Below are 142,763 nucleotides of genomic sequence, written 5' to 3' on the forward strand. Positions count from 1 at the left end.
ATGACAAGTCATTAGACTCATCGAGGATGGTGATGAGCGTGCATAAAGATGTGGGGTTGAACGGTACTGTGTGTGCTGTAAAATTCTTCAGATTTCTGGGATCCACAGTCTCCCAGGATCTTAAGTGAGGACAGAGCAGAGGATAGACTTCCTGCACCAGCTTAAAGGTCAGCCTGGCTCAGGAGCTGTTGATCCAGTTCTACTCTGCAATAATCCAGTTTGATCTCTGCTCATCCATTACTGGTTTGGATCAGCCACAGGACTACAATGGTCTACAACGGAAAGTCAAGTTTGCAAAAAAATTCATTGGTGCCAACTTGCACCTCATGCGGGACTACATTGCAGACCATGACACGCTGGACACAAGCTGTTCCAACTGCTCCCCTCTAGGCGCTACACATCAGGCCAAAATAACCAGACTCACATATTGTCTACAACTAAAAGATCCACCGTACCTGCTACTGAACCAAAGCATGCATAACTCAAAATTTTGTGATATGATTCCAATACCTTGACTTGCTCACGGAAAAGAAAAATGATTGAAAGAAATATAACGAAATATGAAAAAATATATTTTCCATAATTTGTTAAATATGATGATATAAATTTTTTTTATGAAAATATGTTTCATAAAATCTTTGGCACAAACAAGCTAGAGTGATAGCGACGGAAAAAATAAATATTTATGTCAATTATTTAAAAATATATTTTTATTAAAAAAAAAATCTTTCGATAAACGGATGCAATTCAAACTTATCCTGTCTGGTTACTGTCCGGTTGTAGTACACAACCCTGACCAAACGAAGGCGTTGTTTACGCTCTGTGTGTACGTCGTGTGATCCTTGAGGATATGGTGGTGGATCAGCAGCCAGACAAGACAGCAAGATAACAGCACAGCATACAGCTTAATGTCAAGGACTTTGGAGAGGAGATAAACATATGCTACGACGATTATTAATTAAATCCGGGTTTTTGTGGCAGATCACGAGAGGGAAGCAGATTCTGCTGTAACCGCTGTGTATTTGGAAAGAAGACCTGAGGTGGAGCTCTTACTGGAATCGCTTTGCCTTCTGGCTAACTAGCTAATATGCAACTCTGCGTGTGAATTTGCACGAAAACAAGACTGCTGGATATAACAACCCGGGGCTTGCATTGACTCTCCTTTCCTTTCTCATTGTGATATCCACCTGCTCACATGCAGCTAAAGTCATGCCGGTCTTTCGTCTTGCAGATATAGCCGGTTAGCAGACTAGCTCGGAGGCTCGGCAGGTGAAAGCCGGGCACGCAGCGCTTCGGTTCTGCGTGAGACATAACGCCATGCCGCTGGTTGAAAGAGGCCGATTCGTAGAGCTGACTTCACCGAGCTAACGCTAGCTGCAATTAGCAGGCCGCTGCAATCATCTTCAAGTCAGCTAATTACACAAAGCCACAGGTGAACGGTGGAGATCACCTTTCGCTTTCTTTCTTTGCTGTGCTTACTTGTATATAAGCTCCATCTGCGGGGTGAGCCAATACCCAGTAATCTGCTAATCGGCTAGCCCTTTAGTTAGACAGTAGCGTTAATGCAAAGCCATTTGTAGCGTCTGGTTTTGCTGTTGTTTACATTGTTAAGAAAAACAGACTGTTTTCTGTAGCTTACAGCTAGCTCGTAGGAGTGATAAGGCTGTTTGTAAACGTATATATATATATTTGTTTAACTAATACACGCAGTTTGATACTTGTGTATTGAATAATTTGCACTAGATAGCCACATGTACATCACTACAGATCATATCATATTCACTTTGTGGTGGCTTTCTTATTTTTAAGCATTATCAGTAAAAGCAAAGTGAATGAGCAGTACTGATTTGAATGGGGTTATTTAGTCTGGGATCTCTGCTGAAGCCTCCACTTGTAAACAAGTCTGAGTCAAGTGAGTGTCAGGTTCGCATTAGTATTTCTTTTAACTGCACGTAATCACCGAATATCCAGTTTATTCTCTGAACATTATTTATCCATGTTTAAGCAGTTACTTTAAACCTGACACAGACAAAAACAACAACAACAACAAAAAACCCAAAAGATGGGATGTTGTTGACCTCCTGGAGCATAGCCAGACATATCAGCCCATTCATTCATGATTGATGATCTTTGTGGAAGTAGGTTGTCCTCTATCCATTTGCCACTAATGTGAGACCTCAGCACCAAGCCACCAACGATCTGTATTTAATTTTAACCACTAATGTAAAGGAGTGAAGACAAATCCTGGGGAGATTTGAGCGTTTATAGTTTTAGCAGCACTTTCCTTTAAATCCTACTGAGCCTAAAACTGGAACCACTGGTGTGAAACATGAAGAGCACTGTGTCTGATCTAAACCCGCAGCCCTGTAGCGTGGAGATCTGATCAAAGCGCAACAGAAAGGCTCATTGTACGGACTGATAGTTGAAGAGGAAACGGAGATCATGGTGGTGATAACAAAAGCAGCCCAGTGACAGCTTTGAATCCCGCACCAGGAAGCAGAGGAGTGTCTATAAAGGCTGCAGACATGAGTCTCCGCCAACCCACCTCCACGCTGGACAGGTAGGAGCCTCACATCCGCTACACCCAGACAGTTTATGTGGGTAAAGGTACGCCTCTTTACGCCTCGCTAAAAAAAATGTGGTATTCCCAGGTGAGCATTGTTTTTATCTGACGGATATTCAGTGAGGCCACTGGAAGAACAGCTCAGACGGCTTGTTGACTTCAGAAAAAAAGCAAAAGATTGCACAATAATGTTCATTTATGTCATTCAATCTGCATCTCCTCTAATAAAACACTGGATGTAGTGCACCCCGTCTTGTTTGTTAATGCCGTTCGTCACCACTTTCACCATATATCCCTGCACTGTGTGATCGTCTTTGTGATGCATCTTTGTTGTTTATCATGTGTCTTTCCTCTTTCTCCTGCTGTATACTGTTTTCCCCGATTTGCACGTGCCCATTACCTCCCACTGCTGTGTCTTTGTATGTGTCATGTGACGGCAGGGCAGCCAATAAGACAGACAACCAACTGTTCAGGTAGGACAGCTGCCCGGTGGTCGCTCATGTCAGGGTTTGGGGGTTAGTGAAGCCTACAGATTGTACAACTGTGGCAGCAGATTTCTCAGCGGTTGGCTGCTTGTTTTTTTCACAGTGCTTTGGAGACATTAGGAACCCAAAATACAAGAAAAAAAAAACATTTTATGACCTTGTTACGAGCACGATCCTTACATGAGCACTTAATTTTAAGTGATAAAGAAACACTTTGAAATCTTTACCTAAATACTGCCGTTTTGTCAAAGCCGCTGCTGTCCCACACTGGAAGTATAGCTCTGTGCTATGCCTATGTCATAACAGCTAACCCTTCTGATACCCCTCAATCTAACCTACAGCCCCAATGTCCATGACCCTGGAGATATGACTACATGTGACCATTGACCAACCCATGCAGGTTTAAATGATGGCAATGGTGTTGACCACCTGTGTAGGTGTTGTAGGTGCTACGTAGATTAATTGCAGAAGTCTCAAATCAAACATCAGAAATTGAGAGGGTTCCTACTCTTAATTTGTCAGGTATGGAGTGAACTTGCATTACTGGGTAGCTTAAGCCTCGATTATACTCATGTGGTCATTGACACGTACACAGACAGCTGGAGACACCACAGCCGAATATCATTTATGCTATCCTTATTTGAAGTCCACCATGTGGTGCATGTGCATAGTTGGTGCATTTAAATATCCATCCATCCATTTTCTACTGCTTATCTGGGGCCATATCACAAGGCAGCAGCCTAAGCAGAGAAGCCCAACCATCTCCTGTAGCTCAACTGAGTGAACACTGAGGTGTTTCCAGGCCAGCCAAGAGATGTAATCTGTCCATGGGACTATCTGTCCAGGGGCATCCTCCTGGTAGAGCATTCCTGGAACACCTTAACAGGAAGGATCCTGTTCAGATACCCGAATCATCTCAGCGACTCCTTTCTTTGCCAAGGTTATGCTGATAGTGTCTCCTAAGGCACGTTGGTCCGGGGTGAGCTACCTTGCCCAGGATAGATGTACCAGAGCCCTGTAATACCTGGGGTAGGCTCCAGCCCCCCTGAATTGGATAAGCAGAAGAGCATGGTTGGAAGGATGTAAACCACTGAGTGAAAATAAAAAGTGTTCAAGTGAAACTACTCAGAGTAGGAAAACAAAGCAAAAGGCTTCCAGTAGGACATGAACTGCAGTGTAGCAGCCGAGATGTTGGTGATTTATGCCGTCTGCTGCAGACTGTCGCAGTTTAAAACAAAGCTGTTCCACATTGGAGCAAATCCCCACATTGGAGTAGCCAAAACCAGTTTGATTTGAGAATTAGAGACATTCTCAAGATAAGTTTTTCGTTCAGATTTCTTTTGTTTCTCTTTTTTGATCACCTAACCCTTAAGTAACTGATCGTTTCAGTGCTACTTGCCTATGTGAGGAGCTCTATCTGTCCTGATCACAGCACATTTCTTTGGATTTAAAATGACCTTTGTTTGAATTATTCCCTTTAACCTTTGGAGTGTGTTCTTCCATCACACCCCTTCATATAAATATATTCGTTGAAGTCATGGCTGCTTTCAGTGTTTACAGTCTGTAATAGTCTGAAGGGCATAGTGATGGTTTAAGCAGTCTGCCCTCTCCCTCAGTCTGTTTCTCTCTGTTGTTTCCTCTGTCTTATTCTTTATTCTGACTTTCTGCTTCTTCCCCCCTTCTCTGTTTCTTCCTTCTTTCCTGTCATGCTTCGCTTTCAGCCCTTTTGCCGCTTGGTGAGTTTTCCTGTCAACTGCTATCTTGTCTCTTCTCTGCTATTCATACACTTATTACTGTTAATACCACAGCAAATATAACCATGTGCCTCCATTGAATCTCCTTTTCTCTCTTCATTTTCTGCATTCCTGGCTAAGCTTTTTGGCCTGTTCTCTGACTTTTGATTTCTCTCTCTCCTCCACTGACCCTCATGTTTTTCATTTATTCCCTTCAGAGCTTCCTTGTCCCTCCCAGAGCGTTTCCTAAATTGGCCTGTTCAGTATCATGCCGTACTAAAGTCTCTTTCTGTTTCTCGTCTTTCAAATCCAGGATCAACAGTTTGACAATTGGGGACTCGGAGCGTAAATCCTCTGGCCCTCAGCAGAGAGAGCCAACGGCAGAAATCATTTCTGACAGTACAGGTAACTGCGACTTAGGATGGGGTATTTTTAGTTGCCGTTATATTCTTGTTTCATTTAATGTCATCCCGCCGCTCATTACGGCTTCTTCTTCTTCTCCCCCAGGCACTGGACTTGTGCACAGATGTGTGGTCGTGCAAAAGGACCAGCTGGGTTTCGGCTTCACAGTGTGTGGAGAGAGAGTGAAGCTGGTACAGAATGTCCGACCAGGTGAGACAGAGATGCTGCGCCTGCGTTGTCATAGAAACGTAGACAGTGTTAAAAGGTGAACGCAGGTGCAATTACATCACCTTTTGGGTTTTGAAGGCTCAGTGAGCATCGTTGCCATCGTCACCTTAGTTGCAAAACCCAGAGAGGAGGAGAGGCGGGTCTGACTGTGAAACGGCACCCTCGCTGGCTCACAGCTTGTGATTGATATGCTGTTAGCCAATGAGTGAGCAGATAATACTGCAGATAATTGTCCCTTTTTAAACGTAATTTAGTGAAGATTTGTTGTTCAGTATGGTAAACTGAGTCCTTCTCACACACTCAAACATGTTATGCAACATGCCACAGTCCCACCCATTCAGAAGTGGACGTTTTTCTATGCTTAAGTGTTTTCAGGCTAATATTTACTCACATTCACGCCCGAGAGCAACTTGGGGTTAGTATCTTGCCCTAGGATGTTTGCCATGCAGACTGGAGCAGGGATCAAACCACCAGCCTTTATGATTAGTACATGACCTGAGCTACAGCCATCCTGTTATGATGACCCAAAATGAGTGACTGAGACCGTAAACTCACCAGGATTGTGTTTAAAGAATCCAGTTTCCCATCTGTGAACATTAACTAGCATTAAATGAATGCGATACAACAAATAACACCATCTCATTTGCTAATATGCCAGCAGCAATCAGTAGTTCTATTGTTGTAACACCACTTCGGGCTTAACGGCGGCAGTAGCTCAGCTCCAAGGACGGCAAAGTATCCTTGGAACCACGAGGTGCTCTCTGATTCGCTTATCAGAGTGAATGTGATTGAATTTTTGATAGATGGAAGAACAGTGTTTGTATGACTTTGTGTGAGTGAGGCATGTCACTGTGGATTTCTATGAGTCATCACTGTAAAGAACGCTTGTTCAAATGCAGTCTGACCCACGTGATCTGGTTGGTGACGGATTACGTGTTGACAGCCGTGCTGACTATGTGTGAGTTAAATCGTTCTTTATCCTTTGCATGAGTTTGAATGTATGTTTGTATGGATGCTCTTCAGGTGGAGCAGCAGTCAAGGCTGGTGTCCAAGAAGGGGACAGAATCATAAAGGTTTGTACTGCTTTCCAATTTCACTGAATGTGGGAATCTGTGCTTTTTGTTCCTATTCAATAGTAACATTACTGATTCTCTGTCTCTCATTCTGCTCAGGTGAACGGCTCGTTGGTTGCCTCCATGTCCCATCAAGAGGTGGTAAAGCTCATAAAATGTGAGTATATGTTTGGCTTTAATGGTTACGTGTTTTTGCTTTTCTTATTTTAACCTCATTCTTTTATCATTTATCATTTCAAAGCTGGATCTTACGTCGCACTTACACTACAAGGGCCGTCTCCATCAACCACCTCCTTGCCCTTGGAGCCCCTCCCCACTGATCACACTCTTAATCAAAGATCATCTCTGGCTGGGGAGGCTGCACCTCCTCCACCTCCACCCTTGCCCTCTGGACTGAGCAGCACCCCCTCCCAAAGGATCACAGGACCCAAACCACTACAAGTACATGAAACTTTCAGGACTGATATCTAGTCGGTAAAGCTTACTTACCAGCAAAGTAAACGTCAGTGATTTACAGTTTTTTGTGTGTCACACTCATTTTTTAGGACCCACAAGTACAAAAACATGCGACTCAGATACTCAGGAAAATGCTGGAGCAGGAAGAGGCCGAGCTGCAGGTATCCATGCCACCTGTGCTATTTGTATATCGATACATATCAGTGAGCTGCCCATGTTGCAGAAAAATCTAGTGCATGCTATCTCCCGTTATCACCGTGTACTTGAATAAATATTTTTTTAAGCTCCTTTGGCCTGTTTTGCTTTTGGAATACTAGTTAAGATAAAGTTGTGTGGATAAAATCTGCTGTTTATAACCAGACTGAGACTGACTTGATTTGCAGGACTTGATGGATGAGCAGCTGAGGAACCCGTCGCCATCGCTGGAGGAGCGAATTGAAAGCGCCAAGAGGAGAGCTCACCAAGTCAGAGTCAAGATTCAGCAAGATGTGGTGAGGCGACCCGGCTGTTTTACTCGATTACAGTTTCTGTAATCGCTGAAAAGCTCCTGTAACATTCACTTAATGATCTTACTAGGACAGAGCATACACTAAGACACAATAAAAAGAACAAACCAAATTACTAGAAAGGCAACATGACCAGATAAATTCAGTTAAGTTAAAAAAAAAAATGTTTTCAGGGGAAACATCAAACAGAACGATCTGACTAACATGCTTGGTGCTTTTTTCCATTTGCATCAGGGACATAAAACAATGTCATTCTTTTAAATTGATTTGCTGCTCTAATTGTGCAGTATTGATCTTATGAAAGAGTTTAATTCCTATCCTGCAAACCCTGATCGATCCCCCAAAAATGAATTAATTCTATCATAAAGGTAATAAACAAGTGTAACTTCTGTTTAAAGCTTGTGCTTCAAATCCATTTAACTCGCTTTATTTTTGGTTCGTAGGAGGGAACGAGGTCAGAATCTGTCACAGGCTACTTCATAGCAGGAGAAGGTTTGTATCTGTGGGTCTTTGTAAAGCTTCACAATATACAGTACTGTTTAAAACTCTCGAGCCACGCGTCATCTTTCTTCTTTCTTTTTTTTAAAGAGGTGTTGAGCAACAGTTCTCCAGGCTTTCTGAAAGTCTTTCAGAGCTTCTATTTGGACATTGTCTGCTTTTTCACTCATTTTCAGTCCAGTCCTTGTACCTGACCATTTTCAGAGGAATGCTTATTTTTTAAGCTACTTAACAAATAAGCTTTGTTAAGAATGAAAAAGGAAACTAACTGTAAACTGAACCTAACTAAAAGTGACAAAGATAATACAGTTTGACTGACAGAAGATTGTATGATTCCCATAAAGATATTAGCCGGAAACTTGGCGATTCTTCGTGTTGTGTGCAGTGAGTCATTAAAAAAAGTTACTAGAGTAGATGAGCAGTGTCTTAAAGTCGTGCCATTAAGAATCCAGCAACCACCCGTGAGGTGAGGGTCCTTAGTCATCTATAAAACACAGTGGAGGCTCTGTCATGGTGTGAAGCTGGTCTTTTGCACAGCACTCTGTGTCTTTTAAGCTTTATTCTCTAAAAACTTTAATGATAGATTTGATTGCTTCATAATTTGTTTCCATTGATTCGTTGCTTTCACAGGGCGACAATCAATAGACTCCAGTGAAGGAGACATGGAGGTAGGCGCCACAATCTCTCTTTTAATAAGCTTGTTTGTGTGTGCTTGTGCATGTGCACTCATCCCGTCCCGCTCGTCCTTCTTCATTCCCTCCTTCTCCTCGTCCTCCTCCCCAGGCCTTTGAGAGTCCCCACTCCTCCCCCTCATTTTCCTTCAGGACCCCCCTGCACCGGCGCCAGACGTCCGACATATCCACCTTATCTGATTTGGTGAGATTGATGCACATATTCACTGTAAAGACTTTTTCCTCTTTCTGCTGCTGCAGCCACACAGGACTAATGACTGAAAAAATCAGAGGATCATCATCACACGATTAAGATAAATATGTACTGGAGTGGTAGGAGGGCATGCAGGTCGAAAAGGAAAAAAAAGTGAGAGAGGGAGACAGAGAAAGGGCACCACGTTAATGTATCACTTTGGAAATTTCAGATTTAGTAGTGTCATGTGATTGTTACCAAACCAGGCTGAATGTTATTAATCACTTTTATAGAGCAGAGTCAGTAACTGAGGATACGATGCTGTATTACACAACATTTCCAGTCTGTACTCGGAGTCTGCGTTCGTACCTGCATGTTCTGCATGGTTCACTGTGACACGCCGACCCTTCAAGGCAACAGCTGCTTTCCTTCTCAGACATTCAGGCTGTCGCTTTCTGCCTATTTCTGCCGTGTGGCACTTTGATTTGCCCTTTCCTTTCAAATGCACGAGACAGTCGCTGAGATCATTTATCAGCATGAATATATTCATTATTTATATTGATCCCTGCACATGAATTATGTGAATTAAAATGCACATGTGTGTTTTCCAAAGTATTTTCCATTTTCTGAAATCTGTGTGTGTCTGTTCAAGGGTGGAAAGGCTCAGATCATCGGGCCCGAGGAGGAAGATGAAGAATATGACGGCTATGCATTTAATGAGGTGACATAGATAGATGGATATAATTTTTTTTTTTTTGGAAGATGTCTCTTCTTTTTTGTACATTTTCCTCCAGTTGAGCATCCCTTCATATTTTTCCCATCTTTCTCTCAGATGGACGGTCCATACCAAGATATTGAGCTGTTAAAGGCACGACCAGCACACATGGCAGTGTTCATGAGATATGTCTTTACCCAGCTTCTGGATCCCAACCCTCTGGTCAGTTTATATTATCTTTTGCACAAGGTTCAATAAACTCCCCGTTTTCCCAAAATTTTAATTTTATTGCAGTTATATCATGTTTCAGACTTTAAGAGGAGGTTAAATGTGGGACGACACTCGAGTTCATATGCGTGTGAAGGCAGATAAGCAAATATTTGTGGCAATACAGTTTAGCTTTTTATTCAAGGCCTCCAATTTTAGTAGTTCAAAATGTTTCTGATAATCCAGAATCTTATGTATATTTCAATTAAATTGGTGCATGTCAGCACTAAGTTACACAAACGCACGTGTATGTCTGTGTTTGATTTCTTACTTTCATGGTTGTTTTCTGTGTTTCTGCATCAGCTGTTCTACCTGTCTGTGGAGGCGTACCTCGGCTCTCTTCCTAAAGATGCCCGCACTCTTGCGCCTCAGATCTGCTCCCTGTTCCTGGAACCAGATGCTGTATGTAATGAGTCTAATCCTGTTATCCCTGTATTAACTGACTGGTGATGATGGTACCACAATTATCTTGTGTGCTCCGGTTAAAAAGGACTGACTCTATATTTTTACCATAGAGTAACTGTAAGAAAGAAAACATGTTTTTTTTGGTTACAGCCCCTGAAAATTAAAGTACGAGAGGAGTATCTTGCTGATATCGGTAAGTGAACTAAAAGCGCGTGTTCATGTTTGTGTTGATGTATCCAGTCATATACAGAATTTTCTGTTTTGTGAAAAAGCCTCCAAAAGTCAACCTTTACCACATTTCATTAAGGTAAATTGGCGAAATAAAGGTCTTCAAACTGTAGCGTCATGTTTGTGTGATGTAAGAATTGTGCAGGCAGTGAATTCACAGCAACTCAGTGAGCGCCATTCCTGCCTCATGTCGCCTACCCACTTCCTGCTCAGTGCCAGATGTGGGAAATGTTATTAGGAATGCCTGCTCAACTGTTATTAATGCAAATATCAAATTAGCCAGTCGCATGCCAGGAAGTGAACACATTTAGGCATGTAGACATGGTCAGAATGACCTGCTGAAGTTCAAACTGAGCATCACAGGAAGGTTTAAGTGACTTTGAGTGTGGTGTGGTTGTTGGAGCCAGATGGGCTGGTCAAAAAATGCTGATCTGCTGGGATTTTCCCACACAGCCATCTTTAGGGTTTACAGACACTGGTCTGAAAAAGAGAGAATTATCTGAGTGAAAATACTTTTTTGATGCAAGATGACAGAGGAGAGCGGCCAGGCGGTTTTGAGGTAATGGGAAAGCGACAGTAATGCAAATAACCACTCATTATAATCAGGGTTTGCAGAAGAGCATCTCTGAACACACAGCGCATCAGCAGAAGATTGCAATGGAAGAACAGCAAACTCTGACTGTAATTCATGCAAACTCAAAAAAATTGGACTTGAGAAGACTGGACTGGATGTGGCCTGGTCTGATGAGTCTCTGTGGATATCATTTCACTGTGGACCAAAATCTCAGAGGAATGTTTCCAGCTCCTTGATAAATCTGTGCCATGAAGAATTAAAGCAGTTTTTAATGGAAAAAAGGGGTCCAACATAGTAGCAGCAACATGTACGTAATAAAGTGGCCAGTGTGTCTTTCTTCCCCCAGTGATCCACCAATGCAGTGCATCTTTTGCCCACAAGGTGGAGCCTGCCAAACAGTTCGAGAGTAGCTAGAGTAAATAAATAGTAGTCATCAAATGTAAAGGTTCATCTTATTCTGTCAAAGCAAACATATTATTATTATTATTATTAAAAATATTAGTTTTATTTTTCCTGCTCACTAACTGTACCCTTTGCTATTATGTTCATCGTCCCATAAGAAAATCGACTTCATGCTCAGGAGGACATCCGGGGGCCTCTGTCTGAGCTGCAGCAGCTTGTGCTGCCAGAAATCCAGGACCAGCTGCAAGACTACAGGTACATCACAGAGGATTCATTTTGTTTGTTTATTCAGTGGAAAACATTGTTTTTAAATCTGAAGAAGAGTTTCTCAGAGGGTTACATTAACCTCGTGTCCGTGTGTTTCAACAGGAACAAGCAGATGATGGGTCTCGGTTCTCTGTTTGGAGAAGGAGACCTGCAGCACCTCGATGGAGACACTGTGAAAGAGAAACAGGTGGTGGACAAACAAGTCACCGCCCTGTGGGAAATACTGTGAGTCTGTGTCTGCATTTATTGTGGTATTTTAGCCCTAAACTGTAAAGTTTAAACCACATCGAGTTCAAAGTGAAGGCAGCGGTTTGTTTTTGTTTGATCGACTGATTCAGCTTTCTGTGTCTGTGTTGCTGTGTCCAATTAACTTTATTTACTCGTGCTCTCACCACACGCGCACACACAGACTGAGCCAGGTTTCCCTAGCGACGCCGTCAGTTGTTAGGCGTCCAATAAAACTGTTATTACATATCAAATGAGGGAGCTCAGTAAAGCTATCATGACAAAGGTCATTCATCTCAGCCACAAACTCTGGAAAAACCACATGACGTTTCCTCCTCTCACGTTATACACACACAGAAGCTGCTTCCCGTCACATGACTGTGGCTCGGTGCTCTGTTTCTTGCGTTCTTATTTGCACCTGAATAAAGTGGATTTAAGTTTGAGGAGTTCTTTGGAAAAGGGATTTTTGTCGTGGAGGGAGTTAACAACGTTTTTATGTCTCTTTGTCTTCCTGCTGCAGATCAAAGCACGAGGAGGACAGAAGGTAAAAGAAGAGTCTCGCCTGTTGGAGTGAAATATAACAGCTATACCTGCATTAGAAATTTCCTAATTCTTCAAACTTTCTTTTCTGGTCTCTGCTCTTCACTCCTCTCCTTCAGTTCTCCTCTGGCTTCAGCTGTGATCCTCTATCTGCGTCATTCTGGGATCAAGCCTAGAGACTCCAAGGTCTTCCCCGGCCTGACCACAGAGAAGGACAAGTGGATCACTTTCTTAAAGTACAAGAAGGTAAGAATGGAAATTTGCCTTTTATCTTGTCACCTTCTGCAGCTGTGATCATTGAAGTGACGGCATCTTAAAGACCAAACAAACTTGAAGAAAGTGAAAAGGACCTGGCCTGTGATTTTCTACCACAGTATTAGGTACACCCCACTGCTACCATGTTGGACTGCCTTTTGCCTTCAGAGCTGCTTTAATTCATCATGGCACAGATTCAATAAGGTGCTGGAAACATTCCTCAAAGATTTTAGTCCATGTTGACATTCATTTGAGTACAGTGAAGTCATTGTCACGACAATATCCCCCCACACCATTACACCACCAGCTGAACAGTTAATACAAGGCAGGATGGATCCATGCTTTTTGCCAAATTGAGATCATCCAGATGTTGCAGCAGACAGGAGTGACACCAGGTGTGATCTTCTGCTGCTGTAGCCCATCTGCTTCAAGCTTTGAAAGAGTTGTGCATTTACATATGTTCTTCTTCATATCTTAGTTATAATGAGTCGTTATCTAAATTACTCTGGCCTTCCTATCAGCTCACTCATTATCCTCTGACCTCTGACATTACTGAGAGACTTTTGCCCAATGAACTGCAGCTTACTGGTAGTCAAAACAAAGAGCAGCCTTTCTTTCTCATTCTGAAGCTCAGCTCAAACTTCAGCAGCTCATCCCGACTATGTTTACCTGCCTAAATGTACTGAGTTGCTGACGTATGATTGGCTAATTTGTGTTATCGAGCTGTTGAACAGGTGTACCTAACAAAGTGGCCAGTTTCTCTGCATTGATTGCATGATATTCATTTTGATGTGACTGTGTGTTTTCCAATTTTCTCTCTTAAAAGTTGTGTTGTTTGTTGCACTCGATCTCAATGACTGAACTCAGACCTCCTCTCCACAGCTGAGCGGTACCAAGAAGGAAAAAGATGGAGAGGATAAAAAGAGAAATCCCATCCTGAAGTACATCGGCAAACCCCGGACCACATCCCAGTCCAGTAAATTAAACAGCACAAACACTTTCGACACTTTAGAAGAAGCTTTTTAAATCATCATCCAGACCCGGTTCATGGTCATGCTTCCTGCGGTCTCTCGACATTATCTAATAACGGCTCCTGTCAGTGTCAGCTGATGGTTCACTGATACACAACAAACAGCAGCATGCTGACACACGTGACCCTCTCACTCATTCTGCTTCTATTGATTCCTTTTTGTCCTTTGTTTGCCTTTTAATTGATTTTTCCTGGTTTAATGCGTTGATTTATGGGATTTTCATTGTGTCATTATTCTGATTTTTATTGTTGTTTCTGTTTGGCTCGCTTTGATTTTGTAGCATTCCATGTCCCGCTGTCACCCACCGAAGGTACTTCACTTATAATTTCACTTTTAATTTTACCCTTTTGTGCAAATTTAATTTTAAGAATCATACCTGGTGATTGATTTGTATTTTTTTTGGTTTTGTTTTTTCATCAACCGTTTCTCCTTATAGTGTGTGTCTGTGTTTGTGTCTGTGTGTGTGTAGGGGGGAGGAAAGGAATGTTATTTTATTATACCATTAAAGTAATGAGTAACGTTTGTATTGGCAGTCCGGCCTGGCAGCGTGCGGAACATCATTCAGCAGTTTGAGAATAGCACCGAGACCGGCGAGGAAGTCAGCGACGGCGCTGACCCGCAAAGGCTCTCCTCCAGCAGCCTCGGGGATGAAATGGACAGGTAGCTGCGCCTGCAGTATAAGTTCACAGCCAGCTGGCAGCAACTGAGTGAAGCAGACTTTGCTTTCTTGTTTGTAAGTTGGAAGTGGTTAAACTGATTTAGCCTTTTTGGTTTGCTTTGTGCGCTCTGTCCCCACCAGCCCTCAACCAGTTCGTCTGGCTCGCAGCGAGTCACTAAAGGCTCAGGGAGAAGGGCGACGGCGGGGCGGCACCTCAGGAGCCGAGTCTGTGCCCCGCTCTCGTAGCGATGTGGACATGGAGGACTGCGCGGATGAGAGGGACGGGCCAGGCCTGAGGCCTCTGCAGCACAGCGCCTCGTCCTCTGCATCCAGCAACTCTGCACGGTAAAGATTGACCAAGCCAGACCTGTCGGGGTGCTCAAACACCAACACACGCACTTTAGCAGCCTTAAGGCAGGAGCTGAGTTCACTTTATTTGAAGGAGAGACTTTTGATCCCCTGAAGCACATGTAAATAAAGTTTTTTGCCCCTGATTTGACCCTGAGAATTATAGGTTTTCACCTAGTGCCGTCTTTCTCTCCACTCTCTCAAACTCAGGTCTCTAGAGAACCCTACACCCCCATACACCCCTCGGTCTAGACGCAGGTGAGTTAAACTGTTGTCACAGTAGATGGACAGGGCAAAGGAATAAAGATATGGACATTTGAAGATGAAGTTGGGTTCGCAAGCAGGAAAATTTTTACTTTGATCATCTTACAGTACTAATACATTTTAAAAGAACTATTTAGAAATGGAGTTACAGAGATGATCGTGGATTCACGGCTGATTATTTTCTGTTTGTCTCTTCGTGTGTCGTCCGCCACTGCTGTCTGCCCATCGCTCCATCTCTCTGCGGGTACACGTCGGTCCGCCTCATCCACCCGTGTTTCTGGATCCCCGTGTAGGAGCGTGGAGTCGCCGCTGGCCCTGCTACCCGATGCTGCAGCACTGGAGGATGACGTGATGGATAGTAAGACCTGGCAGGAGACTGTTACCCCTCAGCTCCTTGCAACAGTCAGCCCCAGTGAGGTGGATAGACAGGCTGTCATATACGGTAAGAGCTACAGCAGATATTTTAATTCTCAGTACAATCAGCAGGTTTTAATTTGCTTTTATTTTCTAATACACATCTCTCACATATGCGAGGTAGTATGACCCTTTCCTCTTTCCTCATGTGGCCTCATCCTGTTCAGAGCTGTTCACCACTGAGGTGTCCCACCTGCGAACCTTACGGGTCCTGGACCAGGTTTTCTATCAGAAGATGAGGACTGTCCTGAACTCTGACGAGCTGGCCTGCATCTTCCCCAACTTGCCTCAAGTCTACGAGCTCCACGGTCAGTGTTTGTCCACCATAGCTGCTAAAGGCCTGTGAAAGTGTTTATACACAGGCCTGGTTAGTGACATTTTAATCAATACAAGCAAGAAAATAGAATAAAGATTTATGTTTGGATGTCTTCATATTAGTTAGATGAGTTAAATATGAAACATATCCTGTGTAAATGGAAATCCTCACTTTTTAAGAGCCTTTTGCTGTCCTGCTGTGTCTGTTTGTACACCCGGTGTGTTGTACTTTGAGTTGCTTTGTGTTCACGGCTCTGTGTTGCTAGGTAAACAGCAGCTTTTCTATATGTTTGCTGAGCCTTTATTTCGAGCCATGTAGACACTCAGTGTTAGACTACTGTACTCCCTCACTAAGGGGAAGCTTTGTCCTCGTTCTTAAAAATACCTTGTGTGTTGTTTTCATGATTAATTTAAACATTTCCAGGCTTTGATGTTCTTTGTTGCTTTTGTGTCTCTCGTTTGCAGCGAGTCTGTGTGAGGCGATGAAGAAGCGAAGAGAATCGCCGATTGTTCAGGACATCGGGGATGTGATGCTGACCAGGGTTTGTTTTACTCCTCCCGTCTCGATGGCAAGTAGAAAAATGTTTTTGTGCTCCATATTCAGTGTGTTTACAGTTTTGTTTGTGTGTGTTTGTAGTTTGAAGGGGCAGCCGGAGACGAGTTTCAGGAACAAGCGTCCCAGCTGTGCTGCCAGCAGTCTCAGGCTCTCGAGCTCATTAAGAGCAAACAGCGTAAAGACCCTCGCTTCGCTCACATTATCCAGGTACACACACACACACACACACACACACACACACACACACACACACACAGCCTCTGACAAAACATGTAAAATATTCATGCAACACACACTTTGATGCTCCTTGTGCTTATTAAAGCTTTATGCAGTGAACACATCATTTTAAAAAAGTGTGTGTGTGTAATTTACTTACAGTTGACGACAGAAGTGTGTTCATGTGTGTACAGTTTGTCAGATTGTTCAAAACTGTGTCACCTTACAATAACTGCACTTCTAAGTTCAACAGTTCAGATTTAAAAGACCAAAGTAAAAGCCACACAGTCGGAGGGGCTGTTGTTTACTGGGACTAAAATATTTTAACATTTCATACTTTGTGTGTTTGCCTTCATTTTTAATGACATGGTCTCTTTTGGCACACAGGAGGTCAGTGTTGCATCATTTCTAGAGTTTTGCTTCCTCCCAGCTGCGTTTTCTTTTTCCATACTGTCTCAGCTCATGGTCTCTCTATTTTTTGCTTTGTGAGAGGACATGAATTCAAGCTTTCCTGTTTGATATTGCTGTTATAACACTCCTTACAGAGGAATCTTAGCAGTTCTGTAGCCGCCGTTAGGCTCTTATGATTTAAATGTAATTTTTCCCAACATCCTCGTGAAGCCCTGCATCTTCACACTCCCACATCTGTGCTTTCCTGCCAGGATTATACATTCACTGTGATAATCCTGAGCAAGTTCACACCGAACGTACAGGACGCCGTCTTAGTCTGAAGCAAGCCCTCGTTTTTTCACCACACTGAGAAAGCAGCGAGCAGGAGGTCGTGTCTGTGGCCGCAGCTGCAGTGGTGCACATGCAGGTTTTTATCTGGCTGCTGATCTTTCTGCTCGCTGCTGTTTATGTCTTTGTGAAATCTTTGCATTTTCCAGTTAATTTTTCAGGAAGCAAACATGCTCTGTCATTATCATCAAAAACACAGCGGCCACTTTATTAGGTATACCTTGCTAGTTTCAGGTTGGCCTTCAGAGCTGCTTTAATTCGTCGTGGCACAGATTCATTAAGGTGCTGGAAACATTTCTCCGAGATTTTGATCTGTATTGACATGACGGCATGACATAGTTGCTGCAGTTTGTTCTTCCACTTTTAAAGCTGCTCTATTGAACTGTGATGTGGTGACTGGATGTCATTTGAGTGCAGTAAACTCATGTTCAAGAAACCAGTTTGACGTGATTCAAGCTTTGTGACGTGACTTGTTATCCTGCTGGAAGCATCCATCATAAAATAGGTACACTGTGGTCATAAAGGGATGGACGTGGTCATCAGCAACATTCAGGCAGGTGGTGTTTAAATGATGATCAGTTTGTACTGAGGGTCCAAAGGAACCAGAAGCCTACACCATTGATAGGAGGGATGATCACTCATCTGATCGGAAACGTTGGGTTGAGCCTGTGTGAATTGTGGCCTTAGTTTCCTGTTCTTAGATCGGATGACTGATGTCTGATTTGTGTTGAGGAACAGTTGCACCTAATTAAGAGGCCTTGTAATCGCTTTATATCAAGTGATATTCGAGGGTGTCAAAGGAAAATTGTTTTTATATAATGTGATCAGCTTCATGAAATGTATTCTTTTATTGATCACTAAGCAAATGTCTACGTGACTTTTGACATGTACTTTTGTGTGATAAACAACTAATAGCTTCCTCTTTCTGTAAGAACATACAGATTTAGAAAAAGGGGAACCTCAGCTCTGAGCTATTTGTACACACACACACACACACACACACAGACAAGTATAAATAAAGCACGCAGACAGTGATGAGACGCAGGTCGTGCGTCCATGACTGCCCTCGCGAGTGAAAGACAACTGCAGTGTTTGTGTTTTCTAACTCAGGTGTCTTAGCTGAAGAACTACGGGGTGATTTAAAGAAATCCCCTGTCAGAGGGTGTACTAAATAGTTCTGTGTACAGGATAGTTATTATACTGTGTATATGTGTCATAGGTGTAATAAAGTGTATAGTTATGTTTAAACATGACCACGTTGTTTTATTTGTTCAGGAGTGTGAGGCGAGTCCTCACTGCCGCAGGTTACAGCTCAAAGACCTGCTGGTGTCAGAGATGCAGAGACTCACCAAGTATCCGCTGCTGCTGGACAAAATCGTTAAATACACAGAAGGTGAGGAAAAGCAGATCCAACATAACCCTGACCACAAACGGAGCTGTTGTTAGGAACCATGATCTTATTTGTTTTTGTTGATTTTAGCGGGCTCATCAGATTTGCCCTTGCTCCAGCGAGCGCACGCATGTTGCCGAGGGATACTGCAGAGCGTCAATGAGGACGTTAGGGAATCGGAGCACCGGCAGCGCCTCAGCGAGTACCAGTGCAGGCTGGATGCTGCTCCTCAGTTCAAGGTGACGGAGAAGTTTAAAACTTTTTATTTTTATTCTGATTTTTAAATGACAACGATTCATTTTTGATCTGTAAATGTTTTGCTTCGTTCTTGTTTCACGCAGAATGTGGACCTCACCACGAAGAGAATGATCCATGAAGGTCCTCTCACCTGGAAAGTTAACAAAGAAAAGCTGATAGGTGAGCATCGCTGTGGTCATTATGTCTAGTGTCATCAGTTTAGTTTCAGGCCTTGTAACCACAAATATCTGCATTCCTGTGTCAGAGATCCAAGCGCTGCTGCTGTCAGACTGCCTCGTCCTCCTTCAGAAGGGCCCGGACGACCGGCTACAGCTGCGAAATCATTCCAGCAGATTGGGTGGAGGCGGGGGAGGCAGCGGTGACAGCAAGACCTCTTTCAGCCCTCTAGTGAACCTGGCGTCGCTGCTTGTTCGCCCAGTAGCTACAGGTACGCTCGCAGCCTTTTGTTTCTCTGTTTTTGTAATTTTTAAATAATATTTAATTACCTTTTTTTTACTAATTTTATTTTTTATTTCTGTTTTCTCTAGACAAGAAAGCTCTTTACATCATCAGCACCACAGATATGCAGATCTATGAGCTGGTGGCTGCAACAACATCCAAGAAGGAGATGTAAGCTCTGTTCTTTGATTCATTCACATTTACCTGAGGAAACCTGTGCTGTGCTGCACTCTTTACTTCATTTGACGGATGTCTTAACTTCTTCTTGTTAAACAGCTGGAAAGATTTACTGGAAAAGGCCATCTCTGCCGCCGGGGGATCATCACCTCTGATGAATCACAGCTCGATACCCATGTCGTGAGTAGATTTGATTTGAACCATTTCTTTGATGAAATGTCCTGATTAGACAGTGAAAAAATGGGAACTTTTCTGTCATTTAATTATGTAATTATCACTTATTTATGTTATTGTCGTATGAGTGGTCATGTGGAAGCAGGAAAAGCTGTCAAACTTTACCAAACTCAAAAGTGCAGAGTTCACATGTTCCAAAACAGTCCGACTGGCAGGATTGGAGTCTTTGGTGGGCTGATTGTGGCCCGTAAGCCTTATGTTTGACATCCCTGTTTTAAACACAATATGATAATCTGTATGTTCTTTTGATCTGTTTATTTTTAATCCAAAAATATGCGTCATACTCTTTATTCTTCCTCCAGGTCCCCGAGTCTACGCAGTTCTTCCCCCGTCTCGACTGGCAGCAATGCCTACGGAGGTAATGACCACGGCGCGATCGTCGGCCTCAGATCTGTAAACAGTCTGCAGATGTTTTAAAAACCTTTCTCCAACTTCGCTTTCTCCCAGATAACTCGATGACGGAGCAGTCAGACTCCACGGAGACTCATTCCAACAGCGACGAGCCCGCGATCTCCCACAATACGCCTGTGGACCAATCGGAAGCTTTGCTCAAAGGACAAGGCATGGCGGAGGCCGCTCTGCAAGACGGTGAGAGCCTCCGAGTATTTTACGTTGGATTCTGTTTCTTCTGATTGTGGAACATGAAAAGAAGAAATCGAACCTTTAAACCTGAATCATCGCTAATCCAAAATTCATCCCTTTTTCATTTTTTTTACAGTTGAAACCCTGCGGCAGCTCATATTACAAGATTTCGGAGAGGACTGTTGGAGCCACGATTCAGATGATACACCCACCAATGAGACGGCCGCTGAAAGCAACTCATTCACAGAGAGGCAGCGACCGGAGTCTCTGGAGACGGTCCTCAGCTGCTGCACCGATGAATGGGAGGCGGAGCCAGAAGAGCTGCTGCTTGCAAAAGCACCCAAACCCAGCGTTCAGGTTGTGAGGAAAGGTAAACACAGCCTGGCTGCCAAGCACCCGTTTTTTCATGATTTTTTTCAGCAGCCGCTCACTCACGATTGCACTAAATTCTCAGATAATTAAACGTCTTAAGCTATAATTTGCACCTTTTTCCCCCAATGAGGTGACATGTGGTCACTGTCATCTGCTTATATGACATCTGGGTGTGAATAATGGCCGCCGTCCTTTGCATGTCTTCTCTCTCACGCACTTTATCTTCTCGCTGTTGAGAACGTGACGACACACTGGTTGCTTTAGTTCAACTCTTCACTCCTTTACACCTTTCAGTGCACTCCTCTTTTGTCACAAGTCTATCCTCTGTGTGCGTAGCTGTGGTTGCGGGTCCTCCTCCTTCTTCTTCTTCTGTCGCTGAAGACATCACTGATGATGTCACCCTCCCCTCCAATCAGTCATCCAAGTCAAGAAGCGAGGCCAAAAAGCAGGGTAATGCTGACCGACCTGGTCCACAGCTGTAGTTTTTTTTTTTAAATAGGTGTAATAAAGAATATAACATCTGTTGTTAGAGGTGTTGATTTTACTCTCTGTTCATTCACTAAAACACTTCTTGTTTTGTTACACCTCTGCGATTCAGGAAATACCTTCTACCTGGTCATGCCCATAGAACAGGGCGAGAGCATGACTGAAGATCTCAACGACCCCCCTACACCCACCGCCAGCCACTTCCCTCCACCTGTAGAGGAAATGACGTTGCCACAGACGCAGATGGAAGAGGAGCCAGCAACCTGCGGCCCGGAGGCCAACCAATCAGAGACTATGCAACTAGAACAGGAAAAAGAAACAGGCCATTTGCAGCCTGCGCAACACACTCACGTAATCAGAAACGTGGATGAGATTTTTCACACGATTGAGGAGCTGATGACCAAGTTGCGCCACCTCAAGGTGAGTTTTGTGGAAAAGATGGCAATAAAAGAGCAGCCGGCGCAAGCTGTTATTGTGTCTGTGCCAACTCCACACCCCCGACCATGTTCAGTGTGTGGTTATTAGACCACAGTAACAGCGGAAGATTAGATATTTTTGGAAATATACTTTTGCCTTTGCTTTAAGAAGCTTTTAAGAAACAAGAATCTGAAGAGAGGGAAAAATGTGCATAATCACCAGCAGTTAATCTTCAGTCTGTCCAGTAAAGAAACATAGATCATCAGGTTTCATTTGCTTTGGTGTGAATGAAGGTGATGACAGGACACCTGTCATAGCCTTAGATTGTGTCCGGTGCACAGATAGTGTAGCTCCTCAAAGATCGTTAACTGTGTCTCCCAGCACAGTCTGAAGGGTGTGGAGGAGATGGCAGGAGGTACGCTGTTACATGAGGACAACTGGTTAGGGTGAAAGGACGTTAGTCCAGAAACATAGGAGCAGCACTCCTGCATAATGACCTCTAGGGGGTCACTCAGGTGGAGGTTTGTGACCAAACTTTAGTCAGACTATATTGCAGAGACTCAAGGGCCCAACGTCATTCAACGTCCCAGGATACCCACCGAGTCAGTCGCTTTGCTTGTTGTAAACAGACGGTGTCATCACACAGTTACTTCTATTTTTGCTCACCGTTAAGGCGCAGTAAGCAGCTGCAGTATTCTCCTGAAAGATAGGTGTCGCCACTCACACAGCATCACCACATAAGCACTGATATAGGAAGAGAAGAAGAAAAAAAAAAAACGGAAACACACACATACTCAGTCTCATATTTTTGAAACTGTTGCAGCATATCCCTCTGCGCAATCTGACGATCTCTGAGCTGCTTTACTGATCTGTCATTTAAACGGTGGTTAAAAACCGACATGATCGTACACTGGTGTCAGTTTTGTCACACACAGCCATGCAATAGCGAGAGAACAGAAAGCATAAAAGCACCATTAGTAGGACCTGTGCTCACAGCCGTGTGCCAGTTAGCATTTGGTGGCCTGTTCTCCTCACAGATGAGAGCAGGTTCACCCTGAACACGTGACAGACGTGAAAGAGTCAGGAGACCCCGTGGAGAACAGTTTGGTCTACCCTTGGATGCTCACAGACTTTCCCTTGCTAGCCAGCGTTCCTTCACAGCTGTTGGTCACCACACTGACCTCTCAGAGACATCATCAGACATTATGCAGGTATAGTGAGCCTCGTGGTGCAGGACAGTGCCTGCCTTATGTTGGCACAGTGTGCAGGGAGTTGCTGTCATTGTCTGGTGCTCGTGTTCCCCAGAACTGAATCCAACTGAGAAACCCTGCTGTCAACCAATTATACAATATGTCAGTAAAGAGTTTCAGCTTAAACATTTAGTTGACCAGGATAAAATCTATGATTTAAGTGTTCTCTTACTTGTTTTATGAGCAGTTGTGAACTTACTTTAAAGCCACATCGATATGACTCCTGTGTAGATAAAAACAAGCTTAGTGATTTATTCATTCAATTTTCTTTATACAAAATTAAATGTGGCACACATCACACACAGTATTTCATCATAAAGTATCACCTGATTCTCTACCAGAAATAAGTGTGTTTCCTAAAACTGTTAACTCCTTTGCAGGAGATAGAGAAGGCCCACTATAAGCTTCTGGAAACTCTCAGAGAGTCCTCCATCAGTCAGGAGTCTGAGGACCAGCAGTGTCGCTCGGCAACCGTCTCCAGGACGCCGTCTCTGGATCGTAGCTCAGGAGATGGTGAGCACGCACTGAATTTGCAGCTTGAACTTTTACATATTGTTGGCCGATGATGGCAACTTCTCCTCTTGTGCTACTAATTAATGCTTTCATCCTTCAATCACACCAGGCAAAGAGAGCAGACCTGCGGAGCCCAAAATCCTGTCGACTGGATTCTGATGCGGCTGCATGGTAAATCCATTTGCAGTTGCTTAATCTTGATTGGCAGTCTGACGTAGCCATCCACTTTGGGGCTTCCCCTTAGACCTGGTTCCACTCACCCATCAGCCACGCGTGCACCAGACTGTGGCGCAGAACATCAAAAAGCCCGTCACCATTTCTTTGTTTCTGTTGCCCTGATATAACAGAAAGGTGATCTGACTGATCGAGGTTTCTGAGCTCAGTAAGCGCAGAATGAATGGAGTCCACGGAAGTTGAGGAATAAATACGAAGGAAAGGAAGAAAAAAGCAGAAGACAAGTTGACTGTGGAAGAGAGAAGTTGGAAAAATTGAAAGTGGAAATGTGAGCAAGTTTGGATATTTGTGAAGGAAAGAAGTGTTCATGTAATGCTTTTGGAGAACTGGTTGAAGGAACAGAGCAGCAAAAATGTTTAAATGTTAATTTAAAGAAGAAGAAAAAAAATCAGAGGGACCCGTCACCCCAGCACTTTACCCACAACGCACCTGTCTGTCATGTACGTCCTCTACAGCGGACAGATCAGGGACTGAAGGATTCAGGCTTCATTTAGGGAGGGTGGGGTGGAGGGCTGAGACTGCCTCCTGATGGGGTCTCCCTCCCCCTCCACCTTCGCTGTTTGCTTTACACCGACTTCACCTGCCACCTCGGCCGAAGGACTGTGTCTATATAATTCAGGTTATTTGCACTGGGTAAGGAAACACACACACACGAGCATAGTCGAACTCTCATTCATCTCCTACACCGACTGGAAGAAACTCTTAATTCATTTCGTTCACACGCCTTCTTTGAAGCTACAGGAAGGCTTTCATCAGTGCAACATAATTCACATTTTTATATTTTGGAAACAGTACTACGCTGTTTACTACTGAAAATGCTGGCAGGTTTTATTTTCAGCGCCGCTTCAGGGGCGCACAGGGATCTCAGCGGTTCTTACGTGCTCAGCGGATTCATGCAGGTGCTCGACCGTGTACAGCTGTTGGAACGTTTTGGGGAGATTTACAGTATGTTGAGGTGAGACTCAAACCTGGGATGATTCAAACTTAAGAAACTTGAATTTTCACCAAGAACCTGTTGCCAAATAACCAGACTGGCGTCGCCTGTCTACACTTTAGGGTTTAACTGTGCATCCCTCTCTAGTGTTTTGTGTAAATGTGTAGTGACCCACCACGGTGAATACTGTGAACCAGCAACTTCTACCCATTTAATATTAAACCCATAAGTAGTGTTTATATCCTCCCAGGCCTACACTAAGCCATGAAAACGACTGCGCTCCACCCCCACTCCAAGCACACATCCACTTTGAAATTGTGGAAGATTAAAAGCTTTGTAAGAACCTTCTGACATTTTACGGGAATACACTCAGTTTCGTTGCCTTAGCAGGTGGTTAGCGGAGCTTAGCATCAAAACTGGAAGCTGGGCTTGACCAAAAGTAAGCAAACCCTCCTGCTAGCACCTCCAAGAGCCGATTTTCACATCTGAACTCAGCACAGCATTGGGAGAATCAAGTCAGGATCGTTGTCCAAATTAGTTTGCCTTTTCTCACATGTAGCGCACAACGGGATATTTTCACAACTGGAAACACTCAGTCTGGACTTAGTGGACGCCACCTGGTTTGCAGATATAGTAAATGGGATATGTGGTGCCCTCTAGTTAGCACACTGTGAACTATTTGGATAATTACCTACTCTGTTCTCACCTGTGTTCAGTGGGACGTGAGGCGGGGTTTATATTTAAGAACTAGCAGTTCAGCATTTCTGTTTTTACATCAGGACTGCAGAGTGTGGGTAAAAGTCTAGAAATTTCCTGCACCTGCCTTAGAAAAGTCCTACGTGTAGGGAAAACAACCTTGTTAAACTTTTATTTTTGTTTTGTTTTTTGTACAGATAAACAAACACTGAGCTTAGCAGGTGGGTTTGTTGCTTCTGGGAGGAGCCAGACTGACTCTTTCAAGTTCTCATGCTAAGCTAAGCTGGCTAGCTGTTAGCTGAAGTTCTGTATTCAAAGCACATACGTGAGACTGGTGATGGTCTACCCATCGAGGTGTGTTTCCCAGAAGTCAGGCCGTTCCTTTAAATATTTTTGGGAACATATTTAGGATTGTTTTATTGCTACTGACATTCACATTTTTTGTTGAACGCCTTGTTTGAGGCACATCTAACCAGCAATGACTGACACTAAAGCCAAGTGATTTTTCTCTATTCTTTCCTTTTTCTCTCAAACTACATCTGTCTGGTACTAATTCTAATACACGGCAGGACAAAATGTGTATTTTAAACTGCAACTAAATAGCAGTTTAAGTGTTATTTTTTTTGTTTTGTTTTTTTGCCTCTTTAATGCTTATTGTGCTGGGCAGAAACACACCGCGCTGAATTTGATTTGAGCTGGTTTCAAATACTAACTGAGGAGTGAGTAATCCATCCTGATTACAAGCTCCATAACTAATCCTAACACTAAACTGATCAAAACCAGGAACAGATTCAGTCGTTCGCACTGTCAGATTCTGCCATTTGAACGGATGTTTCACTGCCTAGTGGAAGGTTTTTGCTCTTCAGCCACCAACACTGTGTAGGAGAACGTGTGACTGTCAAATCACACGTGTACAAAACATTAAATGCAAATTTAAAAAAAAAAAAGAAGAGAGATGATTAAAGCAGCGCTACTTAATGCCAGGATGGCTGATTTTTCTTTTCACAGCTGTGCTAAAATGTAAAAATGTTTTACCAAAGTGATTTTTTTTTTAATTCAGAGGTGTTTAAGGGAACACGTTTTTTTGTTTTGTTTTGTTTTCTTTATTCACATTTTGGCGGCTGAGTTTCAAGCACTTCAGACCAAGAGACTGACATTATTACTATTAAACTTTAAAATCACTATTTTTAACACCTTTTCACATCAAGCTGTCAGCACACAGTTTTCACACTCTACATTTTATTTATAATTAAAAAACAAACACAAAGCACCAAATGGTCTGAGCTGGTTGAATGCTAATCTTTTCTTTTCTGCACGTCTTTCGGTGTATTGTCCTCTTTGTTCCTCCACAGCGTTTTCTAATTCCTACCTCTACACTTTCCTTTGAGTGATTTCCTTATCATTTTTACGTCAGCGCCGCAGCCCTAATGGCTGGAAAGAAGCTAGAATTGATTCCATTGTTTAAAAAGAAGAAGAAAAAAAATCTTGCACAGACAAAACTTCCCTGCACAGTGCAAACTACTGTATGCATAAACACGTCAATAACTATCATCTCATTCTTTATTTTTGTCTTTTTTTAAAAAGAAGAAATCTTGTTCACATGTAATATAGAGATCAACCCACTTGTTTTATATACGTTAATTTTTTTTTCTGTAAAGCGTTAGTCATTGTATTTGATTTTATTTTTGTAGATATAAAAAAAAATGATGTATAAATTATTTTCTTCTCCTTTGTTTTTAAAATTGGTGAGATTGTTAGCTGCACAGAAGGAAAAAAAAGAGCTCATGTCTCAGATTCATGTGTTTTGTGAGATTAAAAAAAGAAACTGGTTAAAGAGAAGGACTGGTGTGGATTGTGACTCTTTGATTCAAATACATTTTGTTGTGCTGTTTTGTTTTGTTTTTCTTCTCTCTAAACGTCGACCTCTCCTGTATCGCACATCAGCCACCTTAGTCATCAGTTATAAATATTTTGCTGGCATTTGTGTCTATCTTTCATGGAACAGAAAGGAAGAGACGATGTAGGAGAGCCCTCGTTTCCTGCCCCCCCCAAAAAAAAAAAACAAAACAAAACAAAAACCCATCTTTTAGGTCTGATTGTGATAGATTGTAACTGAAAAAGTTAGAAAAGTCCGATTAGTGCGGTTTTTTGGCTTAGAAACCAGATTATTAAAAGGTTCATGGACAAGACAGGAAACAGTTTCAAAATAAAAGCATGAATGAGAGTTTCTAAGGCTTTCTTGGTAAACCTGCTTTTCTGTATTATATGGAAACGATATGAAAATGCAGTTTTCATGTTAAGAGATTGTAAATAAATAATGAGGTGGCTGTGGAAATATATCCAGGGAAGTTTTTAAGGTTTTCGCGATGATTTTCGCATTGTCTTTGAGTTTGAAAGTTCAGTTTTATTATGAAAATCCCCACCGGAAGCCGAGAATATACTCCAACTGTGCCGGTTCAGTACGTGCGTACGAGACCCCCCTCACAGCGGGACACCGCAGAAGTAGATCGGGGATGAGGTCTGACCCGCAGCCTGTTGTTGATGTTCGCTGGGAGGATTTTATTAAAGAGAAAAATAAAACAAAGTGTGCGCACAGCGGAGATTCAACATTCGCTCCTGCTGTAAATGAGCGAGGAAACTGTGGACAGATGAGAGAAAGTGAATTGGGAGCGTTTGGAGTCGCTTTTGTTGGACACTCTGCCCTCTGGCACCGCTGCTGCTGCTAACAGCGGCTCTTTGTGCTGCAGGCTGCCGCTTTTTCCTTCAGGGAGAAAGGTAGGACCTCAGGAAAAACCTTCCTGCAGGTATTACATTAGATTATTATACATGCATTTCTCCAGCACCACAACACTTGATAGAAGCTGGTGCTCAGCCTCTCATCCGTGGACTTTTACGCGTAGCGCAAAGTGCTTAAGAATGCACTTTGCGCTACGCGTCTGGGTAGACTTATTTCACGATAGTGAAATAAAAGACTGGTGACCAACTTATTTGCTGTTGGTCACCAGTCTGCTGCTCACAGCAGCATCACTTAAGCCTGCATGCTCTCCTTTGTTTTAACACCGATTCTCTTTGACGCTTAAAGTAAAATCGCGTTACGTGCAAACCTTCCCTGGAAGCGCCGTCACATCTATCATGTCAGCTGTTTGAGTGTTTGTAGAGTCCTGGATTATTGAACTACTCTGTTTAGGGTTGACTCTTGGAGTGAGGACAGGAGGCAACCCACACCTCGCTGGCTCACTGCCACCCGGAGCACAGGAGACCCCTGTGAGTCACAGAATTAGACATGAGGCTAAACAGCGACAGAGAGTTAAAAACATCCTAAACTGATTTAAAAAATACAAAGTTTCACCTTCTGACAAATGTATTTTATTTAAACATGAGTGGAGGGACACATAGTGATATGAAGGCAATGAAAGCTTTTTAAAAATGCAAATCCACAGATAGTTATCTCTCAGCATCAGCAGAAGTGGACGCTAGTAAACACTGACAACAACAACTTAGGACTTTGAGGCAGGCCTCTTAAATTCAAAATTAGTTTAAGTGCTGGCAGTCCCATTTCCACACTGCACGTGGAAAATCTCACATGACAGTGGACTGCAGTGTAAATCAACTAGTGAATCGATTACAGTGGGATAGCCTTATCTGATCAGTGTGATCGATGTGATTAACTGTGTCCTGTCAATGTGAGAGAGAGAGATGAGGGGCTGGTTTTGTTCACATTCATGGCACAAAAATAGTTTCCAATCTGTGAGAAACATTTACTGTAAATTCTGACATTTTGGTTTTGCATTAAGTTTGTGTTTGTCTGCAGAGATAAAATATTCTACTTGAGCATGTGTCAGTATGCCTCCCATAGTCAAGGACATCCATGGAGGTTTGCACTCTCTAAACACACAGAGGTAACTGTGGGGCTGTTTTTCACTCAGTCCTGATGGTTTGTAACCACCACTCTCTCATGCTCCTTTTTCTGTTTGAGACAGTATTTGAAAAAAAAAACAAACAAAAAACCTTTGTCTTGATGAGAGGAATCGTGCTCAAACTGCAGCAGCTCTGAAGATAATTTCTCATCGTGTCAACAGGGAATATGAGTTCTTAGGTCACAGTGATTTCCATTTTTATCCAGAAAGTTGGCAGAGCGCTCTGCCCAGCATGGTGCTGTGACAGGTAGTCCATACAGCCATGTCTCTCTCTAAGGAGGCAAGAATGCCGTTTTATGCCCTGTGGACACAGCAGACAAAAACTATGCTTAAGCAACTCATTGCTAAACTCTTCACTTCATTTATGTGTTCCCTTTTACCTCTTTTACCTCATATACATTCAAAGAAGGTTTTACATGAAAACTGAGGAGACATTTGACTTTTATTGGGATAAAAGTCCACACTTTTTAAGTAGAGATAGTGTCTCTCTCATGAATCCAAACCTGGAGCTGGTTCCACAGAGGAGGGGCCTGAAAGCTGAAGGCTCTGTTTAACTGTTTGTTAAGGTGTGAAACAGTTTGTCCGCTGTGAACCAGAAGCTCAGGATTCAGACAGTTTTCTTTCAACCTGTGTTTCTTCATTACGTCAGTGCAAGCATATATCCTAATATGTTCCCTGATAAGGCGCACATCTCCAGCTGAGAACAAAGAAGCCCCACCCATCTGCTGTTTAAATATTTTGTTTGCTAGGAGCAGCCAATCAGAATAAACTTGTCTAACAAGGAGGGGGAAGGGAACTAAAACTGCTTGTGAACAGAGAGGGGGTACACAGAGCCCGAGTATAAAACGAATGAGGGTTATATTTAACTGTGAGTTATGCAAAACTGCATAAGTGAAGTCTAATAAGAATATGGAAGTTGAATATAACAAGTTCCCTTTTAAAGCTGTGGTTCTCATTTCTGCATTATTAAAAATAATAACAGCTTCTACAAAGTAAATAAATCAGTGTGTCAGAGAAATATTGATATTTAAGTGTCAGAAATTTTCAGTGACCCTCTGTGGATGTCAGACAACTCCACATGAAGGTCCGATCTCCTAAAATTTAAACCTACTCATGCGCCTTCTTGCAAAATGTCCCTCTTGAGAAGTCCATGTTTGAATCACATGAAAGCCGTTAAGTAAAACCTGAAGTCTCTAATGTGGAGATGTGATGCTTCAGGTCACGGCACAAACTGAGAGCACGAGGTGACTTGTTATTAGATTAAGTGTCCGCTTTTTCTGCAGGCAGTTTGGAAAGTACCCATGAGAAAACAACCCGGCTCTATCTGCATGAAAACAAAAACAGATTACAGGTCTGTAGATTCAGAGGAATGTCCTTACAATGATGCCAGATTTGCTTAGTTTAAAAAAAGTCTTGAGGTGTGCAGTTGAGGGATAAGAGAACAGGATGGGGTGCTGCTGAGTTGATGTTTTGGTTGCCACGACAACTGCTCCCCCTCCTGTCTTTTCTCACCGCTAGCCTCCCATTCATCCCCATTGTAGTAGCTAAGCTCCGTTGCCCCAGGAGACCACGGGGGACAGTTGGGGAATGTGGGCGAGAATGCAGATCGCAGACCGACCCACAACAAAACTCTACGGAAGGTTAAATATACCGAAATTAATGAAGCTCACTTTAAAAAGCAACAAAGTGCAGGTTCTTTATTTTTTTAAACTGCATGTTTCCAAGTTTTTCACGTATAAGACAGCAGGAATATTTTCAAGCGGCTGCCATGTTGGGCATCTGTTCCTGTGTGTCCTGCACACTGGAGACTTGCAGCCTAAGAATAGAAGGTGATGTGGTTGCTCTTCATTGGCTGAGAACACACTTGGAGCCAAATCACTCAGTTTGCTCATTTTAAAAAAAAAAGGCAGAATAATGGGCTCAGTTATGCTCTTTCATACACTTAGAGTGCCAACATTTCAACAAAGCTGTCTCTCTTCTTGTTGCCATTCCTCGGTATGTGTCCCTCTGAGACTGTTTTACTTCTGTCTCACATGACAAATTATCTTTTTCCTATCCCTCCTTCTCTTCATTCATCTCTCTGCCTCCTCTTCCCGCTCTCCCTCTCTCTTCTCTCTCAGCTTTCTCTCTCTCCCAAAGGGTCTCCATGCCTTTTCCAAAAACTCACCCTATCTATAATTAATCTCTCACTCTGTCTTCCTCCCCCATCTTTCCGTCTTCTCCCAAGGCTCCAAGATAGATTCCCTCAGGAGTAAAGTGGATCTGCTGCGCCTCCCTCTGGCCCTCTCTACCAAGTCCATCAGCAACTGCAAGAGCCAGTTGGGAGTGGTCTGGGACAAGGGCGGTTTGGGGACAGGAGTGGCCCGGAAACTCCGCCCACCGCCGATCACTGACATGGACAACGAGTCAACGTACTCGGGATACTCTTACAAGTCATCCCACTCGAGGAGTTCCCGCAAACACAGGTAGAAGAAGCAAGCTGAGCAGCGATGCTGTCTAGTGTTTGTGTTTGTGTTTGTCAACCGTTTTAAAATAGCAGAGCATTTCTGAAAGGCCAAGCTTTAAATCTAGGTCTTTAAATATAGGTCTTTAAATCTAAATTCTAATGATCGATGAACTTTTCAGTCATATTACAGCTGGATGTCACAACTCTTACAGTAATAAACCAAATCTGTGATTAGGACGTGAGCAGCGAAACTATCGCTATCAAGTACTGTGATCACATATCATCATGGTGCATAACAACCACATGACAACAAGCGAAAATGACACTTCTGACATCTTAGAAAACCACTGAATCATTTTAATTTCACAACAGTAACATCTAATTTGTATCCACAAAACTTTTAATATTAGACAAATATGCGAAATGCAGGTGTGATTTATCCACACCTCGCCGGTCCTCTGTGAAAAAATAATTGCCCTGTTTGTTAAATCATGAATTAACTGTGATTAACTGCACTCGGGCTTTATTACTGCTAGACCTGTCAAATCAAGAAATCACAAAAGATCGCAAAAAGCAACACATCATGCCATGACTTAAAGAAACGGCTGACAAACAGTCAGTTATGTCTAAGCCATTTCTAAGGCTTTGTGATTCCAGTGAACCGCAGTGAGAGCCATTATCCACAAATGGATAAAACTTTGAAAAGTGGCGAAGAGTGTCCTGCCTACCAAAATGACTCAAAGAGCACACTGACGACTCATCTAGGAGGTCGTAAAAGAACCTAGAACAACATGTAAAGAACCGCAGGCCTCACGTGTCTCAGATAAGGTCAGAGGTTATGATTCAACAATAAAAAAGAGATGGCAAAAGTGCCATCCGTGCAAGAGTTCAAGGAGAAAACCCCTGCTGAGCAAGTCTCACATTTATCAAAAAACATCTTTGACTCCCAAGACTTTTGGGGAAAAAAGCTGAACTTTCTGGAAGATCTGAGTCCTGTTAGATCTGCATTAAACTGACACAGCATTTCAGAAAAACACCATCATACTAACAGTCAGACATGGTGGTGGTAGTGTGATGGTCTGGGGCTGTTCTGTTGCTTTGGGACATGAATTCTGCTCCCTACCAGATAATCCTGAAGGAGAATATCCAACCATCAGCTCATGCTCAAGAGTGGAACAAAACGTCCTCCACATGTGAAAGGCTCAGTTTTTTAGTTTTTTGGCACTGCCAGTTTTAGGGGCACTTGCATTTTAATGCAGGCTGTAGGTTTGGATAAGTGTTTTCCCCTTAATAATGAAATCATTGTCTAAAAACTCCAAAAGTTGATTCTGGACGTAGCATTTTCAGTGGGAGAACACGTCTAGAACACGTTGGATTTTGTTGAGAAGGTGAGAGATGTCATTATGGAGGCAGATGAAACCATGGTCTCGTACGATGTTACATCTCTGTTCTCTCAGCATCGACCAAGTGTGTTTGCTTTTGGAACTGTGTCTTCATTCTACCTACTTCACATACAGTGGTCAGTTCTACAGGCAGAAACATGGGTGTGCCATGGGCTCCCCAGTTTCACCCATCGTGGCCAATTTGTACATGGAAGAAGTGGAAAAGAGGGCTTTGCTATCCTACCCTGGAACACCACCAAGCCATTGTTTCAGATATGTGGATGACACCTGGGTGAAAATCAAATCTCAGGACGTACCACAATTCACGGATCACATTAACTTGGTGGACCGACACATCAAATTCACCAGGGAGGATATGAAAAGTGGCAGGTTAGCCTTCTTAGACTGTGAGATTTCCATCAGTAATGGGGGACATCTAAAAGCTGACGTGTACCGTAAACCTACACATACGGATCAGTATTTAAGGTTTGACTCTCATCATCCACTGGAGCACAAACTCTCCCACTGAAAACGCTACGTCCAGATGAACAGAATCAACTTTTGGAGATTTACTTACCTGGATGACTGAGCACGCATCAAGACATTGTCTAAAAACTACATTTTGTCTTTACTTTAGTTATCTTTGTCTAATATTAGAATTTGTTTAAAAATCTGGAACATGTAAGTGTGACAAATATGCCAAAAACTAAGAAATCTGGAGGGGAGCAACTATTTTTTCACCACATTGTATTGCTATGTCATCAATGGACAGTCCGTTAATTGACATATAAATCATCTGACTAAAATCAAACAAACAACTCTAGAGCACGGGCATTTACTAGTAAATAAACAGTAATACATATCTTTAAAGACACTAGATAAAGTCAACACGCTGGTTACATGAAACAGTAGTGTATAATTACATTATATGTTCATAATAACAATGCAGTAGATTATGGAAAAATATAAAATGTTTTTTCTTAAATAGCAGAGTTTCACCACAACCGCTTCTGAAGAATCAGATCAAAATCTGCTGACATGAATTAAGTGTTGTGCGTTTGTAGACAATAACTACTTTTTTCTTGTGGGTGTGCAGGGAGAGAAGGGACAGGCATCGCTCTAAGAATCGCGATGGCAGCATCCGTGGAGAGAAATCTGTGGTCATCCAGGCTCCGGGGGAGTCGCTGCTGGACGCAGATTCCCCCAGAGAGGACGACAGGGTGAGAGATTCATTTTTCATTTTTAGTCTTGTAACAAATGTTCTTCATAGCCGCAGCACTTCTGACACTGACCTCTTCCTTCAGGACGACAACTGGGGTGAAACAACCACGGTGGTCACCGGCACCTCCGTGGACAGCATCTCAAACGAGGACCTGACGCAGCTATCTAAGGACTCAGACGACTCTTCAGCGCTGGAGTGCCGGCGTTACATCAGCCCAGCGCTGGGTGTCATTCTGGGGTTCGTCTCTCTGATCACTCCACTGGCCTTCTTGGCCCTCCCACAGCTCTTGTGGCGGGACTCACTGGACCCTTGCGGCACGCCGTGCGAAGGCCTTTACATTTCACTCGCCTTCAAGCTCCTCATCCTCCTCATTTCCACGTGGGCGCTTTTTCTCCGCCCGCCCAGAGCCGCTCTGCCACGCTTCTTTGTGTTTCGCTGTCTGCTGCTTGCGCTGGTCTTTCTCTTCGTGGCGTCCTATTGGCTCTTCTATGGGGTGCGGGTGCTGGAGCCCAGAGAGACAGACTACAGGGGGATTGTGGGCTATGCGGCATCTCTGGTGGACGCGTTGTTGTTCATTCAGTACCTAGCCCTGGTGCTGCTGGAGGTCAGACACCTGCAGCCTGCTTTCTCTCTGAAGGTTGTGAGGAGCACAGATGGAGTCAGCCGCTTCTACAATGTGGGACATCTCAGGTTAGTAAGTGTGGAAAATCAGGAGTATTTGTCTATTTTTTGTGTGTATTTTTTTTCTAGTTCTCTGAAATAATGCTTCTTAAATTTCAGTGACACTTGCTGCAGAGTTTGGCCACGCTGTAGTAGGGGGCAGCATTTCATCACTGTTTGATCTGTCTGGGTCATGTTCGTTTCAACCCACTGCTAAGATGTCCAAAAAAAGCCCACTTTGTTTCACACCACATGCATTATTTTCTCCAAACCGCATGTGGATCAACCCACAAAAAAAAGTCCAGATTTTGTTACGAAGTTTTCCCCACAGCGTCGGTGGAACTGTTCAGTCCTACAACTTTGACTCTGACTCTTGACCTCAATGCATTGCACTAATTCTCAGTTTTAGTCATTGCTCTAGTTTTCCTGCAGTTACCAACCAAACCGCAGTGAGTGGTTTTTAAAATATGCAAAGATTGTGTGGATGGTGTTGCTTTCATTTTCTGTGGGTGGTTAGGAAGTCACGCCTGTGCTATGTGTGTTAGACCCCTCTTAACCTTTGGCTCTGCTGTGAAGTGCAAGCATGTGCTGGTGGTGCAAGCCGAGCGATCGGACTAAAAACTCAACACAACTGCAAAATATGTGGGAATAATTAGGTGATGATTTTATTTAGAGGATTGCAAATCACAATAACAGTCATCTTCAAGATAAAGATGTTATAGATGAAAAGGGAACAGCCCAGCAACACTCGAGAAGGGGAGAAAAAAAAAGCTCTGGATGGACCAGACAGCTCAGGAGGACAGACGTATGCTATAAATGTCCAATTGCACAGCAGGATGGGTGAGAGCTGATAAGGATCACAGATTCAGACGGGATCAGGCCCAGATCCTGTTCAGCTCTGATCATTTTGCACTTAACTCACGGTGAACATCCTCAGAGTGGACTGAACTCTGATCAACCTTTCTGGAACAGGAAACTCCAAAATTGTCGATCTCACAGTTATTCAAGCCACAGTTTCTTTTTAAACTCAGAGTTTGTTGAACCTGCTTCCTGTAATAGGGCCCTGGTGACTGTGGAGGTCATTTAAGTGCAGTTAATTCATTGTCACGCTAAAGAAACCAAGAATATTGTGACTTTGCGTGTTGCCATGGAGCTGTAAACACTGTGGTCACAAAGGGATGGACATGATCAGCAACGATACTCATGCAGCCTGTGGTGTTTAAATAAAGATCAGCTGCTATGAAGGGACCCAATCTGTGCAGAGGAAACATCCCCCACACCACCAAACCACCAGCAGCAGCCTGAACTGTTGATGAAGGCAGGACGGAGCCATGCTTTCATGTTCTTTGTGCCACTACACTTACCATCTGAATGTTGCAGCAGGTTGTCTCGATCATGTCTACATGCCTAAATGCAGAGCCCTGTGATTGGCTGATCAGATATTTGTGTTCATATGCAGTTGAACAGGTGTTCCTAATGAGGTGGCCAATGCAGCGTACTTCATAGCAGAGGATTGTTGTTGCATGTGATTTATAATTCTTGCACTGCTGTGCACTTTTTCTTGTTTCACACTGTTATGATTGATTTACGTTGTCACTCCACAGCAACCGTTTTTTGAGCGGCGCTCCATCTGAGTGACTGTTGCTGTTTCTTCCTGTTTCAGGGGCAGTAAAGCAGCGAGGATGTTAAGGTTGCCGACGCTGATAACAACTCTGCGTCTGTTTTAACAAACTTTCTTCCTCTTTGTTGTGCAATGCAGCATTCAGAGGGCTGCAGCGTGGGTTCTCGATCAGTACTACAGCGACTTTCCGGTTTATAACCCTGCATTGCTTAACCTCCCCAAGTCCATCCTCACCAAGAAAATGTCTGCTTTCAAAGTCTACAACCTGGGGGAAGGTAATAATTCAGCTGAGGAAAAAAACCTTATCAGTCCGAGTGAAATAAATGACGCTGAATGAAAAAGCAGTTTTCACCTCCACATGTAAAGCCATAGCTTCAGATTGCATAGTGAATTTCACACAAGCACGAGTCTATTCATTTATTTCTTCCAAATTCGACATTGAATAATAACTGATAAGCTCATCAGAAGTATCAGAGCCACCTGTGTTACTCTGCTCGCAAATTAAATGACACGTTTCTGTTCACAGACAACAGCACCAATAACTCCACAGGCCAGTCCAGAGCCATGATTGCAGCGGCCGCTCGGAGAAGAGACAACTCCCACAACGAGTACTACTATGAGGAGGCCGAGGTGGAGCGGAAGGTCCGCAAACGTAAAGCCAGGTACTAACGGGTGTGTGAATACAGAAGTATTCACTGACAAAGATGCAGAAGTTGCAGACTTGATTAAACTTAAAAGGTTGTTTTCCTACTAAAACATAATCATATAAATATACTCAAAGATAAGAAGGAAGCACGTTTGTTGTCATGAACTTTTTACATTTGTGGAATTCATATTATTACGTATTTACCTGAAAGTCCTAAAATGATGCTAGGTTTTTTTTCCGCTGGGGTAATAAACATAGAAGTATAGAATTTATAGTTAGTAATGTAGATGAAATCGGTTTAGAGGAGTCATGGTCTCCTTAATCCTCACAGGCTGGTGGTGGCAGTAGAAGAAGCTTTTACCCACATCAAACGTCATCAGCAGGAAGATGCAGTCACTTCGTCTCCCAAACACCCGCGGGAGGTGATGGACCCCAGGGAGGCAGCTCAGGCCATATTTGCCCCCATGGCGCGGGCCATGCAGAAGTACCTTCGTGCAACCAGGCAGCAGACTTACCACAGCATGGAGAGCATCATCAGCCACCTGCAGTTCAGCATTACCCACAACATGACACCAAAGGTAAGGAGGGTCAGTTTGTGTGCGTGATTTTCCCCAGTTCAGTCGCAGGAGGAGACACACATCCCTTTAGCGTTGTGTCAGGAATGTAGAAATAAAAGTACAATATAATTTTAAGCAGAAATCCACCTTTTCTAGCTAAACGTTCAAATAAATGAATTTTGCTCTTGTGTAAGAAGACAAAGTGTGAAAACAGTTTGTTGACTTTAATCCCAAACATGTTTTTATAAATGTTTTACATTTGATTATGAATTGTGATTGAAACTGTCCAGCATTAAAATAGTGGCAGCATTTTATTTTGACATCACATCCAGCCACATTAAACAGTCTGATGGAGTTTGTTCACACACCATTCTGCACATTTTCTGCTGTCATTAAAGGCTTTCCTAGAGCGTTACCTCGTCCCGGGCCCCACCCTGCAGTACCTGGACAGCAACAGGGGGCGCCAGTGGACACTAGTGAGCGAGGAGCCAGTGACCGCCTCTTTACGTCAAGGCCACGTCTTCAGCCTGAGGCGCCTCGACCTTTCTCTGATTGTGACAGTAACGCCGCTTCCTTTCTTGCACATAGCCGAAGAGTTCATTGACCCCAAAAGCCACAAGTTCGTCATGAAGCTTCAGTCAGAGACATCTGTGTAGGAGGGGAGAGGCACAGGGCAAGGCAGAGGAGGGGCAGGATGTCGCATCATATGTACTAATACCTGAGGGGTAATTTTTGGGGAGGATTTTTTATGTATATTTTGTTTATTCTTTATTTACTTTACAGTATTAAAAATCTGATTGTCATGGTTATTTTTTACAGAGGAGTGTGAGACAGGAAGGTCTTTACTGACATGAATATAGGAAAAACACCAAGGCCACAAAAATAGCAGGTCGCTGACCGTTTTCCGTTTACTTGCTTGTAAAACTGCTGACTGTTAACTTCCTGTTGTTGCATTTTGTTTGCTCTTTAAATTAGATTTTTTATAAATGTGATATTGCACCATTTACCTAAGATCCACCCATTATAGATCCATGTAGGAAAATATTCAAGTATTCTTATTGTTCAAAATGACCTTTTTTATGTGCAGTCAGATCTGAAAGGCTTCGCTTTACTTTATCTTTCTCAGACTTTAGCTCAGTTCTCTTTTCTTTCTTTAGCATCTTCTTTTTCTTACTTTTTTTAGTTCCTGACAGACGGACATTGAAAGGCAAAGAATGAACAGAAAACTTTACTAAAAGTTTGCCTGACATTTATAGACTGCTTTCATAACCTAAATGTGGAGACATGAAACCATCTTTGAGTTATTTCTTCTATATTTTTTTATTCCACTGAATGAAGGTGAAATGCTTACTTTGCAGTAAATATGTTGTTTATGTGGTTTGGTCACTCACTGAGAAGTCCATCAACAGAAATGTCTTACATGATGAGGTAAAAAAAAAGAAGCTAAATTAGGAGCAGGGAATGGAGCCTTTCCCAGCTATCATACAGGGAGTGCAGAATTATTAGGCAAGTTGTATTTTTGAGGAATAATTTTATTATTGAACAACAACCATGTTCTCAATGAACCCACAAAACTCATTAATATCAAAGCTGAATGTTTTTGGAAGTAGTTTTTAGTTTGTTTTTAGTTTTAGCTATTTTAGGGGGATATCTGTGTGTGCAGGTGACTATTACTGTGCATAATTATTAGGCAACTTAACAAAAAACAAATATATACCCATTTCAATTATTTATTTTTACCAGTGAAACAAATATAACATCTCCACATACACAAATATACATTTCTGACATTCAAAAACAAAACAAAAACAAATCAGCGACCAATATAGCCACCTTTCTTTGCAAGGACACTCAAAAGCCTGCCATCCATGGATTCTGTCAGTGTTTTGATCTGTTCACCATCAACATTGCGTGCAGCAGCAACCACAGCCTCCCAGACACTGTTCAGAGAGGTGTACTGTTTTCCCTCCTTGTAAATCTCACATTTGATGATGGACCACAGGTTCTCAATGGGGTTCAGATCAGGTGAACAAGGAGGCCATGTCATTAGTTTTTCTTCTTTTATACCCTTTCTTGCCAGCCACGCTGTGGAGTACTTGGACACGTGTGATGGAGCATTGTCCTGCATGAAAATCATGTTTTTCTTGAAGGATGCAGACTTCTTCCTGTACCACTGCTTGAAGAAGGTGTCTTCCAGAAACTGGCAGTAGGACTGGGAGTTGAGCTTGACTCCATCCTCAACCCGAAAAGGCCCCACAAGCTCATCTTTGATGATACCAGCCCAAACCAGTACTCCACCTCCACCTTGCTGGCGTCTGAGTCGGACTGGAGCTCTCTGCCCTTTACCAATCCAGCCACGGGCCCATCCATCTGGCCCATCAAGACTCACTCTCATTTCATCAGTCCATAAAACCTTAGAAAAATCAGTTTTGAGATATTTCTTGGCCCAGTCTTGACGTTTCAGCTTGTGTGTCTTGTTCAGTGGTGGTCGTCTTTCAGCCTTTCTTACCTTGGCCATGTCTCTGAGTATTGCACACCTTGTGCTTTTGGGCACTCCAGTGATGTTGCAGCTCTGAAATATGGCCAAACTGGTGGCAAGTGGCATCTTGGCAGCTGCACGCTTGACTTTTCTCAGTTCATGGGCAGTTATTTTGCGCTTTGGTTTTTCCACACGCTTCTTGCGACCCTGTTGACTATTTTGAATGAAACGCTTGATTGTTCGATGATCACGCTTCAGAAGCTTTGCAATTTTGGGACTGCTGCATCCCTCTGCAAGATATCTCACTATTTTTGACTTTTCTGAGCCTGTCAAGTCCCTCTTTTGACCCATTTTGCCAAAGGAAAGGAAGTTGCCTAATAATTATGCACACCTGATATAGGGTGTTGATGTCATTAGACCACACCCCTTCTCATTACAGAGATGCACATCACCTAATATGCTTAATTGGTAGTAGGCTTTCGAGCCTATACAGCTTGGAGTAAGACAACATGCATGAAGAGGATGATGTGGACAAAATACTCATTTGCCTAATAATTCTGCACTCCCTGTAGATCAAGAGGTAGCTGGGCTAACAAGGAGAGGCAGGCAACCACATTTAGAATCAAAAGTTGAGAAACTCTTCACAAATGGTTGTTTTGAATTCAGAACATTCTTGCTGTGAGGCAACAATGCTAACCACCGCACTATTCACTTCCCACTTTATAAAGTCTTCCTCTATAAGCAAAAATACCGCATTCAATAATTTACATTAGCCTCATGAATACATTTAGTCTTTATGGTCTATTTTAAAGTCCTATTTAATTAACAAGAGCGATGGATTAATGCTGGTAAAGTCGGGCCTATATTAGCAGCGGGCCTGTAAGGGAACAGCTTATATCAGGCTGTTTTGAAACTGCAGAAGCTCTAAAAATAAAAACTTCATGTAAGTGTTTCAAATGAAAAACCTTAAAGAGTTTCATTGCATAGGTGCCCTTTATTACTGCAGGGGGCTTTTATTATGAAACATGAGCAAGTATGGATGACAATAAAACACACAAGAGGTTGATTGTATTGTTAAATTTCTGAAACTGAAGCAGCAGAAATCCACCTATGCTTAGGTGGTGCAGACCTTAAACCACCATTGGCACCCGGAGCTTATCTAGCCCTGTGCTATGTCTGTGTATGGGGGTCAACCTTTAATGGTTATGAGTAGATGAATCTAATAACACTGGTTGTCTGGAGTAATAACAAAGGTATTGATTTAAATGATGGCTATAATTAGGTGTCTTTTGTCATTCAGAAATGTCTTTTTTTTACACTACAAATAGTCGTGTTACTGATGAGCAGTTTACATGTACATTTAGAGTGTTTCCCTTTTATAAATGTAATTTTGTATTTTATCAGTTGTATTTTGCTGTCACTTTGTTGTACTGCAAATAATCTCTAACACTCATCTTTACAGATCACTGTCTTTTAAGGCTATTTAGTCTTAAAAAAAAAACACTATTAAATGATGTCAGTCAAACCTCATATGTGTCACCATATGTTTGAGTTGTGGCCGGGGTTCTTTGGTACTGAAAAAGGGAAGTGACGCTGACATAGTAGTAGTGTGTGCACCCAAACACGAGGTGACAAATTTCCACAGTCATGAGATTCCATGTAGCTAAAGTAAATTTGAATTTGAAATACTACGGAAACATAACCTATAATAATACAAATGTGATACAATTGAAGATGAAACCATTAAATAAATCCAAGAGAAAAACTGAAAGAAAGATGTGAAATGTACCAAAAAATAGAGGTTTGTAACGTTGATAACAGGAATATTTAGAAGAAAAGTGATAAACATGATATAACAGGAATGTTTTTAATGAAAGTAGTAAAGTATTTCCGTAGTAAATTGTATGATGTGGTAAAGAGTGGTGATTGGAGTTGACTTTAATAATATTTTAATAATATTTTATTCTATTGTATATAGTATGTTATTCTATTTCATTCTATTCTATTGTTTTTCTTAATTTTTGATGATTGTAACTTTGTAGTCCACTTTCTGCCATGCCAACAAATTTCCCACGTGGAGGACATATAAAGGTTTATCTTATCTCTCTTAATGGACATGCATGTGTAGGAGATGATGTGTTGGGCAGGTATGTTGTTAAGGAGGAAAACACAGAAAGACGGATGGTTGTAGATTTCCAAAAAGGATGGACATTGGTGTGGTGAACACTTCCCAGATGGAGGACAGGTAGTGAATCAGGAAGGCAGTTGGTCTGGATGACATACCTGACAGGGCCACAGGCTTTTTAACCAAACTCATTAACACGGTTTGGTGATTGAGACAAAGAGTACTTTGACTGATCTTCAAGAACAAGGGTGATGTGAAGACAGGTCACTGAGATGAAAATGTTGAGGTTTTCTCTGGGCGTGACCAGGATAGACAGCATAAAAAGTGAGTACATCAGAGGACAGCTCAGGTGGAGCGTTTTGATAAAGTTAAAGAGTCAAGGCTGAGATGGTTTGGAAATGTTCAAAGGAGGGAATGTGGATATATTGGACAAAAGATGATGAATATGGAGCTGTCAGGAAGGAGGAGAAAAGGAAGAATGTTTATGGTTGTAGTGAAGGACAACATGCAGAGGGTTGGTGTGATGGAGACAGATGTGGAAAAAGGACAAAGCAATGTAGTAAATACAAAAAATACTCTTTTGAGGATTCACACACAGGACTCCAAATTCTGATGCACACAAGGAAATTTATTAACAATCTTCACCGGGTGTAACGTACGCTTCCTCTGTGGATCCTTCTGGCTGTAAGAACAAAAGAAAGTCATAGCACTTTTACTGTGTTTCACGCCAACCACCATGAGACTACCAACCCTTCTTATTGTTTTCCTTCAAGGTATGTCCTGTGTACATTATCTGAAGCTATTTATCATCCACAGATGTGCCAGATGTCGAGATAAAAATAAAAAAATATATATTTTTACAGTTTTGTTTTGAAAATGACTTTACTTTTAAATTAATAGCCTTAAATGCTGGACATAAATGCCCACATTTTCTCTTTGAATTTTTAGATTTATGCCAAGAAAAGTGAGTATAGTGGAATGATTTACTCTTGTTCTCATTAGAAAAAAGGAGGAAGGTTAATTGGTGTACAGACATGGCTGCTGTCACGTTGCTTCATTTCTGGCTTCTCTCATAAAACTCGTTGTTAACTCTTCTCAAAATGAGACTGCATCCCCATGTGTTTAGTGTTCATTAACATATATTCCTGTTACGCATGTTATTAGCTTGACCATTTTTAGTGTGATTTTGTAGTTTTGATGTTTATGGTGAAAGATTATATATTTTAAATCTGTATTGATAACTACCCTAGTTTACCCTTAAAAGGGAGAATGTTTGATATCTAGACAGAGGGAATTATTGGGATTATCAGTTTGGCCCAAAAAGAAAAATATATTGACAAAGGATGTTCAATATTAGAAATATTTCCAATTATTTCTAATGAAGATCAAAACATAATTATGTGACTGATAGCTGTCATTAGCCATTTTATGATAATATCTTATTTAGAGATGGGTCAAATGAAACCAAACAAAATCTGTTGGCTCATGCAGTGGAGTTGAAATGTTTACCCATTTTTCTAATCGAAGGTCAAAAGTATTTTTAGAAGTGCTTTTCCTCTCTTTTTTAATGTTTAAACCTGAAAGACAATGTACAGTGCTACTAAACGTGTTTATGTATTTATTTAACAGCATTACAAGGTGTACAAACAGCAGCAATAGACAAATCGCCTCCAAAAGTCTCTGGGTACCTTGGAGAAAACATCACATTGCCCTCAGGAGTCGACTCATCATGGAGTCTCACCAGAATTGAGTGGTCAACATTCACCAACATCACTTGGATTGCCACTTATCAACGAGGAAAAATAAACACTGAACGTGTCCCTCAATACACAGGGAGACTCACTCTTAACACAACATCAGGTGACATTTATCAGCTTTTTTATTGTAAAGGAATTGGAGTTTTCTTTCTTTCTTGATTTTGTTTCAATGTATTTTATTCTATAGGTGACCTAACAATTCACAACCTGATGGAAAGTGATGGCGTTGAATACACTGTAGAAGTCTTCAACAGTGATGGTGAAGACAAAGTAAATCAGATTAAACTCACAGCAAAACGTAAGTGATGTATTAATGATCAACTATCATCACAATACAGACCTTTCCTAAATTTTCAATGCATTTTCAAGTATTGTCTTTACTTTGTGTGAATTCATCATTTTCACTCTCCATCTATGCAGAAAAGCTCCAGCAGCCATCCATCCAGATGGTCATGAGCACATCTGTAGAAAGTGGCTGTTTAATGGTGGTGAACTGCTCTTCTCTGGATAAGGGTGTTAAAGGAGTGTTGAACCAGTCAGTGAGCTCACCATCAACAAGAGTCATCCCAGTGACAGCTCTGCACAGCTTTTTGCATTTGTCAGCACCAAAGAGAACTTTGCCAGTTTTACCTGCATCTCCAGCAGAGACACAGTGAGTGTTTCATCCAAACCTGTCACACCAAAGTGTGATAGTAAGATCTGTGGTAAGTTGTTGAATGGGACACATTCTGTAACAAACAAGCACAGCATCAGCTGAGATAGAGATTAACCAAAGGATATGTTGAAATTAATGATGTTGAAGTTGAAATTAAATCAGACAAATCAGCTCACACGCAATAAGTCACATTTCTGATTTTAAATTTTTTGTTTTCCTCCTTTTAGTTTCAAATTGTACAATAGTGACACAGCCCAGGGCAAGAAATTCTATTTGTTTCTTTGTTGGCATTGGAGCAGGTGTCTTCATAGCTGTTTTAATTTACTGTTATAGAGGTAAGAGGGGAAACTACGGAGCCCCGCAACGGACATGCGAGAAAAAAAATTAAGACGGACTTTTGCGAGTTCTCGCAAAACAAACTCGGGATCTCGCAAAACTTTTGCGAGATCTCGCAAAACAAACTCGGGATCTCGCAAAACAAAATCGGGATCTCGCAAAACTTTTGCAAGATCTCGCAAAAGTTTTAGCCGCATTCTTCATTCGCATTCATTTGCATTCTTCGGAGGCTGCCAGCTCGAAGCCGACCGGGAGGTCGAGGCACGATGTGCCGGGAGAGCGGTGACCTGTAGTAGGTCTCGAACTCCCGTTAGCTTCGAGATGGTGGGTGTCAGATCTCCGAAAACATCGGAGCACTTTTGCAAATATGTGATGTCTTGTAAACCGAGCAGATATTTGACGTTTACACAACTACATTCACGCCTCAAAATATCTTAAAAGTTTATTTTGTGACCCAGAAAGAGTAATATTACAACTAAGTAGCTGCCACCATTGTTGGAATTCAACTTTTGCGAGATCTCGCAAAAGATTTGCGAGATCCCGAGTTTGTTTTGCGAGATCTTGCAAAACTTTTGCGAGATCCCGAGTTTGTTTTGCGAGATCTTGCAAAACTTTTGCGAGATCCCGAGTTTGTTTCGCAAAAGTCCATCGTAATTTTTTTTTCTCCCATGTCCCTTGCGGGGCTCCATAGGAAACAAAACACAGACAGAAAAGAAATATTTATTCTGTAACCTCCCTTGTTTGCAGTTTAGCAGAAAGCAGTGAAGATAGTGGTTGAGATATTAGCCATCGAGGTGTTTAAACCCCTTTTTCAAGCACCCTTAAAATAACAGCTATATAATTACAAAAACATTAATAATAATAGTGTATTTTAATATTATTATCTGGCATTTTTCCCAAATGTTAAGTTTTGCCAACTCTTCTACTGAGGACACGATAGAATAAAGACAGGTTTCAATGTTCATTGTTCATGATTCTAAAGGGCACCCACATAACCTGCAGCATGACTTGTCATTAATAGATAAGACTTTATTTGCTCCAGCAGAATGAAGAAAAAGAGGCAATGTAATGGCACAAATAAGTGGCGCAAACTGTTCTGATATTACATGGTCATTAATGTGATTTTTAAAATGTCTGTTTATGTTGTTGTTGTTTTTTGTTTTGTTTTGTTTTTATAGATGATCTTACGCAAAGTATTTACATTAGGATTAGTGATATTTGTCATATTTATATACATACTATTTTACTAGTTAAGATAAGTTATTTAGACAAAATCACTTCTTAACTCTTTAATGTACTGGGCCATTTGATCCACAGTTTGTTGAATTTATCTATTTGAAGCTGCAAAGACATAGTAAGCTTTTCTATTAAAAGTATTTGATAGACAGTATTGTACAGTTCTTGTGTTCCTGCTTTGAGCCATTTCCTAGTCAATGTTTTCTTAGCTTTAAAATGATTCTTAGTAGATATTTATCTGCTGGAGTAGTCATATTTGGGATTTCGAGGCTGAAGTACATATAAAAGAAATCAAAGGGGATTTGGGTACAGAAAATATTTTCCAAACATTTGTGGATATCTTGCCAGAATGGAGTAACTTTGGGAGAGAATAGATGACAGTGATATGCCTTTAGACTCCCACATAACCTCCAGCTGCCTCCAAAAGCTAAATTAAGAGCAGGACCTGTCCCAGCTATCGTAGATCAAAAGGTAGCTGGGCTAACAAAGAGAAGCAGGCAACCAGATTCAGAATCACCACTTGATCTTACTCCACCAACTTCATGGTTTTGGACTGTGGAGGAAGCCAAAGTACCCAGACAGGCAAACATGGGGAGAAACTCTACACAGCTGGTTATTTTTTACCCAGAACCTTCTTGCTGTGGGGCAACAGTGCTAACCACCGCACTGTGCACTTCCCACTTTATAAAGTCCTCCTCTATGAGCAAAAATAGTATATTCAATAATTTACATTGGCCTCACGAATACATTTACGGCCTATTTCAAAATCCTATTGGACATATATATATATATAATAGTGATACATTAATGCTGGTAAAGTCAGGCTTTTATCAGCAGCAGGCCTGTATGGGAATACTCTAATATCAGGTTGTTTTGAAACTGCAGAATAGGGATGGGTACCGGTATCCGGTGCCATGATGGCTCTGACATAAACGGTAGTAACCAGACCGAAAAGCAGCGGACATTTCGGTGCTTTTTTTTTTCCTGAGCTGTGATACACTTTAGATTCTAGCCAATAATTTTACGTTTCCGAGGATAGTAGGCGGGTCCAGGTACGTACGTTCTTTTAGAGCAGAGCTACAGATTAAAAACGCCCAAGGCGAAGCGGTCAAAAGTCTGGCTGTACTTCACAGCAAAATATGCAAACTCAGCAGCCTGCAACAAGTGCTTTAAGCTGATACTGTGATACTGTCAAAGGAGGTAACACCTCAAATCCGATGAAACACCTGGCGACGCATAGCGTTTTTTTTGAAAGCCGAGAAATGCGCCGTATTTGATAGCTTGCTGCGAGACCTCACACCGAGCACATCTACTGCGGGTGTGGTGCCTGTTATCGGACCCGGAGTTAGCAACATCCCCCAAAAACCCGAAGAGGAGAGTCCTGGCCCCTAGCCCTGCCAGTGTAGCAGAAATGATGACGGATGATGATGGCCGCAGCAGTCGTTCTTCTCTGCGTGAGTAGCTTAATGTTGTTCGTGTGTAATTTATGTTGAGTAGGCTAACCACGTTATTACATTAATGCATGTAAGGTGAACTAGCAAACATCATCATAGCTACATGCGGCTGTCTTCTTGTTTGATGGCAGATACTCCCTTCACCCTGGCCAAAAAGGCTAAAATGACCAAAGAAAAAGTGGAAAACAATTAAACATGAGTCTGTGAAGGTTCTCAGTCATCCAGGTCATCGTAATCAAAGGAGCTTGCAAAGAAAAGCGTCTGGACTTCTTTAAGTTTACTTGAATTAAACATGAGAGGTTTTTGAACAAGGTTTGTGTTTGTCCATTGATTAAGCACTGCTTCCAGCCAAGAATGATACCATATATGCCCCATAGCTGCAGTAAAGGATAACATTGTTATCTTTTTACAAAAAAACAGCTGAACATGAGAGGTTTTTGGACCAATTTTGTGTTCTCCATTCTTTAAGCACCGGTTTGAGCACCGTTTAAGCACCGGCACCGTTTCAAAAGTACCGGTTTGGCACCGGTATCGGATAAAACCTAAACGATACCCATCCCTACTGCAGAAGCTCTAAAACTAAAAATGTCCTTCATGTGTTTCAAACTAAAATCCTTAAAGAGTTTCAGTGCATAGGTGCCCTTCATTACTGCAGGGGGCTTTTATTATGAAACACGAGCAAAGGTTGACACATGCCATATTTACAAACAGCTGGATGAGATTAAAGGATGACAATAAAAGACAGTGTTAAAAACAGGATGATTGTATTGTTACATTGGTGGTGCAGACGTTACACCACCATGGGCAGCCAAATCTTATTTACCCTTGTGCTATGTCTGTATATGGGGGTAAACCTTTAGTGGTTATGAAAAGATAACTCTTTAACACTAGCTAGAGCCTATTTGTCTGGAATAATAACACAGTTATTGATAGAAATGATGGATAAAATTGTGTGTCTTTTGTCATTCAAAGGTGTCATTTTATACACTACAGATAGTCACGTCACTCATGAACAGTTTACATGTACATTTTGAGTGTTATATATATATATATATATATATATATATATATATATATATATATACCAGACACATAACGTGTTTGCCAGGCACATAACGTGTATGGCAGTCCATTCTCCCTGCAGCACGGACTACACTGCCCATGAGGCCACATTCTTTATAGATATGCCTGTAGCATTCTGCCTATTAGCTTAGCACAACAACAACAAAAAGGCGCTCTCTCACCCAGGAAACCATAGCTGGACTGCCCATCGGGCATACAGGGCATTTGCCCGGTGGGCCGATGGTGATTTTTCGTTTTTATGGGCAGATCGGTCTTTTTTGTTTTTGTTTTTTTTTGTAATGGTATAAACACTGAAAGCTGGTGGATTGGCCAGATGCTGGCTGTTGTGTAAAAATAACTCAATTGTTTGGTGGTGGCTATTGCGGAGCTTCCACAGATTCAATAACATTAGCAAGTGGTGGAGGCCAGCAGGTGAGGCAGGAGGAGGAGAGACCCGAGGCGGCCCCCGGTCCCAGTGTAAGGTGAACTGAACTTCAGGTGACAACGTATGACCTGCAGTCTATCTGGGTCAGATATAAACCAAGTTTAGGTGTAGTTTATTTTCTTTGTGCTGACTTTTTACAGTCAGTTACAATAACTCGTACTGCGTACTAGCTAGCATGATGGAGTTTCTACACAGCTGGGTGGGTGCTATGATGTTACTGATAGTGAACTTTATTTAATTCATAAGGTTAATTATTAGAGTTGCCAGCTGTCCCGGAATCGTCTAGTATTCAGAGAAAATATTACGCGTTTCGTATTGAGCTGAAAAGGAATGCGATTTGTCCCGGACTTCAGCTACAATGAAAAAGATACAAAGCTGGATTTATTCTGTGTCTTTATGCTGCACAGCTGTTTCTTCTTCTCTCATTCTCTCCCCCTCCCTCCCCTGTTGTTATTTCAATCATGAAACTGATCAATGATCAGCTGATCGTCTCTCGTTTGTTTATCTCCAACTTTGCACCAGAAAGAAGAAAGCAGCGGATGTCGCGTTAAACAACAGCAGCACGTTTAAGCTTGATCAGCTGTTGTTAGAATTTATTTAATATTCATTTCTAGTATCAGCTGATGTTTGCTGGAGCCACAGCTGTAAAAGCTGCTGGTCATGATGTCGGTTTGGATATGTGGTGAGAGGGAAACATGAAGATGAAACCAGGAGATGTCCTTACTGAATCATCAGAGCTGAACAGGTGATGGAGAAACAGGTTTACCTTTTAGGTGACATGAATGAGTTGAAGGGAAGTTATGAACTGTTTCTGAGAGACAAATAACACCAGGATCCTTTTTGTACGCAGCTGACAGCTGGTAACTGTGCAGGGGCGGGTCTAGCAAAGTTTTGCCAGGGGGGCAGGTAGGGCATTAACAGGGAAAGGGGGGTACAAAGAAATACTTTTCTTTCTTATTCTCATTTAAACAAATAATTATCTGAATCTTACAACAAATGTTTTCATGTGATGTAAAATGTATAGAAATCGATTATTGTACATAGTAATTTTTTTCAGGGTCCCATCATAATTTCTTCAGAAGAAAGTACTGTATATGATGCCAGTATTTTCCCACATTTTCTAGATTCTGTACCAGTACTATGTAAAATGCCATCAAAAAGTCAATTAAATTTTATTCCTTCTCACCTGTCATTCTGTCTCCTTTCACTTTTTAAAGGTTGCCATGTTGGAAAAATATTTTGCCCTGCCATGCTGTTTATTGATGTGGTAAATGAATAGTTTATGAAAATATCTCTAAATCTGTCATTTATTATTTTTAATGTAATGGTAATGGTCATGTCTCACCTCATGTCTTCTCTGTCTTCATTTCAGGTTTCCACCATGTGTTGTAGATAGAGGTTAACTAAACCAAGCAGTCTTTGGGTTTCTGTACTGTTTAGAATGCCAGTATAGGGAGGATGGTGAATATGTATCAATCTAATAAACTTTAAGTGTCACGGTTTGGCATGGCAAACCGTGGGGGGTGTGGGGAAGGAGGACCCAGGCGCGGTGCTCTATGTACAAGCAGTGCGTTTATTTACAGTGATGGAACAAAACAACAATAAATCCCCGTGCTTTCCCTGACTCCCGTGTCGTGTCTCTCCGTGACGAGTCCGTGTCTCAGTGCTCTCCGCTCCCGTGTCTCAGCACTCCTCGTGCTGGCTGCTGTCTGGCACTCCACACTTCTCCTGGGGACACAATAGACGCAGCCGTCAGGACACATATAACCGCGGGCATACATACACTAACTCAGCTCAACGGGATGACTAACATGGAGTCTCACGGAATGATCCCGCGTCGGTGGGAGCTCCAAGGCTCTCTTAAGTAGCTCCCCCGACGAGGCCTGATCAGCAGCAGGTGCGTGGCTTCGGGTGTGGCCAGTCCCCTAGCAGGGCCACACCCACCAGGCCTGAAGGCTCCTATAAACGAGTGCTCAGACACACAGCCACCCACACACACATATGTACAAGCATAGAGAAAAAGGGGGAGCAACACCAAAAATACATAAGTAACATAAGTCTATAACTGCTCAGGGATCCTGGGTCGCTCAGACCCAGGACCCTGACATTAAGTTTATTAGATTGATACATATATGCCAACAAGACAGTGTATATCACTATGACAACAGCGTTTGTTTTCATCCACAGGCTTTATGGTTTTTCCTATAATACCTGGTGGGCCAGTCTCTAGTCAAAATGCCCGGGCTGATTTTTTGTCCCAGTCCAGTCCTGCAGGAAACACACAGTCGTAGAGAGAACGTCACCCTGTAACCATGGCAACCGTAACGCTGCCGCCTGGAACAACAGAACATAACTGTCAAACAAAACCCAAACAGTTCTGACCCGCCACAATATGAAACAAGAAAATACCGCCGTGTAATCCATTTATTTCAACAAAGTAACTGTATTCTAAATACCATCTTTTTAAACGGTAACTGTAACGGAATACAGTTACTCATATTTTGTATTTTAAATACGTAACGACGGTACATGTATTCCGTTACTCCCCAACACTGCCCTGGCAGCATAGGCTGCCAGGGGATTCCCATGATGCCTTGAGTTTTTCCTTTTCAGTCACCTTTCTCACTCACTATGTGTTAATAGACCTCTCTGCATTGAATCATACTTATTATTAATCTCTGTCTCTCTTCCACAGCATGTCTTCTAACCTGTCTTCCTTCTCTCACCCCAACCGGTTGCAGCAGTTGGCCCCGCCCCTTCCTGAGCCTGGTTCTGCCAGAGGTTTCTTCCTGTTAAAAGGGAGTTTTTCCTTCCCACTGTAACCAAAGTACTTGCTCATAGGGGGTCATTTGATTGTTGGGATTTTCTCTGTATGTATTATTCTAGGGTCTACCTTACAATATAAAGTGCCTTGAAGCGACTGTTGTTTTGATTATATAAACTATATAAATAAAATTGAATCGAATTGAATAGATATGATCTTGATTGGCCTGGCAGAGAGATCGGACTGGAAAGGATATGCAGCAGGTTAGGATGATTTAAGGATAGAGATCAAAACGAAGGAAAATAGCATAGAATAGAAGCAATAGAAGGTGCAAGGAGTAGTTTGAGAAGTTGATGGATGGTGGACAGATAGTTAATCAGGAAGTGCAGTATGGTGTTATTTTTGTGCCACTATTCTGAACGCACATAAAAAAAATTGCAGGTGCAAGTGTTGCATTTTGAGAAGAAATTTATTTTGAGCGAAGAAAAGCTAAATTTGAGTGAAAAAAATTCATTGCTGCATGCAAAAAATGTATTTCAGTGTTTGCTATTATCCATATACACACAGAATAGTAGCCCCTCTCTCCGTCAGTTTTTGCATTTGTGCTTGCTCGCAATGTGTTATTTGCGCTCTCAACATTTCTTTCTGAATGTCGACATATTGGAAAAAAGATGCTGAATATGGAGCTGTAATGAAGAAGTAATAAAGGAAAAACGTTTATGGATGTGGCAAAGGGTTGGTGTGAATGAGGCAGGTGATCCGCTGTGGTGGGTGTTAAAGGAAGCAGCTAAAGAGGAACAAGAAGTGATGTAGCGTAGACAAAACAACAGGAAGTCACTGCCACTTTAATGTCAGCTACCATGAGACTGCCAACACTTCTTATTCTTTTCTTTCAAGGTATGTTCCGTGTACATTATCTGAAGCTATTTATCATTGAAAGATGTGCCAGACTTGAGGTCTGGCACATCTTTCTTTGTACCTAAAGAAACTTACTCGTGTCTTTAGGTACAAAACCTAACTTGTGAAATAATTGCCTCACATGCTGGATGTAAATGATGTGAATCTTATCATTTAACTTTTAGATTTATGCCAAGAACAGTGAGTATAGTAGAACGATTTACTGTTGTTCTTATTATAAAAAAGGAGGAAGTTTGATTAACGGGTGTGCAAAATGGCTGCTGTTACATTCATTTCCGTTTGTCTTATAGAACACATTGTTAACGCTCTTGACTCAATCTCAATCCCCTATGTTTAGTGTTCATTAACATACATTTGTATTGTGCAATCTATTAGCTTGACCATTTTTAGTGCGATTTTGTTTATCCTGAGAGATTATATATTTTAAATCTGTATTGATATGTAACCTAGCTTACACTTAAAAAAATAATTAACTAATTAAAAATGTCGGAAGCACTTCTCTGTCTAGACTAATGGTGTCATTGGGAGTTTTAACCAAAAAGAAAAAATATCTTGACACTAGATGTTTAATATTGCCTACTTATCATTGAAACTACTGCAAATGCTGCTCAAAAAAACAGGAGAATAAGGATCCCTAAAAGTTTATTCCGTTCATCTGGACATAATGTTTTCAGTGGGAGACGTCCAGATGAAAAGAATCAACTTTTTGGGATTTCCTTACCTGGATGATTGACCATCATGTAATTGTATGACAGATAGCTTTCATTAGCCATTTTATGATAATCCCTTATTTATGGATGACTGAAATGAAAGCAAACAACATTTAATGATTCTTGTATTAAAAAATTCACATAAAATAACCTGTAAAAATGTTCAAAGAACAGAACAGAATACTGGAGCTTTTGATGCTTAAAGTTGCGAGTATTTATAGGAGTTCTTTTCATTCCTTTTTTTAGTGTTTAAACCTGAGAGATAATGTATAGTGTTACTAAATGTGTTTATGTATTTATTTAGCAGCAGTAGCTAAATCACCTCAGGAAATCTCTGGGTATCTTGGAGAAAACGCCACGTTGCCGGCAGGAGTCGACCCATCATGGAGTCTCACCGAAATTGAGTGGTCAATATTCACCAACATCACTTTGATTGCCACTTATCGCAATGACAAAATAAACACTGAACGTGTCCCTCAATACACAGGGAGACTCACTCTTAACACAACATCAGGTGACATTTATCAGCTTTTTTATTGTAAAGGAATTGGAGTTTTCTTTCTTTCTTGATTTTGTTTCAATGTATTTTATTCTATAGGTGACCTAACAATTCACAACCTGAAGGAAAGTGATGCCATTGAATACAATGTAGAATTACGCAACAGTAATGGTGACGACAAAGTAAATCAGATTAAACTCACAGCAAAACGTAAGTGATGTATAAATAAAACTGTGTTAATCCTTTATATTTTGACTTTTGTGTTGCATCATCTAAATCATCTGTTGCTTATCTTATTTTAAAGAATTGCAGCATTTATGGACTATTACCGACTTTGTCTTTATTTTGATTGCATACATGCTGCATAAATATCAAATGCAGCCATCTACAATCAAATATACTACTTGGTTTCAATTAAGCTATTCAGACATGTCTTTACTTTGTGTGAATTTATCATTTTCACTCTTCATCCTTGCAGAAAAGCTCCAGCAGCCATCCATCCAGATAGTTACGAGCACATCTGTAGAAAGTGGCTGTTTAATGGTGGTGAACTGCTCTTCTCTGGATGAGGGTGTTAACCTCTCCTGGAGAGTTGAACCAGTCAGTGTGCTCACCATCAACAAGAGTAATCCCAGTGACAGCTCTGCACAGCTTTTTGCATTTGTCAACACCAAAGAGAACTTTGCCAGTTTTACCTGCATCTCCAGCAGAGACACAGAGAGTGTTTCATCCAAACCTGTCACACCAAAGTGTGAGAGTAAGATCTGTGGTAAGTTGTTGAATGGGACACATTCTGTAACAAACAAGTACATATTCAGCTGAGATGAAGATTAAACAAAAGATCCAGCTTTAGTAACCAGTGCTGGTGTCAATGCATCCTTTGTTGTAAGGACTCTAAATTGAAACTAAATCAGACAAACCAGTTGACACCAGTTGAGTAAATCACATTTCTGATGCTTATGTTTTTTTTTCTTTCTGTATAGTTTCAAATTGTACGACTCCACCTTCACCAACAACAGGGACACAGTACTGTGCTGGAAATATTGTCATTTTTGTCATTATCGTCCTTGGGATATGTGGCGTCACATGTTATATGATTTATCGTTATCGAGGTAAGAGGGAAAAAAATTACCCCCAGAAGATAATGTTTATTCAGTTTCCTCCTCTGTGTGCAGAACACTAGAAAGCAGTGAAGTATCAGCATCAGCCATATGTGAGGTTAGACCCCCTTTTGAGGTGGTCAGCCCCTAAAAACAAGTATAGCAACTGTAATAATAATCATGTATTTTAGTATTATTTTCTGACATTGTCTTCTGGTGTTATATTCTGCCAACTGAAGACAGGATAGAAGGAAAACAAGTTTTAATGTCCAGTGTTCTTGATGTTACAGTGAAATCGTACAGCCTGCAGGGTGACTTGTCATTAATAACTCAGAATGCAGTGGCTCTGGTACAAAGAAGACAAGGAGGTAATTCCATAACGCTTTGCATGAAACATAGAAAAACTGCATATTGTTCTGATTACACATGATTTGGTAGACTCCCTTTTTGTGGTTAAAACTAAAACATTGTGTAACGGTTTCGCCTCCAACCTAATTTTTTGATTCATTCTGAATCACTCGTAGACACTGCACTATATAATACAACAATTTAAGTTGCTTTTGAAGATAAAATAGTGATGTGTACCTCACTGAAATTAGGTTTACACGTGAAAAGAGTTGACTACATGTGCAAGCAGCTTATTCAATTAATATTAAATACCAGGTACTGAATATATGGCAGTATGACTGGAGGTTGAGCACCCCTCAAAGTTTTAACCTAGTCAGCTCTCGTTGTCTTCTAATGCTATATTTTGTCAACTTGTCTATTGTAGACAGGATACAATGAAAATGGGTTTAAATGTCCAGTGTTCTGAATGTTAAGATGCTACAACAGCTGGCCTGGTTTGCCACTGATGAATAAGACTTTCTTTGATGCAGCAGAAAAAGACAAAAAGGACAAAGAGGTCATTCGATGGCATAAATCAGTGGAGCAGATTTTAAACAAACTTTACCAGAAATATGGCAATAGTGCAAACTGTTTTGATACTGTGGGATCATTGCTGACTAATAAAATAATAGATTATATTTTTTGTTATTTTTTAGTTGAATTTAATGAGTTTGTGTGTTTGTCAGTTAAATACATTGTAATAGGAAAATTTTGTGTTATTTTGCATCATTGGTTTCTAATGTTATGTTGTGCCAACTTGTCTACTGGTGACAGGGTGGAATTAAAATATGTTTTAATGTCCAGTGTTCTTGATGTTAAAGCGCTATCACACAGGATGGTTTGCCACTCAAAAATGTGACTTGCGTTGCTGTGGCAGAAAAAAGATGAAGAAGTAATTTGATTACACAAAACTTTTACTTACTTGTTCTCCAAACAGCATTACAAATGTTAGGTAATATAGGCTAGATAGAGATTAGTAGCTAATTTTAGCTTTCAGAGCCACTAGTCTGCTGGTACATTGCTAGTTCCCTGTCAAGGAGCAGATTTACTTTATTACTTTAGTTAGTTAAAGATTTGTATTTCTATTCTGTTTGAATTGTGCTTCATTGTGTGTTTACAGTACACCTCCAGATCCAGGAGGCAACAAATGAAAATATTGTTGCCTCTCTATGTCCAGCAGCAGCTGGTATTCAACTGAAATTAATATGGATCACTTTATACAATTTATTAGGTTGTAAATTTTCTTTATGTTACATTTAAATTTTTAGTGGCAGCACAAAGACCAAGAGAGGAAGAGCAGAAAAGAAATCAGAATGAAGACAGCAATGAGAAAGCAAGTGAGCAAAAAGAAACAAGTAAGATTTGACATGCAGAAGCATGTGAAATCATTAAGCAGGGTGTTATACTATATACAAATATGGATCTCTAACCTGCTGTTATAAATATTTATATAAGATTATATGTTTATCATTTTCTAGTTCAACACAAGGAGGAGAACAGAGAGCTTGAACAAGAGCAGGAAGAACAAGGTGAGCAAATGGGCAGATTGTGAAGTTAGGTGGAAAACATGCATTCATGGATGCTTTGTATGCTTTCCAGTAGTACATGAAGGCTTAAAAAAATACTAGGGGACATTCTACTCAAAATGCTATTAGCAGTGTGGTGTCTTAGTATCTGTATTGCACAGTGCCACTTTAACTGCTTGACTCCCTCTCCCTCGAATGATGAGAATTATTATGTAATTTCACAGCCAAAATGATAAAATAATTCCAGGTGGCCTGTATTATACTTGGGTGATCAAAGCCCAAAGGTAAGTTTCTGTTTCAGTTTTATCTGGTTGCTAGGATTAATTACACTTTTTTTAATACAATGACAAAATAACCAAGTTCCTTTCTATGTTATTATGTGTCATAACAGCTTCAAGAATGTCACAGCAGCCTCAACAAGAATTCCTGAACGATTTCAAAAACATGCCTGAAGACAGATAGAAGACAACCGTCGTATTTGAATGAATGCATTGTGGCAGAATCATCAGAAGATGGACACAGTATTAAGAAAACATCAGTTATCTAAATGATAAAGTTAAAAAATCAAGTGTCAAAACTCAGACATGGTGAGCATTACCCACTATTGTATAGGTGGTCAGGATTCTTAAATTATCTCAAATATGTTTTTTTGGGTTTTTTTTGCCTTTTTAAAATATTTCATTATCTTAAATGTAAATCTCGCCCCCTCTCTATTTTTTTGCTACTTTATGTACTAGAAATGGCACAACACTTTTCTATGTCTGATACGAATATCAAAAATTTGGATATCTGCCAATACCGATATGAATCCGAGATAGTGTATTTTCTAATAAATAAATTTTTTAAAATATCTTGCTGCATTGTGTATAAGTTCCTACTCAAGTTTTAAAAAACAAAACACAAAAGCTATTCTGTTATACCTGTATGCAAAAAATGCACCCAAAATAATTCATAGTTCAACAATACTGATCAATCTAACCTACACCATCCTCCCTATTCTGGTATTTTAAAGAGTACTTAGCAGAAATATTAAACAACCTAACTAATAGGGTTGCCAACTCCCAGCAAAAAAAATAGGGAACCACGCCCCCCACCCTCCGCCTTGTGATGCTTAATCGACATAATCGACTTTAATTTAATGCACATGTAAAGTAAATGCAGAGAAATCAATTATTTTTCTACAATAAATACATAGATTCAACATCTTTCCTCAACAGAACTGCTGACTGCACATATGGTACCTTCCCAAAGGAAAAAGTACTATAGGTACTACTATTACTCGGGTATATATTAGAATTTATATTTACTAAATACAATAATGGATTTCTATACATTTTACATCAGATAAAAACTTTGGTTGTAAGATTGAGATAACTATTTATTAAAAGCTAGACATTTTAAATGAGAATAAGAAAGAAAAGTACTACTTAGAAAAGGATCCTGGTGTTATTTGTCTCTCAGAAACAGTTCATAACTTCCCTTCAACTCATTCAAGTCACCTCGGCTGTAATTGGTCCAGCCCAGAGTCAAATATGACCAATTGGCCAATCCACCACCTTTCATTGTTTATACTGTTACATAATGATAATAATGATAATAATGATAATAATAATAACAACAATAATGATAATAATAATAATAATAATAACAATAATAATGATAATAATAATAATAATAAACATCGGCTCATAAAAACGAAAAATCACCATCGGCGGCCGATGGCCAGTCCAGTTCCATATATCGGTTGTTTAACGTGGAAATACTTTACAAACATTCAGAGATGAATTTACACACTTGCTTTACTTCTCTGGGATAGCTTTCTCAGAGATGAAATGCCAGTTTGGTAGCGAGGCTCTAAATGCTGCACCAGACCGCCGACTGGTCTCGCACGCCACAGCTGCTCTATTGCCTGACGCATACTACTCCGACGTGCCAAGGTTATGAGCTGTGTTACACCATGTCGCAAGTTTTGTGAGGTGCTTTCGTGATAGTTAATAGATCGAATTACATTTTTTCTTTCTCTCCAATATCCAATCCAGTAATTTAGGTCATTATCAGACCGATCCCGATACGTAATATCGGATCGGTCCACCTCTAGTATGTACAGAAGTAAGTAATAGCTATAGCAACCCAGTGTTGTCCAGATTATCTCACTCTACCTGTTTTTCTTTTGTTTTGTTTTGTTTGTGTTGCGTTCAGTTGTGTTTACAAGTACTTTGTGCAAAATGAAGCTGAATGTTCTTTCTGAATTATTTTTCAAATCCAAATCATTTTACCACATGAATTTTGCATTCTTGCAAGTTAATTTTTAATGTGTTCACACAAACTCGGGTACATTTGTTTTGGATAATATTATATAATGTAATTGTAAATAAAGGTATAACTTTTATATAGGAAATGAGAAAAACTAATTTTTTAAAATGATTTATCTAGTTGGATGCCGTTAGGACTGTTAAAATCATGTATTAATATCTATCTCCAAAAGTTGATTCTGTTCATCTGGACGTAGCATTTTGTGGGAGAAACGTTTCGTCACTCATCCAAGTGACTTCTTCAAGTGCCATCTTACAATGCTGTGATTGCAGCCATTCCCCAACTCTCTGTGAATGGTACTCAGGGCCATTGATCAGTGGTCTTTGATCAGTGGGTTTTGGTCAGTGGTTGTTGATCAACGGTCATGAGAATTTGCATAATTAAGATTAAGGAACTGACCTCCCAGCCCATTGTTCCTTCAGTGGGCTGGTTTCAGTCATTATGCAAATGTACTGTTTATAAGATTGGGGAAACCTGCAGTCAGCTGAGACTGAAGAAGTCACTTGGATGAGTGACGAAACGTTTCTCCCACAAAATGCTACGTCCAGATGAACAGAATCAACTTTTGGAGATTTACTTTCCTGGATGATTGAGAATGCATCAAGACGTATTAATTTCTATTTGTTTCTCTTGGATTGTCTTTACTTTGAAGTTGTACTTATGATGGTAACCCATCCACTCTAGGAATTTAGTTGCAAATTGGTCACAACACATTACTACTTCTAGTTTTATTACTTTAATCATTTAATTCAGAATAATTAAGTTGTGTGTATATACATCAAATGTTTGTATGTGCTTCACTCCATGGCACTACAAAGCTGACGCTTATGCTAAGTTGGATCACTAGTTACACAGTGGGAGGAACACTGGTAGCAGACCCCTCGAGCAAGTCAGAGTCATGTCAGTGGTGTTCAGAATTCAGGTTGGCACATGATATACAGGGCAGCACGGTGGCACTGTGGTTAGCACTGTTGCCGCACAGCAAGAAGGTCTTGAGTTCAATTCCACCATCAGGCCGGGGTCTTTCTGTGTGGAGTTTGCATGTTCTCCCCGTGTTTGCGTGGGTTCCCTCCAGGTACTCCGGCTTCCTCCCACTCTCCAAAGACATGCAGCTTGTGGGGATAGGTTAATTGATTAATCCAAATTGCCACTAGGTGTGAATGTGCGAGTGAATGTGAGTGCGAATGGTTGTCTGTCCCTGTGTGTTGGCCCTGCGACAGACTGGCGACCTGTCCAGGGTGTACCCTGCCTCTTGCCCTTTGACAGCTGGGATAGGCTCCAGCACCCCCCGCGACCCTGAAAAGGATAAGCGGAAGCGAATGGATGGATGGACGTGATATACAGAGACCTCAAATAGTTCTGTCAGTGATTACTGGCAAATTTAAACTGAGAGATAGACTATTCAATTCTATAATTGTGTTATTATACAATATTTACATACCACATACAATTTTGTATGCAGTTGCATAAATATTCGCACGCATTTTAACCATAAAATATCTGAATATCTCTAAACAGATACTGCCACCTAGATAAGTTTAAGAATGTATTGAATTTAATATATTTATCTATTTTTAACTTCAACTCCACTGCAAAAAAACAAACAAACATAAAAAGCCCCAAACATTTATTGTCTAATTCTGTAACATCGGGTAAAATTTCAGTTACATTATCCTAAAGTTGTACTTTTTTACAGCACCTAAATCGCCTAATGAAGACGTTAGGCATGCATTGTATGTTACATCTTAACTTTTTTCTTTGTGTACTTATAGAATGGAGTTTTATTTTTGAACATCTTCCTTTTAAAAAGTACATCTCAATCTTCTGTGCTGCTATGGAACTATTGTGAGTCTCCATCATCCACCATTGTGGATACCATAATAAATGGTCCATTGGAGTGATTGGAGATGATGTGACTCTTCCATTCAATAGCTCTGACTAGCAGGATATAACAGCTTGTTGGCTGGTGGGGAGTCTGGGGCAGGCAGCAGAATTAAGGGCTATACTATAAAGATTTAACCCCGAGTTAATGAGGATAGTCATGGTTCAAAAACTCTGATTCAGTGTTACCTATCACTTCATTGATTAAGATGTCTGTTGATTCAGTGTTATATTTTGGGACTGACATATTTGTAGTAGAATGAGCACCACATACCATGATTGTGCAGGTAGTTTTATATCAATAAAAAAGTATTGGTAGAACTATTGCAAATAAAATAATTATTAAGAGAATAATTACAGTCACATGAATGCCATTCAATGTATGTGAAGAAAAAAAGCACAATATACTCTGTATTTTACAAAATTTACAATGTTAATGACATTTCCTAATATAGCTTACAAAAGAAAAAGAAAGGAAAATAAGACACTTACTCCAATATTACAAAAGTCACATATTAAATGTTACCTCTTTTGTTTTCCTATTAACCTTGTATTTTCTTATTCTGCCCATTATATAATTGTTGTTAGAAGCAAAATGTTAAATACCACCTTTTTTATGTTTATACCAAAAATGGACAAACAAAGCTGTGCACCATCTAGGAAACATCTTGGTAGGGGGACACTGAAACCTTCCTCACACGATTAAGCTGGATCTTGTCATAGACAGTCTGAGGCTGTAAGTGTGACAAAAAGACATCAAATCCACAGTTACTTGGTCTGTTCTAACATTAACCAGTATTTACAAAAAGTGAAGTATAAAAATTGCTAAATACTCAGCACAAGGTAGAAATAATGTCAGGTCACTACACTGTAGTGACCTGACATTATTTCTTCAACAGATTTAATGTTACAAGTATCTCAAACAAAGTTTTGCTCTTACCCCAGGTTTAACCGAGGTGACTCTATTATCAATGGTTTCGTACACCGAGCAAGGCTGCATGGTAGATAGAGTCACCTGAGAGTGGACAGAGACAGGTAGAATCACTGAAGTAAAACTTTTAGGAAATACAAAACCTTCCTAAAAAAACTCATGTGTGCAAAGTGTATAAGCATACTTACGTCATCATTTGTAAGCTCACCAATATCAGCATACACTGTGAGGTCATTTGTGTCACTTCCTGGTTACAAATGAAAAAAAGAAAATCAGATAAACTACTAAAATATGGCACTATTAATTTTATTATTATGATAGCTAAATAATGGAAGTAATCAAGAGTTTCTTACCAATGTGTCTTTTTCTGCAGCAACAAATTCCCACTATAGTGACTATAGTGACTATCACCAAACATCCACCAGCTGCACCCACGTAAAGGAAAATGTGTTTTTCTGCAACTGATGACATTGATTATATTAAGATCATCCTATGATTAAATGAAAATAACCAAAACAATACCAGCAAAATTATTGCAGATAAGTAGTTTTCACAAGTCGAATGACAATGATGACTTCAATGTCTAACCTTATATTAAACATCATCATCTGGAGCGATGTGCAAAGGTCCCAAATCATCCTTCATTTCTTTATATTTTGCTTTCAAGAAACCAGACTTTCTCATATTTTTTAAAATGGATTTGAGCAACAGTTTCTCCAGGTTTCTGGAAAAGACCAAAAGTTCTTTCAAGGTTTTACTTTGGACACTGGCTGGATTTTTACTATTTTTAACTCCAGTCCTTGTATCCTCCAGGGATAACCCTGAGCTGTGTCAACAAATAACTTAAAACACATAACAAAGAACCATTTTTACATAGGACCTTCAGGCTCTTTAGGCCAGCAACCTTTTGGAAAATATACTATTTGTTCAAACAAAAAAAGTTAAAGGTTATTTTCAAAGAGCTATTAGCTGAATATTTTATTTTTTTTTATATCTCAGCATGGTGTGCAATGTGTCCTTAAAAAACACTGAGAAAACTGGACAAGTGGAGGAAAAAAGAATAAGTGGCATGCCTAAAAAATCTACATCAAATGAATAGTATCTATCATGGTTTGGAGTATTATTTGATCGAATTATAAACACAGAAAAGCCTAGAGAACTAGCGATGAAGCCCAATTAAAAAAATACAAGATAGCTTGCATAGGAGAACTCCTAGCATTAAAAAATAAAGATGTTGACACCGAATGTTGACTTTCAGCTCTGTTTTTGCCTTATATAGTGTATTAACATTTGTATTTATAAATGCTTCAATGAATCACTGCAAGTTTCCTATATTCTTTGCAAAATATACAGAAATGAAGGGTGCGTCAAGACGTTTGCACAATACTATGTAAACTATTTTTCCTGCTATATCATTTCACAGTTTTACAATATTCATGGTCATGTTTGAAATGAGGATTGCATCAATATATTATAAATAAACATCATGTCCACTTGTTATGTGTCCTATACCTTTTAGTTCTTGTTGTGTACTGTTGCTGCACTTCACTGTTTGAAATGCAGACTTCTCACTGACATGATTGGAAACTGTGCAGGTGAAATTGGTCTCTCCATCCTGCCTGATGATGTATTGTTGTCTGGGACCAGTTAGTGTTTGTTTTCCTACAGTCCACTTGTAGCTGACATCACCAGTTGTGCTGCACTCCAGCAGAACTTTACATGATTCATTTGAGGAAATCCAGGTAGAATTGATTTTTATGACAGGCTGTTTAGTTATGGGCTCTGATGAGAAAACAGGAGGAGACAGAAAGTGTGTCAGGTCAAGTATATGTGGTGCTGATTTCAGAAAATGTATTATATAAATCTTTATGTGTGTGTGTATATGTATATATATATATATATATATTAGGAGTGCAACAATACTCGTATCGATATTGAACCGTTCGATACAGTGGTTTCGGTTCGGTACGCATATGTATTGAACAATACAAAATTTTTAATTTATTTTATCAACTTTCCTTCTGACGATGCTGTCTGTGTTGAGCGCTCAGTGCATCTGCGCTCGACAGTGCAGCCTAGGCGGAGTAGTCGAACGCAGATTCACTGAGCGCAGGGCAAGCTAGCGAGACAGAAGTTAAGCTCGTTGCAACATGGCAAATTGAACCTTCCCCACCCTAATTCAGATGTGGCGTTTGGAACTATTTTGGTTTTCATGTGACGTATGACCCTGATGGTAAGCGCGTCATGGACTAAAGTAAAACAGTATGTCGGATGTGCCACGCAATGCTCAATTACATGGGTGGGAACTAGTGCGTTAGCGCAGTTTGCTCGTTAACGTGTTGACGCCGTCCAGCCCCGCGCACGGAGCGATCCGCGGTATCTCGTTAACGGAGATTTGCCGTGTTGTGGCGTTAACATCATTTCAGATTAACGCTGACAGCACTAGTGGGAACACAACAAATATGACTGCACATTTATGCCGACATCATCCTAGTGCAAAGACAAGTGGAAAACAAACAAAAACAACAAGCACGCATGCTACAAACTTTACCCGAGTCATTTAGACAGCCGTTAGCACATGATTCTCCTTATGGGGACCTGATATGTTTAATATGCTGCTGAGAATATAGCCCAGAAGAAGCGTATAGTATAGCTTTTATTTTGGAAAGAGCCATTTCTCTGTATTAAACTCTCTTTTCCTCTCTTGCCTCTGTCAGTGCGCCCCAGGGCAGCTGTGGCTACAATGTAGCTTGTCATTGCCAGTGTGTGAATGTGTGTGTGAATGGGTGAATGACTGAATGTAGTGTAAAGCGCTTTGGGGTCCTTAGGGACTAGTAAAGCACTATACAAATGCAGGCCAGGCCATTTTCCAAAGATGAGTGATTTCTCGATCAGATAGATTTATTTTTTTATTACTTTAAATTTAAATTTAAAAACTGTACTTTTGAGTTAAAATATATATTTATAATTTTAATAAATGACAAATTAAAAAAGCATGAACATTTTTTTGTATCGAAAAAATATCGAACCGTAACACCAAAGTATCAAACCGAACCGAACCGTGAATTTTGTGTATCGTTGCACCCCTAATATATATATATATATATATATATATATATATATATATATATATATATATATATATATATACACACACACACACACATATGTATATACATGGTTTGAGGAAATATATAAATGATTTAATCTTGATCTTAATTTTTAAGTTACTGGAAAAATTATGGAAAGACACAATGTTGATTTGCAGTTAAAAAAAACTTAGGCTGATAAACTATTACAAATTGTTGCATTGTATTTTATAATGAGTGTATGGATTAGTGTTAATAAACAGATACATGGACATAAAGTTCAAAAAAAAAAAAAAAGTCAATTAATTAGTATGATGTACAACCAGTATTTAACATTAACACATTGCGGTGGCTGAGAAGGCACAGAAAAATTGTAATAAGTAATAAATAAAGTAATAAAGAGGAAAGAAAGTTTAAAAAAAGAGCTAATTTTTCATTAGGAACCTTGTTTAATTAAAACAAACAAGCAAAAAAAAAAGTCTCTTACCATGAACTTGCAGAGTGATGGTGACTGAAGGCCTTTGCTTATCATTCACCTCTGAGACAAAAATGAAATCACCAGAATCTTGAAGAGTCAGTTTTCTCACTGTTAAAGTAAAGTCTTCAGGGTTCAGCTCTGATCTGTCCTTAAATGGAGAGTTTTTAGAAACACCCTTATCTTTCTCTGCAACTGTTATTCGTCCATATTTCCATGTTGCTGCAGTCACTCCTTCAGTTGGTAAGCCTGACAAAAGCTCCACAGTATCACCAACTTCTGTGTGAATGACGCGTTTTCCACTGGAAGTCTCCACATCTGAAAATCATACAAACAACTGAGTATGATCGTCATGAAAGTTCAAAGTTCAGTCAGTTAGTGAGAAAAAAAAGACCAAATTACCTGCAACCATATCCTCTAGTTTTAGTATGCAAACAGTGATTGCTAATTCAAAAATAACAAAACTAAACAATCACAAAAAAGAGAAAATTACAAAAAATCTTATTACAGAATGAAGACATTTGTCAATTGACTTTTATGGTATGCTAAAATTTTAAATATGGCAAAAATAATTACATATTATTGCTCCATAAATGTTTCTAGGTTGTTGGTTTCTCTATAGACAAACAATAATTAATTAGTTAGTAATTTTAGGATAAATAGAAAAGTGCATGAATAAAAAAATTAATAAAAACAAAAATAAATAATCAAACAAAGAGAAAACCAACTGCAGGCATCTGAAGGCAGTTGTTCATTAGTAGTGGTTATTTATAGCAATAATTAATACTTTAACACAACAATTGTCTGTGTGATTACCAAAACTGCTGCATTTTGATTTGAAAAAAATGGTGCAACTGCAGAATTTGTGGACAAAGTTTACAGCTGTCCCCTGTGTTCTGAGCTCATCACTTTCGGCCACTGTTGCTGCTACTGGTGGAGAGTACACAGGAAATGCTTCTGTTGCTAGTGTCACATCTAACTCACAGCTTTTTCCTATTTGCTTTACTGAGTTTATTTGTCCTTTCATGTCACTAGAGGTTTTTCATGTATTTTTTCCTTTCTTTTGTTTTTGTTTCTAAATAGAAGAGAATCAACACATAGATCAATTTATGTCTGTACAAAAGACTTCTGAAATGTGTCCACACCCCCATTTCAGTCAGATCAATTACTACATAGAACTGTACTGTATGAGAAGTTATGCATAAGAAGGATACAATACAAATAACACTTGCATGTTATACTTATGAATACTTAAGAAATACAAAATAAAAAAATCAGCAAGCAAGTTTCTTTAATTAGATTTCTAAACAGATGCAATCTGAAGTAGCAAAGATGCAAACCAAGCTGCCAGTTTAGAAATACAAGATGTAAGAGGTTCACTGTTCATTAAGTTATAAATACTTAATACTTTTATATGAATGCGCCCAGTTCACAGGTTCACAAGTTCACATGATATTATAGCTTTAGGGTCACCGCTACATTTTGTAACACCAGGTTTAGAAATTCACAAGAAAAATACACTGCAAGCCTCTTCCAAGGAAGACACGTCACTTCTCAAGAGTTGAAGCACTTCTGATGTACTAACTAAGCATGTATCAGAGTTTATGAAAAGAACAAAAAACAAATACAACACATTAGTATTGTATTTGTGACACACATTTGAGAAAGATCTGAAAGCACAGGTGTACTTACAGTAGAGGCAGACCCAGAGAAGTAGCACAATGCTCTTAACGAAGTAGCTACGATAACAAAGTCGACCACCAAACATCGCAGTGGGGAGAGGAACAACGTCTGTTTCCTCTTCTTGTCTATCAAACTGTGGCTTCACAAGTAAGTGCAGAAAAAAACTGAGAGGGTGGAGAGTGGGGGGAGGTTTCAATCAACACAGAAGCAGAACAAGCGGTCATAAACTTGCATGATATGCAGCAAGATTAAAGTAGGCACACTATTTAAAATCCATTAAAACACATTAAAACTAAATTAAACTTAGTTAAAAAAAAGACATTTGAGAGGATTTTCGAAAACACTGTTAGGAACAGTTAAGATGGACAACAGCATTGCCTATTTTTGCTATAACAACATTTTTAGGTCACAGAAAGTAGCCTAAATAAATACAAATTCCTACTTACATTAAACATTAAAAATCCTGGGCCCTTATTATTGCTAGTCAGTCCTACTTTGCATTAACAGTACAAACTCTGCATTTACTGCTACAAACAACTGTATCTAAGCTAGATGTGAAGATAAGATGAGAGATTAGAGTCCTTTTCTAATAACATTTCTGCAGGAAGAACATAACCACATCCTGCCTCAGATATGTTACACTTGACGGAGTGTTGTCCTAAACTTTATTCACCTCAGAATAGAGGAGAACATGTATCCAGATAATGAACTGCAGAGTCCATTTAAACATTTAAATAAACCACCATCTCTGTTATGACTCAGTTTCTTATTACCACTGCAGCACCCTGTCTGTATATACTGTATGTATACATGTTACACAGTCCGCAAAAATTATATTGGACAAAATAAATAAACAATTATTTTTAAAGACAAATGTGTTCGAGTTCCCCTCTCCTGAACAAGTCTTTTCCTTGCTGAGCTGGAGATTTCTTTACAATAAGGAAATTATTTTGGTCTGGAGGAACACTGGTGGAGCTTTGTCCAATAAGTTGTGAAATATTTCAACACTGCTGCTAAGTGCTGTTTTCCTCTGCACACTATGTAGATGAAAATATGCTTATTTTCTTATTTTCTCTGCAGGGCTTCAGTCTGTCCTTGCACGATGAGGCCTATAATAGTATATGTCTTAAGCAGAAGTTATGGTTCTGAGGGGACTTAACACAGAAGGGAAGTGAACTACCCATCATCAAGATAAAGCTCATTTCTATGCAGCCTGCTCAGAGAAATTACATGTAAAGAGGATATATGACCATGCTGACCTGCCTGGTCTGTTCTGACTGATTTGATTCGCTGCAGCCAACATTTCCCTGTTTTGAAATATTGGGACTGTGCGTGGTAAACCTATGCTAGCTTGTCTCCCAAACTATGTCACATACAACTGCGAGAAAAAAACAAAACAAAACACTTTTCAGACACATATATATTTTTAAACACACCCAGAGACAGATGGAGTGAGCCAAGAGTCTTGATGGACTAAAATGTAGGTGTATGGACACCATCTTTATGAATTCCCCAGACAAGTGCCTAAAGAGGTTTGACACTGTCTATCATTGGGGTTTACGTCTTATTACTGCCTGTGGAAACTGTGCACATCACTGTTGTCTGTATGCTGTTGCCAAGTGGCCAACTCTGTCTCTATCAGGAGAATCTCCCATTGGTTACTTTTTATCTAGAAATCTCCTCTTGGGCTGTTTTTTTCTTATCCGCGTCTATATGTGCAAACCCCACAACCAGTATAGCCTACACTTTCACAATATAGAGAATAGCTCTCTTGGTCAGTGTTGCTGCTTTTAATGTCACTCTTGCAATGATAAAGGTTTTTAATTTTAACACCCAATACATATCATTATATAACAACAACAACAACAACAACAACAACAATAATAATAATAATAATAATAATAATAATAATAATGGATTGCATTTATATAGCGCTTTTCACAAAGCCCTAATGAGAGAAAGTCAAATATCGCACTTGCACTTTACATAATAAGGTTGATCTATTGTATTTTTAGCTTCAGATGAGTGTACATTAAAGGTGAGTGCATCTTAACTGCAGCTAAGCAGCCAAAGCCTGATCTCCCACAGGCAACAAAAACACTGGTAAGCAGTTAGGGTTTTATCACAACCCATAAAGAAGAATTGCTGCCTTTGGACAATTTTCTACTTTAGTGTCAGCTTTGTGTTAAAACATAAGCACTCAAAGAAAGAGCCTGTGTGAGTGTGATAAAAAAGCCCAGAAGCGATCACAGCTAATGCAATGATTGCAACAAAATCTGTCATTAAGCTGTCCGTTTGACATAATGGCAGTTCATGAAACAGAGCAATCCACCTTAAAAGTTTCCAGAATCCTTTCAGTAAATTTTCCCCCCTATATTTGATTCAGTCTGACATTAGTTTATGTTGTTACTTGACTAATGTGTGGAAACTTGCCACCATAACTGTGGTTACACAACTACAGAAAAATGTCACAGCTCAGTCATATCTGTGAACTCGGGTCCTCTAAACTCAAAGTAATAGTGAGCTAATAAGATTGCGTCTTTAAATGGGTATAATTATGAAAACACTAAAATACTTGGCAACTGTAAGATTGCAACTATGCAGCAGTGATGACTTAGGGCTGATTGCACAGACAGCTACAGTGCTTTTCTCGTATTATGATTCGGATCAGTTTGATTATTTTTATATAGTGTCAGTGCATAACAGCAGTCATCTCCATGTGCTTTAAACGGCAAAGCAAAAACCTTAACAATATAAGAGAGAAAACTCCAGCAGAACCAAACACAAAGACGGGGGCAAGGGCAAGAAATCTGACAACAAAACAGAAGTGGAAGCAAGAGTCAAAGTCAATTTGATTTAAATAGCACATTTAAAACAACACATGTTGACCAAGGTGTTGTACAATAAAAGAAATACAAACGTAGGGAGATATGATAAAAGTTAGGAGAAAGAATCATAAAATTAGAAGATTTGAGTAAGAAGTAAGATAAATGAAAGTAATACAAACTCATTCTGATTTAAAGTCATGGAGTAAAAGTGGGTTTTCAGGCGGGTTTTAAAAGTGTCCAATGTTGGGGAGGTCCTGATTTGAAGTGGAGAAGTTTGTTCCACAATTTAGGAGCAGTTACAGCAAAGGCCCGATCTCCTCTGTGCAAGGCGTTAGTTAAGTAAGTGTAAAGACAAAGATAGGAAGTTAAATGACAGGAAATGCAAATGGAAAGGTAATTACCAAAATAAAACAAGAAGCCAAAAACTCAGAAAAAGGAAAGAAAAAGTTGTGGAAACAGAAGAACGGAACAAAATAAATTCAAGGAAGGAAATCAGTGAAACAGACCTGGAGAGAAACTCAAATATTAATCGACACCCAACAGAAAGCCACATGCATTATTATACGTGTATAGAAAGTTACTCTTTATGATTCTGTATGAGAAGGCTTTTGCTAAACCTTATGTATCTATCAATACAATAAACATAGTTTTAAGACGTTTTACAATTTTTGTACTATAATCAGAAATAAGATGGACTAATATTGTCATGAGGGGAGTCTTTATTAAGAACCTGAAACTGTGTAGCTGCTGCAGTGTCTCTTTGGCCAGCACCACTGTGGTTTTCCTGGTGTCATGTGCTCATGTGATGCAGAGAGAGCTTACCGGCAATGACTGAAACTCACAGTGTGGTGTTTCTAAGTGGTCTCTTCACGTATGTGCACGCCATGAAGTTGAACGTCTTTTAATTTAATTTTTTTCTTGTTTACTTCAAGGAAAATGATCTCTCTGTAAACACACTGCTGATGAAACAAAAAAAGTTTTGATGTTTCCTGTTTTAAAGCGTAGCAACACAAACTGTGTGTAACACCTCCTGCATCTATGCTACTGACGATCAGCCACTGATGTTACTTCTCTGTAGATTAACATCTTTATGAGTTGTGAGCGACATTGTTTTCACATGTAATCACAAAAAAACATCTGAGCTTCAGTTTCATACTTTTAAATAAATCCAGTGTTTAGGTTACTTGTGTCGGACCTCGCATATCTTTCTCTTGTAAGAAAATAAAATCAGAAAAAAATAAAACTAGCATCATTAATTTTTCTTGAAACTACAAATAGTCTGGTTTGATGATGTTAACATTTGGTTAACAGATCCACAGACAGATATTTCACTGGTGGTTTACCAGTATAACTTTGTACCAAGTACAATTTTGTAGCTGCACTGACTGCATAGTCAGTTAAGATTAGGCTGGAGTTTATCACCATTACCACCATTATGTTTAAGATTTTAATTTTTAATAATATGTCTTTAGATGGCTGACAGCCTCATAGGCTGAACTGACTTGGAATGATCCAGGGAGAAGACATGTTTTCCTTTGGAGTTGTAGAGCTACGCGGGGCTGTGACCCCTTATGAAGAACAGAGGAGCTTTTTATAAATTGTTGAAGATGTCTGCTGTAAAATCATTTTACCCAGGAAAAAGGACAGTTCAAAGAAATTATTCAAAACCCCAAATTACCATGACATTCTTCACTATGATGAAACTTCTGATGTCAACTGTAGCATCAAGTAGTTCAGACATGTTTGTTCAAAGCCAGTTACTGTGTACGCTCAGATGAGTCTGACCACGTCTAAATGTACTGAGGCCTCTTAGCCGCTTTGAGATATTACACAGTTTCCTGTTTTCTGAGATGAGGGAATTGGATGACACAGTTGCTTTTTAAAGAAGTGATCATACCATAAACACTCCCTTTCCCTTCTCCATCATGTCATTTTCTATTTATTTCAAGCATTTCCCACTAGTTTGTGTATAGGATCAACTGAGCTGGTCAGCCTTTGAGGAAAATAACTGGTGAAAACCTGAAGTGTAACAGATATGTGGTTAGTGACATTTCGAAACAAGAAGTGATACAGTACTGGTAAAGTGAGGCCGAACAATGACTCATCCAAGAAACAGAACCAACACAGGACACCTTTAAGGACACTCCCTGAAATATTTACCAATATGATCTTCAGCACAAACCCGATGAGTTCAAAAGTTTGTAACAATGTTACAATAAAGTTTCCACCAAGTTAGAATTCAGAGGTGCATGAACACTGCTACAAATAATGACATAGATATTACAATACAAAGCATATTTGTCCTCTAATATTACATATTTAAACACAGTGAAGTTGTACACTTGACTCTTGCAAACCAAGATAAAAATGGAGCAGAAAGCAAAACCACAGAGCCCCACCACGTGGCTAAAAATGGTAACCAGCAAAAGTGATACCAGTGCCTTCAACCTTTGGCAATACACTCTTCTTCACACACACACGCACACGCACGCACACACACACACACACACACACACACACACACAAACGCTGAGTTCAGCATGCCTGTGTGTGTGTGTGTTTGTGATTAGTGCACATAGACCTGTTACAAACTGTTAACTAACAAAGTTTATCACATATATGTACTCAGATGCTCACTGTAGTTCATTCATTCAAACCTTCAGACATTTCAACCGCAGTTAAAAATACTTACCTGCATTAACAGACACATGAGGTCAGTGGTAACTCAAGCTCATGGGAAACAAAGTCTCTGTGATACCAGGTAAATCGTATGATAGCTTTAATGTTTAGCTTCTTCTGTTTTATATTTTCAAATCAAGATTGAATCATAATTATGTTTACTTAAGATAGCTGCTAGCTGTTTGCAGATACACAGGAAACCAACTAGGGCACTGTTGGTCAGCGTTAGCGGGTGCATTTCATGCTAATATTTCCTCTTGCAGAGACATCTTCCCACAGCAGCACCACTTACATACTTTAAGCAACACAGTTTAAAGAGTCTGTTAATACATTTTTGTCTGGAAAAATTTGTGCCACCATAATTTAGCATGTCAGAAATCTTGCTTTCTATATGTGTGATGGAAAAACTATCAATATCAGAAAGTGCACCAGAGAATACAAAAGAATAAGATGATCATGGCCTTAGGTCTGCCTTAAAAAAGAATGTTTTTAATCCAAATTGAATTACTTTAAATCCATCATTCAATTACTAATGAATACTAAGTTATTAACCATTACAATCTCTTGCCATACATTATCCAGCATCTTCAGGGCCACTCATTAGTTCAGAACTGTCACCACAGCCGTCACCTACTGTTCTTTAAAAAGGATCATATGTAATAGTCTTTTTGTCTGTGAAATATTTAATACAAAATTAAGATTTTGGCACAATGATTTCTTTGTTATTATACTCTATACTCAGAACTCAATAGGGAGAATAAGTCATGCTTAATATCTATATTGACATGGACAAGGTAATGTGTTAGGAATAAAAGGCCACATGGTTTAATGGTAATTAGGCCACTGTTGTGAAGTCTGTTTCAAATCCACACAGTGGGCTGCTGGGTGTCATTCTGTAAGAATCTGACGGTGCTCATCCTGTTCTTCCTTGCACAAAGATACAGATTGTCCTGCTGATGGGTTAAGGATCTCGTACAGCCCAGTCCAGCTCTCCTAGAGTAGCTGCCTGTCTACTGGAATCTCCTCCAGGCCCTTGAGACTGTGCTGGGAGACACAGCAAACCTTCTAGCAATGGCACATATTAATGTGCTATCCTTGATGAGTTGGACTATTTGTGCAGCCTCTGTAGTATCCAGATATTGCCACATACTACCAGTAATGAGACTGACCACAGTCAGATTCAAAACTAGTAAAAAACAGTCAGAAAAGGTGAGGAGGGAAAAATGGCCTCCACTGTAAAACCGTACCTGTTTAACAAACAAACAAGCTTTTATTTTGTCACATACAGTATCATATGTAGTGAAATGTTCTTGTGTCCATGCTGGAGATGTAGCTGCGGCATTCCACTGCCTTTTTTTTAAGCATGAAGGGTCTAGCCAGGACCCTTACTGGGTGGGACTGAACTTGCGACTCCTGCTCCAAAGATGTGTTATGTTACCACTACACTTTCCAGCTGTTTTGGGACTTGTCTCATTGTTGCCCCTCTACTGCATCTATTATTGATTGATTTCATCGACGCCAACGCTGAGTCTAATTAAAGGGTTGAGATGTGGTGGTGTTAGACATTGCAACAGCCTATCCGGTGTACAAATTAGCCTTTGTGCACATGGTTGCAGAATTTTCACTGACACTAAAGTGCAGTCACTTCTTCTTCTTTTCTTCCCAACACTAAATTGGTGTGTTTCTGGTCAACATTGTGTGAACAGGACTGTTTTCATGGTTCCTCTATAAGAGATGTGCTGCTGTGATAGACACACACTTTGAGTCTGCAAACTGGACAAACACTTTGCAACTGTTATTTTTGTGTGCCAGCTTTATTTGAGGTCACACCAACAACGTAAAATTAGACGTGGGGCTTTTGTTCATGTCAGTTTCTCACAAACATACTGTGACACCAAAAGTGTAACAGAAAAAGCAGCACGTTTTCTCCTACCGTTTGTGTTTCCACATTATTGCAATTATATTTGCCCAGTTAGATTTGAATATATGTGATTATACTGTCGAACACAAAAACCTATTACATGTTCATGCTTACTAAAATGTTTTTGTAATTGTCCTCTCAGACTCTGCTGATAACAAATGGCGATCAGGAGGAAGAAGATGGCATCCGTCTATAGCAAGCATCATTGACAGCTAGAACCAGTGGCGGTCCTAGCCTGTTTGGCGCCCTGGGCAAACACTCAGCAAGCAGGCGTACCGAGGGCTCTCGTGCTCACTTTTCGCATATACAATTTCGAAAAAACACCGGTCTGAATAAGTCTGTATCATAATGTCTGGTGTTTTCGTGTTTGTTGTTTTGTTTGTATTTTGTTTTATTTTGTGAGTTGGTTATTAGATGCTGCTCCAGCCACCCTGAGACTCCCCCGCCACCCCGCCCTCTCCTTCCTGTGCCGCAAGTAGCAGGCGTACCTTGCAAACAGAGGGCACCCTTACTCCCAGCAAATGGGTGATAGAAAACCGATCGGTGCCTATGACATCCCCAATATGCGCTGGCTGATGTCGGGGCAGCATGAGTACGAGCAATTATTATTTTTTGGCCGATGCCCATGATGCCACCCGGGCAACCTCCCATGTCGCCTGTATCAAAAACCGCTACTGGCTAGAGGAAGGGGCTGACAACAAGTGTACCAGAGGCACTGATGCTCTGATCATCCCACCAAAGGAAAAGGCCCTAAGCAGCATATTCACAGAGACAGGAGTCTACCTGCAGCCTGTGACAAGTTACCCTTGAAACGGTAGTGATGGGATTTCCGGCTCTTTTTAGAGAACCGGCTCTTTCGGCTCCGAACCGGCTCTTCAGGTTGTTTTGTTGCTTTAATTAATTTATTATTAACAATAATATAAAATTATGCACAAAAGGAATTACTAATGTAAAAAAAGTGGTTTTATTTATATATGTTTATATATAAATACATACCTCTGTCAGTGCGCCCCAGGGTGGCTGTGGCTACAATGTAGCTTGCCATCACCAGTGTGTGAATGGGTGGATGACAGGCTGTGTAAAGTGCTTTGGGGTCCTTAGGGACTAGAAAAGTGCTATACAAATACAGGCCATTTACCATTTTTTTTAATAAATATATGCGGTGGCCCCTAGAGACAAAGCACGTACAAACTCCAAAACACATTTCTAGCGTTAACTGAACTTCAAAACAGAGCTACTAGATCACTTAAATTACACAATTGAAAGCATATGTGTATTGTTTGTGTATTTATACACAGGCTTATTCAGTTACATGTGTAGGTATTTCAAAAAACTAATAAAGTTTGAACATGATGGGAAAAAAAGTATATTTTCCAAAGTGGCAAAAACTTTTCTAAATTCTTGGTATATACCTGTTCCACCTTACATTCCCAGGTAAGCTACAATCAAGTAGTACTCAGTGTTGTGGAAGTATCAAGTCTTAAGGAAAGGTGCAGTAATACTACACTGCTGTGTACACCAAAATCACATATTTCAAAGTAAAACTCAATAAAACAACATTATTTATATCACTGTGCTTATATGAAAATTAAATAGATTAATCAATTAGTTAATGCATTTATTTTAAAAAAGTGCTACTGGAATAATGACATAAAATTGTTACAACTGCACACTTTGTTGTTTCAAATAGTGATCTGAAAAATGGTTCCCCATCACATGTTGGAAAATCCAAGACTTTTTCCTAAAGATCAAAAAAACAAAACCCAGTTAGCCTGAATGACGATAGGGGACCCAGGTCAATATTACCTCAGGAAAAGACTCTGGATTTAACATCATTATTGAGCAGCATAGCAGTAATTTACAGCTGGGAAGTTAATAGAGTTGATCCTGATGATCATGATCCTTCACCATGCAGATTGCATTCTGGTGTCTTGCACCATCAACTCAGCTCAGTAAGTGGCAGTGACACCAACTTATTTTAGCTTTAATTGCAGAAGAAGAAGAAAATAAGACGAAAGAGAAGAAGAGCTGTAAATGCAGTAGTTCTTGTCTTCAGCGCCCTCTGCTGGGTCAGTAATGATCACATAAGAATGCATAAAAAGAAAACCCATCTGTTTGAAAGCAACAAATGTCAGCACACACTTTGTGTCATGCCTGATTGACAATGTTAATTACATTAAGACTGATAGAGGGAAAATAAGTTATTTAGTGTAAAAGTCTTGAACCACCTCTCATTTGTGTATATCGTGAAAAAGAAAATGAGAAATAGGTGCAGTGATTCATTTAAACATGTTCAAACATACAAAGTAATAGTGTATATATGACAAAAACAGAGGTTTTAAAATTCTATAATTTTTTACCATCTTTTAGATACATTCAGTATTGGGGTCCCCCTTTTACCTACAAACATACATCAGGAGTCAGGGGGGTTGTTGTGCCTAAGAAATTACTCAGTTACGATGAACACATTTTCAGACCCATGTACAATGCAGGAAGGTTCATAATTCTAATTTACATTTCCAGCACATGTTGTCCTTCATCACTTTTATTCTATGTAATCTCAGGGTATGATAGCGTCTGTGTAACCCCCCTCTCACCTCTCTAACATACTTTCTACAATCTGCCAAAATCCCCCGCCAATTTTCTTGTCCTATGTTTATTCTCAGATCTTTTTTTTCCATTTTGTCCATTTTTGTCTCCTATGATAGAAACCAAATCATGCGTGGCATAATGCAGACACCCAGAGTCTATTATAGATAAGATGTATTGTATAAGCTGTATAAGGGCTCTGAAGCTGTGGGATTTGGTTTCTTAACAGGACCCTGACCTGTGAAGAGAATATTTCTGTGGCAGCCTTGTTGCATTCTGTTTAAGAGTGTTCTCACTTTTCACAGGGTTTTATGGTAAAAATGGCCTGTATTTGTATAGCGCTTTTACTAGTCCCTAAGGACCGCAAAGCACTTTACACATCCAGTCATCCACCCATTCACACACACATTCACACACTGGTGATGGCAAGCTACATTGTGGCCACAGCCACCCTGGGGCGCACTGACAGAGGCGAGGCTGCCGGACACTGGCGCCACCGGGCCCTCAGACCGCCACCAGTAGGCAACGGGTGAAGTGTCTTGCCCAAGGACACAACGACAGAGACTGTCGGCAGTGTTGGGGAGTAACGGAATACATGTACCGCCGTTACGTATTTAAAATACAAAATATGAGTAACTGTATTCCGTTACAGTTACCGTTTAAAAAGGTGGTATTCAGAATACAGTTACTTTGTTGAAATAAATGGATTACACTGCGGTACTTTCCTGTTTCATTTTGTCGCGGGTCAGGACTGTTTGGGTTTTGTTTGACAGCTACGTTCTGTTGTTCCAGGCGGCAGCGTTACGGTTGCCATGGTTACAGGGCGACGCTCTCTCTCTCTCTGCGACTGTGTGTTTCCTGGGTGAGAGAGCGCCTTTTCGTTGTTGTTGTTGTTGTGCTAAGCTAACAGGCAGAATGCTACAAGCATAGCTCTAAAGAATGTAACATCATGGGCAGTGTAGTCCGTGTTGCAGGGAGAATGGACTGCCATACACGTTATGGGTCTGTGAGCGCGAGGAGGGAGAAAAAGGGGAGTGGAAAGGTACGAGTTGTCATCGAGCAAAAACGGGAGCTGGAAGCATGTAAATATAATAATAACCACTGTAGCCAAGAAGAGAGCCTGACGAGCCCAGCTGTAAGTAAGCTATTAAGACTCGACTGTACACTGTGTTCGTGTTTTCCTCCGAAAACAATAAGTTCCGTTGCAGCAGTCTTTCAACGCCTCTCTCTGTCTCTCGCAAGAAAAGTTGACCCACACAACAAAGTAAAGCTATTTTTCGGCTACGAGCCGACAGGGACCCCGCCGTATTAGTCAGAGGTCCCTTTACTACAGTTCGGAGTCGCGGACCTTCAGTAATAGTAATAAATCACACAGCAATAGTACATTCACGTTGTTGTAAAAAGCATGATAATATATTAAGTATTCCAAAGTATTCAGAATACGTTACTGTCATTGAGTAACGTAACGGAATACGTTACAGAATACATTTTGGGGCATGTATTCTGTATTGGAATACATTTTAAAAGTAACCTTTCCAACACTGACTGTCGGAGCCGGGGCTCGAACCGGCAACCTACAAGACGAACTCCCAACTCTTGAGCCGTGATATTCTTTCCCTTCTTATCAGAGACATCAAGATCATTTGTTACTTTAATGGACTCCCTAATCTCCAAGAATCTGTGTAGATCTTAGGTTTAAAAGTTATGTGGTGACCATAAATATGCTGAAGAATGTCTCGCTTCCAGACTGTTTTCAGTTTAAATGCCAACTTTCAGAAATGTCAGTCTCACTCTTTTAGTGTGCTGATCTATGTATTTTTTATCTAAAATGATTTTCTGTTTGAGGACCACATGTTTGATGGTTTTGAGCAGCATCATCCTACTTTTATGTTTCATTCTAAAAAACAATTTCACTTCAATTACAGGTTGAAGCTGAAATAATAAAATAAATGTTCAGTTTAATGCACTTTTAGCAACTATATATTATTAAATACATATTTTCAGGATAAAAGAAGGATTCAAACTCTTAACTGCTGGTGTGTGCGTGTGTGTGTGTGCTCAAATGAAAATGCTCTTTTTTCCTCTTCTAGATATCAAAATGACTAAAAACTTCTGAGTCCCACATTTATTCCTCCTTCCTATTATGGATGGTAAGTGTCATCAGGTTTTGTTTTTGTAGAGGAAAAATGGCTGCGATTTTGAGAATCTTGTGCTCTGTGAGCCCACAACAAATGTGGCATCAATAAAGAGCCCAGGATGTTCCCTTGACAGCACAGCAGGAGTCATACATGCATGAACGGTGCTTGATGTAGTGGTTGCAGACTGCTATCCCCAACAGAGGACAAAAATAAATTGCCGGGACTTAGGAGGATATGCGTAAAAAGTTGAACATATAAAGACATGGACATTTACTCTGTATTTATAAACCGTATTTATTGTGCTATAATTGTAGTGGACATATCAGAGATAGGCACGATTGTGGCACTGATTCAGTCTTTAGCACTACGGTCACCCCGGTGTGTCGGCTAGAACACCACTTAACATGTCCCAGAGTATGGAAGAAGGAGCTTGAGGTTCGGTTTGAGGCACTTTATTGTCACAACTCAATTCCTGGGGCTGTAAAACTGTTTTGATCAAACTGGGGAGCTAAATAGTTTGTTTTGAGGGGTTAATGAAAGTCTAATTCCCGTGAGCTTTGGAAAACCACTTTAGAAGAGCATAAAAATATTCAGTTTCTCTTTAACCAAACTACACAATCTCTATAGTTTGCAACAAGCTCACCGATCAAATAATTTAGCCTAGCATAGCGCATACTAGATAAAGATTTGAATAAGTATAATGTGAAAATAAATCACATTGATTCACTTCAATTAAATATTGAATTAAATATGAACAGACTTTAAACTTTATTAAATAACAAACACTATATGTCATAAGTGCTAATATATGTGTAAAACTGGTATGCCACTCTGATCGAGTTCAGAGCTACAAAAGTAGATACTCATGTTAGTTTATGTGGGTTACCCATATGCTTAGAAAAAGAAGACAAACTTACATAATTTGTAAAGGTTTACAGAAATTTACATTTTAAACATTATAGTTTTCACTAGTTTTGTTAATGTTATGGCAATTATGTTATGTTTGGATTTTAACTAAATAAGCAGTCAAACAGACAGATGTGAGCAAATGCCAGAAAAGTTTTTTTTTTTTTTAGTTTATTGTTTCTTCTCAGAGATTCATAAGATAATTCAAACCAGGTCATATGAAACAGACAGGCTTACATGCCACTTTATACATTAAAAATTGTTTTATACCTTCAATGTAACAATGAGCTGTTTGTAATTATCCTCTTAAATCATCCAGTTTTTAAAAAAAAAAAAAAATAGTGGTCACTACAGTGGAAGCTATTCAAAAGCTGTTTTCTTGTATGTGTGTCAGTGTTGACGGTATACTTGCACATAAACCACTATATTGGACACTGATGTGTCTCTCCATACCCTACCACCCACTGGTTGTTTAATGTACTATAGATGTATGACGTGTTTCATTGTAATTATTGTTTTTTAACCCCTTCATGCATGAATTATGACAACCTCATTTAAGATTTGTTTCTTAAGTATTTTTATGCATCTTTTCATGCCTAAAGATGCATAAAAATACATAAGAAACAAATCCTGATTGAGGTTGTCATAATTCGTGCATGAAGGGGTTAAATAGGATGATTTGATATAATAATTGATAAAATAATTACATTTAAAATAAGGCACCCAAAAAATACCACAGACGTGCAGAACTGCAGCTCGTCTAGTCTGATTTGATGCACTGTATTTGTGATCCACCTGAAATACAGTAAGAATAGTTTAAGAATGTCACAAATGAAATTCTTGAAATCCCAGAGTTCCCATTTATTACTTTGATGGCTCATCATTGTCATACTGTACTTGGTCCAGCATCTTCAGATCCTCTAACTGTCTCATAAACACAACGATCACCTGCAAGTTAATAACAGTTCAGTCAAAGTCACAATAATTAACATCTCCAAATGATCTAACATTGAATAATTCCTGAACAGTATAATATGACTGATGAAAGCAGGTAAACAGTGTTAGACCTGACCGTGGGAAAGAGCCGAGTACACATGCTGTTGATTTTCTTCCTGGTTGATTGTTTCAGACTGTGTGAGCCTGAAATAATTAAAATATTTTTTATTAGTAGAATAAAAGTATTTTTTAAATTCCTGCTGTTAATGAGTTTCAGCAACTGTAATGTCTGTGTTGGAGACGGTGTGGAGCGTGGACCCACATGCAAACATAAGGCCGAGCTGCATTGAAAAACAATACAGAAACCTGAAACACAAAACCTTGAACTGGGAAAGAGGAACCCGAGACCTGAAAAAAACAAAAACAAAAAAACTGGGACTTGGGAGGTAAGAAGAAAGAGGAGAACAGAGGACTAAATAGACACAGATAATGAGGGGATGGGAAACAGGAGGGAACACAGATATGAGAACATAACTGAGTCAATGTGACACATGGTACACAGGAGAGGCACAGCATCAAAACCTAAAGACTAGAAATCACAATCCTAAAGATAACTTATAGGGAGCTAGAAATACAGAAGCCTAAACCATGAAACACACAAAATCAAAGAATATGGGGGAAAAAAAAGAAACAAACAAAAAAAAAAACAACACACCAGAAACACAAACACTGGGGCCCCAAACCCAGGACCATGACACTCACCTTTTGGGATGTAGACCTGTAGAAAAAAAAAAGTATTATGAGATTAGGAGATTAAGAGAACATTTTTAATAGTAGCAACAAAAGCTCTTACCCTTTGACTTTATGCAGTTAAGCAGAAAGAGCAACAGTACAGTGATCAATACTCCAGTAAACAGCCCAGCAATGAACATGACAAGAGAAGAAGAACAGCTGTCCTCTGAAATCACAAACAGTAATAATAAATTATATAAACAGAGCAGTTACATGTATTCACAACCTCAGTCACTCTCCACATACCTGTTTCTTTTCTGTGTGAATGATCTTTGCTGCACTTCACTGTTTGAAGTGCAGACTTCTCACTGACATGATTGGAAACTGTACAGGTGACATTGGTCTCTCCATCCTGCTCCCTGATGATGTATTGTTGCCTGGGACCAGTTAGTGTTTGTTTTCCTACAGTCCACTTGTAGCTGACATCAGCAGTTGTGCTGCACTCCAGCAGAACTTTACATGATTCATTTGAGGAAATCCGGGTAGAACTGATTTTTATGTCAGGCTTAGCTATGGGATCTAATGAGAAAACAGAAGGAGAGAGAGTCTGTGTCAGGTCACGTTTTGCACCAGAGCTTAAAGTATATGTGGAGTTCTGAAAATGTATTATATAAAATAATACATATAACTAACATTACTACAACAAATTCAGATAAGTACTTTTAACTGCTTTGCCAGTTGGTCACATCTGGTCTAAAAAATGCAAAATAAAAAACTCAAAAACAAACCAAATTGTATAAACTAAATACTTTAAAGACATATTCTATTCCAAGTTAATTACCATACCAGCTTTATTTATAAAGCACTTTAACATTAAGATCCTAAAACGTACAGGTAGCCAGTGGAGTGAAATTAAATGGCGTTAATAAGCTCAGACATTTTTCTTCCAGTTAAAAGACGCACTGGAGCATTTTGCACAACCTTCAGATGCCTAATGGACGCATCACTAACATCACAATAAAGGACATTGACAAGAATAAAGTCAAATCAAGAACAATGATGGGTTAGGGTTATGATGAGCAAAAACAAGTAGGATTTGCTATTTGAGCAAATATCTAAATTATTTCATCTTCATCTTAATTTTCAAGCTACTAAAAAAATCAGGGAAAGACACAATAACAGATGTGCAGTAAAAAGAACAACAACAAAAATCTGAGGTTGATTAACCATTACAAACTGTTGCATTGTATTTTACACGGATTAGTATCAATAAACAAATATGTGGAAATAAAGTTCAAAATATAAAATAAAGTCATTTAATTAGTATTCTACACAATAAGTATTCAACATTAACACATTAAGGTGACTGTGAAAGCACAGAAAACACAAGTTAATCAATAAAGTAATCAAGAGGAAAGAAAGTTTAAAAAAGAGCTACTGGGGTTTCTTTTCATTAGGATGCTTTTAGAATTAAAACAAACAAGCAAAAAAAAGTCTCTTACCATGAACTTGCAGAGTGATGGTGACTGAAGGCCTTTGCTTATCATTCACCTCTGAGACAAAAATGAAATCACCAGAATCTTGAAGAGTCAGTTTTCTCACTGATAAAGTAAAGTCTTCAGGGTTCAGCTCTGATCTGTCCTTAAATGGAGAGTTTTTAGAAACACCCACATCTTTCCCTGCAACTGTTATTCCTCCATATCTCCATATTGCTGCAGTCATACCTTCAGTTGGTAAGCCTGATGAAAGCTCCACAGTATCGCCAACTTTTTTATGAATGACGCGTTTTCCACTGGAAGTCTCCACATCTGCAAATATATAGAAACATATCTTTGTGAAAGTCCACTATTTGAGTTAGAAGTGAGTGAGTGAGAAAAAAACTGGCCAAACTGCCTATAACCTTATCCTCCAGTTATAGTATGGAAAGTACGATTCTTAATGCAAAAACAAAAAAACACACAATTAAAAAAAGGAAAAAAGTATACTTATAGAACGAAAACAACAACTTATGTCAAATAACATTTATGATATAAATGACCTGGCATAACTAAAATTCAAATATGGCAAAAAATATTACACAACATAGCTCTACTAATGATTTTTTATGTTGCTACTTCTACATGGACAAAAAATAACTAATAATCTTGTAACTTTTGGATAAATAGCACAACAAATGAATAAAAAAGAAACAACAACAAAAACACCATAGAAAATAAACAAATTGAAGTTATGGAAATTAAACTTTCAGGAAGGGATTAGAAAAACATGTGTCTGTTAAACTCAATTGTTCATTAATAGCAGATACTTATAACAATATATACTTTAACAAAACAATAGTCTATGTGATGATCAAAGCTATAGAGTTTAGAAAGAAGAAAAAAAATGGTGAAACCACAGAATTCATGGGCAAAGTTTACAGCTGCCCTCTGTGCTGTGAGCTCATCACTTCTGGCCAGTGTTGCTTCCACTGGTGGAGATACTCAGGAAATGCTTCTGTTGCCAGTGTCATGTCTGACTCACAGCTTTTTTGATAGCACTATAATCAGCTACGTTGTCCTTTTCTTTTTTTTAAATATTTTATTTTTATCTCTACTCTAAACAGAAGAGAACCAACACTTAGATCCAGATGTCTGCAAAAACGCGTCCACACCCCCATTCCTGTCAAAACAATTACTGCATAGAAATGTACTGTATGAGAAGCACTATAATCCTATAAGCATGTTAAAAAGTATATCGTACAACAAACACTGAAAAAAAAAAATCAGGAAGTAACAGCAGCAGAAGGAGCAATCAGTCCTTTAGTTCCTTTAATTAGATTATAAAAATTCACATGTTATGCTTTAAAGCCACCACTGCATTTAGAAACTCAACAAGAAAAATACACTCCAAGGCTCTTCCCAGGAAGACACATCACTTCTCTTCCACTTCGCAAGAGGAGAAGTGCTCCTTACCTCCAGGTACTCTTGTTTGCCTCATTTTAGAGTTAATGAGGCAAACAAATACAACACGTCACAGAGATCTGAAAGCACAGGTGTACTTACAGTAGAGGCAGACCCAGAGCAGCAGCACAATGCTGTGCATGAAGTAGCTACGATAGCAAAACCGACCACCAACCATCGCTGTGGAAAGAGGAATGACGTCTGTTTCCTTCTGTCAAACGGTGCTTTCACATGTTAGCACAGAAAAAACAACTGAGAGTGTGTTGATTGGGGGAGGTTTCTATAAACACAGAAACAGAAAAATCACTCATACACTGGCCTGAAATACAAGATTAAAGTAGGCAAATAGAACACATTAAACCTCAAAGTTACATATAATACTGTATTACAGCATTGCTTTTTTTTTTACTGTAACAAATATATTACATCACAGACAGTTGCCTAAATGTTCAAGACAACCACAAAATGCTACTTGCATCAAACAATGGCCATTCTAGTTATTAAAAGTCATTCCTTCTTTGCATTAACATTGCAACCTCTGTATTTACTTTATCTGAGACGTGAAAGTAACAGAGTTTAGAGTAACTATCTATTAACAATTCAGCAGGAAGCATGAAGCACCAGTGACTGCTGAATATCCAACAGCACAGCTTTGTATATACTGCATATACATACTGAGAATCACAGTGTGCAAAAGTGGATGAGAATGGAAAAGATAAGAGGGATAAAAATGACTTGGATGGACAAGTGTGTGTGTGAATATCCTTTCCCCTGAAACAAGGGCACGGTTGTGCATGGAGAATAACAAGAAAACATGCATGTTTTCTTGTTTTCTGCAGTCTGTGTCTGTGCTTGCATGATGAGGCTTTTAATAGTGTAGGTTGTGGTTTGTGTGGGGACTTAACACAGGAAGAAGTAAACTACCCATCAGCCTGCTCAAGACACATTTTAAAGATGATGGTCTAACTGTGCTGACCTGCTGATCTGACTAGCTGCAGCTAAATTACCAAAACTTAAATTTAAAATGCAGGAACTCCTCTGTGCAAAAGCTATGCTATTTGTTCTACCAGGAATATATATTGTTAGGTCTGTGTCACCAACAAATTACAAAAAGAAAATACAAACCAGTAAATAAGCTTCCTGGGGCTTTAGATTTAATTATTAATCATTTTAATAATCCTATCCTATTGCGCTTTTTCTTAATTTGTTCTACTAACAATAACACAAACACACCAGAAGACAAATGGCGATCAGGAGGAACAAGAGATGACTGCCCACAGCATGCATCATTAACAGATAGAGGAAGTGGTTCACAACAACAGCATAAATATACCTGAGGCACAGAGGCTGTGTCCATGATACCAAAAGACACATAAGCAGCATAGCATCAGAGGCAGGAGTCTACCTGCCTGTTAGAGGAATGGATGAAAAATGCAAGTTGAGGGTTATATTGAAGAGTAAATGTATAAAATGGGGTAAGGACCCGATACAGGATTCAGAATAAAGTGACAAAGTGTAATCGTTTCATTTTATGTTCTTATTTTTTTTATTTTTTTTTATTAAATTTTAATTTTATTTATTCCTTCTTTTTCAACTTTTCAAGAGGCTGAAGCGTGTCTGGACTATTGAAATTTCCACCAAGCAGGTCCCACACTGCCCCCTGGTGGTTTGACTGTCCTTTCTCGTGTCAGTATATTTCTGGGTTCTCCTATGGTTGAACACATTCATGGTAATCATATTTTTGTCTCTTTCTGGGAAAATGCAACTACATTTACTATGACAGGTATTTCAGCTTCTTTTATTCATCTTTAAAATGACCAATTTTTTTCTTCTGAACCAGTTCAAGTTAGTAATTGTTTCCTAACAGCTATCTTGGATTCAAGTGATGGTTTTAAAATGTTTCTGAACAAAACCCTGCACGCATTTCTTTTTTCTTGGTATCAGTTTTGCTTAAGGTTTATGTATTGTTAATATTAATGCATAAACAAATACATGAGTACTTAAACTTTGGTTCTGCAAAGTTTGGCATCATGTTGTTTGTACAGCTGAATGCATTTCATTTATCTTCTTGTGGGTGTCTCCTGGTTCATTTTACATTCTCAGATAACATATAAAATATATAAATAGCATCAGTGTCAATGAATTATCAAGTATCAAGGAAAAGTGCAGAAATTCTGCACTTCAGATCCAGTTCTGTTGTAACTGGCTTCAGATCATTTGAAATCAAACTCAATAAAACAGCATCCTCTGTGCTGTGCTTGATCAGTTAATGTATTTATTAAACAAAGTGCTACTAACTAATAACAAGAAGTAATTATTTTACACTATTTGTTGTTTCAAATACAGATTGGAAAAGTGTGTAAACATCACATGTTAGAAAACCCAAGATTTTTTTTTTAAATGAAACAAAAACAACAGTTTCCCGCTTAAGTTTGAATAATATTCTAACACGGCTAAATTTCTTCCTTCACCTTCTTTTCCAGCTGTCCGTGACTCTTTTAGAGAATCAGATCACTGTGATTCATCATCTTCTATGTCCTGCTGTCATGGTTCTGCTTTTTGCTTTCTGTGAGTAGTTTTGGCTTCAATATCTGTGAATTCGAAAAACAATTAAACTAATAAACAAACACCATAAAACATTGTTTACCTCTTGAATGGTAAAATGTGGCAGCAATATAAATGACACCAATTGACAATCCGATGAGACAGCATGGCATATTTATTTTTTATAGGACTGATGTTCATGAAAATCTCCAGGCAAGACTGCAGCTGTGACACAAGTTTGTATTTGTATTTGTTAAAGGTAAATATCTGCCAGGGTGTTATTGTATTTGCTCTTTCATGCATATTTGAAAAATTTGAAGTTATTTGACTGGAAACATTGATGCATTGCTGGATAATATTCAGAAGAGTGAGTGATTTGCATAGAATCAGCAAGGTCCTTTTGCCATCTTGCAGAGATTTTGTGTCAAGTTGGTGTGTCTGTTTCTTCCTTTTTTATTTTAGTGTCAGACAGTGTAAGTTCCTGTTTGTCAGCTCCTGCCTTATGTCAAGGTTATTCCTTAAGTTCTCAGCAATAAGGCTGCTTTTAAGTTTACCTCTCATTTTCCACAAACGAAAGACAAACCCATGAGCTAACATGGAGTCTTTTCATTAAAAGTAATCACGAACTTTGTTTAAGAAAAGAAAAAAACAAAGTCTCTTACCATGAACTTGCAGAGTGATGGTGACTGAAGGCCTTTGCTCATCATTCACCTCTGAGACAAAAATGAAATCACCAGAATCTTGAAGAGTCAGTTTTCTCACTGTTAAAGTAAAGTCTTCAGGGATCAGCTCTGATCTGTCCTTAAATGGAGAGTTTTTAGAAACACCCTCATCTTTCTCTGCAACTGTTATTCCTCCATATCTCCATGTTGCTGCAGTCACACCTTCAGTTGGTAAGCCTGATGAAAGCTCCACAGTATCGCCAACTTTTATGTGAATGATGTGTTTTCCACTGGAAGGCTCCACATCTGAAAAACATACAAACAACTGAGTATGATATCTATGAAAGTTTAAAGTTCAACATGTGAAACACAAGGCAAACAAGTCCAAATTGCCTGAGACCTTATTGTCAAAGTGTGATAGTTAAAGTAAAAACAACAAAATCAGAAAAAAACAAAACAAATCTCTTTACAGAATGTGAACATTATCACACATAAGTGACATATCTGATATGACTGACTTGGCACAACAAAATTGTAAACATAGCAAAAATGTTTACACACTACGGCTCCATGAAATGTTTTTAGGTGTTTCTCTGTGGACAAACATGAATTCATAATGTTGTCATTTTCATATAAATATGACAGCAAATGAATTTAAAAAATGAAATAAAGTGTCAGAAGCTGTTTCTCAGGAATTAAAAAATGTCTGTTAAAGGTAATTGTCGATTAGCAGCAGTTAGAACAATAATAAATACTTTAGCACAACAATACTCAGAAATGGCAAAGCTGCAGCTATCTGCTGTGTTCTGAACTCACTCATGTACCAGAGTTCATGAGGCAAAAAATACAACACATGTCACAAACATCTGGAAGCAAAAGGTTTACTTACAGTGGAGACAGACCCAGAGCAGCAGCACAATGCTGTTTGCAAAGCTATGATAACGTCGTCCAGCAGCCATCTCTGTCTTCACATGTAAGCACAGAAAAAAACTAAAAATAACTGAGAGTGGGCGAGGTTTCCATCAAAATAGAAGCAGAAGAAGTGGTCATAAGCTGGCCTGATGTACACAGATCAAAGCAATCACACACTTAATAATTCAACTATAAGACACTAAAGTTACAGTTAAATAAAATATATTTAAGAGGATTTTTTAAAAACACTGTTAGGTACAGTTACAGAAAGTAGCCTAAATGTTCAAGAGAATCACTATAAAATCATATTTACATCAAACATTAGCCAGTTTTACTTTGCGTCAACATTACAAACTCTGTATTTACTGCTACAAACAACTGTATCTGAGCTAGATGTAGAGGTCAGAGATTAGAGTTTAATGATAACATTTCAGCAGAAAGAACATAACCGCATCCTGTCATCAGATATTTTAAACTGCTGTCCTAAACTTTATTCACTCCTGCATGTCCCACAATAGAGTACAGCATGTACTGAGATAATGAATCGGAGAGTGAGGATGTTTATTGGTTTGAACTTGACTTAAACATTTAAAAAAGCAGCAGCTTTGCTCTGTCATACAAGAGAGATCATCAAGCACTGGCTGCAGCTGACATGTTTGAGGTGAATAAAGTTGCTTCCACCACAGTCACCACTCTGTCTGTGTGTACTGCACGTAAATACTGAGATGCATGAAGAAACGACAGATAAATATTAAAGAACAGTGAGGTGCACAGACAGGGTGCTGCTCTCTTCAGGGGAAACGTTTCTTCTCCTGAAGAGAGCAGCCCATGATCAATCCTGTTTTTAAAGGAAATTGTTTTGGTCTAGTGTCTACTGGTGAAACTTTGTCCAGTGCATTGGCAAATGTGTTAACAGTTTTTAAGTGCTGCTTCTTCATAGCTCTGCATACTATATAAATAGCTCTTAGTGTGGTGCTTCTGTCAAAGTCATCTGTGGTTAGCTGCAACTTTATTTCACATGAAAGTCAGAACAAAGTGTTTATCTGTAAACACACAAGCATTAAACATAAGTCATAATGTATCAATCAGATAGCTCTGTGACGCTCACACAGCAGATTAACATCATTGTGACTAGTGATCAATGTGAAAAATGTAACAGTGTTTTGGGTTAGTGATGCTAGCAGTGGTTTTATGGTTGGAAATGTTTGGTTAACAGATCAATGCACACATATCTCACCATTTCTAACTTTGTACTGACTGCATAACAATGTTCACCTATATGACCTTTTTATTTCTATGCCAATAAACCGCTGATGGTTATATTGCTCTGAAACATTGTACACAAATCCATTTGTCTCACAGGACAAACTGACTAATTATTGTGAAATATGATGAAGTGGAGAGAATGACACTGTTTCTTTCTGCTCGTACCACAAACACTCCCTTTCTCTTCTCTCTTCACACAATTCCCAGCATCAGTTTCAAACTGCTCTACAATAGTCCTTGATCATTCAGCAGAATCATCTGAGCTGTTCAGAGGCTTATTTCAGGCCTTTCAGGAAAACACTTGTTGAAACCCTGAGACGTCACAGCACCATCTTTGCTAACATTTCAAAAGAATTCATGCAAGGACATGCTGATCCTCTGCAGACGTGATCCTCTGCTGCTCTAGGTGCATTACTTAGAGATGCACATCCCTCTTATTCACCATCAGTTATGGATTTCTTCTCAGTTGAGGTTTCTTTTAAAGTTAGTAATGCCCTTCAGATCACAGTTCAGTGTCACACTGCCCCCTGCTGGTATGGTTGTGCCGTCTGCTGTTAGAATGGCTTTAGTTTCAAGTTCTGTTAATAACTAATTTAATGAACCAAAAAAATGTTGCTTCAAAGAATATGATGCAAAATAAGAAAATACAATAAAAGCTTTTGGAGTCCATCATCATAAAAAAGTTTATTTGGGTACATGCACATGTTGGCATTAAAGAAAATGAAATGGAAGATACTGAGGCTGAGGAAGTTAAATGGGACAAGATTGAGGTGAGGGTGGCACTTAGTAAAATTTGAGTGTTTTATATTTGAACTCTATATAAGAAAAAGTGGAGCAGAGCAAAGCAGTTGGTAAAATCAGAAAAGGAGTCGTACTCTCTACTATGAATAGCTCATGATTTAAATCCAACCATTAAATCCAACCAGTTTACTCAGTTTAATTCTGCCTTTTTTCCATTGCTATAAGAACTGTTTCATCAATATCTTTAAAGATAGTGGCCTCTATTATGATATGTAGCATCATCAAGACATAACTAAATTGAGGCGCTGCTATCATTTTAATAATATCAGTCTTCCCTCAGAGAGTATGTTGTATTTTCCCCCACTTTTCTAAGTTTGTTTGGGTTTTTTTTTTGTAAGGCTGGTTTTTAATTCAGGTCCTCCAGATCTTGGCTACGTTGGATTCCTAAATACTTCATGCCTTTGAGAACTCATCTAAAATTAATCTCCTCTACCATGTAAGCATAGCACAATGGTGTCATTGGCATGGCCTTGGATTTGCTCCAGTTGATTGTGTATCATGATAGTTTAGAATAGGACCAAATAGTATCCATCAAGTGTGGCAAGAATGTCTCAGGGTCTCTCACAATAGCCAGGACATCATCTTCACATTGTAATAACTACTGTCCCTGGCCCCCACTTTGTAACCGCTTGATTCCTCTATTCTGATGGATTTAGATCAGTGTTTTTGGGGAGACAATAACAGGTTGAACAGCCATTTTTTCTATTAGGTTTTATTCAATTTCCATTCTGTTTTGTGTGCTTCTGCAGCATTTTTCTGTTTTTTCTTAAACTGCACTCTGTTTGACCCTGGATCCTTTGAAGTCTGACTCCTTGGAATCATAATATAAATATACAATGTGTTACTGAAGACCTCTGCACAGTACTGTATTATATAAAAATAATCATGGGAAATATCTATTAACTATTATCTATTAATATCTATATATTATTTTTTCAAGGATAAATAATGCACATTTTGCAAACGTAGGAACAAAACAAATCAGTTTCTCACCATCAGTATTTGTGTAGAAGCGTGCACTGAGAACTTAAACAAAGACTGGAATCTCATCAGTCAGGTTTATTAAACATTTCCAACTTAGACAAAAGCAGAGATCAGATAATACATGTGTTGCTCATAAATAACTTGCTAAGATTTTTCTATAAACATAATATAGGCATTTAGTATAAAGTACATAAATTACAATCCTGCTGAGCAGATTATTAATGAGCAAGTATTTATTATACTATTATTTCAATATTCCTGTCTTTCGAAGTAAACATTGGGCTTGTTTGATCACAGAATGAAGGGAAATGTACAGTTTAATGCACTATTAGCAGCTATATATTATTAACTACAAATCAAAAGATAAAAGAAGAACTTTTAAACTCGAAGCTGCTCTGCGTGTGTGTGTGTGTGTGTGTGTGTGTGTGTCTAGTCAACTGAAAATGTTCTTATTTCCCCTTCTAGATATCATAATAACTAAAAACGTCAGAGCCCTACATTAAACAGTTATTATTACAGGCGGTCGGTGTCATCCAGTTTTGTTTTTGATGAGGGAAAAATGTCTGCAATTATTAGCATCAATAGAGAGCCCAGGATGTCCCCTTGACAGCACAGCAGGAGTCATAGATAGCATGAATGGTGCTTGATGTAGTGCTTGCAGACTGCTAGCCCCAATAGAGGACAAAAATTAATTACTGGGACTTATGAGGATATGTGTGAAAAGTTGAAAATATAAAGACTTGACACCACCAGAAGGAGCCTTCTGTTTATATCATACCGGGGAGCTAAAAAAAAAGAAAAAGTTTTTATGGGTTAATAAAAGTCTAATTTGTGTGAACTACAGAAACCTACTTTAGAAGATTCTCTTTAACCAAAGCACATGATCTGTATAGTTTGCAACAAGCTCACCGAACACACACACAAAAAAAAAAGAGCCTAGCATAGCATATTCTAATTAAAGATTTGAATAAGTATAATGTGAAAAAAATCACCTTGAGTCACTTTAATTAAATAATGAACCTTTAAAACATTTACTATAGTTTTAACTAGTTTTGTTGACAGTGGATTTGAACTAAATGAGCAGATGTGAGAGAAGTGTTTCCCTCGAAGATTCAAAAGAAAATCCAAACAAGGTCATATGAAACAGACACAGTCTTTCATAGCACTTTACACATTAAAAACGGTGTTAAAACTTCAGTGTAACAATGAGCTGTTTGTAATTATGCTCTTAAATCATCCTGTTTTTTTTAAAACAAGTAGGACCTGACATAAAAATCACATTTGACTTAAGATACCAAAAAAATACCACAGATGTGCAGAACTGCAGCTCGTCTGATTTGATGCACTGTGTTTGTGATCCACCTGAAATACAGTAAGAATAGTTTAAGACTGTCACAAATGAAATTCTTGAAATCGAAGAGTTACTATTTATTATTTTGATGGCTCATCATTGTCATACTGTACTTGGTCCAGCATCTTCAGATCCTCTAACTGTCTCATAAACACAACGATCACCTGCAAGTTAATAACAGTTTAGTCAAAGTCACAATAATTAACATTTTCAAGTTATCTAACATTTAATAATTCTTTAAGAGTTTAATGGGAGCGATCAGAGCAAGTAAACAGTGTTAGACCTGACCGTGGGAAAGAGCCGAGTACACATGTTGTTGATTTTCTTCCTGGTTGATTGTTTCAGAGAGTGTGAGCCTGAAATAAGTAAAATATTTTATTATTAGTAGAATAAAAGTATTTTTTATATATTACAGCTGTTGATGAGTTTCAGCAACTGTCGCATCTGCTGTGGCAGATGGTGTGGAGTGGAGAGAGTGTGGACCCAAATGTAGATGGAGAGGAATGTTAAGAGAAAGCAAAGAGACACAGACGGGAGACTGTGATAAACTAATGGAAACCTAAACTGGGGAAAGTTAAACATAAAAATGCAAGATGCATAGAAAAACAAAAGGGAAACCTGAAACACAAAACCTGGAACTGGGAACGAGGAACTTGAGACCTGGCAAAACCTGGGACTTGGGAAACATGAGGGAGGGAAGCAGGTAGAGGAAAACAGAGGAATAAATACACAAGGATAAGGAGGGGATGGGAAGCAGGAGGGAACACGGCTCGTACTAATCAAAAACAAAGAGACAGGGAGGAAGCAAAACTGAACACACTAAACAAAAAATGAGGAACTATCAAAATAAAACAGAAAACATGAGACACAGCCTGAGACGTGGACTTGAACAGACATGAGAACATAACTGAGTCGATGTGACACATCGAAAACAGGAGAGGCACAGCAACAAAACCTAAAGACTAGAAATCACAAAATACTAAAGATAACTAAGGGAGCAAGACATAGAGAAAATTAAACCATGAACAACACAAAATCAAAGAATAAGAAAGTCCTCAGACCCAGGACCATGATACTGACCTTTTGCAACATAGACCTGTAGAAAAAAAAGAAGTATTATGAGATTAGGAGATTAAGAGAACAGTTTTAATAGTAACAGCAAAAGCTCTTACCCTTTGACTTTATGCAGTAAAGTAGAAAGAGGAACACTAAAGATCAATACTCCAGTAAACAGCCCAGCAATAAACATGGCAAGAGAAGAAGAACAGCTGTCCTCTGAAATCACAAGTAAGTAATAATTACTTATATAAACAGTGCAGTTACATGTATTCACAAACTCAGTCACTCTCCACATACCTGTTTTATTTGTGTCTGTGTCTTTGCTGCACTTCACTGTTTGAAGTGCAGACTTCTCACTGACATGATTGGAAACTGTACAGGTGACATTGGTCTCTCCATCTTGCTCCCTGATGATGTATTGTTGCCTGGGACCAGTTAGTGTTTGTTTTCCTACAGTCCACTTGTAGCTGACATTGCCAGTTGTGCTGCACTCCAGCAGAACTTTACATGATTCATTACAAGCCTCCCAGGTAGAATCGATTCTTATGACAGGCTGCTTAGTTATGGGCTCTAATGAGAAGTCAGAAGGAGAGAGAGAGTCTGTGTCAGGTCACATTTTGCATCACAGATTAAAGTAGATGTTTGTTCAGAGTACTGCAAATCCATTATATAAAATTAGGCCAATCAGTAACAATAAACTTCATTAAATCCAAACAATTATTGTTCATTACTGTGTCAGCTGGTCAAATCTAGTTTAAACTTAAAAAAAAGCTGAAAAATAAACCAAGCTATAAATAATAAAATCTAAAAAACAAAGACAAAAAGATATCATGTTAGTATAAAAATCATCAAAAAAGAGAAAAGAAGGAAATAACAATAATACATTTTATTTATAGGCACCTTTAAAGAGCCTCAAGGTCACAGGTACATCAATACAGCAAAATAAAAACATAAAGTATACAATTAAAATCACAACTAATCAAGGTAAATATAGACTAACATCAAGTTATAATGAAGAGTATGCAGTTCTGAACAGGTGGGGTTTGAGACATTATTTAAAAGTAGAATGAAAGTGACTTCCTGATCGTTAGATAATTGGTGATGAAAAACAAATATTGTAGCTACAGTGGTTTGCAAAAGTATTTGGCCCCCTTGAACTTTTCCATATTTTCCAATCAAGTCAAACTTCTGTTATTGCGAAGCTGGCCGCTCACAATGGCAAAGACAAAAGTTGATTCTGAAAGCAGAGCCTTTCAGCGCCAGTGGGTGACTGAATATATGTTTACAGACATGCTGGTAAACCCGTGTGTCTTATTAGTGGAGCTAATGTGGCTGTAATTAAGGAATTTAATTTAAGATGGCACTACGAGACAAAACATCAGGATAAGCTGAAAAACCTAAACGCAGAGCAGAAACTACAGAAAGTAGAAGTCTAAAGAAGAATCTGACATTTCAGCAGACGTTTTTCACCAGAGCAAAATCACAAAGTGAAGCTGTTGTGAAAGCAAGTTTTATTGTAGCAGAGGAGCCAAATCAGCCCGGTACCACTCTGAAGAGCTGCATGATGAAGCTGTGCAACGTCTTGTGTCCAGACAAAACGCAGATTTTGGCAAATGTGAGCTTGAGCAAAAACACGATTGCTGATCGGGTTTGTGAGATGGCCACTGGTTTAAGAACACAGTTGTGTGAAAGAAGCAAAAACTTTATTGCATACTCTCTTGCTGTGGATGAAAATACAGACATGATGGATATTGCACAGCTTCATCCGTGGAGAGGAAATATTGAACATTAAATCGCGGGACAACGACAGGGAAAGACATTTTTTAAAACGTATGTCAAAGTGTAACCGACATGAAACTGCCCTGGGACAAACTTGTTGGACTTACAACAGATGGAGCACCGGTGTTGTGCGGTGAAAAAAGTGGACTACTCGCCAGGCTGCGAGTAAAGATGCAGGAGGAGAACTGTACCAGTGAGTTAACAGCATATCACTGCATCACACACCAGGAAAGGCTGTGTGGTAAAGTCCTAAAAATGGAGCATGTAATGATCACCGTAACGCAAACCGTAAATTTTATCTGTTTAAATCACCGTCAATTTCAGTCTTTTATGTGGGAAATAGATTCAGAGTTTGCCGACATTCCTCATCATACAGAGGTCTGTTGGCTGAGTTGGGATAAAAGTTCTCAATCGAGTTTTTAAGCTCAGCAAGGAAACCTGTCAGTTCATGGACAGGGCATGTATGATGCGGTAAAGGCATTTCAAGTGAAGCTGTCACAAATGCACCAGTGCAACCTGCCTCACTTTGTTGAACCAAGTCAGTGGACTTTGCTGAACTGCACCTGTGCAGATTCAGATGGAGCTGCACTGTAATGATACACTCAAGGGAAAGTACGAGACTGAATGGCCCGCACAGTTTATTAGCTCCATTCCTGAAGCAATGCTCCGTCTACATGCGGCTCCAACCTTGTGTATGCTTTCATTTACTTTTTCTGGGGTTTTTGGCAGCATGTTCATATTTCTAACTTGCATAATTTTGACAGGATATATTTTTATGAAGAGCAAAATATTTAAGGTTTAAGTTTTTTTTTTTTAGTTTATTTAATCTGGAATAATATTCCTGTCTGTTTTTATTCATATTTATGTATAAAAAACATTGTTTTAGTGTTCAATAAATCTTTATCTTGTTTGGCCCGCGACCTAAAGTGTGCCTTGAGTTTTGGCCCCCTGCTTCTCTTCAGCAGGGACAGGGAAGCTGGTCAGAGTTGATGGGAAGATGGATGGAGCCAAATACAGGGCAATCTTGGAAGAAAACCTCTCGGAGTCTGCAAAAGACTTGAGACTGGGGCGGAGGTTCACCTTCCAGCAGGACAATGACCCTAAACATAAAGCCAGGGCAACAATGGAATGGTTTAAAACAAAACATATCCATGTGTTAGAATGCCCCAGTCAAAGTCCAGATCTAAATCCAATCGAGAATCTGTGGCAAGATCTGAAACTGCTGTTCACAAACGCTGTCCATCTAATCTGACTGAGCTGGAGCTGTTTTGCAAAGAAGAATGGGCAAGAATTTCAGTCTCTAGATGTGCAAAGCTGGTAGAGACATACCCTAAAAGACTGGCAGCTGTAATTGCAGCAAAAGGTGGTTCTACAAAGTATTGACTCAGGGGGCTGAATAATTACACACACCCCACTTTGCAGTTATTTATTTGTAAAAAATATTTGGAATCATGTATGATTTCCGTTCCACTTCTCACGTGTACATCACTTTGTATTGGTCTTTAACGTGGAATTCCAATAAAATTGATTCATGTTTGTGGCTGGGGCGGAAGTAGGCAAATAGAACACATTAAATCTCAAAGTTACATATAATACTGTATTACAGCATTGCTTCTTTACTGTAACAAATATATTACTTTGAAGAGAGTTGCCTAAATGTTTAAGACTACCACAAAATGCTACTTGCATCAAAAAATAGCCATCGCTTGTCTTTAAAAGTCATTCCTCCTCTGCATTAGCAGTAAAACCTGTGTATTTACTGTATATGAGCTAGATGTGAAGGTTACATCAGAGTTTAGAGTAACTATATATTAACAATTCAGCAGGAAGCATTAAGCACCAGTGACTGCTGAATATCCAACCTCACAGGACCCTGTTTGTATATACTGTATGTACATACAGTGTGCAAAAGGGATGGATAAGAGGAATAAAATGACTTGCATGGACAAGTGTGTGTTAATATCCCTTACACCAAAAAAGTGCTTGGTTATGTATGGAAAATAACAAGAAAATGTGCATGTGTTCTTGTTTTCTGCAGTCTGTGTCTGTGCTTGCATGATAAGACTTTTAATAGTGTAGGTTGTGGTTCGTGTGGAGACTTAACACAGGTAAACTACGCACAAGCCTGCTTAAAACAAACAAATAAGACCTTTTAAAGATGATGTTCTAACTGTGCTGACCTTCTGATCTCAGTATCTGCAGCTAAATGACCAAAAATGCAGGAACTCCTGTGTGCAAAAGCTATGCTATGCCAGGACTAGATGTTGTTAGGGCTGTGTCATGCTAATATAAATCCTAGAAAACACCAACAAATTAAGAAAAGAAAATACAAACCTTACTTACTTACAAGTAAGTAAGTAAGGTTTCTGAGGCTTATTATTCATAATTCATAAGTTTTTTAATATTCCTCCCATATTGTGCTGTTTCTTAATTTGCTCTACTAACAGAGATATGATTCAGCAGCTGGCGTCCTGGTGCAGTGAAAACAACCTGTCACTGAATGTGGACAAAACCAAGGAGATGATCTTTGACTTCAGGAAGACTCGCCCCACCCACACACCACTCAGCATCCACGGTTCCACGGTAGAGACTGTTAACAGCACCAAGTTCCTGGGTCAGTCTCAGACGACCTCACCTGGACTACTAACACCACCTCCATCACCAAAAAGGCCCAGCAGCACCTCCACTTCCTGAGACACCTGAACCGGGCCAACTTCCCTCCTCCCATCCTCACCATGTTCTACAGGGGCACCATAGAGAGCGTTCTGACCAGCTGCATCCCCGTGTGGTTTGGAAAATGCAAAAACCTCAGTCAGCTACATCGGATCGTCAAAGCAGCTGCCAAGATCATCGGAACATCTCTCCCTCTGCTACAGGACATCTTTCACAAGCGCTGCATCAGTAAGGCCTCCAGCATTGTGCGTGACCCCTCACACCTCTCACACGGACTCTTTTCCCTCCTCCCATCCAGCAGATGCTATCGCAGCATTGGGGCCCGATCCTCCAGACTGCGAGATAGCTTTTTCCCACAAGCCATCAGACTCCTAAACTACCAGCTCCCCCACTCCCCCTCACCACACACACCCACACAAACCACTAACGAACTTTATGGGACTCCACATACCACTGCCTTAGTAAATACAGATGCTGCTCTATGGACAATCCTACTCTCAGGAATCCTGCTCATGTTGATCAATTTATTTCACATTATAAACTGTAAAGCTATGTTGGTCATTTTAAACCACTTCAAAGTCACTTTAAATCTCAATTGTAAATTTTAGACTGCTATTAACCCTTTTACCTCAAAGTGTATATTTAGTCCCTTTCCCTCAGTCTCAAACTGTATATATATTTATTCTTCTTATTCTTACTCTTCCTATACTTATTGTTGTTCTTTTGCACTGTATGGAACTGGAGCTTCGACCTCTCATCTCTCTATATACTGAACTGTATATAGCAGAGATGACAATAAGATTTACTTTGACTTTAACTTTGACTTAACGATAACACAGACACACCATGTAGACCAGTGGTCCCCAACCCCCGGGCCTCGGACCGGTCCGTGAGTTGTTTCGTACCGGGCCGAGAGAGTTGAGGCTCAGGTGTGAAATGTAAGGTTTTCAGGGTTTTTATTGGTTTTCAGCGTTATTTTGTTGTCGTTTTTATCGTTTACTCGCTTTTCCTGGGTCTTTTCACGTGTGTTATGAATAAATTTTCTTTTTTTCGGTACCGGTACTAGTTTTATTTTGTTGTATTTATCCGCGACACCTTAAAGGCCGGTCCGTGAAAATATTGTCGGGCATAAACCGGTCCGTGGCACAAAAAAGGTTGGGGACCGCTGATGTAGACAACAGAAGACAAATGGTGATCAGGGGGAACAAGAGATGACTACCCATAGCATACATCACTAACAGAGGAAGGGGTTGACAACAACAACATAAATATACCTGAGGCACAGAGGCTGTGATTATGTCACCAAAAGAACAGGCCCTAAGCAGCATATCCACAGAGGCAGGAGGCAACCTGAAGGTTAAAGGGGTAAATAAAAATGCAAGCTGATAGTTAAATGTGGATTACATGTAAAATGTGGGGTAAGGACACAATGTAGTGTTCAGAATAAAGTGAGAATCTTTTTATTTAAGAAAAACGTATTATATAATATATAATAAATAAAATTACATTTTCTACTACAGGTATTTCTTCTTTGTTTATTCTTTTCTAAAAAACAGATTTTTCTTCTGAACCAGTGCAACCATAGTCAATTGTCTTCCAGGGGCCAGAGCAGGCGACATTGAAGGAAATTTAAAACTGCTGGCTAAGGGTAAACGTAAATTCAGTAAAATCATAATTCACGTCGGCAGTAATGACACCCGGTTACGCCAATCGGAGGTCACTAAAATCAATATTGAATCGATGTGCAACTTTGCTAAAACAATGTCGGACTCTGTAGTTTTCTCTGGTCCCCTCCCCAATCAGACCAGGAGTGACATGTTTAGCCGCATGTTCTCCTTAAATTGCTGGCTGTCTGAGTGGTGTCCCAGAAACGATGTGGGCTTCATAGATAATTGGCAAACCTTCTGGAGGAAACCTGGTCTTGTTAGGAGAGACGGCATCCATCCCACTTTGGATGGAGCAGCTCTCATTTCTAGAAATATGGACAAATTTATTAAACCCCCCAAAATATGACTATCCAGAGTTGGGACCAGGAAGCAGAGTTGCAGTCTTACACGCCTCTCTGCAGCTTCTCTCCTCCTGCTACCCCCCCAAAAACCCATCTCCATAGAGACTGTGTCAGCTTCCAAAAAGACAAAAAACAAACTAAAAACCAGCAACAAACAACTTAAACATAAACAATCAAAAAGAAAGAACAGTACAGTATCCACATCTGAACCAAAGAGTAAAACAGTGAAATGTGGATTATTAAATATTAGGTCTCTCTCCTCCAAGTCTCTGTTAGTACATGACTTAATAATTGATCAACAAATTGATTTACTCTGCCTTACAGAAACCTGGTTGCAGCAGGATGATTATGTTAGTTTAAATGAATCAACACCCCCGAGTCATTCTAACTACCAGAAACCTCGAAGCACAGGCCGAGGGGGTGGTGTGGCAGCAATTTTTCACACCAGCCTATTAATTAATGAAAGACCAAGACAGACTTTTAATTCATTTGAAAGCCTGATGCTTAACATTGTCCACCCCAGCTGTGAAACTCAGAAGCCAGTCTTACTTGTTATCATCTATCGTCCACCTGGGCCTTACACAGAGTTTCTGTCTGATTTCTCAGACTTTATATCTAATCTAGTTCTGAGCTCAAATAAAATAATTATTGTGGGTGATTTTAACATCCATGTAGATGCTAAAAATGACAGCCTCAACATGGCATTTAGTCTGTTATTAGACTCAATTGGCTTCTCTCAAAATGTAAAAGAACCCACCCACCACTTTAATCACACTCTAGATCTTGTTTTAACATATGGCATAGAAACTGAACATTTAACAGTGTTTCCTGAAAACCCTCTCCTGTCTGATCATTTCCTGATAACATTTACATTTACAATAATTGATTACACAGCGGTGGAGAGTAGATTTTATCAAAGTACATGTCTTTCTGAAAGCGCTGTAACTAAGTTTAAGAATATAATCCACCCACTGTTATCATCTTCAATGCCCTGTACCAACACAGAGCAGAGCAGCTATCTGAACGCTACCCCAACAGAGGTTGATTATCTTGTTAATAATTTCACCTCCTCACTACGTACGACTCTGGATACTGTAGCTCCAGTGAAAACTAAGGTCTCTAATCAGAAGTACCTGACCTGAATGTGACCTGAATGTGGAGGTGTACGTGTGTGTACGTGTGTGTGTGTGTGTGTGTGTGACCCCATAAACGACTTCCCTTAACCTGCTGGTCTGGAAAATCCAACAGTTCATCTATATGTAAAAAAGCACTTAGACTAAAACTGACATAGCTACGTTAATCCTACCGTAAAACAATAAAACAAGGTATGACCTCTCCCATGCTCCTAGGATGTGGGGGTGAACGCCAGAACACCCTGGAATGTTACAGACCTCCTAGGATGAGACATTCTTTCAATATGCCACCAACTATATACTTCTAAACACAAATGATTACATGCAGTATTCTACCATTTGCAAACTTATATCATTAAAAGATTATACTGACTACTAAGTACAATTTTCCATTGACAACATCACATGTCACAAAATTCCTTTTTTTAAAAAATTAAAAACAAAACAAATAACAGGTTCCCGGTGATGTTTGAATCCCTGTCTAACATGGCTAAATCTCTTCCTTCTCCTTCCTTTCCAGCTGAACGTGGCTCCTTTAGATCAGATCGCTGTGATTCATCATCTTCTATGTCCTGCTGGTTTTGCTGTTTGCTTTCTGTGAGTAGGTTTGGCTTCAATTTCTGTGAGGTAGAAATAAAATTAAACTAAAAAACAAACACAATAAAAGTTAAGAAAACAAGAAAGGTGTTGCCACAGCATATATGATGAAAAATAATAAAATAATTCTCCAGGAAAATCAACAGCCTAGCAGAATATGTGCCACATTGTTAAACACTTTAATGGTAAAATGTGGCAGCAATATAAATAACACCAATTGACAATCTGATGAGACAGCACGGCATATTTATTTTTTATAGGACTGATGTTCATGAAAATCTCCAGGCAAGACTGCAGCTGTGACACAAGTTTGTATTTGTATTTGTTAAAAGTAAATATCTGCCAGGGTGTTATTGTATTTGCTCTTTCATACATGTTTGAAAAAAAGTTAGAAGTAATTTAATTAAAAACATTGATGCAATGCTGGAAAATATTCAGAACAGTGAGTGATCTAGAGTTGCATAGATTCAGCAAGGTTTTTTCCCATTTTGTAGAGATTTTGCTTTTTTATTAATATGACAGCATCAGCATTTTTTTAGTTTTGTGTTATGTTTAGTTGTAGCTTCATTTAAAGGAAGAAGAGCTTGTGAATTGGAACCACCACAGGAAAAGGGAGTGAAACCATATGTGCAGAAGAATGCGGTGACATACGATACTACCTCCTGTGTTAACAGACAAGTTAACGGTCTCTCTCTCTCTCTCTCTCCTTTTATGGACATGTTTTGAGATCTATACATACCAAGCTATCTCCTGTTTCAACAGACAAGCTAAAGGTCTCTCCTTTTAAGGAGATATTATCAGTTCCATACATGCCACTCCTACTGCTGTGGAAACTTGCTTGAAGTGTAAATAAAGAATGTGCTAAGAGCCCTGGGCGGTTTTCCTCTGTGTCACATCTGTTGTGCACACGTTGGTGCAGAACAGATCAGACCGTGACGGGGATCGCCCATGTATATGTACATGTAAAATAGATATCTGAGTGTAAGTTTCTTTGCCTTCTAACAATTTTCTCTTCACAGATGCGTTTAGTTATGTGGACACAAGACTGATGGTATGTATTTGCTGCAACGAGACCTCTTTCTCAAATATTTATTTATGTTTCTTGTAATTGAAGGGCAGTTTCATTGCTGCTACTCACAGCGTTCTACTGGTTTTCATATATATGTTTGAAAACGTAGTAATTTAATTGTAAGTAATTTGACAGAAGACAGAAATGAAATGCTCGGCAGTAGTCAGTAAAGTGAGTTGTGACTAACAAAGTACAAAACGTTTTGATGAGGTGTTACGTTCCGATAAGAAATGCATTGATGCAATACAAAATATCTTTAGCAGTGAAGTAAGCATAGAAAGACCTGTGTGCACAAAAACAATGGGAAAGTCTAATGTGGGTAGGGAAAATACATTACCTAAGTGCAGTCTGACGAGTCAGTGTTTTGTGTTTCCTTATATTTTTGTATGTGCTTGTTTATTCTGTTTTATCCTTTAAGGTTTGCCATTTGTTAGGGTTTTGTTCTGTGCCTGCCTTCTCCCACTTCTCTGTGTTCCCTGTGTTTGTCTATGGCAGGGGTGGGCAACTCCAGGCCTCGAGGGCCGGTGTCCTTGAACCAACAAAGCTGATTTAAATGGCTAAATTAGCTCCTGAAGTTCTCCAGAGGTAACAAACTAATCATGTGATTCAGGTGTGTTGACCCAAGGTGAGATCTAAAACCTGCAGGACACTGGCCCTCGGGGCCTGGAATTGCCCACCCCTGGTCTATGGTCTCACACGGTCTGCTTGTGAATCTGTCTGTTTAGCTCAGTGTCTTGTCGAGTTCTTTGTGTCTGCGAGTTTCCTGTTTTATTCTGAAAGTCTCTTTCTCATGTGAGTGTGTTTAGGTTACGTTTCCCCTGTCCCGTCAGCTCTGATTTCTCCCAGGTGTGTTGCCCTCCTGTCTCTCATCCCCTTGATTACTGCTGTGTGTATTTAAGCCCTGTGTGTTCTTCTGCCTGTTGCTGGTTTGTCTGCGTTCATGGCCTCCGTCTCCCTGAGTGGTTTCCCTGCATCTGTCTGCGTCTCTCTGTTCCTCTCCACGTTCGGTTATCACTTCAGGTTTGCTTTTTAGTTTTCCCAGTTTAGGTTCTCCGTTCTGTTTCTTGCCTCCCCTGCCTTGTGTATTTGTTCCACCTCCCTTAATAAAGTCTCCTCACTTCAGAAGTACCTGCGTTTTGGGTCCTTAAATAATTCCACACGGCTCGCCTCGACAGCTGTGACAAGTACTGCAGAACCTCATATCACCTCATATCATATCATTGTCATACTGTACCTGGTCCAGCATCTTCACGGCCTCTCACAAAGATCACCTGCAAGTTAGCAACAGTTGAGTCAAAAATCATAATAAAGTGTAAATGGTCTAACATTTAATCATTCTTTAACAGTGTAATGTGACTGATTTAACAGTGTTAGACCTGACCGTGGGAAAGAGCCGAGTACATATGTTGCTGACTTTCCTCCTGGCTGATAGTTTCAGACTGTGTGAGCCTGAAATTATTCAAATACATTAATATTCATGCAATAAAAGCATGTTATTATCAGTAGAACAAAAGTATTTTTGTACATTACTGCTGTTGATTAGTTGCACTAACCTGTTGCAACACAGATCTGTAAAAAAATAGATAAATAATAATTTTGCATATTATTTGCATTTGTATATTAAAAACATATTTTACTAATGAACATGATAAGAGAAGAAGAACTTGACCCTGCAATAATAAACAGTAATCATAGTTCAGAGTTTCTTACCTGCATGTCTTTTATTGCAGAGACAAACACCCACAGCTGCACTGAATATAATGACAAGTATCAAACAGCCACCAGCTACACCCAGGAAAAGGAACATGTGTTTTTCTGAAAATTATCACATTGTTCGTTAACAACAGCCCATAATTAAATAAAAATATCAGCATAATATAAATATATCAGCTCTCTTCCACAGTTTCTACCACATCATTGCTGATCTTTATTATAAGCATTTAAAGAAACATCAAAAGAAAGAGTAAATATGCACACTGCACATACCTGGTTCTTGCTGTGTACTGTTGCTGCACTTCACTGTTTGAAGTGCAGACTTCTCACTGACATGATTGGAAACTGTGCAGGTGAAATTGGTCTCTCCATCCTGCCTGATGATGTATTGTTGCCTGGGACCAGTTAGTGTTTGTTTTCCTACAGTCCACTTGTAGCTGACATCACCAGTTGTGCTGCACTCCAGCAGAACTTTACATGATTCATTACAAGCCTCCCAGGTAGAATTGATTTTTATGACAGGCTGCTTAGTTATGGGCTCTAATGAGAAGTCAGAAGGAGAGAGAAAGTGTGTCACGTCACATTTTACATCACATATATGTCTGTGCAGAGTTCTACAAATGTATTATACAGTGTATTATATAAAGTTAGTCCAATCTGAAACCGAGTGATGTTTTGTTGTTGGACTTCTGTGCAAACCACAATTTGGCCAAAGCTATGTTTGAACATAAGAGTTTCCATAAGTGCACGTGGCACCAGGACGATCTAGGACGCAGGTCAATGATCGACTTTGTAATCGTATCACCAGACCTGCAGCCATATGTTCTAGACACTTGGGTAAAGAGAGGGGCTGAGCTGTCAACTGATCACCACCTGGTAGTGATTTGGATCAGGTGGCGGGGAAGGACACTGGACAGACCTGGGGCACCTAAACATATAGTGAGGGTGTGCTGGGAATGCCTAGCAGAGGTTCCAGTCCACAAGGTGGTTGGTGCCTGTCCTGGTGGTAACCAACCAGAGGTGACACCAGACGTGAAGGGAGCTACCAAGCTGAAGGAGTCCTTGGCTTGATTAGCCTGTGGGGCAGCTTATAGGTACTGACGGGCCAAGTGGAACGTGGTTTAGCAGTGGCTGAAGCAGTGCTCTACCTGCACTGTGTACAGTGTTCCACTTGGCCTGTCGATCAGCACTGCTGACTTCAACTGAGAACATTTTCTGGTGGTGGAAGGAATACTTAAGGACCTCCTTAATCCCACTGGCAAGTCTTCCCTAGAGGAAGCAGAGTCTGCTGAGTGTAAAAGCGCTCAGTTTACTGGTCGATCTACGCCCCTACCCTCACCTATGGTCACGAGCTGTGGGTAGTGTCCTAAAGGATGAGATCACGGATGCAAGCAGCGGAAATTAGCTTCCTTCGAAGGGTGGCTGGCGTCTCCCTTAGAGATAGGGTGAGATGTTTGGCCAACCAGAAGGGACTCAGAGTAGAGTTGCTGCTCCTCCACATCGAAAGGAGCCAGTTGAGGTTGGTTATGCATCTGACAAGAATGCCTCCTGGGCGCCTCCTGGGTGAGGTGTTCAAGGCATGTCCCACCAGGAGAAGGCCCCGAGGCAGACGGAACGCGTTGGTGTTCCCCTGGACAAGCTGGAGGAGGTGGCTGGGTAGAGGGAGGTCTGGGTTTCTCTGCTTAGGCTGCTGCCCTTGCGGCCTGGCCCCAGATAATTGGAAGAAGATGGATTGATGGATAGTTCAATCAGCAAGAACAAACTTCATTAAATCCAGACAAGTACTGTTTATTGCTGTGTCTGTTGGTCACATTTAGCCTAAAATGTGATAAATAAATTTAAAAAAAAAAGCAGAAAATCAAAAATCTGCTCATGCAGGGCAGCAATGATGCAAACAACACTGCAATTTTGGAGCCACAAGATATAACAGGCCCACTGTTCATGTAGTTATAAATACTCGACTAGGGAGGACACATTTGCAACGAACAGTTAGGACAGTGAACATGAGACTTATTTTAATCAGAAAAACTAATGCTCTTACAATATATAATCTTTAAAATGTTTATTTTTTTCTTTAATGTAGATGTTCCAGTTTTAGAATTTACATATTTTTATGACTTTAAAGCCACCACTACCTTTAGTAATACCACATTTGAGAACCCACAAGAAAAATACACTGCAAGCCTCTTGACATGTCCCTTTCTTAATATGAGAAGCACTCCTGACCTCAGAGTCAGTGAGGCAAACAAACGCAACACGTCGCAAACATGTGGACTTACAACGGAGGCAGACCCAGAGCAGCAGCACAATGATGTGAATGAAGTAACTACGATACATACAAATACTGTTTACCACTGTGTCATGTTGTCATGCTCGCTGGGTTGGACCCAGGGTTAGAGTCTACTTGTGTGGTTCCTATTTTTCCTGTGTCATGTTATATCCTCCAGCAGTCTGCGTATTAAATTCAATTTTGTTTATAAAGTGCCAAATCACAACAACAGTACCCCAATGTGCTTAAAATTGTAGCGTAAAGACCCTAAAATAAAAATAACAACAGTTTTCCTTCTCTGGTTAAATTCTAGGTGAGTCCAGGTATCTTGGTTTTGTTATATTTATAATGCCTGTCTGATATCTCTGTGTCCTCTTTCCAAGTTTGTTTGCCTTTCTGTCTTTGTGTCAAGTTGGTCTTTATTTTTCTTCTGGTTTTATTTTAGAGTCAGACAGTGTAAGTTCCTGTTTGTCAGTTTGTTAGCATCTGCCTCATGCCAAGTTTATTCTATATATTCTCTGCAGTAAAGCTGGTTTTAAGTTTACTTTTCATTTTCCAAAGAAGAAAGAAAAACTCATGAGCTCACAAGGAGACTTTTTATTAACAGTAATCAAGGACTTTGTTTAAAAAAAAAAGGAAAAAAAAAGTCTCTTACCATGAACTTGCAGAGTGATGGTGACTGAAGGCCTTTGCTTATCATTCACCTCTGAGACAAAAATGAAATCACCAGAATCTTGAAGAGTCAGTTTTCTCACTGTTAAAGTAAAGTCTTCAGGGTTCAGCTCTGATCTGTCCTTAAATGGAGAGTTTTTAGAAACACCCTTATCTTTCTCTGCAACTGTTATTCGTCCATATTTCCATGTTGCTGCAGTCACTCCTTCAGTTGGTAAGCCTGACAAAAGCTCCACAGTATCACCAACTTCTGTGTGAATGACGCGTTTTCCACTGGAAGCCTCCACATCTGAAAAACATACAAACAACTGAGTATGATATCTATGAAAGTTTAAAGTTCAACATGTGAGTGAACGGGTGAGGCAAACAAGTCCAAATTGCCTGAAACCTTATAGTGAACGTGTGATAGTTAAAGTAAAAACAACAAAATCAGAAAAAAACAAAATAAATCTCTTTACAGAAAGAGTACATCATCACACATAAGTGACATATCTGATATGACTGACTTGGCACAACAAAAATGTAAACATAGCAAAAATGTTTACACACTACGGCTCCATGAAATGTTTTTAGGTGTTTCTCTGTGGACAAACATGAATTCATAATGTTGTCATTTTCATATAAGTAGAACAGCAAATGAATAAAAGAAAATATAATGTCAGAAGCTGTTTCTCAGGAATTCAAAAAATGTCTGTTAAAGGTAATTGTCGATTAGCAGCAGTTAGAACAATAATAAATACTTTAGCACAACAATACTCAGAAATGGCAAAGCTGCAGCTATCTGCTGTGTTCTGAACTCACTCATGTACCAGAGTTCATGAGGCAAAAAATACAACACATGTCACAAACATCTGGAAGCAAAAGGTTTACTTACAGTGGAGACAGACCCAGAGCAGCAGCACAATGCTGTGCACGAAACTACGATAACGTTGTACACCTGCCATCGCTGGTACACAGCCTCTGTTTCCTCTTCTCATCTGTCAAACTGTTTCTTTACAAGTAAGCACAGAAAAAAATAACATAGTGTGGGGGAGGTTACCATCAAAATAGAAGCAGAAGAAGTGGTCATAAGCTGGCCTGATGTACAAAGATCAAAGCAATCACACACTTAATAATTCAACTATTAGACATTAAAGTTACAGTTAAATAAAATATATTTAAGAGGATTTTCTAAAACACTGTTAGGTACAGTTACAGAAAGTAGCCTAAATGTTCAAGGTAATCACTATAAAATCATATTTACATGAAACAAGAGTTAGTTTTACTTTGCGTCAACATTACAAACTCTGTATTTACTGCTACAAACAACTGTATCTGAGCTAGATGTAGAGGTCAGAGATTAGAGTTTAATGATAACATTTCAGCAGAAAGAACATAACCACATCCTGTCATCAGATATTTTAAACTGCTGTCCTAAACTTTATTCACTCCTGCATGTCCACAATAGAGTACAGCATGTACTGAGATAATGAATCGGAGAGTGAGGATGTTTATTGGTTTGAATTTGACTTAAACATTTAAAAAAGCAGCAGCTTTGCTCTGTCATACTAGAGGAATCATCAAGCACTGGCTGCAGCTGACATGTTTGTGGTGAATAAAGTTGCTTCCACCACAGTCACCACTTTCTGTGTGTACTGCACGTAAATACTGATATGCATGAAGAAACGACAGATAAATATTAAAGAACAGTGAGGTGCACAGACAGGGTGCTGCTCTCTTCAGGGGAAACGTTTCTTCCCCTGAAGAGAGCAGCCCATGATCAATCCTGTTTTTAAAGGAAATTGTTTTGGTCTAGTGTCTACTGGTGAAACTTTGTCCAGTGCATTGGCAAATGTGTTAACAGTTTTTAAGTGCTGCTTCTTCATAGCTCTGCATATTATATAAATAGCTCTTAGTGTGGTGCTTCTGTCAAAGTCATCTGTGGTTAGCTGCAACTTTATTTCACATGAAAGTCAGAACAAAGTGCTTATCTGTAAACACACAAGCATTAAACATAAGTCATAATGTATCAATCAGATAGCTCTGTGACGCTCACACAGCAGATTAACATCATTGTGACTAGTGATCAATGTGAAAAATGTAACAGTATTTTGGGTTAGTGATGCTAGCAGTGGTTTTATGGTTGGAAATGTTTGGTTAACAGATCAATGCACACATATCTCACCATTTCTAACTTTGTGCCCAGTACAAATTTGTACTGACTGCATAACAATGTTCATCCACATGACCCTTAGGTTTAAGATATTGGCTTTTTATTTCTATGCCAAAAAAAAGGTGATGGTTATATTGCTCTGAAACATTGTACACAAATCCATTTGTCTCACAGGACAAACTAATTATTTTGAAATATGATGAAGTGGAGAGAATGACACTATTTGCTCATATATCTGCTCATACCACAAACACCTTTCTCTTCTCTCTTCACACAATTTCCGACATCAATTTCAAATGGCTCTACAGTAATTTAAAAATAGTCCTTGATCATTCAGCAGAATCATCTGAGCTGTTCAGAGGCTTATTTCAGGCCTTTCAGGAAAACACTTGTCGAAACCCTGAGACGTCACAGCACCATCTTTGGTTACATTTCAAAAGAATTCATGCAATCCTGGTTTAAGTAAACTCCAGAGGACAGGACGTGATCCTCTGCTGCTCTAGGTGCATTACTTAGAGATGCGCATCCCTCTTATTCACCATTAATTATGGATTTCTTCTCAGATGAGGTTACTTTTAAAGTTAGTAATGCCCTTCAGATCACAGTTCAGTGTCACACTGCCCCCTGCTGGTATGGTTGTGCTGATATGATGCAAAATAAAAAAAAATACAATAAAAGCTTTTGGAGTCTATCATCATAAAAAAAAGTTTATTTGGGTACATGCACATGTTGACTTTAAAGAAAATGAAATGGAAGATACTGAGGCTGAGGAAGTTAAATGGGACAAGATGGAAGTGAGGGTGGCACTTAGTAAAATTGGAGTTTTGGAGCAGAGCAGGGCAGCTGGTAAAAACAGAAAAGTAGTCATACTCTCTAGACTAAGAATAGCTCATGATTTAAATTCAACCATTAACTATTAAATTAAACTATTCAGAAACTTAAAAGAGAAATGACAAGAAAATGAAACTGTGCAGCATGTGATGTCTGAATGTAATGAACATAGAAGAACCAGAGAGATTTCCAAGATAAAATATGCTTCTGAAAGTACTGTAATCCTCTCTTTAGTTTTAAGCTAAAGAGAAAATCTAAATTGAGTCTATGGATAAAATGTAATACACATTGCCGGAACCTCACCATGTGACACAGGCGGAAGTAAAGAAAGGAAAGGCGCCATTACTGTTACTGCCCCACGTGTCTTGTGTGTGAGCTGTTGCAGTAACAATGCCTTCAGTTCAGTATCTGAGAGAGTTTATCGACGAGCGACTAACTGCTGCTGCTGAACAAATATTCTTGGAGTTTGAAAAAACAATCGTCCAGTACGAGGAAGAGATCGACCGTCGGCGCAGACTGCTGGATATCACCTGGAAACCCGAAATGAAGCTGCACAGGACAGACATCCCACAGCAGCCTGTCTGTAAGGAGAAGGAGGTTCTCCCCGAGCAGCAGCTCTGGTACCAGGAGAGGAGCTCCAGTTTTGACCAGGAGGAACCAGAACCTCCACAGATTAAAGAGGAACAGGAGGAACTGTGCAGTCAGGAGGTGGAGCAGCTGGGACTGAAGGAGGAAACTGATACCTTTATGGTGACTGCTGCTGAGGAAGGAGACCACAGTGAGCCAGAAGCAGGCAGGGAGCAGCTCCTCGCTCACGGCTCTGCTGTAGCTGACAGTCAAGAATGCAGATTCAAGATCAAGTAGAAAAAGACAGAAAATCCCAATCCTATAATTCCTATAATTTATAATCTTTATAATCTTTATAATCTCTTCTGCTATTTGCACATTTTTTACTGTAAATTCCTAAGTTAATTTGTAAATTTTGTAGTAACCTGTAAATTGTAAATACTGTAAAACTTTTTTTCTGTCATTTAATGGTCGGGCATTGTACAGCTACAAGCATTTCACCCCCATGTCATACTGTGTATGGTTGTGTGTGTGTGACAAATAAAATTTGAATTTGAATTTGAAAAGAGACATTATACATTTGGGGTGGCTGTGGCTCAGGTGGTAGAGCAGATCAGCTACTGATTATAAGGTCTGCATGTCAAATATCCTTGGGCAAGATACTACGGTAACCCCAAGTTGCCCTCCGATGCGTTCATCGTGGGTGTGAATGTGTGTGAATGTAGATTAGTTTGCACTTGTGTTTAGAAGTGCTTGTCTGAGTGGGTGTGAATGGGTGAATGAGGCATGTTGTATACAGCGCTTTGAGTACTCTGGAAGAGTAGAAAGGCACTATATAAGAATCAGTCCATTTACATTAGGCTGGTGTTTGTAGTTGGGGGCAGATTTCTTGTGCAATGGGAAGTCCTCATGCTGATTGCATTGTGAAGTTGTGTATGATCACCTCCAGCCAAATAGGTGGTGGTGACTCCAACATCATCTGCAGTTGGGAAGAAGTAATAGAAGAAGAAGCAGCATCAGAAGAAGAAAGAGAAGAAATACTGTGGTTGTTATTTTAGTAGCAGTGTGCTCTGCTGGATCATTGACATGATCTGTCAGGACAATCATATAAAAGTGCATGAAACTCATTTAAAAACACACCTGTTCTCTTTGGCATTTAACCCAGTGTGAGTTGTCATCTGTGTTAAACTTCTTATCCTTTGTGTGACCCTTGTATTCTTGTTCTCTTATTTTTTTTCTTTATTCTTTTTGTACAACACTTTGGTCAGCTGTTAGTTTGTTTTAAAGTGCTTTAGAAACAAAGTGAAGAAGAACTTACCAAAAACAGTTAGCCTACATGACGAATAGGTGACCCAGGTCAATATTAACTCAGGAAAAGACTCTGGGTTTAACATTTAACATTAGTAGGCCTATTAAGAGGAATATCAGGAATTTGCAGCTTAACAGTTTACCAGGAAGCAACCAGTGTTGAGAAGGTTACTTTTAAAATGTATTCCACTACAGATTACAGAATACATGTCCCAAAATGTATTTTGTAATGTATTCTGTTACATTACTCAATGAGAGTAACGTATTCTGAATGCTTTGGATTACTTAATATATTATCATGCTTTTTACAACTACATGAATGTGCTATTGCTGTGTGATGTATTAATATTCATGAAGGTTACTCCCCATACTAATACCAACTAGATTTTAAATAAAATGAGTAACAGTAGGGTGGACATTAGGCAAGGCTGCACTTTTTGCAGTGATCTCATATAGAAAACTATTCCACACCTATATAAGACAGGTCCGCGGCTCCTAAGGGACCTCTGGCTAATACGTCGGGTTCGTGTCGGGCTTGTCACCGAAAACTAGCTTTACTTTGTTGTCTGGGTCAACTTTGCTAGTGAGAGACAGAGAGAGGCGTTGAAAGACTGCTCCAACAGGACTTATTGTTTCGGAGGAAAACACGAACACAGTGTACAGTCGAGTCTTAATAGCTTACTTACAACTGGGCTCGTCAGGCACTCGTTTTGGCTGCAGTGGTTATTATTATATTTACATGGTCCCATTTGTTTCTGCTCAGTGACAACTTGTACTTTCCGACTCTCCTTTTTCTCCCTCCCTCGCTCACAGACACATAACGGGTGTGGCAGTTTATGCTCCCTGCAGCAGGGACTACACCATGAGGCTACATTCTTTAGGGCTATGCCTGTAACACTCTGCCTATTGCCTTCATATTAAATCATATTTTGAATAATAATTTTTAAAAATATTTCTGCACGTCATTATGCGGGCCGCAGTAGAGGTGACATGGGCCGCGAGATTGAGACACAGGCACTAGAGCCTCTTAATGCGTGTTTTGTTTGGGTTTCCACCGGCGTGGAATTACCAAAAATAAAGAGGGCATAGCCTAACATATGAAACAGGAAAAGACCACCGTGTAATCTATTTATTTCAACTAAGTAACAAAGCGAAAATATAAATGTGCCTGTTTGATTACTTTGTTTAAAAGTCAAATTATGTAAATTAAATGTTATTTAACTAGTGTGTTGTGCCAAGTTTGGTGGTGTTTTAGTACTTTGTCTTGTTTCTGCACATAAAATGAACTTGTCTTTTTGTTTTTCAGCATCAGTCACTACTGAAACAGCAGCAGAGATCCAACCACAGCAGATAAGTCTACAGCACGAGGATGAAGATCAGCTGTAGTGTAAAATGTGTTCTCTAAGGGTAGAGGCAGGCAGGAAGAAAACCAAAAACTGTAACAAGAACTGCCCAAAAAGAAATTAGACAAGGACTTCCTGAAAGGACCCTGACAGTAGGGCTCTGAAGCTGTGGGATTTGGTTTATTCTACAGGACACTGACCTGTGAAGGGAATCTTTCTGTGGCAGCCTTGTTACATGTTGGGAGCATTCTCACTTTCCAGAGGGCTTTATTCTTTCCCTTCTTATCAGAGACATGACGATTGTTTGTTACTTTAATGGACAGCCTAGTCTCAAATAATCTGTCTTAACTTGTTGAATTGGCTAAAACCAGAAACCAGTAAATTCAGATCTTAGGTTTCTGAATGATGTGGTGGCCAAATATCTGCTGAACAATTTTTCACTTCCAGATTGTTTTTAGTTTTACTGCCAGCTTCAGATGTCTGGTTCATTCTTTTTAGTTAACTGAATTATTTATTTCTAAAACATGGTTGCCTATTTTCTGTTTGATGGTTTTGAACAGCAGTATCCTGCTTTCATGTTTTATGCTAAAAAACTATTTCAATTTATTTTTAAAGTTAAAACTGAAGTGATAAAGATGGGAAATGTACAGTTTAATGCACTTTTAGCAGTATTAAAACAAATAAAAAGATAAAAGGAGAACCTTTAAACTCGTAGCTGCTGTGTGTGTGTGTGTGTGTGTGTGTTTAGTCAAGTGAAAATGTTCTTATTTCCACTTCTAGATATCATAATGACTAAAAACGTCAGAGCCCTACATTAAACAATCCTTATTATGGACAGTCGAAGGAAAAATGTCTGCAATTTCAATAGACTTGTGCTCTCTACAGGAAAGGGCAGAGCAGGCTGTACCTGCTGCAGAGACTCAGGTTTTGGAGTGAAGGACCCACTCCTGAAGACCTTCTATGACTCTGTGGTGGCCTCAGCCATGTTTTACGGTGTGGTCTGCTGGGGTGGCAGCAACTTGGCTGGGGGACAGGAAGAGACTGAACAGGCTGATCTGGAGGGCCAGCTCTGTTCTAGGATGCCCTCTGGACCCAGTGGAGGTGGTGAGTGACAGGAGAATGGCGGCTAAGCTGTCATCCCTGTTGGACAACATCTCCCACCCCATGCAAGAGACTCTGACAGCACTGAGCAGCTCCTTCAGTAGCAGGCTGCGGCACCCACGGTGTGGGACGGAGAGACTCCGCAGGTCTTTCCTCCCCACTGCTGTCAGACTCCACAACAAAGACTTTTGCAGCTGATCAAACACACACATGTGCAATAAGACTGGTATATGTGCAGTTCTTTTTCTGACAAAGTTGTACTTTTGTATTTTCTTACTCAGTTGTATATAGCATTTGTATTCTATTTTATTCTATTGTATATAGTATTCTATTTTATTCTATTGTATATAGTATTCTATTTTATTCTATTGTATATAGTATTTTATTTTATTTTATTGCATTCCAGTGTTTTATAATTTCTGCTACATAACTTTGCACTTTTGCTGTAATGAAACAAATTTCCCACCTGTGGGACTAATAAAGGTCATCTTATCTTATCTCTGTTAGCCCCGCCCCCACAAATTTGGCATCAATAGAGAGCCCAGGATGTCCCCTTGACAGCACAGCAGGAGTCATAGATCGCATGAACTGTGCTTGATGTAGTGCTTGCAGACTGCTAGCCCCAATAGAGGACAAAAATCAATTACTGGGACTTATGAGGAAATGTGTGAAAAGTTGAAAATATAAAGACTTGACACCACCAGAAGGAGCCTTCTGTTTATACTGTACTGGGGAGCTAAACAGTTTGTTTTCAGGGCTTAATAAAAGTCTAATTTGTGTGAACTATGGAAACCTACTTTAGAAGAGCATAAAAATATTCACAGATTCTCTTTAATCAAAACACATGATCTGTATAGTTTGCAACAAGCTCACCAATCAAAAAATTGAGCCAACCATAGCATAATAAAAAATTGGAATAGGTATAATGTTAAGAAAATTACTTTTAGTCTCTTCAATTAAATAATGAACCTTTAAAACATTTACTATAGTTTTCACTAGTTTTGTTGACAGTGGATTTGAACTAAATAAGCAGATGTGAGAGAAGTGTTTCCCTCGAAGATTCAAAAGAAAATCCAACCAGGTCACATGAAACAGACACAGGCTTTCATACCATTTCATACATTGAAAACGGTGTTAATCTTCAATGTAGCAATGAGCTGTTTGTAATTATACACTTAAATCATCCTGTTTTAAAAAAAATAGGATTTGACATAAAAATCACATTTAACTTAAGACATCAAAAAAATACCACAGATGTGCCGAACTGCAGCTCGTCTAGTCTGATTTGATGAACTGTATTTGTGATCCAGCTGAAATACAATAAGAATAGTTTGAGAATGTCACAAATGAAATTCTTGAAATCCCAGAGTTCCCATTTGTAACTTTGATGGCTCATCATTGTCATACTGTACTTGGTCCAGCATCTTCAGATCCTCTAACTGTCTCATAAACACAACGATCACCTGCAAGTTAATAACAGTTCAGTCAAAGTCACAATAATTAACATCTCCAAATGATCTAACATTGAATAATTCCTGAACAGTATAATATGACTGATGAAAGCAGGTAAACAGTGTTAGACATGACTGTGGGAAAGAGCCGAGTACACATGCTGTTGATTTTCTTCCTGGTTGATTGTTTCAGACTGTGTGAGCCTGAAATAAGTAAAATATTTTATTATTAGTAGAATAAAATTATTTCTTTTATATCACTGCTGTTGATGAGTTTCACTAACTGTCATGTCTGCTGTGGCAGATGGTGTGGAGTGGAGAGTGTGGACCCAAATGCAAAAAATATAGATTGAGAGGAATGTTGAGAGAAAGCAAAGAAAAGCTGATGGGAGAATGTGATAAACTAACAAAAAACCTAAACTGTGGAAAGTTAAACATAAAGACATGAGGTGCATTGAAAAACAATACAGAAACCTGAAATACGAAACCTGGAACTTGGAACCTGAGACCTGTAAAAACCTGGGACTTGGGAAACATGAGGGAGGTAAGCAGAAAGAGGAGAACAGAGGAGTAAATACACACGGATAAGGAGGGGATGGGGAAAAGTAGGGAACACGGACATGAGAATATAACTGACTCGATGTGAGACATGGTACACAGGAGAGGCACAGCAACAAAACCTAAAGACTAGAAATCACAAAATCCTAAAGATAATTTAGGATTACAAAGTTAGAATTACAAATACTAAACCATGAAAAACACAAAATCAAGGAATATGAAAACCACTGAGTCCCCAGACCCAAGACCATGACACTGACCTTTTGTGACACAGACCTGTAAAAAAAAAAAAACAGAAAGTATTATGAGATTAGGAGATTAAGAGAACATTTTTAATAGTAGCAACAAAAGATCTTACCCTTTGACTTTATGCAGTAAAGCAGAAAGAGCAACAGAACAGTGATCAATACTCCAGTAAACAGCCCAGCAATGAACATGACAAGAGAAGAAGAACAGCTGTCCTCTGAAATCACAAACAGTAATAATAAATTATATAAACAGAACATGTATTCACAACCTCAGTCACTCTCCACATACCGGTTTCTTTTCTGAGTGAATGATCTTTGCTGCACTTCACTGTTTGAAATGCAGACTTCTCACTGACATGATTGGAAACTGTACAGGTGACATTGGTTTCTCCATCTTGCTCCCTGATGATGTATTGTTGCCTGGGACCAGTTAGTGTTTGTTTTCCTACAGTCCACTTGTAGCTGAAATCACCAGTCTCCAGCAGAACTTTACATGATTCATTTGAGGAAATCCAGGTAGAATTGATTTTTATGACAGGCTGTTTAGTTATGGGCTCTAATGAGAAAACAGAAGGAGAGAGAGAGTCTGTGTCAGGTCACCTTTTGCATCACAGTAGATGTTTGTGCAGAATTCAGCAAATTTATTATATAAAATTAGGCCAATTAACAATAACAAAGACAAGTATTCTTTACTACTGTGTCATGTTGTCATGGTTGATGGATTGGACTCAGGGTTGGATTTTACTTGTGTGATTCTTATTTTGTCTGTGTCATGTTATATCCTCCAGCAGTCTGCATATTAAATTCAATTTTGTCTATACAGCGCTAAATCCCAACAACAGTACCTCAAGGGGCTTAATATTGGTAGAGGTAAAGACCTTACAATAATACAGAGAGTTTTTCTTCTCTGGTTAAAGTCTATTTGACTCCAGGTATCTTGGTTTTGTTATATTTATCATGCCTGTCTGATGTTTCTGTGCCCTTATTGCAACTTGCTTTTCTCTTCTTGTGTCCAGTTGGTATTTCTGTTCCTGTGTTCTGTTTCTACCTGTTGTATTTTAGTGTCTTGTGTCTAGTTCTACTTCCTCTGTTTTGATGTGCTCCCACCTATTTCCTTTCCGCGTGTTATACTGTGTGTATATATTCAGATTTTCCTTGCCCTTTGTTGTGTTGTGCCTCAAGTTGTTTGTGCTTTTCTTGTTCGTTTGTCAGATTTTTAGCTCCTTGCTAATGTCAAGTTCATTCATTTTCATTCATTTCATTTATTTATTTATAAAGCACATTTGGTGGCTTTTTGGGTTGCAACTGTGACATTTAGCAGTCGCATCATTGTTTTGACACACAAAACAAAACTATCGACTAGGCTACAAACTAACTACACAACACAACACATTTACTTAAGACTCCAAATAAGCTAAAAGTCACAAATCTCTGACATCTCAAAACTCTCAATCTGTCTCTCTTTTGCTCTCTCTATGTCACTGTGAAACATTGAAATGGATGAAAACGCTTACGTTCCAGTCCTGCGTATGTGCAAAAGCGAGTGAGAATTAATGAATTTGAAGAAAAGCTATCTGGAGCGTGTACAAACTGCTATTAATCTTTTTTAGGGCTGTCAAAATTGAAAGCAATCAAAACAACTGCTGTATAATGCACTCCGCTATCTTTATTTAATTGGTCACATGACTGCATCACATGACTGAAATCCGTCATTGTTTTAGAAAGTCTGCATTTTCGAACGTCCACACTGTGACGGGACAGCTCCATTTTGAAATGTATGCGTTTTCAAAACACCGCGTTTTTCCTTGAGGAAAACGCCGTCTCAGTGTGGACGGGAGGCCAAAATGGAGGCTGGGGAGAGTTCCACAGCTCGGGAAAACCTCCTTTGTTGTACCAGTGCCAAAGACTCCACGTCCCAAGGACCTCAACTGCTACAGGCCGGTGGCTCTGACATCCCACCTGATGAAGACCTGGAGCGGTTGGTCCTGACTCAGTTTCGGCCCCTGATGAGCTCTTCACTGGACCCACTTCAGTTTGCCTACCAGCCTGGCATTGGAGTGGATGATGCCGTCATTCACCTCTCTCACCTGGAGACCGCTGGGAGCACTGTGAGAATCATGTTCTTTGAGCTCTCCAGTGCCTTTAACACCATTCTTCCCACAGTTCTGAAGGACAACCTGGAGAACTCAGAACTGTTTCTCTTCAACATTTACACCACGAACTTCTGCCTCAACTGTGCCCAGTGCTTCCTGCAGAGGTTCTCTGATGACTCTGCAGTAGTCGACCTCATCATTGATGGGGGCGACAGGGAATACAGAGAACTGACCCAAGACTATGTGGACTGGTGCCAGCAGAACTACCTCCAGATCAACGCTAGTAAAATCAAGGAGCTGGTGGTAGACTTCCGCAGCAACCACTTAACATCCAAGGTATGGACATTGAGGGTGTGGATAGTTACAGGTACCTTGGTGTTTATCTGAACAATAAGCTGTACTGGACTCACAATTCAGATCCTCTCTACACAAAAGGGCAGAGCAGGCTGTACCTGATGAGGAAGCTTAGATCTTTTGGAGTGAAGGGCCCACTCCTGAAGACCTTCTACGACTCTGTGGCAGCCTCAGCCATCTTTTACGGTGTGCCTTGCTGGAATAGCAGGATCTGTGCTGGGGACAGGAAGAGACTGAACAGGTTGATCCGAGGGCCAGCTCTGTTCTAGGATGCCCTCTGGACCCAGTGCAGGTGGTGAGTGACAGGAGAATGGTGGCTAAGCTGTCATCCCTGTTGGACAACATCTCCCACCCGATGCAGGAGACTCTGACAGCACTGAGCAGCTCCTTCAGTGGAAGGCTGAAGGAGCTCATAGGAGGAGAGGATCACATAGGATCAAAATTCATGATGCAGGCTAAAACCAGAAAAGGTGACACTTTCATTTGTGGTAAAAACAAAGTACAGCTCGCTGAACTATGAATCCCAAACATAAGGAGCAAGAATTGAAGGCGTGTCCATGAGCCCTCTGCTGAGGTGTGTGTGAAGTAAACTTCATCATCAGATGGTGAGTCCATGCAAATGTCCTGCCTGCATAGATAAGTCTGTGGAGAATTCACATTGCAGTATAACAACTATGAATGCACCCCGAGAAGGGGACTTCAAAGAAGTATCACAGGAATGACTACTCCAGCTTTCTAGTTACAATTTAGTGTAATCAGGCCTTATAAATAAGAAGATAAGTAAAGTTTTTTTTTTCAGTTGTAGCCCTGCTTCTACACTGTTTCCAAAATAAATAATGAAGATGTGAAGCTTGGATAATAATAAAGACATTTTAGTTTCTTTATTTGTCCTCCTTCATTTGTAAAAGCACAGAAACTTCAAACACAAATGAGTAGAAGTCAAAACTAGAATGAAGGCTCCAAATTTGATCTCATTTCACTTTGAATCTGGTGAAACTTTAGTCCCAAGGAAAGCTGCACTATATATGAAGACACAGGGGGACGCTGTTTTACTAAGCTAACACTTTGCTTCTAAAGGGCTCAGTAACTCTGCACATAACTTCACTCATGCTGTAACATCTCTATTAAATCCACCACAAAACAACTGTAAGTGAAAACAACATTGCAGCATTGGCAGGGACAGCAATAACAGTTACATAAACATAACAAATACAGTAATCACAGCTTAAAACTCAACATGAAACACACTGTTCCACAGGCACAGCAGGGAACTACACTCCAACCACTCCCAACATGTCAAAGTATATAAAGTGCATTTATATGGCACACAGAATCAGATAACACAATGAAAAATCTGCCTGCAGTTTAGAATTTTATAAAATTAAAAAATAAAATTTTTCAAATGATACTTAATCCATTCAGGATATAGAAAACATCAGTACATATACTGAACTGAACTCAAAGCCACATCATCACTTTCAGATAAAGCTCATTTATAATGAAAGGCAGCTTTTTAAAAAAACAGGCAAAAAACGTTTTTCTTCTCATTTCTTCTTTCAATGCTTTGTAAAATTCATATGAATTTATTCTGAACAAGGATAAGCGGAAGCGAATGGATGGATGTATAAAGTAAATTCTGTCCTGCATTCAACTGCTTTTGTTTGTTATTAATCTGGAAGAACATAATCATGATTATTCAATGGTTAAAGGTGATTTGGTAATGATTTTACTCCGTTTAAAACATATTTGATAATCATTACAGTCACTGGTCACAACATGAAAATTCCTTGTGTTTCTTGTGGTTTGATTTCAGAATAGACCGCTTTGTCAGCTGCTTCAGTGGCTGATTTTCCTGCAAATAAAAAACATTTTTAAAAATGATTTTTAGTAACATCTTACTTCAAACTGACAACTTTACTCATTTATATAGTTTTCCTTGATGGATAAATGAAATGTAAAAGAGAAGAAAATATGGTACCTATTTTATTGCTTTGCTTACTTTTGTTACTGTTGCATTCAGCCTTACTGTAGGTGGCATCTGCGTACAACAGGCTGTCATCTATGAGAGGATGGACAGATCATCAGGGTAAAATGACATTCTTACCTTTACAGTTACAAATCCACTTCCAACAGATCTGGGGCTCTGTACAAAGCTTAATGATAATAGCAACATCTCTCAAAAAAGTTGGTATAGGGGCAACATGAAGCTGGAAAAGGAAGAGTTGCAAAAAAAAGCTAATCTTAGACAGGTACGATTTGCAAAAGTTCACCAATCTGCAAATAAATTGTGTAGAAAATTTTATTTTATTCTCTGTCATACTGCAGGCTTACTGGTGATTCATCAGATATTTAAAAGTCGAATGGAAAGCAGAGCCTTCAGCTTTCAGATCATCTGATTGTTGTGGTTTTCTCTGTATTACTGTAGGGCCTTTATCTCACAATAAAAAGCACAATGAGTCACATAGCGCTATATAAATAAAACTGGATTGAACTGAATTAACTTGAATTCTTACCTTTATTAGTGAAGTTTTTAAGCTCAATCAAAGAATATGTGAAATCCCTGCATTCTGCTAAAATGGAGAATTAATATATAAAAATGGAACATAATCACAATGAGTCTGCATACTTATATGAAACTATAAATGCATTACCCTTTTCTCTGTCATCGTAGTCTCTGATTGATTCATATATACAAGCATCACCTGCAAAAACAAGTCAGTGCTAGATTAATAATGAAATTTCTATATATGAATTTGATCATCTTTTAAATAAAAAAAACTGCAAATATCAGAGTCAAAGTATAAAATAAATAAATGAATAAATAAAGCAACAATAGCAAAACTTGTCATAGTTAAGGCTGACCCTGGAGAGATTTATTTTGGCTGTGTTGAGCTTCATCCTGGTTGATCCTGTGTTGAGTCCTGGTGAAGCATAAAATGTAGTAAAACATTTGATTTAATAAGAAACACAGGTTGTAATTCTAGTATGTAAAAATGTGAAGTTGGAGATTTGAACCAACCTGATAAAAGATTTATCTGTAAAAAAGACAAGTACATGTTTTTCTTTTAATTGTTCTGGTGCTGTGACATTACATGAAGTGCTCAGGATACATCTGTGATTCAGAATAATAAGATAATAATGGGATCATAATCAATCTCGTATCGGGAAGAAAAAGTCTCACCTTTTAACAGTTTGATGTAACACAGCAGCAGAAGAAGAATCAGTAAAATTCCACAAAGAAGTCCAGTGATCAACAGAGTAGGAAACGTTTCAGTCCTGGACTGTGCTGTAAGAAAAAATAACATTAATTATGAGGTGAGGTGCAACCAGGTAGCGTCAGATGGACTAAAGCATAATGTCTCTTATAATATTATAAAATAGAGCCTCACAAACACGTGGAATAATCACAAAGTATGCATATGTAACTGTTAAAAGCTTCTTTAGGCTGCTCCATTGTCACAAAGACTCGCCTGATATTGCAAAAATATTCCAGAGTCAGTTTAATATGATGGATACTTTGTAGTGTTTATGCCACAATATCCATGTTTGTGAAGCTCTGAAATCTGTCCTGGTGCTTTTGATAACTTTATCCATGCTTATTTTAAATGAAGAAGGTTCAGCTTTAAGTTAAAGTACCCTCTGACTTCAGCTGCTCAGTATTTCACTGTCGGTCTTAATCCCTCCTACAAACTTGACATATATTTTACTATTCTGCTAATGTTAAGTTAGTTCTGTTTGCATCTTGTATGTTCTAAATTACTTCATATTTTCTGTTCTGAAGGTAGTTCAGATCTGCAGTGATCTATAATTTGTGTGGTTTCTAGTTATAATCTGGATTGTTTTATGTTGTAATGTAATATATTATGCTCCATAAATTTGTCCTGTTTTGTTATGCTGTTGTAAAGTGTTGGTAGGTGTCGTAAAGGTGGTGTGTAGTGGGCCGCCATGTGGTGATGAAAGGTGAGGCAAGTAAGCAGGGCATGGAGGAACAGTTTTCTGACCGTCATTGTGATAGTTGTTTCAGATATAATATCATAGAAATGTAAACGGAGCTCCTACTGGAGACATATGTTTTCTACTTTTCAGGTTTGCTACCAAAAGGCATACAAGTGATCTAAGAAAAGGACAAGTCAGAAACTTTACATCCTGCAGCAGCAAAGAAGGACCGAAGATTGCCGCTACACCATCTATGGCTAGTGTAAACCAAGGGTTTTACCACAGTGTGGTCACCATAGGATTGCACTGCCCGGATGTTGTGAGCATTCAACATCAGTATACCTCTATGTAGGTTTCCAACAACAAATAAGAAGCAATAAAACCAAACTGCCATGCTATGAGTACATCCTTCTTTTTGATAACCACAGGATGGTAAAAAAGTCCAAGCTGTATTAATACTGATGTAATTCACTTTCCTCCACTCTGTCCTCTTACATAGGCTCATAGTGCATTTTATCCTTTCAGTGCATACATTTTTTTTTTGCTCTAATTCATTATGATGCTTTATTTTATTTGTAAATTACTCCTTTCCATTATTTGTTGTGATGTCTCCTTGCTCCGACCACAACAACAGATTCACAAGAAGACAGAAGACTTCTCATAATAGATACAAATAGAAACATGAAATCAGCAGAGAAAACTTAACACAGTATATTGATAATCATGAGTGAATGTATATTTCAAACTAAATTACTGAACTCACAGGTTATCTCAATGGTGACATCATCACTTATATCAGTGTAGTAAACTGGGTTTCCTCTTGTTCCTCTGCAGCTGTAGATTCCTCCTTGAGATACTCTGATATCTCTGTTTTGTTGATCTCTGATTTGACCTTCAGAGGTTCTTTGGGTTCGTCTGAACCACTCATATTTCCATCCATCAGAGCTCTGCACAGAGCAGGTCAGTGTCACACTGCCCCCTACTGGTATGATTGTTGTTCCTGCTGTCAGTGTGGCCCTGGGTTTATCTGCTGTTATGATAGAGGAAGAAAAATAAATAAATATCTGTGATTCGTTATAACAACATATGAACACTGAAAAACAATACAGTTTATATTTTTATTAGTTGATCTCTAAATAACCACAGCATAAATGTTTGCCTATTCTCTGTTGAAGGAAACACAATGATGCATTAAAATGTCTCTTCCTCATTTTTTGGTTTAGATAACAGAAACATCTTCACTTTAAACTTCATGAAGCTTTTGATGTTTCTTATGTTTCTTCTTTTCCTTTAGAAATGTAATTAAATTTAATTTCATTCATAATTGCTGTTGTTAAAACTCACACACCTGCTAATGACAAATTTCAGGGTCTGTGAGTATTGTAGCACTGACTTTACTGTGAACGAAGTAACAGGTACAGTAATTTTGGTTAAAATTCAAGTTCAATGACAAATTGAATTAAATGTACTATATTTTATAATTCAGTTGAGTATTTGAACAGGGATCTACAGCATCTACATTTATGCTGTCGGTCACTGAGGACTTACCTAATACAGTTATAGAGACAGTATTACTGTTCTTTATATGATGTGAGCTCACCCTGCTACCATAGCACTGATATTCACCACTGTAATCTGTAGATGTAATTTCTAATCTGAAGTCTTTGTCTGTGTCATAGGGCACAAATTCTCGACCGTCCTTCTTGATTTCATAATACCAGTCAGTGTCTTCTCCTTCATTCATGTCACATTTGAAGGTAACAAACTCTCCGATGAAAAAACTGGACCAGCTGGGTTCAATAGTTAACACAGCATCTAGAATCCAACACAACCACAAAGTTAACAAACTGAAACACTTTTATGCACAAAACAATCTGTGACAGTACGTGCATACACTGTTCATATATTGTTCATATATATATTTTACTATTCAAGGCACAAACTGTGTTTATATTCATAAAATTATAAATATAGTGATGAAGAATGAAATAAAAACAAAAATTTGAAGTGCTTAAGACTGATACAGTAGTTAAGATGAATCTTTTGTGAATGCATAAAAGAGAAAAACAAAGAACGTGAAAACTTTTCAGTCACCTTGAGCATGTCCAGTGCAGAGTAGCGTACAGAGCACTACAATAAAGGAAAAAAAAGCTTCAGACATTATCAAATAAAAGACACTCAAATATGTGTGTAAAGGTAGTCAATCATCTGGGTCATGGTAGTATATTTCTGCCATATTTGAGTGTCTAAGGAGCTCGGTGAGAAAGTGATTGGAATTCTTTAAGTTTCCTGACGGTGTTTCATATCTTTGCTGAGAAGATTCTTCAGTTCTAAAACCAAATGGTGGAGAATCCCAGGTATTTAAACCCTAGTGGTGGAATCCCTTAAGAAAGCCGTTAACTCCTAAATATTGATCATTCGCCTCATCACATGAGCCAAGGTGTGAACAACAGTGTGGGTCACTATCACCAGAGATTTAACTGTTTTAAATCCTGTCCCGTCTGAAAGTCTTTGGAATCAGAAATACAATCTGAACAAATTGCTGTGTCAAACACATTTTTCTTTTCCAAGGTCAGCTACGAAATTTTCTACAGGCTCCACTGGTTCATATCTGAATTCTTATCTGTTTATTTCTTCATATCTATTTGTGTTATTTCAGCTGTTACATTATATACGGTACACAGCACCTGGAACACAAAAATATGAAAATGCACAGAAACATTAATAAACAATCTTAATGTGGTGTATGTGTGTGTGAGAGAGAGAGGATGTCAAGTCTGAGTGTGTATGTGTCTTAGTCATGAAATGTACTTGATAATGAGGGTGGCAAGTTGCAATAACAGACAGACAGAGATGGATCGGGGAGAAGTGGGCCATTTGCAGCCCTCAATAGTACCGAAGACTTACAAGGTTTCAAAATTATTTTAAGACCTTGCCTCACCCTATACATGTGGCCTACTGACATCACCTGATGCAAAATGTTAGTAGGGATTGAGGATCCCAGGGAGGGATCTTTGAACTGCATTGTAGGTGGCACACAGTAAGGAAAACCACCACTAGGGTTTAAATACCTGCATTCTCCATCTATTGGTTTTAGAACTGTAGAAACTTCTCAGATGAGAGGAGGAGCGTCTTCACAAAACTTCAAGAAGTAAAGTTATCTTCTGTCCAAGCTCTGTAGACATTCAAATAGCTCATAAAAAACACTTGTGGTTGTACCAGTGTCTACTATGATTTATATATATCAAATTATCACTGATGGAGAAACAAACCTTTGTTAGATAAACTAAACCAGCTCCACTCTGATCTGAGTCAGTGCACTAAAATCTAATCCAGTCTACAAACAACCATGTTGGTAACAAACATGAGAGTCCTCTGATCACATGACCTGAAATGGTACAAATGACTGATGCTCTGTTCTTCTTACTAAAACATGTTTATGGATCAGTGTGAATCAAACAATAGAAGTCAGTGATGTACTCACAGAATAGGCCCAGCTCACAGAGCAAAGTGGCTCCCATCCTCACATCCAGCAGTGACACGTCTGAAAACTTCTACAACTTTCTGTAAAGAGAGAGAGTGAAGCAGCAGCACAGCAGATACCAAAGAGCTGTGAAGGAAACAAAGATTTTTTTCAACTTCTTCTCTCTGCTTCCTTCCTTTTTCACTGACATGACATACTTAACAGGATCTGATCACAGCATGACGTGTTTATACTCTTTTATATTCATTTCAATTTTCATCTGTCCGGGGTGTACCCCACCTCTCATCCTAAAACAGCTGAGACAGGCTCCAAATCATCTGAGAACCAGAACTTCATAAACAATTAAGAAAATAGATTCATAGAAGAATAAAGTTTTAACTGATGCTGATAAACAGAGATGTCATTATAAAACTAAAAATACATCTGAACTGACAAAGCTGAGCTTGACTCATTTAAAGTATTTCATTACACTAATGCAGATTTTTTAACATGAAATTGTAGTTTGGTGATAAATTCACCCACATGTCGTGAGCAAGCTCAAGCTAAACAGAAATAGTGTCGTTAACCAGAAGTGGGCGTGAGGCAAGAGGAAGTCCTGCCCTCTCTCTCAGATTAGAACGCTATGACTTTAAAAGTGCTGTTGTGTTTATGGTGATGTCAGCTGGGCTGAGTTCCTGAGGCTCATGGGTAACTTGACAATTGTTGCCCACATCAGTGTGACAAAGTTTCACACTTCGTACTTTATTTTTTACAGAAGAATAGGAAGAAAATAAAAAAAGAAGTAGAAACACAAAGTTGCTTCACCCACAGTTACACCTGTTTATTTTTATTTATATTTATTCTTAAATGGGCACCTGCTACACACAGAGCTTAATACAAACAGGACAACTCACTGGCAGTCAGTGTTTTCCCTTTTCTGGCTTCTGGAAACCCTCAAAGTGACAGAAGCTTTAATTTCATTAAAAAAAAACCTCACAAGAGATACCACAGAGTGGGAGTTTTGCAGCACTTTTCTAGTTTTAATGACTATTAAAAGTTAAAAACGTAAGCCACATTTAAAAAGCTGTTTATTCTGTACAGTTTAAGTACTTTAAATTTCACTGCAATTCTATGATCACCACATAATGATGCATGTCGGTGGACAAATATATGATGCAGATGAGCTAAACGGCTTCTGTTGAGGAGCTAAATAAAGGCCTATTATAACCTTTATCTCAAACCGTCTGGATCAGTCATATCAGATAGAAACTGCTACATCAACAGTTTTGTAGCAGATAAATTCTTTGCTGTTTTTTTGCTTTTGGCAGAACAGGAAGTCTTTGATGTGCAGGAGTATACTGAGTATTAACAGGGCAAATTTGTCTAAACTAGCTGCTGGGGCAGTGCAGTGGCTATGTATGCATCCCGGGTGTTTGGATAGAAGGTCCAGAGTTGTACTGTCCCTGTATTGGTCCCTGTGCTGCCCGGCTGGCCTTGTGTGGCTACATGCGTTTTGGTTTTCTCTCTCTCCTCTCTCCCGCTAGGTGCTGTCTGGGCGGAGCTCATTGTGGGCTCGTGGACATGTCAAAGATCAGCCACATAACTGATTTGATAGCAATGTTTTGTGTAGTGCAATAGACAAAAATGCCCCATTCACTACAACTAAAACCATATTTTTAATCTCTTTGCCACTGCAGTATAAAACCATTTAATTCAATTCAGGTATGTATATTTTTATTACATTAAATTTAAAGAGTGAAATGGTAGTATTTCTAAAGTTATTTATTGATATTTAAATTATGAAAAGCAGCTTTTCGATATTTTAGGTCTTTCACGTTTTTAGGTAAAATAAGCACACACAAAACAAAAGCAAACAACAACAACACAAAGCTGGCAAACCCACCCGATTGACCAAAATCAACTCAAAATACTCCCACACACAACAGAACCTCCTCTCTTCCTCCGTATCTCTGAATAGAATGATCAGTGGTTTGCTGTCTCTCACCATCAAAACACTCCACAAATCCCACAAATGATACACTCCCTTATAAACCATTGAATCAGGTACTAAAGCAGTTAGGTTCTAAATAAAGCTTCGGACGTCACTGATCACGTGACTCTGGCCAAATGAGTCAAGCCTTGACACTGTGCTTCTGAAGCAGTGGGTTGGTTTCTTTTGGTCACATGCGCTGGAGCGTCAGCTTCATCACTAACAGGATGAAACCTCTGGCAGAACCAGGCTCAGGGAGGGGCGGGGCCATCTGCTGCGACTGGTTGGGGTGAGAGAAGGAAAACAGGATAAAGACATGCTGTGGAAGAGAGACAGAGGTTAATAACAGATATGATTCAATGCAGAGAGGTCTATTAACACATAGTGAGTGAGAAAGGTGACTGGAAAGGAAAAACTCAATGCATCATGGGAATCCCCCGGCAGCCTACGTCTATTGCAGCATAACTAAGGGAGGATTCAGGGTCACCTGGTCCAGCCCTAACTATATGCTTTAGCAAAACGTAAAGTTTTAAGCCTAATCTTAAAAGTAGAGATAGTGTCTGTCTCCCGAATCCAAACTGGAAGCTGGTTCCACAGAAGAGGGGCCTGAAAACTGAAGGCTCTCCCTCCCATTCTACTTTTAAATACTCTAGGAACAACAAGTAGTTCTGCAGAGTGAGAGCGAAGTGCTCTAATAGGGTGATATGGTACTACAAGGTCATTAAGATAAGATGGGGCCTGATAATTTAAGACCTTGTATGTGAGGATCAGGATTTTGAATTCAATTCTGGATTTAACAGGAAGCCAATGAAGGGAAGCCAAAACAGGAGAAATATGCTCTCTCCTTCTAGTCCCTGTCAGTACTCCTGCTGCAGCATTTTGGATTAGCTGAAGGCTTTTCAGCGAGTTTTTTGGACATCCTGATAATAATGAATTGCAGTAGTCCAGCCTGGAAGTAATAAATGCATGAACTAGTTTTTCAGCGTCACTCTGAGACAGGATATTTCTAATTTTAGAGATGTTGTGTAAATGGAAGAAAGCAGTCTTACATATTTGTTTAATATGTGCGTTGAAGGACATGTCCTGGTCAAAAATGACTCCAAGGTTCCTCACAGTGTTACCGGAGGCAAAGGTAATGCCATCCAGAGTAAGAATCTGGTTAGATACCATATTTCTAAGATTTTCAGGGCCAAGTACAATAACCTCAGCTTTATCTGAATTAGAAGCAGAAAGTTAGCGGCCATCCAGGTCTTTATGTCTTTAAGATATTCCTGCAGTTTAACTAATTGGTGTGTGTTATCTGGCTTCATGCATAGATAGAGCTGGGTGTCATCTGCATAGCAGTGAAAATGTATGCTATGTCTTCTAATGATACTGCCTAAGGGAAGCATGTATAATGTAAACAGAATTTTTCCTAGCACTGAACCCTGTGGAACTCCATAATTGACCTTAGTGTGTGAAGAGGACTCTCCATTTACATGCACAAATTGGAGTCTATTAGATAGATACAATACAAACCACTGCAGCACAGTACCTGTAATACCTACAGCATGTTCTAATCGCTCTAATAGGATATTATGGTCAACAGTATCGAACGCTGCACTGAGGTCTAGCAGGACAAGCACAGAGATGAGTCCACTGTCAGAGGCCATAAGAAGATCATTTGTAACCTTCACTAAAGCTGTTTCTGTGCTGTGATGAGCTCTGAAACCTGACTGAAACTCTTCAAATAAGCCATTCCTCTGCAGATGATCTGTTAGCTGTTTGACAACTACTCTTTCAAGAATTTTTGATATGAAAGGAAGGTTGGAGATTGGCCTATAACAGGGGTCGGCAACCCTGGGCACGTGTGCCACAGCTGGCACGCGAAGGGTTAACTGTTGGCACGACCGAGACGGCCGCCGCTCCGAGTGTCAGGTGAACTAAACTTCAGGTAAGAAGTTATGACCTGCAATCTATCTGGGTCAGATATAAACCAAGTTTAGGTGTAGTTTATTTTTGTTGTGCTAACTTTTTACAATCAGTTACAATAACTCGTACTGCATACTAGCTAGCATGACAGAGTTTCTATGCAGCTGGGTGGGTGCTATGATGTTACTGATAGTGAACTTTATTTTATTCATAAGGTTAGTTAGTAGAGTTGCCAACCGTCCTGTAAAAAACAGAATCGTTCCGCATTCAGAGAAATTATTACGCGTTTCGTATTGATTTGAAAAGGAACACAGTTTGTCCCGTACTTCAGCTAGAATGGAAAAAGACACAAAGCTGGAGTTTTTCTGTCTTTTCACTGTCAGCTGCTTCTTCTTCTCTCTCTCTCTCCCTCTCTCTCCTGTTGCTACTTGCTACTACTATTGTCTGCACTAGTTTTGTTGACAGTGGATCTTGAACTAAATGAGCAGGCAAACAGACAGATGTGAGAGATGGGTTTCCTCTCAAAGATTCACAAGATAATTCAAACCAGGTCATGTGAAACAGACACAGTCTTTCATGCTATTTTATACATGAAAAATGTTGTTAAATCTTCAATGTATGAGCTGTTTCTAGTTATAATCTTGAATCATCAATAAAGGATTATTTGATACAATCATTTTTAACTTAAGACACCAAAAAAAAAAAAAAAAAAAACACAGACATGCAGTACTACAGCTCCTCTAGTCTGATTTGATGTACTGTATTTGTGATCCACCTGAAATACAGTAAGAATAGTTTAAGAATGTCACAACTCAATTACTTGAAATCCCAGAGTTGCTATTTGTTACTTTTATGGCTCATCATTGTCATACTGTACCTGGTCCAGGATCTTCAGAGCCTCTACCTGTCTCATAAATACAACGATCACCTGCAAGTTAGCAACAGTTGAGTCATAATAAAGTCATAATAAAGTGCAAATGGTCTAACATTTAATCATTCTTTCTAAACAGTGTTAGACCTGACCATGGGAAAGAGCAAAGTACACATGATGTTGATTTTCCTCCTGGTTGATTGTTTCAGACTGTATAACACTGACATTATCAAAATACATGAATATTCATGCAATGGAAGTATGTTATTATCAGTAGACCAAAAGTATTTTTGTACATTACAGCTGTTGATTAGCTGCACGAACCTGTTGCATATTTAAAAACATATTTTACCAATGAACATGATACGAGAAGAAGGGCTTTACTTTGCAATAATAAACAGTGATCATAGTTCAGAGTTTCTTACCTGCATGTCTTTTATTGCAGAGAAAAACACCCAGAGCTGCACTGAATATAATGACAAGTATCAAACATCCACCAGCTACACCCAGGAAAAGGATCAAGCATTTTTCTGAAAATGATCACATTATGTTCGTTAACAACAGCTCATAATTAAAAGAAAAAATAACAACAATGGGAATATCATCAGCATAATATAAATAAATCAGATCCCTTCCACAGTTACTACCACATCATTCATGATCACTAATATCATAATTTAAAGAAACATTAAAAGAAAGAAAGAGGGAGTAAATATGCACACTGGGGGATGGGCTGGTTGCCAGACAGACAGGTCGCCAGTCTGTCGCAGGGCTAACACATAGACACAGGCAACCAGTCACACTCATATTCACACCTATGGGCAAATTAAAGTTTCCAATTAACCAATCCCCCCTTTATATAATGTATTATATAAAATTAGGCCAATCAACCACAATAAACTTCATTAAATCCAGAGTACTATTAGCACTATTCACTGCTGTATCTGTTGGTCATATTTAGGATAAAATGTGTTCAATAAATTAAAAAAAAAAAGCTGAAAATCAAAATGCATAAATAACATACATTAAAAAGATCTAAGAATTAATTTTATTGTAAAAATACATAATCAAATAACAGGAACAAAGAAAAACATCTCTGATTATTATATAACTGGCGATGAAAAATGAATATTGGTATTGTTGTAATCTACAGGGTTCAGATTTGAGCAAATATAACAACTGGATTTTGCCTCAAGGTGTGTGTAGTGTTTGTATTACTTCTCTTATTTAAAAAAGTGATGGAAAGACAAAAAATGATGTGTAGTGTCAAAAGGATGTCACACTGAATTTCACAAGGCCTTATATGCGAGTTGGTATATGTAGGTATATGTGAACACATATACATAATGTCATGGCTGTGTGCAGGCAGGCAGAGAGGAAGGACCCAAAAGGCAGGACTCACGGAGGCAAAAGTAAACTCAGAATAAACTGCTTTATTGCAGGCTGCTGATCAAACAGAAGACTAACTAAACTGGAAAATATAAACTAACAGGCAGGCAAAAACAGGTAACAAGGGATGAGAGACAGGAGGGGAACACACCTGGGAGAAATGACAGCTGACGAGACAGGGGAAACGTAAACTGTACACACTCACTCACATAAGACAAGGACCTTCAGAATAAAACAGGAAACTAACAGACACGGAGGACCAGACAAGACTTCATGGACAGACAGAGGGACATATGGGCAGAGAAGACTAAGCACAGGCAAAACCTAAACTAAACATGAGGGCAAGAGAACAAAACCTAACCCAGAAATAATAATAATAATAATCATCATCATCGGATAGCTAAAGAATCAGAACATAATTACAATGAGCATAATCTGGAAACACACCAAAATACAAGAAACTGAAAAAGCAGGGTCAAAATGACCCAGAACCGTGACACATAATTAGATGTGGTTTATCTGTCCTTTCTCGCGTTGGTGTGATTCTGGGTTTTCTTATGGTTGAACACATTCATGGTAATCATGTTTTTTTTTGTCTCTTTCTGGAAAACTACATTTTCTATGACAGGTATTTCTTTTATTCATCTCTAAAAATGACCACATTTTTCTTCTGAACCAGTACAAGTCAGTAACTGTTTCAGCCATCTTGACTTCGGGTGATGGTTTTAAAATGTTTCTGAACAAAACCCTGCACGCATGTTTCTGCATGTTTGCCATCATGTAATCTATATGGCTGAATGGATTTCAGCCATTTATCTTCTTGTGGGTGTCTCCTGGTTCATTTTACATTCCCAGATAGCGCGATTAAATAGCATCAATGTCAATGAATTATCAAGTCTTAAGGAAAAGTGCAGAAATTCTGCACTTCAGATCCCGTTCTGTTGTAACTGGCTTCAGAAAAGTTGAAATAAAACTCAATAAAACAGCATCCTCTGTGCTGTGATAAATCAGTTAATGTATTTATTAAAGAAAGTGTTACTGGACTAATAGCAAAAAGTCATTATTTTATACTATTTTTTTTCTTTCAAATACAGATTGGAAAAGTAGTTACACATCACATGTTTAAATTAAAAACAAAACAAAATAACAGTTTCCCGATGATGAATCAATCGCTGTCTGACATGGCTAAATTACCCCCCTCTCCTTCTTTTCCTGCTGTCCATGGCTCTTTTAGAAAAACAGATCGCTGTCATTCATCATCTTCTATGTCCTGCTGTCATGATCCTGCTTTTTGCTTTCTGTGAGTAGTTTTGGCTTCAATATCTGTGAATTAGAAAGAAAATTAAACTAATAAACAAACACGATAAAAGTCAAGAAAATAAGGAAAGTTTTGTCACAGTGTATATTATGGAAAATAATAAAAATAACTCTCCAGGACAATGAACAGCCTAGCAGAATATGTGCCACACTGTTAAACACTTTATTGTTAAAATGTGGCAGCATTATAAACAGTGTTGGGTGTAATGCATTACTAAGTAACACGTTACTGTAATTAAATTACTTTTCCACTGAAAAAGTAGAGTAACTAATTACTGTTCATTTTAAGGTATTTTAATTACAGTTACTTACAATGTACTTGCGTTACATTGTAAAATAATTAAACTCGCTGAAAATCATTATTTAATTTCAATCATTTATCTTCTAAATGTAGAAGTAAACTCTGCCGCTTTAACATCGCTGTAGTGCAGCTGCGCATCATTTCGCGCCAGTTTGCTACATTGTGGAAGAGATGCTACCGCTGTGTACTGTAGAGTCTCCGTCTTTAAAAAAAAATTATTTATTATTTAAAGAGTTTAATTTCTATTGTTTGTCCATTCAAGGTTCATAGGGATTTTAAGAAGTATTTAGTTAAATTACTTATTTAGTAATTAAGTTACTTTTCTGACACAGTAATTAGATAAGTATTTTAAATACAATATTGACTAAGTAATTAGTAATTACTTAGTCAATATTGTATTTAAAATACTTATCTTACTTTTTAAAAGTAACTTACCCAACACTGATTATAAATGACACCAAATGACAATATGATGAGACAGCATGGCATTTTAATTTTTTTATAGGACTGATGTTGAGGAAAATCTCCAGGCAAGACTGCAGTTGTGACATAAGTTTGTATTTATGTATGTTAAATGTAAAACACTGCCAGGGTGTTTTTGTATTTGCTCTTTCATACATATTTGAAAAAAAGGTAATTTGATTGAAAACATTAATGCAGTGCTGGATAGTATTCACAACAGTGAGTGATCTAGAGTTGCGTAGATTCAGCAAGATCCTTTCCCCATTTTGCAGACATTTTGCTTTATTTTGATATGACAGCATCACACAGTTGCTGTAGATTTGTTGGCTGCTCATCCAAATTTCCCCTTAAACCACACCACAAAGTAGTCTACTTCACTGAGATCTGGTGACTGCGGATGCTGCTGGAGTACAGCATTTTTTCCCCAGTCTTCTATCGTCCAACTTTCCAAGTGAGATGTAGTCTGAGTTTCCTGTTATCTCACATGAGTCTCATCAGGTGTGGTCTCCTGCTGTTGTAGCACATCTGCTTCAAGGACTGCTGTCTACTAGGTATTTTCTCTTTTCCAGACCACTCCTTTTCAATCCTAGAGATGGCTGTGTGGGAAATGTCTAAAATACCGAGCCCAGCCTTCCTGGCACCAATAACCAAACAACTTCCATTGATCCTTCTTCCTGATGCCCAGTTTGAATTTCAGCAGGAAGTCTTGACCATGTCTACATGCCTGAATGCTTTAAACTGCTGACTCATGTTTGGATGATTAGATATTTGCATTAATGAACCATTGAACAAGCCTACTAATTCAACTGCTACTAAATGTATGTAGCATGAATTTACTGGACTATAGTTTACTGATGCATTTAGTTTTGTGGACACAAGACTGATATGTATTGTATGTATTTATTATAACTAGACCTCTTTTGAGAACATATGTTCATATTTGTTTCAACCGAAAAGCAATTTGATTGCTACCACAGACAGCATGTTACTGACAGAACGCACAAATGCAATGCTGGGCAGTAAGTGAGTTGTGATTCGCAAAAGTACAAAAGGTTTTGATGAGGTGTCGGATTTAGATGAGGAATGCATCAACAGATATCTTTAGCAGTGAAGTAAGTGTAGAAACAAAAGCTGTGTGCACAAAAACAATGGGAAAGTCTAATGAATGTGGGGAAATTGCATTACGGATTTGAGAACTCCCTTATTATTGGTGAGAGTGACTTTTCTGATGTCAGACTTACACCAAAGCAGTTGAGGATGCTAAAGTAACAGCAGTGAAATACTGCAGCACCTCATATCTGACTTAATGTTACTGCATTTTTGATCTACCTGAAATTAATTGAATTACGTGAAATCCCAGAGTCATTCCGCTACTTTCATGGCTCATCATTGTCATACTGTACTTGGCCCAGCATCTTCAGAGGCCTCATTGTCTCATAAACACAACGGTCACCTGAAAGATAATAACAGTGGAGATTCAGTCACAATAATTAGCATTGATAAATGATCTAACATTTAATAATTTTTAACAGTATAATATTACTGATGAAAGCACGTAAACAGTGTTAGACCTGACCGTGGGAAAGAGCTGTGTACACATGTTGTTGATTTTCTTCCTGGTTGATTGTTTCAGACTGTGTGAGTCTGAAACAATTAAAATATGTTATTACTACTAGAATAAAAATATTTGTATATATTACTGCAGCTGATGAGTTTCACTCACCTTTTGGGACACAGACCTGTAGAAAAAGAAAGTATTATGAGATTAGGAGATTAAGAGAACATTTTTAATAGTAGCAACAAAAGCTCTTACCCTTTGACTTTATGCAGTAAAGTAGAAAGAGCAACAGAACAGTGATCAATACTCCAGTAAACAGCCCAGCAATGAACATGACAAGAGAAGAAGAACAGCTGTCCTCTGAAATCACAAACAGTAATAATAAATTATATAAACAGAGCAGTTACATGTATTCACAACCTCAGTCACTCTCCACATACCTGTTTCTTTTCTGTGTGAATGATCTTTGCTGCAGTTCACTGTTTGAAATGCAGACTTCTCACTGACATGATTGAAAACTGTACAGGTGACATTGGTCTCTCCATCCTGCTCCCTGATGATGTATTGTTCCCTGGGACCAGTTAGTGTTTGGTTTCCCACAATCCACTTGTAGCTGACATCACCAGTTGTGCTGCACTCCAGCAGAACTTTACATGATTCATTTGAGGAAATCCAGGTAGAACTGATTTTTATGTCAGGCTGTTTAGTTATGGCCTCTAATGAGGAAACAGGAGACAGAAAGCGTGTCAGGTCACCTTTGGAATCACAGATGAAAGTAGATGTTTGTGCAGAGTTCAGCAAATGCATTATGTAAATTTAGGCCACTTAACAATAACTAACATCATTAAGTGCAGATAAGTATTGTTCACTACTGTGTCATGTTGTCATGCTCGCTGGGTCATGGACTGAGGGTTGTGAGTTTACTTGTGTGATTCCTATTCTTCCTGTGTCACTATTATCTCCTCCAGCCTGTTTATACTTAATTTAATTCGGTTTTACTTATATAGCTGCAAACAACAACAGTCGCCTCAATGTGCTTAATATTGTAGGGTTTTGTAAGTTTTTCTTCTCTGGTTAAATTCTAGGTAAGTCCAGGTATCTTGGTTTTATTATATTTATCGTGTCTGTCTAATGTTTCTGATGTGTCCTCTTTCCACGTTTCTTTGCCTTTTTGTGTTTGTGTCCAGTTGGTGTTTCTGTTTCCTATTTTATCTTAGTGTCTGTTCTTCCTCGTGTCTTGTGTCTAGTTCTAATTCCTCTGTTTCGTTATCTGTAATTAGCCCTGAATGTACTCCCACATGTTTCCTTTCCCCTCATTATACTGTGTGTATATATTGCCAATATTAATTTTCTTCCACTTTGCTGTGTTCTTCCTCGAGTTATGAGTCCGTCCTCCTGTGTGCTTCTCTTGTAAGTACCTGTTTTTCAGGTTATTAGCTCCTGCCTTTAATGAAGTTTATTTTTTAAGTTCCCAGCAGTAAAGCTGCTTGTAAGATTACTTCTCTTTTTCTAAAGGAGAAAGACAAGCTCTTAGGCTCACAGGGTTTCTTTTCATTAACAGTAATCAGGAACCTTTTTTTTAAAAGAAAAACAAAGTCTCTTACCATGAACTTGCAGAGTGATGCTGACTGAAGGCCTTTGCTTGAAAAACACCTCTGAGACAAAAATGAAATCACCAGAATCTTGAAGAGTCAGTTTTCTCACTGTTAAAGTAAAGTCTTCAGGGTTAAGCTGTGACCTGTCCTTAAATGGAGATCCTTTAAGAACACCCACATCTTTGTCTGCAATATTTATTCCCCCATATTTCCACATTGCTTTAGTCACACCTAGAGTTGGTAAGCCTGACGAAAACTCCACAGTCTCGCCAACGATTTGGTGAATGACATGTTTTCCAGTGGAAGTCTCAACATCTGAAAAAGATACAAAAAATGAAAGTTTCAACATGTTAGTGGGTCTAAATTTCCTGAAACCGTATCGTCAAAGTGTGATAATTAACGTAAAAACAATCAAATCAGACAAAAAAAAAATAATGTTTTTACAGAATGAGAAGATCATCATACATAAGTGACATTTCTGATATGACTGCCTTGGCACAACAAAAAATTTAAGCATAGCAAAAATATTTTTCTGTGGACAAACATGAAATCATAATTTTGTAATTTTCATATAAATAGAAAAGCAAATGAATAAAAATAAATAAATAAAATGTCAGAAGCTGTTTCTCAAGAATTCAAAGAACATGTCTGCTATAGATAATTGTTGATTAGTAGCAGTTAGAATAATAAATACTTTAGCACAACAATACTCTAAAATGGCAACGCTGCAGCTATCTTCTGAACTCACTTATGTACCAGAGCTCACGAGGCAACAAATACAACACATGCCACAAACATCCGGAAGCAGAGGTGTACTTACTATGGAGACAGACCCAGAGCAGCAGCACAATGCTGTGCATGAAGCTACGGTAACGTCGTCCAGCAGCCATCTCTGTGGGGAGAGGAACAACCTCTGTTTCCTCTTTTCATCTGTCAAACTGTGTCTTCATAAGTAAGCACAAAAAAACCCTAAAAATAACAGAGATTGGGGGAGGTTTCAATCAAAATAGAAGCAGAAGAAGCGGTCATAAGCTAAACATTTAAAGAAGCCCCAGTTTTGCTCTGTCATACAAGAGGAATCATCAAGCACTGGCTACAGCTGACATGTTTGTGGTGAATAAAGTCACTTTCACCACAGTCACCACTCTGCATGTACTGTACATGAATACTGAGATGCACAGATGCTGAAAAGAGCAGACCATGATCAGTCCTGTTTTTAAAGGAAATGGTTTTGGTCTAGAGCGATAGACTAGAGTGAAACTTTGTTCAGTGGATTGTCAAATCTGTTTACAGTATCTTCGTGCTGCTTCTTCATAGCTCTATATTGTATATAAATAAAATGTGCACATTTTCTTTTTTCATCTACACTACATTCGAGGAAAAGGATGACTTTGCTGACCTAATGAGCTGACTCCACTAGTCCATGCACTAGTCCAAATCCATTTATTTCACATAACAAACTGACTTTGGAAAAAAAAGCCAATTTTACTTGAACAAACAAGCAACTCAAACACACTGACAACATAAACTAAGATTGTGAACATAGTTAAATGTTCTGGGGTTCTTTGGCTTGGGATTTTTCAGATATTATGAAACTTTTTTTTCCTAAATATGAGGAAGTGGAGAGAATGACAGCATTTCTTTCTGCTCATACCATGAACACTCATCATTCAGCAGAATCAACTGAGCTGTTTGGACGCTCATTCAGGCCTTTCAGGGAAACACATGTCATGAAACCCGACATCACAGCAACATATTTGGTGACATTTCAAAAGACGTCATGCAATCCTAGTGACGCCATGCTGACCGGCCAAGCTTTAAAGACACATTTTTAAGTACACTCCAGATGACAGGAAGTGATACAGCACTGATAACGTATGACTGAACAGTGAGTCAAGAAACAGAACAAGTACAGGACACATTCATGGACACACCCTGAAAAACAATTTGAAAGAAATCTCTACAACCCTGATTAATTTGAAAGTTTATGCTCATTTATTTTACAATAAAATTCCCATCAAAGCAATAATATCGATATTACAAGACCTGTGATACAACCTTAACTCTGAAAATATTGGCATGCTGTGTTAAATGCAATTAAAAACTAAATGTAATGATTAGTAAATACCATGAAGCCATACCCATGATCTTAGGGAGTTTAGGTGGCACTGGATTAACAACAGGCACAATTCTGTCATGGAAACCAGTGCATTGGCTCAGGACCTCTTCCAGCTCAGTTCCAAAAATTGCATCTTTGCTGGTATAGTGTTGCATGGATTTGACAGCTTGCAAATATGTACCATCAACACTGAAAGAGATATGATGGCTTAATAATACAAATAATAAAATATTGATGAAATATATAAACTATAAATATTACATATATATATATAATTTATTTTATGTTTTCAATTTCATTAGTTTTTTGTAATTATACTCTTAAATCTTAAAATTTGATTCGGAATATTTAGTCATGTATTGTTCAATATATTAAAAACAGAAAAGCAACATAAGCACTGCTGCACCTTTAGCTGACAGCAGAGGAAATAAGGCAAGAAGGTGTCAGTCAGTATCACTGATCATAACGTATCCTGCTGTTCCTCTTTCTTTCTCCCCTTTTTTCTATACTTAGTAATCTGTATTTAAAAACAGCATAATAAAACTGGAAGTTTCTTTTTTTATAGTGCCACACCAATATTTTTAGTGGTCCTCATATGGCAACTCCTATGAAAAAATTCTGGTGGTGACCCTGCTTTGAGCAAAACTTTGATGAAGACATCTTTGTGTGTAAGCTTGAAAAAAGTCTGACTAAAACGCTAAAAGGAATTTGTAGAATTTCCTGTAAATTGTGGGTGGACAGTGGCCACCTGATTTCCTTTTCATAGCAAACAGAAGCATTGAAATCCACATATCATATGTACGCATCTCAAGTTACAGGACATTCTTTCACACAAAACGGTAAAACTTAAATTAAAGATGTGACCATGGTAACTAAAACAAGTAGACAATATAGAAGAAGATGCTAACCAAGAAAGTATAAATTAGTTTTTTATGAGGTAAATATTTAACAGATTTTTGTTGTACTTGAAGGCTATTTCCAGGTTTATGTGCTACAACATCAAAATCCTCGCTTTGATCAGATGATTTGAGAGGGTCACTGTTGAGGAAGGTTGTTTTGATATGAAAGCATTAGAAAGACATTTTGTGCTATGTAACCAGAGATGGGCAGTAACCCATTACTGTAATCCGATTATTTTCAAGTAACGAGTAAAGTAAGGGATTACTATTGCCAAAAAGGTAATTAGATTACTGTTGCTTTCC

At 39.2% G+C, this 142,763-nt stretch overlaps 7 protein-coding genes, 1 long non-coding RNA gene and 1 pseudogene across 28 annotated transcripts; 4 read left to right on the top strand and 5 right to left on the bottom strand.

Moving 5' to 3' along the window:
* Nucleotides 1-809: 809 nt before the first annotated feature.
* arhgef11 (Rho guanine nucleotide exchange factor (GEF) 11) lies at nucleotides 810-27,046 on the top strand. 7 transcript variants are annotated; one of them, XM_084923821.1, is made up of 43 exons: nucleotides 810-1,432; nucleotides 2,363-2,560; nucleotides 3,004-3,036; nucleotides 5,095-5,186; nucleotides 5,289-5,393; nucleotides 6,435-6,484; nucleotides 6,584-6,641; nucleotides 6,726-6,925; nucleotides 7,030-7,101; nucleotides 7,324-7,431; nucleotides 7,890-7,938; nucleotides 8,575-8,612; nucleotides 8,728-8,820; nucleotides 9,461-9,529; nucleotides 9,641-9,745; nucleotides 10,094-10,192; nucleotides 10,346-10,388; nucleotides 11,558-11,654; nucleotides 11,769-11,891; nucleotides 12,412-12,435; nucleotides 12,551-12,677; nucleotides 13,569-13,662; nucleotides 13,998-14,027; nucleotides 14,251-14,377; nucleotides 14,517-14,720; nucleotides 14,934-14,981; nucleotides 15,281-15,429; nucleotides 15,569-15,709; nucleotides 16,182-16,258; nucleotides 16,354-16,479; nucleotides 18,502-18,619; nucleotides 18,707-18,855; nucleotides 18,958-19,033; nucleotides 19,119-19,301; nucleotides 19,402-19,483; nucleotides 19,589-19,669; nucleotides 20,026-20,081; nucleotides 20,171-20,311; nucleotides 20,442-20,675; nucleotides 21,014-21,127; nucleotides 21,276-21,583; nucleotides 23,211-23,343; nucleotides 23,453-27,046. In XM_084923821.1, exons 2-43 carry the CDS (start codon nucleotides 2,526-2,528, stop codon nucleotides 23,500-23,502), a joined length of 4,341 nt encoding a protein of 1,446 aa, XP_084779947.1. In that variant the 5' UTR covers nucleotides 810-1,432; nucleotides 2,363-2,525; the 3' UTR covers nucleotides 23,503-27,046. The 7 variants fall into 7 exon arrangements, with proteins under 7 accessions (XP_084779947.1, XP_084779946.1, XP_084779949.1 ...); XM_084923820.1 differs by having other exon boundaries at nucleotides 810-2,560; XM_084923823.1 differs by lacking the exon at nucleotides 3,004-3,036 and adding an exon at nucleotides 4,770-4,784 and having other exon boundaries at nucleotides 810-2,560.
* A 601-nt stretch (nucleotides 27,047-27,647) lies between these two features.
* On the top strand, nucleotides 27,648-41,667 carry LOC146390831 (vang-like protein 2). Its single transcript, XM_084923828.1, has 8 exons — nucleotides 27,648-27,982; nucleotides 31,352-31,589; nucleotides 34,049-34,172; nucleotides 34,257-34,864; nucleotides 36,594-36,730; nucleotides 36,982-37,117; nucleotides 37,433-37,679; nucleotides 38,057-41,667. The coding sequence occupies exons 2-8, from the start codon at nucleotides 31,519-31,521 to the stop codon at nucleotides 38,312-38,314; spliced, it is 1,581 nt and encodes a 526-aa protein (XP_084779954.1). The 5' UTR covers nucleotides 27,648-27,982; nucleotides 31,352-31,518; the 3' UTR covers nucleotides 38,315-41,667.
* Nucleotides 41,668-42,998: 1,331 nt separating this feature from the next.
* Nucleotides 42,999-44,776, top strand: LOC146390832 (uncharacterized; annotated as a pseudogene).
* Nucleotides 44,777-52,636: 7,860 nt separating this feature from the next.
* LOC146390833 (uncharacterized) lies at nucleotides 52,637-57,961 on the top strand. Of its 10 annotated transcripts, none has more exons than XR_014799862.1 (10): nucleotides 52,642-52,868; nucleotides 53,904-54,113; nucleotides 54,198-54,308; nucleotides 54,577-54,867; nucleotides 55,082-55,210; nucleotides 55,489-55,566; nucleotides 56,854-56,918; nucleotides 57,064-57,114; nucleotides 57,336-57,395; nucleotides 57,503-57,555. XR_014799862.1 is itself a non-coding variant. In XM_084923833.1 (10 exons), the coding sequence occupies exons 1-9, from the start codon at nucleotides 52,820-52,822 to the stop codon at nucleotides 57,350-57,352; spliced, it is 1,023 nt and encodes a 340-aa protein (XP_084779959.1). In that variant the 5' UTR covers nucleotides 52,642-52,819; the 3' UTR covers nucleotides 57,353-57,395; nucleotides 57,503-57,961. The 10 variants fall into 10 exon arrangements, 9 of the variants coding, with proteins under 9 accessions (XP_084779956.1, XP_084779955.1, XP_084779959.1 ...); XM_084923833.1 differs by having other exon boundaries at nucleotides 56,854-56,940; nucleotides 57,503-57,961; XM_084923835.1 differs by having other exon boundaries at nucleotides 52,644-52,868; nucleotides 56,854-56,922; nucleotides 57,503-57,961.
* An 827-nt stretch (nucleotides 57,962-58,788) lies between these two features.
* On the bottom strand, nucleotides 58,789-67,613 carry LOC146390834 (uncharacterized). Its single transcript, XM_084923839.1, has 7 exons — nucleotides 67,493-67,613; nucleotides 65,813-66,118; nucleotides 63,749-64,018; nucleotides 62,590-62,697; nucleotides 62,425-62,483; nucleotides 62,246-62,320; nucleotides 58,789-62,039 (listed from the first exon to the last, which is right to left on the bottom strand). Exons 1-7 carry the CDS (start codon nucleotides 67,566-67,568, stop codon nucleotides 61,962-61,964), a joined length of 972 nt encoding a protein of 323 aa, XP_084779965.1. The 5' UTR covers nucleotides 67,569-67,613; the 3' UTR covers nucleotides 58,789-61,961.
* A 12,825-nt stretch (nucleotides 67,614-80,438) lies between these two features.
* Nucleotides 80,439-89,333, bottom strand: LOC146390835 (uncharacterized). Of its 6 annotated transcripts, XM_084923843.1 has the most exons (11): nucleotides 89,247-89,333; nucleotides 88,358-88,663; nucleotides 85,254-87,742; nucleotides 83,937-84,020; nucleotides 83,715-83,765; nucleotides 82,519-82,791; nucleotides 82,334-82,438; nucleotides 82,243-82,258; nucleotides 81,612-81,684; nucleotides 81,413-81,492; nucleotides 80,439-81,339 (listed from the first exon to the last, which is right to left on the bottom strand). In XM_084923843.1, exons 3-11 carry the CDS (start codon nucleotides 85,327-85,329, stop codon nucleotides 81,210-81,212), a joined length of 888 nt encoding a protein of 295 aa, XP_084779969.1. In that variant the 5' UTR covers nucleotides 85,330-87,742; nucleotides 88,358-88,663; nucleotides 89,247-89,333; the 3' UTR covers nucleotides 80,439-81,209. The 6 variants fall into 6 exon arrangements, 4 of the variants coding, with proteins under 4 accessions (XP_084779969.1, XP_084779966.1, XP_084779967.1 ...); XM_084923840.1 differs by having other exon boundaries at nucleotides 83,715-84,020; XM_084923842.1 differs by having other exon boundaries at nucleotides 81,257-81,339; nucleotides 81,617-81,684; nucleotides 83,715-84,020.
* Nucleotides 89,334-101,034: 11,701 nt separating this feature from the next.
* Nucleotides 101,035-109,725, bottom strand: LOC146390836 (signaling lymphocytic activation molecule-like). The gene is made up of 8 exons (XM_084923844.1): nucleotides 109,518-109,725; nucleotides 108,627-108,932; nucleotides 105,976-106,242; nucleotides 105,700-105,804; nucleotides 105,543-105,558; nucleotides 105,371-105,438; nucleotides 105,224-105,260; nucleotides 101,035-102,943 (listed from the first exon to the last, which is right to left on the bottom strand). Exons 1-7 carry the CDS (start codon nucleotides 109,618-109,620, stop codon nucleotides 105,238-105,240), a joined length of 888 nt encoding a protein of 295 aa, XP_084779970.1. The 5' UTR covers nucleotides 109,621-109,725; the 3' UTR covers nucleotides 101,035-102,943; nucleotides 105,224-105,237.
* A 16,255-nt stretch (nucleotides 109,726-125,980) lies between these two features.
* On the bottom strand, nucleotides 125,981-128,190 carry LOC146390837 (uncharacterized). The gene is made up of 3 exons (XR_014799872.1): nucleotides 128,070-128,190; nucleotides 126,680-126,715; nucleotides 125,981-126,400 (listed from the first exon to the last, which is right to left on the bottom strand). It is a non-coding gene; the product is annotated as an uncharacterized LOC146390837 (long non-coding RNA).
* Nucleotides 128,191-134,233: 6,043 nt separating this feature from the next.
* Nucleotides 134,234-140,372, bottom strand: LOC146390838 (uncharacterized). Its single transcript, XM_084923868.1, has 8 exons — nucleotides 140,263-140,372; nucleotides 139,452-139,757; nucleotides 138,288-138,563; nucleotides 138,103-138,207; nucleotides 138,013-138,028; nucleotides 137,866-137,933; nucleotides 137,619-137,742; nucleotides 134,234-135,532 (listed from the first exon to the last, which is right to left on the bottom strand). Exons 1-7 carry the CDS (start codon nucleotides 140,330-140,332, stop codon nucleotides 137,666-137,668), a joined length of 918 nt encoding a protein of 305 aa, XP_084779994.1. The 5' UTR covers nucleotides 140,333-140,372; the 3' UTR covers nucleotides 134,234-135,532; nucleotides 137,619-137,665.
* Between the last annotated feature and the right edge of the window lie 2,391 nt (nucleotides 140,373-142,763).

This window comes from Perissodus microlepis, chromosome 3, assembly GCF_051167445.1.
Source record: "Perissodus microlepis isolate ML-2025 ecotype Zambia chromosome 3, ASM5116744v1, whole genome shotgun sequence".
Classification (NCBI taxonomy): Eukaryota; Metazoa; Chordata; class Actinopteri; order Cichliformes; family Cichlidae; genus Perissodus; species Perissodus microlepis.

What these genes read in the sequence shown, in the direction of transcription:
- arhgef11 (XM_084923820.1), top strand. Translation starts at nt 2,526, where the DNA reads ATGAGTCTCCGCCAACCCACCTCCACGCTGGACAG. An exon ending in ACAGACAACCAACTGTTCAG is followed by an intron (nt 3,037 to 5,094) that starts GTAGGACAGCTG and finishes TTTCAAATCCAG; the next exon opens with GATCAACAGTTTGACAATTG. An exon ending in ACCCCTCGGTCTAGACGCAG is followed by an intron (nt 14,982 to 15,280) that starts GTGAGTTAAACT and finishes ATCCCCGTGTAG; the next exon opens with GAGCGTGGAGTCGCCGCTGG.
- LOC146390831 (XM_084923828.1), top strand. Translation starts at nt 31,519, where the DNA reads ATGGACAACGAGTCAACGTACTCGGGATACTCTTACAAGTCATCCCAC. An exon ending in CCCCCAGAGAGGACGACAGG is followed by an intron (nt 34,173 to 34,256) that starts GTGAGAGATTCA and finishes CTCTTCCTTCAG; the next exon opens with GACGACAACTGGGGTGAAAC. An exon ending in AGTCTACAACCTGGGGGAAG is followed by an intron (nt 36,731 to 36,981) that starts GTAATAATTCAG and finishes TTCTGTTCACAG; the next exon opens with ACAACAGCACCAATAACTCC.
- LOC146390833 (XM_084923829.1), top strand. Translation starts at nt 52,820, where the DNA reads ATGTCAGCTACCATGAGACTGCCAACACTTCTTATTCTTTTCTTTCAA. An exon ending in TCTTATTCTTTTCTTTCAAG is followed by an intron (nt 52,869 to 53,903) that starts GTATGTTCCGTG and finishes GTATTTATTTAG; the next exon opens with CAGCAGTAGCTAAATCACCT. An exon ending in GATTAAACTCACAGCAAAAC is followed by an intron (nt 54,309 to 54,576) that starts GTAAGTGATGTA and finishes TCATCCTTGCAG; the next exon opens with AAAAGCTCCAGCAGCCATCC.
- LOC146390834 (XM_084923839.1), bottom strand. Translation starts at nt 67,568, where the DNA reads ATGTTTGGTGGTCGACTTTGTTATCGTAGCTACTTCGTTAAGAGCATT. An exon ending in CATCACTCTGCAAGTTCATG is followed by an intron (nt 64,019 to 65,812) that starts GTAAGAGACTTT and finishes TTTTCTCATCAG; the next exon opens with AGCCCATAACTAAACAGCCT. An exon ending in TACACAACAAGAACTAAAAG is followed by an intron (nt 62,698 to 63,748) that starts GTATAGGACACA and finishes CAATGTCATCAG; the next exon opens with TTGCAGAAAAACACATTTTC.
- LOC146390835 (XM_084923840.1), bottom strand. Translation starts at nt 85,329, where the DNA reads ATGGTTGGTGGTCGGTTTTGCTATCGTAGCTACTTCATGCACAGCATT. An exon ending in TTCACACAGAAAAGAAACAG is followed by an intron (nt 82,439 to 82,518) that starts GTATGTGGAGAG and finishes TTGTGATTTCAG; the next exon opens with AGGACAGCTGTTCTTCTTCT. An exon ending in GACAATGATGAGCCATCAAA is followed by an intron (nt 81,340 to 81,412) that starts GTAATAAATGGG and finishes ACTGTATTTCAG; the next exon opens with GTGGATCACAAATACAGTGC.
- LOC146390836 (XM_084923844.1), bottom strand. Translation starts at nt 109,620, where the DNA reads ATGAGAAGAGGAAACAGAGGCTGTGTACCAGCGATGGCAGGTGTACAA. An exon ending in GCTCTGGGTCTGTCTCCACT is followed by an intron (nt 108,933 to 109,517) that starts GTAAGTAAACCT and finishes TATGTTTTTCAG; the next exon opens with ATGTGGAGGCTTCCAGTGGA. An exon ending in GTACTCGGCTCTTTCCCACG is followed by an intron (nt 105,261 to 105,370) that starts GTCAGGTCTAAC and finishes GCTAACTTGCAG; the next exon opens with GTGATCTTTGTGAGAGGCCG.
- LOC146390838 (XM_084923868.1), bottom strand. Translation starts at nt 140,332, where the DNA reads ATGGCTGCTGGACGACGTTACCGTAGCTTCATGCACAGCATTGTGCTG. An exon ending in GCTCTGGGTCTGTCTCCATA is followed by an intron (nt 139,758 to 140,262) that starts GTAAGTACACCT and finishes TATCTTTTTCAG; the next exon opens with ATGTTGAGACTTCCACTGGA. An exon ending in CATCACTCTGCAAGTTCATG is followed by an intron (nt 138,564 to 139,451) that starts GTAAGAGACTTT and finishes TTTCCTCATTAG; the next exon opens with AGGCCATAACTAAACAGCCT.